General features: G+C 45.7%; 1 protein-coding gene and 1 pseudogene across 1 annotated transcript; both read right to left on the bottom strand.

Annotated features, from left to right (window-relative positions):
* Window positions 1-6,336: 6,336 nt before the first annotated feature.
* On the bottom strand, window positions 6,337-27,125 carry LOC136628725 (zinc finger protein 419-like). The gene is made up of 7 exons (XM_066604825.1): window positions 27,093-27,125; window positions 26,531-26,710; window positions 26,325-26,448; window positions 26,178-26,242; window positions 14,640-14,972; window positions 8,909-9,011; window positions 6,337-7,385 (listed from the first exon to the last, which is right to left on the bottom strand). The coding sequence occupies exons 1-7, from the start codon at window positions 27,123-27,125 to the stop codon at window positions 6,559-6,561; spliced, it is 1,665 nt and encodes a 554-aa protein (XP_066460922.1). The 3' UTR covers window positions 6,337-6,558.
* A 38,426-nt stretch (window positions 27,126-65,551) lies between these two features.
* Window positions 65,552-118,020, bottom strand: LOC136628724 (zinc finger protein 271-like; annotated as a pseudogene).
* Window positions 118,021-144,179: the final 26,159 nt, after the last annotated feature.

The following is a 144,179-nucleotide window of genomic DNA, read 5'->3' as shown; positions in this document are numbered from 1 at the left end:
TTGTTTGGTTTTTTTGGACCACGTTCACCGTGCAGGGTAAATATGTTACTTTGATAGATCGGACTTTTATAGATGCAGCAATACCAAACACATATTTGGTTTATTATTTTGATTTTTTTTATTGCAAATATGGCAAAAGGGCTTTTTTTTTAAAGTTTTATAACTTTTTTTTTTTTTTAATAATTACTAAAACTTTATTGATCTTATTTTTACACTTTCTTTTAGTCCTCCTAGAAGACTACAACCAGCGATGCTTTGATCACTCCTGCAGCATGACATAATGCTATAGCATTACGTCATGCTGCTTTTTTGACAGGCTGTCTATGAAGTCACCCTTTCAGAAGGCCCCCGGCTGCCATGACATCTGTATAGCTCCCCCGATCTCACCGCGCGGGGGGGTGGGGGGGGGGGTACAGGACCCCCGAACATCGTTTGGGGGATTTAAATGCTGCTGTCAGAATTGACAGCAGCATTTAAAGGGTTAATAGTCGCAATTGGCCGAACGGCCGATTGCAGCTATTGCCTGCGGTTGTCAGCTGTAATAAACAGCTGATGCCCGCACTGTATGGAGGGAGATAGCAGCGGTGTATCCCTCTATACATGTCCTGCAACAGCAGGACGTAAAAAGACTATAGGGCCGTCACTAAGGAGTTAAGTGCTCACAAGGAGACCCAATGCCTGCAACGATCGGACGCATAGGTGGAGGAAAAATGTTTTCATAGATTTTGGGTAATCCATACAACATAGCAGTTATTGGGTGCTCTGGGTGTAGGAGAGTAGCTTCCTTATTTGTTAGAGCTTCCAGGGTATTGACCTTCTTCCAAAAGGTATGTAGTTTCTCCATGCATTCTTGTGTTGAATCTTCTTTGAGCCTTTCATTAGAGTTGATCATTGTCCAGCATTTTATGTATAAGATTTGAATATAATGTAGCCCATAAGAACTATATTTCCACCCTTATCCAACTTCTTTAGAATGATATTTACATTAGCCTTTAGGATTTTCAGCATTTCGTATTGTTTTTTGATAGATTTCTGTATTTTGACTTCACTTTATGTAACTGTTTTTGTAATTCTTTTAGTTCTGTTTCCATCATTTGCTGGAAGTCCTCCACACATTTCATTCTTGCTGACATAGGGTAGAAAGAACAGTTCCATATATTCATGCTTGGTTTCTCCTTTTTATTCTCTATTTCTGTACTTGCACTCTCTCTTTCCAAATCCTGAAGATCTAGTAGTGCCATTACTTCAGCAAAATGTTTTCTTTGGTATTCATTGTGTTTTGCTAATCCCTCTAGAATTAACATTTTCATTATCCATATTGGCCTCAAAGAAATGTTTTTGTAACTACAAGGGCTCTGACGAACCGATTCAGATCGGTAAAGGTTGGAAATAATTCAAAATCTTCACCCGGGACAAAATGTAGTCCTTTATTTAGAACCTATAGTTGTTCTTCAGATGTAACAACAGGGGTTAGAAGTCCTATGTTATTATTCATTTCCTCCCCACCCGACTCGGGTATCTCCTTTTTCTTTCTAGCTCTTCTAACCCGTTTTTTGATGTTCTTGTTTTCATTTCTGATGGTGGAATCTCCTGAGCTTGATTGGTTACGGCTTCACCATTTATAATTTGTATCCCATTCCATAAAATCAGACGAGGAGAAGGTTACTCTTGTTCATGACTTGTTGTTCTGCCCTTTATCTTTCAAAATCGATTCCGGTTTCCCGTGACGGGTGTTACCTTTCCATTTGTAGATTTCTCCTCTGTTGTAATCTGTTTGGTCCCTCTCAAATTTGTGTTTCTTTATCAGCATGATGGATTCCTCCAGTTTAAATCGATTTACCTCGATCCTTATCTGCATATTTACATATTCAGTCAGACTGACTGTTTCTATAAGTGATTTCTCAGTTCCTCCAATGTTCATTTTTAGTTCTTGAAGCTCGTATTGTTCATATTTCATAATCAGCTCCAGAAGCCTTAAAGGGGTTGTCCCGCGAAAGAAAGTGGGTCTATACACTTCTGTATGGCCATATTAATGCACTTTGTAATATACATCGTGCATTAATTATGAGCCATACAGAAGTTATTCACTTACCTGTTCCATTGCTAGCGTCCCCGTCTCCATGGTGCCGTCTAATTTCAGCGTCTAATCGCCCGATTAGACACGCTTGCGCAGTCCGGTCTTCTCCGTGTTGAATGGGGCCGCTCGTGCCGGAAAGCTGCTCCTCGTAGCTCCGCCCCGTCACGTGTGCCGATTCCAGCCAATCAGGAGGCTGGAATCGGCAATGGACCGCACAGAGCCCACGGTGCACCATGGGAGAAGACTCGCGGTGCATCGTGGGTGAAGATACCGGCGGCCATCTTACTAAGGTAAGTAAGAAGTCACCGGAGCGCGGGGATTCGGGTAAGTACTAAACGGGTTTTTTTTTTTAACTGATGCATTGGGTTTGTCTTGCGCCGAACGGGGGGCCTATTGACAAAAAAAAAAACCCGTTTCGGCGCGGGACAACCCCTTTAAGGAACATTCCGACAAGATATTATTCCATTTCTCTGTAAATTCTGTACAGAACACGGTTGTAGGTTTTTCTTATGTGTAACCCCTTGCGGATCATCGTCAACTTGCTATACTTAGTGACTGCATGCATGTCTCTCCATGTTTTTAGTTCTTTTCTTTATCCAAAGAGTTGAATAGAGACTTGGTTTCAGCATTAGATTGTAAGGCCTCAGGTGTAGAACTAAATACACGTGATTGTGGGCTGTATGTGTAAAATGTCATAGTCTACAGCTTATCTATATATAGTTGTAGACCAGAACAATTCAATAGTTAACCTTGCAGGTGCCAATTAGCAATGAACAAATACATGCACAAAACAATTTATATCTTAATGTAATAATAAGCACATACTGTCATTTAATTTAAGCATGAAACTAGAGGTTGCACAAATATTAGCCTGCATGGCAGGGGTTACAATTGGAAATAATTTGCAAGACCAATAAAATAGTTGTGAGCTGCGTTTTCATTGCGGCTTTGCTCAAAAAACAAATGAAGATGCTTCTGTGATTTTCATATAGGACAATTGTGTCAAGGAGAATTCTGATGAGATTCTCTGCTTTGCAGAAACTTTCTCCTCCTGACAGAATCTGTCAGTCATATTCTAATTGGAAATTAAAAAAATCAATAAGTAAATCTATATATATATAAAGACGAAAGCCCTGACTGACTGACTCACTCACTCACTCACTCACTCACTCACTGACTCGCCAAAAGTTCTCCAACTTCCCGATGTCGTAGAAACATGAATTTTGGCAGAAGCATAGATTATCTCCAAAATAGGAAATTATTATATTCTAGCGCAAAAGCATTAGCGTCGAAATTTAACGTACATAATCTAAATCTCTCACTTCCCAATGTCATAGAAACTTAAAATTTGGCACGCGCATTGAATATGTCATGAATAGGAAAAGCTAATGGGTCCCAACTCGATTATTCAATTCTATGCGCAAAAGAATTAGCACCCAAATTTTATGTACTGAATGTAATTTTCTCACTTCCCAATGTCACAGAAACGTGAAATTTGGCACGAGCATTGATTATGTCATAAATAGGAAAAGCTAATGGGTCCCAACTCGATTATTCAATTCTAGCGCAAAAGAATTAGCGTCTAATTTTTACGTACATAATCTAAATCTCTCACTTCCCAATGTTATAAAAAACATTAAATTTGCCATAAGCATTGATTATGTCATAAATAGGAAAAGCTAATGGCTCCCAACTTGATTATTCAATTCTATGCGCAAAAGAATTAGCGTCCAAATTTTACGTACAGAATGTAATTTTCTCACTTTCCGGTGTCATAGAAATGTGAAATTTGCCACAAGCATTGATTCTGTCATAAATAGGAAAAGCTGATGTGTCCCAACTCGATTATTCAATTCTATGCGCAAAAGAATTAGCGTCCACATTTTACGTACGGAATGTATTTTTCTCACTTTCTGGTGTCATATAAACGTGAAATTTGGCACTAGCCTTGATTATGTCATAAATAAGAAAAGCTAATGGGTCCCAACTTGATTATTCAATTCTATGCGCAAAAGAATTAGCGTCCAAGTTTTACGTATGGAATCTAATTCTCTCACTTCCTAATGTCATTTTACATAAAGGAAACGTCGCATGGTTACCTCCCGTGGTGTTTCCTGGGTAACGCAGAGAACTATGCAAAATGGGAAACATATGTTTTTCCGTGTGAAAACCAGATAAACAGCAGTAGCAAATTAACTCGGGCGAAGCCGGGTACATCAGCTAGTATTATATATGTGGAACTTGTTTAAACTGTATCTGCTTGTGAGTATTTTATACCCTCTTTATAAAAATTGTTTTTTTTTGTTTTTTATGAATAATGTCTGCATATAAGGATATCATTGGTCATATGTATATACTGAAAGTAGCTAATGATTGATAGATGAATATATTGTGTAAGATCTCTGAAATATCCCCCAGCCTTTATAAGGTTAGCTGGGAGGAGGGAGGATCTCTAGTGAGCGTAATATATAAGGGCTATCAGCTGTTTTTAGAAGAACGTTTTAAATGTGTGTTCAAGCAATGGTATGTCAGATGTGACTGAGACCGCTGTGGCGGTGGAAATGTGTTACCTGTAAAGCCTGATCACAAAACTAAGGATATAGGGAATGCCTTTATACATCTATCTATACAAGTTGTAACTTTGAAGAGATAGTACGGCACAATAGTCCATATCAGGGTGCAAACATGTGATTGTTCTCAGTTACAGAAATCAAGTTACCTTGTAGATATGATAGCTTTTAATGGCTAACAAAAATATATGATGTTAAAGCGATTTTTGGACCTGTGCAGGGCCCTTCCTCAGGCTTATAATGGAACAAATCTATAGCCGTATTTTCTAACTACACATGATCACATGGGAGGGCAGGAACATGGTAGAGGGTAAGAGGGCACAGACAGGTTTAGATAAATAGCATTTAGATAAAGAACATGGGAGATAACTAGAGCTGAGCGAGTATACTCGGTAAAGGCAAATGCTCGAGCGAGCATTGCCTTTATCGAGTACCTGCCCGCTCTAGATTAAATGTTCGGGTGCCGGCGGCGGGCTGGGAGCTGCGGGGGAGAACGGAGCGGAACGGAGAGGAGATCTCTCCCTCCCTCTCTCCCCCCCCCCCCCCCCGCTCCCTCCTGCTGACAGCCGCTACTTACCGCTCCCCCGTGCCGGCACCCAAGCATTTCATCTAGAGCGGGCAGGTACTCGATAAAGGCAATGCTCGCTTGAGCATTTGCCTTTACCGAGTATACTCGCTCATCTCTAGAGATAACCATAACAGTAAATAATTAGTCCAGTAACAAGGAATGTGAATTTCTACTTCAGACCTGCAAACAAGGAAAATTGAACAACATCTCTGCAGTCCCACCTATTGGATGGAAGCATTCCTTTAAATTATGTATGAGGTTTTAAAAAGTCTGTAAAACAATAATTGGGAATAGCAAGCCTTCTGGGTGCTCTCCTTGGGGGAGATACTACATCATCCCCAACCCACTCACCCCCAGGTGTCTCCACTCCCCCCTTCCCGGTGCTCTTAAGGACACCCCTCTTGACCTCCTTGCAAACAATTACATTCAATCAGCGCAGAACTTGAAAATGTAAATCTCAGATCGGGCAGATATTGTCAGTACAAATACATAAGATTATACTTCTTTATACATTATAGCTTACTAGATTACGGAGATGTGTGTCCGGGTTTTGTTAGGCTTGAAGTCTAAGTAAGATCTTATGTATTTCTGTTGGCAGTATCCACCGGATTTGTAAATGTTTGACCCTGATATGAACTATTATGTCTCAGCAGCTTTCCCAAGTTATCACTTATGTATAAAACTCTTGGCCCTCTTGAATTCTATTAAGAGCGCATCTGAGTGTGAAACGTGTAGGTGGCTTGCTTGCGCCCCAAGTTTTGGAGTCCTGTATAAATATTGTCTGATATGTTACACTGAAGTTGTAGCACCTTTCCCATGTGATCACAGCTGTATATTACTGTGTGCGACTCTTCCTAGTATATGACACTATAGTGATGAGATGGAGGGGAGACGCCCTTGCTGGGCTCAGTGGTGGAATAAGGTTCTTATAGTTATCATTTATGAAAGGATCATTCTCAAAACAAAAAAATGTCCTAACAAACTCCACAAAGTCCGGGATCGGCAGTGATTCCCCCCTCACTACTTATACACATAATGGGTAGCAGCTCTCCCTCATCTCCATCAGTTCTGAGGAAACATCATCTAAAGGAAGAAGAAAGATCGGTCCAAACACAGACATGTAAGTTATACAAGTAAACTTTTATCAACAGTTAGAAACCAGTTTAGAGACGCAGTTATATGTATCAGTGTGAAATATTCTATGTACACGGCTGATATAAAGGTGGGTTATCTGGATGCTATTTGTTTCTGGATAACACATAATTATCAGTAATTACATACATTTCTTACTCATCACTTAGTGCCCTAAATTGCTTCCTTTTTCTTGTGTATGACATGTCACTTTACTTTTTACCTGTGTGAATTTTCTGATGCCGAATTAGCTTTGCTTTCCATGTAAAACATTTCCCACATTCTGAACAAGAAAATGGCTTCTCTCCTGTGTGAATTCTCTGATGATCAACAAGAGCTGGTTTCTCTCTAAAACATTTCCCACATTCTGAACAAGAAAACGGCTTCTCTCCTGTGTGAATTCTCTGATGTGTAAACAGGTTTGCTTTCTGTGTAAAACATTTCCCACAGTCTGAACAAGAAAATGGCATCTCTCCTGTGTGAATTCTCTGATGTGTAAACAGGTTTGCTTTATGTGCAAAACTTTTCCCACATTCTGAACAAAAAAATGTCTTCTCTCCTGTGTGAATTCTCTGATGTGTAAACAGGTTTGCTTTATGTGCAAAACTTTTCCCACATTCTGAACAAGAAAATGGCTTCTCTCCTGTGTGAATTCTCTGATGTGTAAACAGGTTTGCTTTATGTGCAAAACTTTTCCCACATTCTGAACAAGAAAATGGCTTCTCTCCTGTGTGAATTCTCTGATGTGTAAGTAGATGTGATTTAACTCGGAAACGTTCTACACATTTTTTACATGAATACGTCTTCTCTCCTGTATGGGTTTCTTGATGTTTTCCCCTTCTGTGACCTTTATCAGTGTGTGATGGATCACAAGATGGGACCTGTATAAGAGGATCAGATGATGTATTTTGGGTGTGAAGGGCTGAGGGGATATCTGGGATAATGGCAGGTTCTTCATATGTATCTTGTGTGATACCACAATCCTCTGCTTTAGTATCTGCAGATATCAGATCTCCCTCTGAGCTCCCGGTACCGTCATCTGCAGAGAGTAAAGCTGATTATTCTTTAATACTACAAACCTTATAAATGATACTGATATTTTATAACATTTCTATACAAATAACAAGTCATGTAGCAAAATGTAATCATCATCTAAGGGTGCTTTTACACAGGCTGACAGACACTAGAGTAATCACTGAAAAGAGCCATTAGGGATGACTGTCAGCCCATGTAAACACGGATCCTGACAGAGCGAGAGAGAATCGCTCTCTCATCGAAGTCACTTGGTTTGCAGCTCACTTAAACACTAAGTGATTGTCGGTGCAGAAAACATCACCAGAAACTGCAGATGTGAATCGGTACTTACAAGCAAATTCTGGTTTTCATCAATAACATGGGGGTCCCAGGGGTCTGAAAAAGGGTCATGAAAGGTACTGGACAGGAGAGTTCTGTACAACCTCTGGGTTCCTGCTCCCGGTAGATCTCCGAGCCCAAGCTACAGAAATAGTATTTTCCATACAGATGGAGTTCGGCCTTTTCTGCACCAAGATCATTTTTTGTTTTTCCATAAAAAAAACTCGTATAAAATCTCCCATGAAGCCGGATGTCAGGAACACACAGTGAACAGCAAACATAGAGCTGCTCATCTATAAGACAGCTTAGTACATACAATAATTCTATATCCTGTCATGTCAGACCAGGACTAGGCCGGGGGCAGGGGGGCAGGTGACAACCAAGCTGGGTTGCCCCACACATGTTTATGGCCACCTAGTTTGCCCCTGCTCTCAAAGCTATGGCAGCTCTTGCTGCTACTAGTTCTGACAGTCTTACTCATGGTACTGCTGTGTCCCGCTCTCTCTCACAGGCTGAAAGAGTGACCTCCCTCCCGGCTCCAGTGTTCACTGTAGTTGAGTGACCGCGTCGGGGGGAAAGAAGTGAGGTCACATTGTGAGCCGGTGAGAGAGCACACAACACAACTGAGAGTGATGGGGAAAAGTGGAGGATAATGGGGTCTGTTCAGGTACATTGATGAGCATGGGGGCTGTTTGGGGTACAGTGGAATATGATGTGAGCATTTTGGAGGATGATAGGGACTGTTTGCAGGACCTTGGAGGATGAGGGAGTAGTTTGGGGCACATGGAAGTATGATGCTGCCACTTGGAGATGGACAGGAATGATATGGAATTAAATCTTTTGGTGTTTAAAGTTTGCTCTTGGGCCCATAGGACTCTAGCTATACCAATGTTCGGAGTCTCAGAGGAAGTCGCATTACTAACTGAGGCAACAGCAGGGGGCACTATTACATAAAGGGAGATCACAACGGTGGGGGGAGGGGTGGCACTATTACCTAGTGAAACTATAGTGGGCAGCTTGATGGGGAGAGTGCGCTGAAACAAGGTCTGGCCCCATAGATAAGAAAATATAATATTATATTTATCCCAGTGGGGGAGGAGCATTCTTAGTTTTGCTCTAGGTCGCCATGGAATCTACATAACTATCTGCAGCCGGTGACCGAGGAGAATCTGTGACTCTTCTCTGCTGTATTTAGTGGTTACTACTCACCTGGGCGGTTACCTGTAGGAATCCCCTCTTTACACCGCTGATCGCCCCTCACATTTTTCTCTGTAGCATTAATATTGGTTAAATCTTCATCCTGGAACAAAAGCTGTGAGACAAATGTTGTAAGAGTCAGCAGACGGTTGGAGAAGTCGTGTGGAAGGTTTTACATCACTAGAAATGATCATTAATCATCATGATGACCAAAAATGACCTGACAGCAGTAGTTATCAGAGTCATGTCAAAGTGGGTGCAGATTTACTTAGATTACAACTGCTCGTTAAAGGGATTCTGTCACCGGGTTCATGACATTTGATTTGGAGCTCATCTAACATAGTAAAATAGTATGCTAGGCTGAAAAAAGACAAGTGTCCATCCACTTCAGCCCGTTTCCACCCACTCCTGCATGTTGATCCAGAGGAAGGCAGCAAAAAAAAAACCCCTAATGGAGGCAGTAGCCAATTTGCTCATTTTTGGGAGGAAAAAATTCCTTCTCAACTCCATTGTGTCAATCAGAACAATCACTGGATCAATATTTGAAAAAGTTCCTACCTGCCTCTAAGACGGATGATTGGAAGATACCCGGATCACAACCCTTCTGGTTATTAAATGTCTATACCCTGTAATATCGTAGCACTCTAAAAAGACATCTAGTTCCCTCAAACTCCTCGATCGATTTTGTCACTTCCTCAGGCAGAGAGTTCCAGGGTCTCACTGCTCTTACAATTAAGAATCCCCTTCTGAGTTGGTGATACAACCTTCTTTCCTTTAGACGTAGAGGATGCCCTCTTGTCACCGTCGCAGTCCTGGTGTCCCTGGTTCCCAATTCTGACATGATTGGGGTCCTTAGGCCAAGTGATAACATTTTTAATTAGATATGGAGGTTATCAATGCAAAGTTGTATGTCCTTATGGAATGAAGTAGGGTTATCGCCCTGGGTCATTCAGAGGTCCAAGGGAATTGTCGTATGCTCTCACCCCAGGAAAATGTAGAAGCGACAGTTCTGCCCAATGAGTCTGGTACGGGTTTCCTGCACATAAATAGTGTTCAAATCAAATGGGACACATACACAAGAGCTTGGAGGTATTTAAACCCTTTCCAATCACTGACTCCCCGGGACCAGGGGTAGAAATTATAAGCGGGTCTAGAGGACCATACATTGTGAGCGCAGTTAGACTAAACTATCACTTTGAGGAAGCCTCTAATATCATTGATTGTCATCTGCTCGCCATTCTGGGACACGAGCCTTCACCCAGAATTTTTGTTTTGCGTGCATGGTTTAAGTGGTCTGCCCTGAGTGTAAAGGCAGGATTGTATGTGCGTGGAGTAACTACAGCTGGCTATAATGCATATGTTGGGTGTTGGCTGTGCTTTTGTGCAGGCTACTAATGTATTTGTATTATATTGGGAATGCATCACACAAGAAGGTAGACCCTCACTCTCACAACAGGCGAGGATCCCAAAGTAGAAGTGCCGTGGGCCGTAGAAGAGAGGAGACCACGGCACTCACAAAAACAACCCGCGGGATAAAAGATTTTAGATAGGAAGTCACCAGTATCTTGTACGAAGGAGAGAGCATTGTTGGCAAAAGGACGTAGTATTTTATCAAGGAATATTGCTGCGTTTGTGAAGATAGAACCACATGCTGAGACAATCGGTCTCCAAGGGGGTTCAACAAATCATTATGAATTTTAGGTAGGATGTAGAGGGTTGGAGATTTAGGATGTAGGACATCAATGAAGCGAAGGAGTTCGGCATCAATGGTGCCGTCCATCATAGCATCATTCAGTAAAATTCTGAATTTGAAGTCGAGGAGTGGGATCAGACTTCAATGCTTCATAATTGTGGCATGACCTCATTAAGATATTTAGTAGTGTCCATTACCACGAGCGCCCCGCCCTTATCAGCTGCTTTTATTGTGATAGTTGTATCATTAGATAAAGATCTTAAAGCATCAAATTCACATTTACTCATGTTTGGGTTCCCAAATTTGGATTTACCATCAAAACACTTTAACTTTGCCACATCTTTTTGGACCAACGCAATGTAGGCCTCAGGGCAGGGATTGGAACCAGGAGGTAAATAGTGGCTTTTGTTGCGCAGACCACACCCACCAGGGAAAAGCCCCCACGGCTTTTTTCTTTGTCTTTTTTTAGGATCTTCATTTGGTCCATGTTCCAGCCCTTTTTTCCCCTGACATCTTTACCACAGTCCATCATGAGCATCACCCTATATTTTTCACGCATGTGTTAATTTCTGTATGGTTTTTCACCTGACACCATTTCTGGTCTATTCCACTTATATATTGCTATATTGCCGGTTTTCATTACATCTATTACTCCTTATTAGTATGTTTTTACTATATACTTCTCTAGATGACGCATAACGTTCACGCATCACTTGTTACTATGCACTCACTGCTACTACACGACACGTTGACGTCACACGCACGGTCACGTGAACCCCGTCTTTCTCACGTGATCGGACGCTGCCACATGATCACCGCTCATAGCTTCTGCTGTGTATAGCTCTACCATATTGATACACAGTGCGTCTACGTCATGACGCCTGCGCCTTGCTTAGCCCCGATCTTACCGGCAGCTGGTGCTTTTCCTTGTCTGCATCTATTTAACTATACTGTGGTTTATACCCTATTATGCTGCTATATGACTGCTTGTTGCCCAGTGCTCTTAGGTAGCTATTTTCTTCGATTGAGTTTGAGATCACCAGTAAAGTAACTCAACAAGATTGGGATTCTCGACGTATGAAATTTGACGCCTTCTTGAAGGGATTCAAGGAAGATCTGGAGGATTGAAAACGATCCAAATGGTTTCGTGACCAACATGACTATGAAGAGGGTGCTGTCTTTTCTTGGCAGGCATTAAAGACTCACCATGGCTATGAACAAGGTCCTCAAAGGAACAAACCTAGATCTAGAGGAAGAAGATATAGGAACCGTCCAAGGACCAATCAGTTTCCTAGTTTATCATACTCCACGGATGACTCGTCATGTGCCACTACCCCTTCTAACCAGTCCTTTTTAGGGTGGGGCATGTCCAACAAATGCAAGAAAAAAGAAGACCACGACACAGCAAGCGAAGAGGAGGTGTCAAGCATAAAAGGACCCTCAAGAGAGACTATGCACAACAGAAACAAAGTACCGACATCAAGGCCACCACTGGGACGATCGATGTCGAATCTAGTCTAGTAGTGAATATATCTTCCAGACCGTTGTCCGCCACCAAAAGTAAGGTACTCGCTAAGGGTCTATCTTTTTGCCCAAAAACTGGGTATATGGACTGGTTTCAGCTTGACCTTGATTTAAAAAGATTCTTCCGCAATTTGCGGTTGAGAAATACTTTCTCTGATAAATCCAGTGGTGCTGTTGCGCAGACCAACCCCCGTGGGGGCTTTTCCCTGGTGGGTGTTGGTCTGCGCAACAAAAGCCACTATTTATCTCCTTGTTCCAATCCCTGCCCTGAGGCCTACATTGCGTTGGTCCAAAAAGATGTGGCAAAGTTAAGGTGTTTTGATGGTAAATCCAAATTTGGGAAACCAAACATGAGTAAATGTGAATTTGATGCTTTAAGATCTTTATCTAATGATACAACTATCACAATAAAAGCAGCTGATAAGCTGATTAGCACTTCCAAAAACTGCACTGCCTTGTCCGCACCTATGAGTCCCATAAACTAAATTTAAGGGCTCATAGGAGCTGAAGCGCTGAATCCAGCGATGCAAGTCCTATACTTATTCTGCTGGGTATTCCCCTGCTGTCCGCAGGTATGCCAAGGAGAGTAAGCATATGCTCACTTTCACACGGTCAAGAAAATCAGGAGACTTGTGCAGTGCGGGAAGAAAAAAAAATCACTGCATGTTCTATCTTTTTGCTTTCCTCAGAGCACATTGCATATAGTTTTCAATGACACAGGAAACCACATCCCACGGCATGCGATGCAATGCTTCCCACTGAAAACAATGGAAACATTTGCCGATCGCTACTTCCCAGAAGTGATGGGAGGCGTTTTTGCCATGAAAATGCCTTGCATCTGCAGGTAAAACGCATCATCTCTGTATCTTAGATTACTGATGGTTCTTCCATCTATTTTCAACCCAATACCCTGATCATTTATGTCCAGCCACCTCAGGATCACTGCCGCATAGAGACAAGACAGAAAAAAACAACTAAAATTTCTTGAACGCCCGATGCAGGAGCCTTGAATTGGCCTTTAAGAAGGGTCAAACAAGGGAATTATTTACCATTTTGAAAAAGATGAAGAAGCCTTTCTCTGCCTGCCAAGCAGCCATAAAGGACCACGATGGGAATGAAATCCGTGACCAGTAAGACATGAAGAAGAGATGGAAAGAATATACAGAAGGACTAAAAGTCAGCGCAGCAGTGACCATGCAGAGGAACATGGGAGCCAAGAGGATCTGGAACCAGACCTGTTGGAAAGTGAAGTGGGCGATGAGGCAGCTACCAGACAGCAAAACATCTGGCATCAATAGAATCATTGCAGAGCTGCCCTAACCAGTCCAGAGAGCCGCACTAATAACACTATGGGGGGCAATCTGGAACACCTGTATATGGCCAAAGGATTGGGAAAGATCAGTTTCATCTCACTGCCTAAGAAGGGTGATGTCAAGGTCTGTAGATACTATAGAACTATCTCTCTGATTCCCCATGCCAGCAAGGTACTTCACAAAATCATTTAGGGGCATTTAGACAATATCATTGACCAGTAAATTCTTGATATAAAAGCTAAATTCTACAAGGGTAGAGGGACCCGTGACCACATCACAAACCTGAGGTGGCTCATGGGAAAGGCAAGAGGCCAGCAGAACAAACAGCAGTATCATTCACTAAACCGCACAGCTTTGCCAGTCTGTTTGAACAAATGGCCGATTTGTGGTAAACCCATGTCAGAATGGTATTTTGTTCCCCTTGCAGCCACCCTGTGGCTGATACATGTGAGCTCACCCTTCAGAAGGTTCCTTATGGCATTCAGCTTGTGAGAAGAAGAACTATGGAAAACTATAGATCCCAACACCCCCAAATACAGACCCTGTGCCAGACCCTAACCTAAATAGAGACCCAAGCCTAGATCCACCCTAAACACAGATACCAAGTCAGACCCTCTTGTAAAAAAAGACCCCGGGTCAATGCCTTTTTGAATTAAACCCCCCTTAAATACGGAACCCAGTCCAGATCCCACCTAAATACACAGCAATCTAGACCCTCCATAACCCTTTAGGGTATGTTCAAAAGGCAGAATTTGCAATAGAAGTTCCAATAGATGGCCTGCATTATTTTATTCTTTCATTGGCACAGGAAAAATCAGTTGATGTTACATCTACTTTCCAAGAGAAAACAGATGCAAAATAGTAATTGAATAGTTCAGCCTTCTCAACGTCATTTTAAACCAATTCTTTAAACCCCTGACACTTTTACTGAACCCCACCATACTTCTGGGTGATGTTATTTTGGCTGGCTGCCCATAGAAGGTCCAGTAGGAAACCCCTTGTCTGAGTGGGTTATGTTCTAACTACCGTGTTTCCCCAAAAATAAGACACCCCCTGAAAGTAAGACATAGTAAGACATTTGCAGAAGTCCCAAATATAAGCCCCCCCGATAGTAAGGCATAGTAAAGTGTGTTTGTATATAAGCATGCCCGATGAACAGAACACCAGAGCATGCAGCTATGATTCTTTTTAGCCCACCGCTGCTGTCCCCTACCTTCACCGTCCGTTGCAGAGCAGCTGCATGCAGGATATGAAGACAGTCACCTGCCACCCGATGTTCCCGATGTTCCACGGCCATCGCTTGTAAATGTGCAGGCAAGTCAAGAGGGCTGTCCCCTGCTGCCATCCCCGTTGTCGCTAACCTCCAGATGTATCGGTAGATCTGCAGTCTGCCATTACCCCTTCTCCTGCTGCCGTTATCCTGTCCCTGCGGTGCTGTACGAGTGTGCTGTCGTGAGCTCCCCCTGCTGGCTGGAAAATGCCATACTGTATGTTCTGTTCCTGCTGTACACGTCTGCTGTGATGAGCTCCCCCTGGTGGCCGGAAGCTGCAATACCATCCCTGATTACAAGTGGTACAGAACCTTCTGTCGGTGATACGGTACGGGTAATTAAAGTCTGCAGACAGGTACGTTACTTTACAGCCCTTATTTTTTCATGGCTCTGTGTGTGAGTCAGGCAACCTGTGTGTGATTCTTAAGGCTGGGTTCTCACAGAGCGTATTTCCAGCGGAAATCTCGCAGTTTGGCCACAGCGATAAACAGCGAGATTTCCGCCGGGAAAGCGCTGCTTCAAAACCCACGGCACTTAGCCGCGGGTTTTGAAGCGACCTGGCTGCACGCTTTTCCGTTTCTGTGGCCAGTGAATCCGCACCACAACACTGGCTTCTCCCAGCTTTGCCGTGACAGATTCGCTGTCCCATGTGGACGAGATTTCTGAGAAATTTCGTCCACAAAGCTGGCCAATTGAGGGATTAGCAGCCACAGACGGATTTGCCGCGGCGAAATAAGACACCCCCTGAAAATAAGACGTAGCGCATATTTGGGAGCAAAAATTAATATAAGACATGTCTTATTTTCGGGGAAACGGGGTACTCTGATTGCTACATAGCTGCAGGTCTAGAAACTGGACATACAGTAGATATTACATGGCGACTCAATGATACCCTCAGGTACATCATACATATGTATATTTAACATGGCTAAACACACTGTATGTTATGTGGTTTCAATTCTGAACATCTCAGATTTACTGCGCTTTATGTTCATCCCAAAAAGTCCGTTTTACAGTAAGCATAATTCTTGTGTGATGGATCCTACCAGACAAGCTCTTTAGAGGGGGATACGGAGACTCCTATCACAGTTACAGCTGATGATTAGCAGTTCTTGTCAAACATTTATAGTGAAAGAGATGACAGTTCAGCCACCTGACTGTGTACTCGTGGTCTATAGGTTACTTAGGTGAATGCAGAAGTTAATAATATCACCTCCCAGCAGGCAGAGATGGTACTAACTAATCATGTAATATTGATGCACCATAGGATTGATAGCTTAGAAGAGTGGAAGACAAAGCAGGGGCAGATCTTAACATCAGAACAGTGCCTGGTAAGTAGACAGAAGACTGCACTGCATGGAAGTAACTGCAATGTATAGGAAATATTCAGAGACATTTAGAACACAGCAGAAAAGCAGAGGAGGGGTACAGGGATGGGAAAATGTGGTTTTTGCCAGAGTGGTGCTTTAGCCCCATAGTGACGAAGCCTGTTTGCGCCTTAGTAACGGAGCAAATTTTGGAAATCTGACGTGTATCACTTAACATATCATAACTCCGTAAAGGTTTTGCATATCCCAGTGATTCTGATATTGTTTTTCGCCACATATTATACTTTAATTAGGTGGTAAAAATAGACCCACAGAATTTGTCTTTTTTTCACATTTTCAACTGTAATATCTCAAATATGTGCAAACATATTGTAGAAATTTTTGCTAAGATATATATTTCCATATCTTTACTTTATTCTGGACGCATGTTTGAAAAACTGTAATTTTTGTCCGTATGCACAACGGGGCCCTAACCGAAAGCAGCAGTGGGTGGTTTTCAGAACAGACATTTTGGTTGAAGGGGTTTCAGGCCCCATTGCACACTGGTAGACGCCCTGAGCGGCTGAAACGATAGAGAACCCCTAAAAATGACCCCATTTTAAAAACTACACCCCTTAATGCATTCATCTAGGGGTGTACTGCGTATTTTGACTCCACCGTTTTTAAATGAATCGAAGCAAAGCAGAAGGAAAAAATTATGATTTTTGTTTTTTTGGCAATTATGTCATTTTAAAAATAGTTTTTTTTGTACAGCATACATAGGAATGCAGACATTCACCCCAAAATGTATACCTCCATTTGTCCTGTGTTCAGAAACATACCCATTGTGGCCCTAATTTTCTGTCTGGATGCACAACGGGGCCCAAACTGAACGGAGCGTCAAACTTTAACTGTCTTTTAACTTTTACGTGATCTCCATTATCCATTGGATAATAGCGATCACGTGACTGAAGACCACTCACTGCGGCCCCCCGTGACATCTCCATGCTCTTGGCTACCTTTAGCCAGGAGCAAGGAAATTTTAAATTTCCCCTTGCCCTCCCCAGCTTCTGCGCTTGCGTCTGCCATTTTGGCAACGGCCGAATGCCCCAAAACTGGGGAAAGGTCCGCAGATAAGGATCCCGTCAGGGGTCATTGGATAACCGTGATCACATGACTAGGAAAAGCGTACCATGACACCCCATGAAATTTCCAGGCTCTTGGCTACATTTAGTAGCCAGTTGCGGGGAGATTTTAAATTACCCCGCCAATCTGTGGCTTTTACGCCTGCGTCTGCCATTTTGGCAACGGACGCGTGCGCAGAAGCTGGGCAAGGTCCGCGGATAAATCTGGGGGCCTTAGGTACCTAATTTCATCTCCCCTCATGGATATGATCCATAGGATATGAACTTTTCTTTTTTTTTTCACTTTTTAAACTTTTTTTATTTACTTCTACATGATCACTGCTATCCATTGGATAGCAGCGATCATGTGACCGGGAACTGCATACAGCAGCTTCCAGTGACAGCTTCCTGCTCTCGGCTACTCATACTAGCCGGGAGCAGGGAGTTTTTAAATTCCCCGGGCCTCACGGCTCCCTGCGCATGCGCGTGACATAATGCGTCTGGCGAGCAGATGCCGGCGGCAGGACCAGGAAGAAAGAAGATGATGCCGGACGGCGCGGAGGACGGGGGTGGGGGTGGGAGTGGGGGGTGAGTACTGATCCGTAAGGGGAGCTGAAATCTCAACTGCTTTTAACTCTTGGTAACTTTAATGCGATCGCCGGTATCCGGTGGATACTGGTGATCGTGTGACCGGGGGTGGGGTCCCGCAGTCCTGGATGACAGCTCCATGCTGTCGGCTACCTCCGGTAACCGGCAGCATGGAGCAATCACGTCCTGAGCCTGCAGGGCTTTCATTCCTAGAGGAGGCATGTTTTTACGTCCTCTAGGAATTAAGCCCAGCAGGCAAGGACATAAAAAGGCAATGGGGCCGTCACTAAGGGGTTAAGGGAAAGACAGAAATATATTTTTAATTATTTAACTCTCAGCCATGTTTTCAGCTTTAGAAATATACCCTGCATGTATTACAGGGTTCAAAATTCAGTTGCGTGTTTACTTGTGGCTTGTTGAGTGGTGAAACTTCCAAAAAATGATCACGTTTTAGGAAAAGCGGACCTTGATCATTTTTTTCCCACGGACTTCATTTAATGCATATGTGTCAAATTAAGGTCCCTGGATCAAATCCAGCCTTCTACCTCATTTATAGTCTTACAATTACAATCAGCCCTTTGAAGGCAACCATAACGCTGATGTGGTCCTTGGTATACTTGAGTTTGACACAACTGATCTAATGTCTCTGGTAGAGATGAGCGAGCGTACTCGTCCGAGCTTGATACTCGAGTATTAGGGTGTTCGAGATGCTCGTTACCCGAGCCGAGCACCATGCGGTGTTCAAGTCAATTCCATTTCCTTCCCTGAAAGATTTGCGCCATCTTCTGGCCAATAGAAACGCAGGGAAGGCATTACAACTTCCTCCTGTGACGTTCCAGCCCTATCCCACCCCCCTGCAGTGAGTGGCTGGAGAGATCAAGTGACCCTCGAGTATTTAAATCAGCCCCGCCCGGAGCTCGCCTCAGACACACACTGACAGAGATTAGGGAGAGTGCTGCTGCTGGTGGGAGAGTGTTAGTGTCTACAAGAACCCCAACGGTCCTTCTTAGGGCCACAGCTCACCTAGTGCACTACTGTTGTGGGTGCTGGGAGCAGTTTTGCCTTTTTTTTTTTTTTTTTTGTATATCAGGCGTGCAGCCCCATTACAGCTATAGCGTTCTCAGGCTGCAGTCTGTACTAAGTAGTATAGGGGAAGTATTGGTGAGGCAGGGACAGTGGTAGTGTGGAATCCTGTCTACCTGTGCATTTAGCTCCGTGGTTGCTGGGAGTTGTAGTACCTCAGCATTGCACTGCATGGCCTCAGTTCAGCCTTCAGTTGCATTTTTTGCTGGGGGCAGTTAGCGTTACGTAAGCGCTCTCTGCCTCCAAGTGCACATTTAAAAAGCACTAATATTTTTCTGCGCTCTGGGTTACCAGACAGCTGCCGCCGCAGTGTACGGTGCCAGACAGCCATAGAAGGAGAGTCCAATACACGCTCCATTGCCTGCATTTTATTGGAAAAATTTTTTTTTTAAAAAGGACTCCTTTTTTCCGTCTGCTTGTAACCCAGTGCACATTACTGCGTGGCCTGTGGGACTGGAGGTGAATCTCAACTGCATAGTGCTCAGCTCGTCCTGCTTGCATCCTTCCTTATAATTTAGCTCAGGCTTATTTTTGCGTTGTATAACCGTTGACAGGCACCAACTGCGCGGCAATAATTCCAAAAATTTTTTACACTGCTCAGTGTCTGCTCGATTCTTAATCCACCATGCTGAAGGGTAGGGGTAGGGGTAGAGGACGTGGACGCGGGCGAGGATGTGGAATTGCAAGTGAAGGTGTGGGCATAGGCCGATTTCCTGATCCAGGCAAATCACAGCCGCCTGCTTCAGGAGTAGGAGAGAGGACAGTTTCTGGGGTCCCTAGCTTCATATCACAATTTTTGGGTCCACGTCGTAGACCTTTATTAAAAACCGAGCAGTGTGAGCAGGTCCTGTCGTGGATGGCAGAAAGTGCATCCAGCAATCTATCGACCACCCAGTCTTCTACGCCGTCCACGGCTGCAACTCTGAATCCTCTGGCTGCTGCTCCTCCTTCCTCCCAGCCTCCTCACTCCATGAAAATGACACATTCTGATGAGCAGGCAGACTCCCAGGAACTGTTCTCGGGCCCCTGCCCAGATTGGGCAACAATGGTTCCTCTTCCACCGGAGGAGTTTGTCGTGACCGATGCCCAACCTTTGGAAAGTTCCCAGGGTCCGGGGAATGAGCCTGGGGACTTTCGGCAACTGTCTCGAGCTTTCAGTGGGTGAGGAGGACGATGACGATGAGACACAGTTGTCTGTCAGTGAGGTAGTAGTAAGGGCAGTAAGTCCAAGGGAGGAGCGCAAAGAGGATTCGGAAGAAGAGCCGCTGGACGATGAGGTGACTGACCCCACTTGGTGTGATAAGCCAACTGAGGACAGGTCTTCAGAGGGGGAGGCAATTGCAGCCACAGGACAGGTTGGAAGAGGCAGTGGGGTGGCCAGGGGTAGAGGCAGGGCCAGAGCGAATAATCCCCCAGCTGTTTCCCAAAGCACGCGCTCGCGTCACGCCAAGGTGCTCTAAGGTGTGGCAGGTTTTCACTGAGACCGCGGACGACCGGCGAAAAGTGGTGTGCAACCTTTGTCGCGCCAAGATCAGCCGGGGAGCCACCACCACAAGCATGTGCAGGCATATGATGGCCAAGCACCGCACAAGGTGGGACGAAGGCCGTTCACCGCCTCCGGCTTGCGCCACTGCCTCTCCCCCTGGGCCCCAACCTGCCACTGAGATCCAACCGACCTCTGACGACACAGGCACGGCCGTCTCCTGGCCTGGACCCACACCCTCACCTCCGCTGTCCTCGGCCCCATCCAGCAATGTCTCTCAGCACAGCGTCCAGCTATCGCTAAGAGAATCGTTGGAGTGAAAGCGCAAATACGCCGCCACGCACCCGCACGCTCAAGCTTTAAATGTCCACATAGCCAAATTGATCAGCCTGGAGATGCTCCCCTACAGGCTGGTGGAAACTAAGGCTTTCAAAAACATTATGGCGGCGGCGGCCCCGCCCTATCCTGTCCCAAGTCGCCACTATTTTTCACGGTGTGCCGTTCCAGCCCTGCATGACCACGTCTCACGCAACATTGTACGCGCCCTCACCAACTCTGTTACTGGCAAGGTCCACTTAACAACGGACACGTGGACAAGCACAGGTGGGCAGGGCCACTATATCTCCCTGATGGCACATTGGGTGAATTTAGTGGAGGCTTGGACCGAGTCAGAGCCTGGGGCCGCTCATGTCCTACCCACCCCAAGAATTGCGGGCCCCAGATCGGTGCTGGTATCTGCGGCGGTGTATGCCACCTCCACTAAACCTTCCTCCTCCAACGCAACCTCTACCTCGCAATCAAGACATGTCAGCAGCAGCACGTCGCCAGCAGTCGATGTCGCGCGGCGCGGCAGCACAGCGGTGGGCAAGCGTCAGCAGGCCGTGCTGAAACTACTCAGCTTAGGAGAGAAGAGGCACACGGCCCACGAACCGTTGCACGGTCTGACAGAGCAGACCGACCGCTGGCTTTCGCCACTGAGCCTCCAACCAGGCATGGTCGTGTGTGACAACGGCCGTAACCTGGTGGCGGCTCTGCAGCTCGACAGCCTCAAGCATGTGCCATGCCTGGCCCACGTCTTTAATTTGGTGGTTTAGCGGTTTCTGAAAGGCTACCCACACTTGTCAGACCTCCTCGGCAAGGTGCGCCAGGTCAGCGCACATTTCCGCAAGTCCAAGACGGACGCTGCCACCCTGCGGACTCTGCAACATCGGTTTAATCTGCCAGTGCACCGACTGCTTTGCGACGTGCCCACACGGTGGAACTCTATGCTTCACATTTTGTCCGGCTGTATGAGCAGCGTAGAGCTATAGTGGAATACCAACTCCAACATGGGCGGTGTAGTGGGAGTCAGCCTCCTCAATTCTTTACAGAAGAGTGGGCCTGGATGGCAGAAATCTGCCAGGTCCTTGGAAACTTTGAGGAGTCCACCCTGATGGTGAGCGGCGATGCTGCAATCATTAGCATCACCATTCCTCTGCTATGCCTGTTGAGAAGTTCCCTGCAAAGCATAAAGGCTCATGCTTTGCGGGCGAAAACGGAGGCGGGGGAAGACAGTATGTCACTGGATAGTCAGAGCACCTTCATGTCTGTATCTCAGCGCGTGGAGGAGGAGGAGGAGGGGGAGGAGCCTGAGGAGGAGGAAGAGACAGCTGGGCCCACTGCAGAGGGTACCCATGCTGCTTGCCTCTCATCCATTCAGCGTGTATGGCCTGAGGAGGAGGAGGATCCTCAACGTGATCTTCCTAGTGAGAACAGCCATATGTTGCGTACAGGTACCCTGGCACACTTGGCTGACTTTATATTAGCATGCCTTTCTCGTGACCCTCGCATTAGACGCATTCTGGCCACTACGGATTACTGGGTGTACACACTGCTTGACCCACGGTATAAGGAGAACCTTTCCACTCTCATTTCAGAAGAGGAAAGGGGTTTGAGAGTGATGCAATACCACAGGGCCCTGGTGGACAAACTAATGGTAAACTTCCCATCCGACAGCGCTAGTGGCAGAAGGCGCAGTTCCGAGGGCCAAGTAGAAGGGGAGGCACGGAGATCAGGCAGCATGTTCAGTGCAGGCAGGGGAACACTCTCCAAGGCCTTTGCCAGCTTTATGGCTCCCCAGCAAGACTGTGTCACACCTTCCCAGTCCAGGCTCAGTCAGCGGGAGCACTGTAAAAAGATGGTGAGGGAGTACATAGCCGATCGTACCACCGTCCTCCGTGACGCCTCTGCTCCATACAACTACTGGGTGTCCAGGCTGGACACGTGGCCCAAACTCGCGCTGTATGCCCTGGAGGTGCTGGCTTGCCCTGCAGCTAGCGTCTTGTCAGAGAGGGTGTTTAGTGCAGCTGGGGGAAACATCACGGACAAGCGTACCCGCCTGTCAACTGACAGCGCCGACAGGCTTACACTCATAAAGATGAACAAAGCCTGGATTTCCCAAGACTTCTCTTCTCCACCAGCGGACAGCAGCGCTACCTAAAGAGCTTTGTCAATCTGTGTATGATATTCGTCCTCCTCCTCCGGCTCCTCCTCCTGAAACCTCACGTAATCACCCCGGACGGGCAATTTTTCTGTGGGCCAAAAGGCTGATAACTTTTCAAAATAATATTTATCTGTTTTAATTCTCATTAAAGCATTGAAACTTCCACCTGAACCAATTTTTATTTTGACTGGGCTGCCTCTAGGCCTAGTTACAAATTAAGCCACAGTAAGCTAAGCGATTAATGGGTTTCACCTGCCCTCTGGGTTGGGCATGGGCAATTTTTCTGGGGTATATTTGTACTGTCGGTACACCAATTTTTCGAGCCCTCGCCTACAATGTAATCCAAGTAATTTTTATGGGCTTCGCCTGCACTCATGGTACGCCACTATTTCTGGGGTTGGCCTACACTTGTGCTACAGAAATGTAACTCTGTTCTGCCTACCTATACTTCTGCCACTGTAACGCTAGAGGGGTATGACTAGACTTCTGCAACAGAAATGTTACTTCGGTCTGCGGATACTTCTGCTCCTGAAATGTTACCTTGGTTGGTGTATACTGTTACTACTGTAATTCAACTAATACTGGGCTCTGCCTATAATGCTTCAACGGAAATGTTACTGGGGCATGTCTATACTGCTATAACAGAAATGTAACTAATAGTGGGCTCTGCCCATACTGCTTCTACGTAAATGTTACTGGGGCCTGTCTATACTGTTACTACTGAAATCTTACCAATAGTATGCTCTCCCTACACTGCTGCCAGGAAAAAGTTTATCTGCTGCTTTGCCCATACTGCTTCGACGTAAATGTTACTGGGGCCCGTCTATACTGCTACTACTGAAATGTTACAAATGCTGTGCTCTCCCTACACTGCTGCCAGGGAAATGTTTATCTGCTGCTTTGCCCATACTGCTTCTACGTTAATGTTACTGGGGTCTGTCTGCACTGCTGGAACTGAAATGTGACTGGGGCATGTCGCAACTGATACTACTGAAATGTTACTGGGGTCTGTCAATACTCCTGTAAATGAAATGTTACTGGGGTCTGTCTATACTGTTGCTACTGAAATGTTACTGGGGCCTGTCCCTAATGATACTACTGAAATGTTACAGGGGTCTGTTTGCACTGCTGGAACTGAAATGTGACTGGGGTCTGTCTACACTGCTGGAACTGAACTGTTACTGGGGTCTGTCTAGACTTATACTACTGAACTGTTACTGGGGTCTGTCTATACTTATACTACTGAAATGTTACTGGGGTCTATGTATACTGCTGCAAATGAAATCTTAGTGGGGTCTGTCCTTACTGCTGCCAATGAAATGTTACAGGGGTCTGTCCTTACTCTTACCACTGAAATGTTACTAATTCACTGGGAAGGTGCATATAACCACGGATACGGGGACAGGACATGTACTGCTTCAAAAACATCCCCCTCCTCCTCCAACAATGAAAACATTCTTGACAAATGCTTTCGCAGTGGTCCGTCTGGCGGCAGTCCAAGAATTTCACCTTAAACTATACAATAAGAAAGCCCCCCACCACGGCCCACTTAATCCTGGCCACATTCTGAAAACCAAATAAATAAAACTGCGCTAATAGGTCCACAGTTGCGACCACTATCCCACCAACGCGGTTACTGGTAAGGTGCATATAACCATGGACACGGGGACAGGACACGTACTGCCTCGAAAACATCCCCGTCCTCCTCCTCCAACAATGAAAACATTCTTGGCCGAAGCCCACCTGTATTGAATCTGACGTTAGCTCTGCTGTCCAAGGCACTGCAATGGGATGTATTTATGTACCGCCGGTGGGTCCAGGTAGTCACCCATGCTGTGGGTCCACAGGGACTTCACATAGGGGAGTTGTACCTGCCTGTGTCTATGTATTAAAAACGCCGGTCTGACTGGGGCATGCAGTGTGGGCCAAAGCCCACCTGTATCTTATCTGACGTTACCTCAGCTGTGCAGGGCACTGCTATGGGATTTATTAATGTAACGCCGGTGGCTTCCTGGGACCCACCCATGCTGTCGATCCACACGGACTTCACATTAGGGAGATTTACCTGCCTGTGTATACTGTTATAAAAAAACCCAGTCTGACTGGGGTATGCAGTGTGGGCCGAAGCCCACCTGTATTTCATCTGACGTTAGCTCTACTATCCGGGGCACTGCATTGGGACAAACTACAGGACCAATACAGCGCTAATGAGATGTGCACAGCTACGCTAGCATTGGAGTCCGCTGTAGGCCCACGATTGCTGAGGGTTTGTGCAAAGGTGTATGTCCTGGGTGCAGTGAAAGTCCGCTTCCTGCCTACAATTGCTGAAGCCTATGTCGTGGGCGCGGTGCAAGTCTGCCATGTGTGGCCGCTCAGATTTATTTTTTGTTCATGTCTTGGGTTGCCTAGGACCCACCTATGCTGTTGGTGCCCACTTAGTTCCCATCGCAGTGTTTGACCTGTCTGGCACAAAGACACTGACTGACTTGGGTAGGGGGCAGAGTGCAGACGGCTTTCCCCTTGCAGTGTCGATTGAGCTATGCAACACCTTGACAGATTCCCCATTGCTATGCCCACGTTTGCAGCTCCTGATGGAGGTGGCACAGGATTGGATTTCTCATTGCTTCTGTACAGCATTGTGGGCTATCGCCCCGCCCCTTTTAAAGATTATCGCTGCCTGGCCCTGCCAACCCTCTGCAGTGTGTGCCTCCGGTTCCTCCTCATTGCAGATGTACTGAGAAATAGACATGAGGGTGGTGTGGCTATGCATGCAGCGTGTGGCATGAGGGCAGCTAAAGGCTGCGCAGGGACACTTTTATGAGCGGTTTGGACACTGGGTCGTGCGGGGGGTTGGGCAGCATGTAACCCAGGAGAAGAGGCAGCGGTGTCTCCCGCAGGCAGTGATTGTGCTTGGTTGGAGGTAGTGTGGTGCTTAGCTAAGGTGTGCCTTGCTAATGAGGGTTTGTCCGAAGTAAAAATTGTTAGGGAGGGGGGAGGGGGCCCACTCTTGCCGCTATTGTGACTTAATAGTGGGACCTGGGAACCTGAAATGCAGCCCAGCATGTTGCCCCTCGCCTGCCCTATCTGTTTCTGTGTCGTTTCCATCACTTTCTTGGGTTTTGCAGATTTTCACCAATGAAAACCTTAGCGGAGCACGAGTGATATACAAAAATGCTCGAGTCGCCCATTGACTTCAATGGGTTCGCAACTCGAAACAAACTCTCGAGCATCGCGGAAAGTTCGACTCCAGCAACGAGCACCCGACGATTTTGGTGCTCACTCATCTCTAGTCTCTGGTCAGCGGTAATTCTGCCATCTCCACCAGCCTCATCACACAAGTACAAGACATCTAATAAGACTAAAGACAAAAGCTTCACAGCCCTTCTACAGATCAGAGGGACATCTCCATCTACCTGATGGTCCTGTGGAAGAAGAGGACGGGGACATCTCTCTGGTGGGCTTCTCTTACTGGATGGAACTGCAGGAAACACAGACAGACACTGAAGTCATTCCCTACATACAGATAATAAAGTCCCCGTGGATTTAGTCCTGTCTATTACCTGGTGATGGGAACGGCTGGTGGTTGTCCATCATGGCCTCCTTGTACAGATCCTTGTGTCCTTCTAAATACTCCCACTCCTCCATGGAGAAATAGACAGCGACATCCTGACACCTTATAGGGACCTGACAACACAATATACAGTCATTACCCAGAAGCCTCCAGTGCTGTTACTGTATAATGTCCCAACATTCCCTGCAGCGTCACCTCTCCAGTTAGCAGCTCCATAATCTTGTTGGTGAGTTCTAGAATCTTCTGTACATTGATGTCCTCATGTATCAGGGGGTGAGATGGGGGCCCCACTATTGGGCTCCGGGGTCTTCCCCACCCATCACACACAGGGGCCCGACAGCCATCACTAGAGGTCTTCTTCACTACTGTGTAATCCTGCATGTGGGGAGACATTAATAAATATCACTGCAGACATTTCCAGAGTCCATCACTTCTCCAGTGACATCATCTGTTATTACTATAGATAAGAATGCAATGTGACATCATCAGAATCTCTCCTTCCTCCGGTGACATCATCTGTTATTACCATAGATAAGAATGATGTAATCTGACATCATCAGAATCTCTCACCTCCCTAGTGACATCATCTGTTATTACTATAGATAAGAATGATGTGATGTGACATCATCAGAATCTCTCCTTCCTCCGGCGACATCATCTGTTATTACCATAGATAAGAATGATGTAATGTGACATCATCAGAATCTCTCACCTCCCCAATCAGCTGGAAGAGTATCTCTAGGGTGAGATTTAATACACTTTCTGCCATGTTGTTTCTGTCCTTCTCCATCTTTGATGAATCAATCTGGTAGGAACTTGAATGAAAAGAATATGAACCAATGTAAAAAACACAAAGAACATAAGAAACTAAATTTACTGGAGATAATAAGGGAAAACATTTAGAAGTATTTTCCCATTACATAAAAAGTGATTGGCTGCAGCAGTCACATGTCCTGGTCAGCAGCAGTCAGGAAAGATGGAGTGGTTATGAAGCAAGTCATAGGAAAACCCCGATAAGGAGATATTAAAAGGAACCTGTCAGAGTTTTATGAAGCCCGAACTACAGGCAAATCAAATTCCAGACAGGGTTCTCCCCAACCCAGATTAGATCGACTGATAGCCGTGAGGCAGGGAGAAGTCGTCAGCCTGAGAAAAGGGAAACTGCGCACAGGTGTGGTCAGGAAGTGGGACATAAGTGTTGGAGATGAGCGAACGTACTCTGTTCGGGCGTTTTTGCACTCGAGCACCGCTTTTTCCGAGTAACTGACTACTCGGGCGAAAAGATTCGGGGGCCGCCAGGGGTGAGCGGGGGGGAGTGGGGGGGGGGGGGGGGAGAGAGAGAGAGCTACCTCCCCCCTCCACCACGCCGTCCCCCGTCGCCCACCGAATCTTTTAGTCCGAGTAGTCAGTTACTCGGTAAGAGCGGTGCTGGAGTGCAAAAACACCCCAAACGAGTACATTCGCTCATCTCTAATAAGTGTGCATTCCTGCTACAGTCAGGGGGGATGTTGGCTGAGAGAGCCAGAGAGACACCTCAGTGGAGCTGGAAGGGCTGCTAGCCCAGGGTCTAGTGAAAACCAGGAAAGGCGGGAGGTTGACAGGGGTGACCACCCTAACCTCAACACCCAGGTGGGGTGTGTATATGGACTTTGTGTTCCGCCTGACAGCCTGAGGTGGGAATACCATCCGTGTGGGCCTGAGCACCCTACGTGCTACACCTTGTGGGATTATAAGGACTTTGTGTTACTTTTAATTTGGAGAGTTTATGCACATTTGAAGTCCAGTGTGTCATCGCTGCCCCTCCCTTGGAGGACAAATTCTTACAGTGTATGGTGGATGTAGCAGAGCTGTATGTGTGTAATGTAGATCCTCTTGTACTGTATGTGTATGGTGGATGTAGCAGAGCTGTATGTGTGTAATGTACACGCTCTTGTACTGTATATGTATTGTGGATGTAGCAGTGCTGTATGTGTGTAACGTACATGCTCCTGTACTGTATGTGTGTTGTGGATGTAGCAAAGCTGTATGTGTGTAATGTACACGCTCCTGTACTGTGTGTGTATTGTGGATGTAGCAGAGCTCTATGTGTGATGTACACGCTCCTGTACTGTATGTGTATTGTGGATGTAGCAGAGCTCTATGTGTGTAATGTACACGCTCCTGTACTGTATGCGTATTGTGGATGTAGCAGAGCTGTATGTGTGTAATGTACACGCTCCTGTACTGTGTCTGTATTGTGGATGTAGCAGAGCTGTATGTGTGTAATGTACATGCTCCTGTATTGTATGTGTATTGTGGATGTAGCAGAGCTGTATGTGTGTAATGTACACGCTCCTGTACTGTATGTGTATTGTGGATGTAGCAGAGCTGTATGTGTGTAATGTACACGCTCCTGTACTGTATGTGTATTGTGGATGTAGCAGAGCTGTATGTGTGTAATGTACACGCTCCTGTACTGTATGTGTATTGTGGATGTAGCAGAGCTGTATGTGTGTAATGTACACGCTCCTGTACTGTATGTGTATTGTGGATTAGTAGAGCTGTATGTGTGTAATGTACACGCTCCTGTACTGTATGTGTACTGTGGATGTAGCAGAGCTGTATGTGTGTAATGTACACGCTCCTGTACTGTATGTGTATTGTGGATGTAGCAGAGCTGTATGTGTGTAATGTACACGCTCCTGTACTGTATGTGTACTGTGGATGTAGCAGAGCTGTATGTGTGTGATGTACACGCTCCTGTACTGTATGTGTATTGTGGATTAGTAGAGCTGTATGTGTGTAATGTACACGCTCCTGTACTGTATGTGTATTGTGGATGTAGCAGAGCTGTATGTGTGTGATGTACACGCTCCTGTACTGTATGTGTATTGTGGATGTAGCAGAGCTGTATGTGTGTGATGTACACGCTCCTGTACTGTATGTGTATTGTGGATGTAGCAGAGCTGTATGTGTGTAATGTACATGCTCCTGTACTGTATGTGTATTGTGGATGTAGCAGAGCTGTATGTGTGTAATGTACACGCTCCTGTACTGTCCGTGTATTGTGGATGTAGCAGAGCTGTATGTGTGTAATGTACCCACTCCTGTACTGTATGTGTACTGTGGATGTAGCAGAGCTGTATGTGTGTGATGTACACGCTCCTGTACTTTATGTGTATTCTATATTCTGTTGTCGAAAGCATGCGTCAGGAGCTTCATATAGTCCAAAAAATACGAATAAATACCAGACTTAGGTAGGTTTTTCTGCATCGAGGGGAAAAGCATTGTATAGCACTGCATAATCATGCACTAGCACACCACGTGTGCTCACTCCTGTCCCCCGTCATGTCCCGCGGCATCTGCACTTGCCGCGAAATTCTGCGCATGCCCCGATGTGGCGCCCATGCACAAAAGGTGGGAGAGCCAAATTTAAAATCTCCCTGCCCCCGGCTGTGAAACATATACAGCGGTCCCAGCCCCATGATGACTGTTATCCATCAGATAGCAATGATCATGGAAAGTTAAAAAGTGTAAAAAAAAAAATTAAAAAAAGTTTAAAAAGTTAGTTTCATCTCCCCCCTTACAGATCGTATCCGTAGACCTTACATACCAAAGGTCCCTGAATTTGTCCCCTGATGGAATCGTTCTCTGCGGACGTTACCCCGGCTCATTAGCATAGTGGCGGATGCATGTGCAAAAGTCAAGGATTGCCAAGGAAATTTAAAATCTTCCTGCTCTGCCTGGAGATGTCACGGGGGGCTGTGGTGAGTGGTTCCTGGTCACATGATTGCCGTTATCCAATAGATAATGGCGATCGTGTAAAAGTTAAAAAAAAGTTGTTTTCATCTCCCCTCACCGTTCTGAAAGGAGATTTAAAATATCCTTGCTCCCGGGAACCAACGGTCACCAAGAGCCTGGAGCAGTGACCAATGGCCTCGCTGAGCAGTCCCCGGTCAGGTGATAAAAAGGTTGAGCCTGCTTGCGGGTCCGTAGGTGCCGGATCGAAGTGCGGCCCACCTAGGCAGCAGCAGCCGCGGCCTAAAGTTATGGGGCCCTGCCGGCCGGAAGTTCAGTGGGGGACGCGGTGCAGGTAAATACCGGCGGCTACGGGAGCGGAGAGACCCGCGATCCGGCGGGAGAAGATCGCTTACCGCTGCCTGGAGGAGCGGTGAAGAAAGGCCGAGTGTAGGAAGGTGAGAAGGGGCTCCAGAGAAGCTGCGGGGGAGCTGCAGCAAAGTGCGGCTAGAAGTCCCATAATACCAGGACCTGAGGGAGTGCTGCTCCACAGGGCCACAGCACTCTCCTCCACCCCCCCCAAACAAGATAAAAATAAAGATTACAGAGGGATCCCTAAGAAGGCCGACTGAGGCATTTAGAAGGAGACTGAGCCCTGAGAGATCTTGGGAGGGAGGCCGAAGCCCCTTCCCTAGCCTCTGCAGCCAGGACACTAGAAAAGCTAAGCCACCAAAGCTCTGGCTATAACCTCACTGCCAACAAAGCAAAAAAAGATAAAGAAGCAGCCGAACAGCTGCGATCACAGCACTGCAGAGAGCAAACCCTACCACAGCGCTGGGCGCTCTGCACTCCCTGCTGGCACACTAACAGCCCTGCCGGGTCCCAGCAGTGAGGAGCAGCTGAGCGGCGCTACCCTCCATAGGACACGGGCAGCATTCTCCAGCTACCGGCCGCTGAGTGCAGGAGAGACTGTGACAGTCTGACAGGTCGGAGCTCCGGAGATCTCACTCACCCCTGCTTCTGCCTGCCGGCTCCAGGACGAGAGAGGGACTGCTGCTGCTGTTATCAGCTGCCTGTCAGAGGAGCTGAGGTGCCCTGAGAGAGCACCCGTACCCACACTGCCATCTCTCACGTGGAGCTCGGAAACAGTGGGGGAAGAGTCCCTGCAGGGGAGATCTCATAAAGCCACAACACAGGCTATAATAAAGCCACAGTGTCCCCAGATACAAGCAGAAGTACGGTGCCACTCACATAAAGGGCACAGCGAGGAAAGCTATATACAAGCTGTACTACAACTGCATATACCAGCTACAGCAGGAGCACAAACCCCTACAGCTCTGCTACATCGCACAACAGGACCTGTAGTCTCCTACCATCTATTATATGTCCTCTGCACATCTCTGTTTATATACCGACTGTTCGAGCCGCAAACGGAAATTTATTAAGGGACTTGCAGTTTCGGATCAGGCAAATATTGCTGACAAAAAATATACGTAAGCGCAGGCGGCGCAATACGGTCGCATCCCAAATACTCAGATATCCCTGCAATAAGGATCTTAGAAGCACTATATAGGGTACTGCGAATCTTCTGTCCCTTTCCGTTTTAATATACCAAAGTACAACATACATATATAATCAAGTCTCTGCTGTATGGGGGACTTTATCCTTAAAATGGGGCGTTCCAAAGCAAAACAAACAGATGGCAGTACAAAAGTCATCTCAAGGACAACACTAACTTCTGGCGCTACAAATAAGGGGGAACCTCTACTCGCCGTGCCCCCTCCCTCTCCAACATCAGAGAGCGAGACCCCCATGGGGGAAGAAGCACCAGTGTTGGACTATGGAAGGCTCGCAATTGAAGTGGCAGAATTGATTTCTCCTGGCATCCCACAGACATTGGCAAACAGTCGCAGGCTCTCTGCGTCAACTTCAGGAGACGATAGCGCAATATGGAAACCGCCTAGACAGCATAGAGCACGAAACTGAAAATCTATCATCAGAGAGCAGCTCAACATCCAAACAAATAGAGAGGCTTACAAGGGACAAGAAAAACCTCGGGGACCGCCTGGAAGATCAAGAGAATAGATCCAGGCGTAATAATCTCCGTATCAGAGGAGTCCAGGAATTGTATTTACAAAGGGATTTACGCCAGCTCTGCGAGATCACGATCCCTAACGCACTCGGAATCTCCTGTATATGCAAAACTAAACGAGCGCACAGATTGGGGCCGGATATCCGAGCACCAATGGAGAACGCATCTGCATCAGCAAAAATGTGCCCCAGACCAATTATTGTAAAGTATCTGGACAACACGGATAAATCACTAATTCTGCGGAATTTCAAAAGCCGGCAAAATGTCCTGGAGTTGGGAGGACCGAAAAATTCTAATCTTTGCGGTAGATAGATAGATACATAGATGATGATAGATAGATATGAGATAGATAGATAGATAGATAGATAGATAGATAGATAGATAGATAGATAGATAGATAGATAGGAGACTAGGCAAGATAGATAGACAGACACATAGAAAGACATACATACATACAGACAGACAGACAGATAGATACATACATACCCTGGTGCCCGGACTACTTCTCTGCTTAGGAGAGCAAGTGTAAGCAGTGTCAGCAGGAACAGGAAGGAAGCAGCAGGGAGATGACGTCTTCCCTGGCCACTCGATGTCTTGCTGTGCTGTGCCTGTGTGCCGGTAAGTTCCCCCCCCCCCCCTCCTCTTCCCCTGTCCTCTCTCCAAGTCCTGCCCCCTCCCTTCTCCTACTCTCCTCCTGGCTTGTGCTGTCGGCCGGACCGCACTAACTTAGCAAGCGGCCGCCGACAGTGCAAAGTGAAAATCACCTGTATATGCTGCAGGGCAGCCTCTGGGCCCCCTCAAGCGCAATGGCCGGGTCGCGGTTGCAACCCCGGCACCCCTACCGGCACCTACCGCCTATGGTCAGAGGCATAACTTGAATCTCCTGTGCCCCAATGCAAAACCTGGAACGAGGCTCCCAACTATAATGCTTTATTCATAGTACTGGGCTTCCTATATGGAGAAGAGAGGCCTTATGGGCCCCCCCAAGGCTCCTGGGCCCGTGTGCAACCACATCCCCTGCATCCTATATAGTTACGCCCCAGGATGGAGTAATACTACTATGCAGATTCCCCTCCGGGGAGTACTCTGCGGGACATTAGGAATTCCGATAAAGTTGGTTACGAAATGTTATGGTTCATGGAATGATAGTAAGAATGGAAAAACGTTTCTGGAGTGGAATTTGTCAATTTAAACCTAAAAGTGGATGTTCCACTTTATTCCCCTTTGTAACGCATCATATAGGAGCAGGAAACATTAAAATGTCCTCATTGATGTGACAGCGATATAACTGACATTCGCTCCTGATATTACTCCCAAAGTGGAATTTAAGGAAGTCCATTCATGCATTCTCCTTTGGGAGGTGTGCAGTGCATTCCCTCTTAAAGGAGACCGCATTTAACTTTAATTTGACTCTCTACACCGCATCAAACGCGAGGGGTGGGAATTTGAGCCACAGAATTTTGGTTCATCGTTTTATTCTTGTTTGCGTTTAAGTGTTGAATTGGTAGAAATACCGTTGGATTACAGAGTACATATACACAATTCACATATATAATTAGTACCTTCTATGCGTATCATCTCCTGGAATGTAAAGGGACTCAGATCCCCACAAAAACGGATGTCAATATTGCATCATTTAAAACGTCTGAAAGCAGATATTGCTTTACTTCAGGAGACACACCTGACTGAAAATGACTATATCCGAATGCGAAAATTATGGGTGGGAGAGGTCTATGGGTCGCCTGCTGTTCAATCGAAGGCGGGGGGTTTACTGCTTGTTAAAAAGGGATCGGGATTAACGATACTGGATCATTGGCATGACTCAAATGGTGGGATCCTACATGTTCGTATTAAAAACAACTTGGAGGAATTTAGCATCTACAATGATTACGGCCCAAATAGTAACAATAAACCATTTTTTACAGAACTTTCAGACAGGCTTCTGACAGATACAATGGAGCATAAATTGATTGGAGGAGATTTTAATTCAGTGCTTAATACGATAGAAGATCGTCGTAGTCATGCCATAGGAAAACATGTTAATCACAGGGGCAGAAAGTCCAATAAGTCAGAATTGAATGGCCTTCACAGTGAGGACTAAATTAAAATGCCAATCTTTATTCGTGACTTGTTAAAAACAATAATAACAAAGGGGCGCAGACAGATAACAGTTTTCCAGTACCTGAAAATACGAGTACATGGAAACAGACACTGGTATCATACATACCACAGGACAACACATCATTGTGTGCAGAGACTGATGAATGTCCGCTCTACCCTAAATCTACCTGGTAGACTCAGCTGATACGAGGGACTTTAGTTTAGTTACATATAGCCATATGGATGCTGGTTTTGTAAGCATACGGTGACTTTCCAAATTTTGATCACGCAATGTGGAGACCAGAATGGATATCTTAGATATCATTCGACGCCGTATTTACTATATGTCCAAGATATCAGTTATGTATCAAAACTTATCGTCAATAGTATCTTGACATTCCAACTGATGATCGTCTGCTCGTATTCTGAACGCACCACAATGTCAGGACTCTCTGATGGTGGACTAAAGGTTACAATAACCAAAGTACAATAGTAACCTGAAACATGCTGTTACTCTCCATCTTATGGTATACTCGACGCGTTTCTCCGCTGATGCTTAGTGGTTCTTCAGGAGGATTATGATTTCAATTGTGATAGCTCTACTATGTGCATACTCTAATTCACTTAGATTTCACTAATTGCAGTCGTTGTTCTGGATTTATATAGATGTAATAGTTCGCTCGTCCAGAGAGATCTTAGAGTGAAGGATTATCTGTTGGTTTCTAGAGCTTTGATTGTCAGGGACAAGATGCTTTACAGCGCGCTAAATCACTGACATCAGGCTACACACAGCCTTGATTGTCAGGGACAAGATGCTTTACAGCGCGCTAAATCACTGACATCAGGCGACACACAGCCTTGATTGTCAGGGACAGGATGCGTTATTGTGCGCTGAATGACTGACATCAAGGCGCATACAACAACTACATAAGTGTAATATCTACAGATATATTATAATAGGCAGATACCCAGATGCACTAGGTGACTGACACCAAGGCTCACACTACCTTGATTGACAGAGACAAGATGCTTTATTATGCACTAAATAACTGACATCAAAGCTCGTATAGCAGCTGCATAAGTGTGATAACTGCAGATATAATGCGATAGGTGAATACCCAGATGCATGGGATTATTTCCCTAAAGCTTGGATCTGTAAGTTACCACTATTGATACTGAAATGGCGACTAAAGGGCTATCACGGCCCCATTCCCCGAGGTGGAGGTACTTTATTGTTCTTGAAATGGCTGAGGTCAAAGCTCACTTGGTGAAAACCAAGGTACATAGATTTTATTGGAAGATAAGGCTTCTGTCTAATTAGAGCTGTGTTGCAGCTCACATTCACAACCAGCTGTGTTGCAGCTCACATTCACAACCAGCTGTGTTGCAGCTCACATTCACAACCAGCTGTGTTGCAGCTCACATTTACAACCAGCTGTGTTGCAGCTCACATTCACAACCAGCTGTGTTGCAGCTCACATTCACAACCAGCTGTGTTGCAGCTCACATTCACAACCAGCTGTGTTGCAGCTCACATTCACAACCAGCTGTGTTGCAGCTCACATTCACAACCAGCTGTGTTGCAGCTCACATTTACAACCAGCTGTGTTGCAGCTCACATACACAACCATAGACCTGTCCAGTTACATATATATGGAGCAATGGATGCATAACCAGTGTATGGACTGCGATGCACAGGGTAGAGGTGCTTTGTTGCTTAATAAATGACTAGTATCAGTTACTATAAACAGGTACCCAACTTGTGAGTTATTATTAAACACAGCTTCAGTCTATAGATAATTATAATAATGCTCCATTGATGACCCTGAAGCAGTCAGTTCAGGTATATTATAGAGCAATAGACAGACACCTAGTGCGTAGCTGGTAAAGCACAGGGTGAAATTCAGGCTATGTCCAAGAACAATAACACTGCAGGTGCCTAATAGAGTTATTAGGTCTAATAGTAATGTGCTGCTACAGACAAACACCCAACCTGTGGGCTATTTATTAACGAAGCTTCTGTCTATACATGATTGTGATGATGCTCCATTGATAACCAAAGATAGTTGGTTCAGATCTATCATGGAGCAATAGACAGACGCCTAGTGCATAAATTGTACGGCACTGGATGAAGCTAAGTCTGTATCAAGAGAACGATAGCGCTGCACTTGCCTAAGGGTGCCTGCACACGAACGGAATTTCCAGCGCGTTATTTTAGGCACATTATCTGCCCCAGACCGCAGCCAATATACTCCTATGAGGATCCGCAGTTGTCCCCAGACGGACGGATTTGTATCGCGTTTTTTCACGCGCGTGAAAAAATCTGCGACCTGTTCTAAGGCCGCCTGCACACGGGCGGGTCGGATCCGGCAGCGAGAATTCTCGCCGCGGGACCCGACCCGAGAGCCTGCAGGGACGAGCACGTACTCTCCCGCGCCTAGCGGCCCCAGCTCCTTCATGTGCCGGCTGCGGCGCAGCCGGCGCATGCGCAGACCGTAGCCGGCGGCCGGGTGAGTGCGTGCCCCGCACAAAAATAGGACATGTCGCGGTTTGTTTGCCGCGAGAGATTTCACGCGGCCAAACCGCGGCCGTCTGCATAGGAGTGCGTATTGTAATGCACTCCTATGCAAACTTTCAGTGGCGGAAATCCCGCCGCGGGATTTCCGCCCGTGTGCAGGTGGCCTAATTTGGGTCAGATTCTGTGCGTGAAGCCTCCAATACAAGTGCAGCTGCAGATGGAGTCACTGGTTGCTATGACTACAGGAAGTAGGCATGGTAGGAGGCATCCCAACACACAGCACAGAGCTTCACAGGCAAATTTGTAGAGGGAGATAGGTAGTATTTCTTGCCAATGCAGGATGTAAGAATGCAAAATCTGTAGTAATGAATTCCTCTTGTGAATTTTTTTGCGGTGACTGAAATAAAGTCACGCTGGAGAAGCGCCTGAAAAAAGTTACATGGATCAACCATGCCCACAAAGACATCTGCTCACCGGGTGAAAGCATGTTGCCAGAATAATTTAACGGTGCTCGCACAAGCAAGAGGGGCAAAACGGAGTCTGGGTGTTGGTTTTTAAGCTGTTTTCCAGGGAATGGGCAGTTCTCTAGGGGTTGGGTTTACAATAAGGGGTGTCTGCTGGTTTTTCTGCGCGTTTTTTTCTGCAACACATCCGCGTATATCCGCGCGTGATTTTTCACGCATCCGCACCTATCCGCAAGCACATTTAGGTACCATACGCGCGTGAAAATCCGCTAGCGGAATCCGGAACGCTCGTGTGCAGGCGGCCTAACAGAGATAACTTCATTGATATGACTGCTGAACTGGAGTGTGCATGGACAGAGAGATATAGCCTCCGGCCTTGATGATACAGACTTAGCTTCATCTGTCAGGGTAATCAATCAGTACAGCATCAATCAAAGCCCACCCTAATGTCCCGTTGTCGGCGGTAAAGGAAAAAACCCCCACACAGGTCTGGTATGCTTCCCAGTACGGGAGTAATGGCGGCCCCTTTACTGGCTTACACAGGGCTTTATACCCTCCTGTGGCATCACAGAGCATATAGCATCTCATTGGTCCCGGTATATATCATAGCTTTATATGTCCGTTATATCATTCAGAGCAGATGTTAATCACACCAGCAGCTGCATTAATCACACGTCTCTTTCCATATCAGCCACTTCTGCTTTTCTTCTCAGTCCTTTTGAGCAAGATGTTGCAAGTTCCTGTCTGGGAAGACTGCCAAGCTGACAGCCATCGTAGCTTGTTCCTCTTTATGGTTTCCAAGACACTTCCTTGTCTGCCTTGCAGAAAGCCTTGTCAGATCTGATTAGATTTTTTAAGAATGCATATTGAATATTACGTTTTTTGTCACAAAGCATTGCATGCAGGTATAAAGATGTAAAAACATAGAGATATATAAAGCTGAAAGCACTGACTGACTGACTGACTCACTGACTGACTCGCCAAAAGTTCTCCAACTTCCAAATATCGTAGAAACATGAAATTTGGCGCAAGCATAGATTATCTCTAAAATAGGAAAAGTAAAGTGGTCCCAACTCGATTATTCAATTCTATGCGCAAAAGAATTGGCGTCAAAATTTTACGTACATAATCTAAATCTCTCACTTCCCAATGTCATAGAAACGTGAAATTTGGCACGAGCATTGATGTCATAAATAGGAAACGCTAATGGGTCCAAACTCGATTATTCAATTCTAAGCGCCAAAGAATTAGCGTCCAAATTTTATGTGCGGAATGTAATTTTCTCACTTTCCGGCTTCATAGAAACGGGAAATTTGCCACGAGCATTGATTATGTCATAAATAGGAAAAGCTGATGGGTCCCAACTCAATTATTCAATTCTATGCACAAAAGAATTAGCGTCCAAATTTTACGTACAGAATCTAATTCACTTCCCAGTGTCATAGAAACTCGAAATTTGGCACGGGCATTGATTATGTCATAAATAGGAAAAGCTAATGGGTCCCAACTCGATTATTCATTTCTAGCGCAAAAGAATTGGCGTCGAAATTTAACGTACATAATCTAAATCTCTCACTTCCCAATGTCATAGAAACTTAAAACTTGGCACGGGCATTGATTATGTCATAAATAGGAAAAGCTAATGGGTCCCAAATCGATTATTCAATTCTATGCGCAAATGAATTAGCGTCCAAATTTTACGTACGGACTATAATTTTCTCACATAGAAACTTAAAATTTGGCACGAGCATTGATTATGTCATAAATAGGAAAAGCTAATGGGTCCCAACTCGATTATTCAATTCTATGCGCAAAAGAATTGGCGTCAAAATTTTACGTGTGGAATGTAATTTTCTCACTTTCCAGTGTCATAGAAACGTGAAATTTGGCAGGAACATTGATTATGTCATAAATAAAAAAAGCTAATGGGACCCAACTCTATTATTCAATTCTATGCGCAAAAGAATTGGCGTCAAAATTTTACGTGTGGAATGTAATTTTCTCACTTTCCAGTGTCATAGAAACGTGAAATTTGGCAGGAACATTGATTATGTCATAAATAAAAAAAGCTAATGGGACCCAACTCTATTATTCAATTCTATGCGCAAAAGAATTAGCGACCAAATTTTACGTGTGGAATGTAATTTTCTCACTTTCCAGTGTCATAGAAACGTGAAATTTGGCAGGAACATTGATTATGTCATAAATAAAAAAAGCTAATGGGACCCAACTCTATTATTCAATTCTATGCGCAAAAGAATTAGCGTCCAAATTTTACGTGTGGAATGTAATTTTCTCACTTTCCAGTGTCATAGAAACGTGAAATTTGGTAGGAACATTGATTATGTCATAAATAAAAAAAGCTAATGGGACCCAACTCTATTATTCAATTCTATGCGCAAAAGAATTGGCGTCAAAATTTTACGTGTGGAATGTAATTTTCTCACTTTCCAGTGTCATAGAAACGTGAAATTTGGCAGGAACATTGATTATGTCATAAATAAAAAAAGCTAATGGGACCCAACTCTATTATTCAATTCTATGCGCAAAAGAATTAGCGACCAAATTTTACGTGTGGAATGTAATTTTCTCACTTTCCAGTGTCATAGAAACGTGAAATTTGGCAGGAACATTGATTATGTCATAAATAAAAAAAGCTAATGGGACCCAACTCTATTATTCAATTCTATGCGCAAAAGAATTGGCGTCAAAATTTTACGTGTGGAATGTAATTTTCTCACTTTCCAGTGTCATAGAAACGTGAAATTTGGCAGGAACATTGATTATGTCATAAATAAAAAAAGCTAATGGGACCCAACTCTATTATTCAATTCTATGCGCAAAAGAATTAGCGTCCAAATTTTACGTACGGAATGTATTTTTCTCACTTTCCAGTGTCATAGAAACGTGAAATTTGGCACGAGCATTGATTATGTCATAAATAGGAAAAGTTAATGGGAAGTTGTTGAGTACACTCCTGGGAAGATTACTGGCATTGTACAACTATCCTACGATAGGTGGGGTGCGTGCGAGCATCATCGGCAGTTATGCCCCCCCAGACAAAGATCGTTTGATTTCCATCTCAAGCAAAAAAGCAAAAGGCATTACGAGCAACGGGATGAGTGTTCAACTACAAAATGATGCATCCGCCGAACGTTTCGCAAGACCATTGCTGGATATTGAGAATGCTGAGGTAAAATGAAAGCTGTGCTGTGATTGGTTGCTATTTCTTATACTGCTGAGGTAACATGAAAGCTGTGGTGTGATTGGTTGCTATATATTATACCGCTGAGGTAAAATGAATGCTGCGCTGTGATTGGTTGCTATTTTTTTGTATTGCTGAGGCAGAATAAAAGTTGCGCTGTGATTGGTTGTTATTTCTCTTACTGCTGAGGTAACATGAAAGCTGCGCTGTGATTGGTTGTTATATATATATATATATATAAAAAAACAAACGTATGTATGTATGTCTTCGCAGCAACGCGCGACGGGTAAGCTAGTAATACATAAAATCATAAACAAACTACATAAATGGAACAACCTCCCACTTTCATTTTTGGGCCGATGTCATCTGATTAGTTTCCCAAAATGTTTAGTTTCCCAAAGCTTCTCTATCCGTTGCAATCAATCCCACTTTTACTTAAACGACAAGATTTGGGAAGGCTAAACACAGCATTCACGGCCTTTATCTGGTCCTGCAAACGTCCTCGTATAGCCTTGAAAAAGCTTATGCTACCCAAGACTAGAGGTGGATTGAACCTTCCAGATATACGTGCATATAATATAGCTAGCCTTATGTGACATTCAGCTGACTGGCTACTAAAGACGAGTCATTTCTCTAACTACCAGCTAGAGAATGACCTGATGCACCCTTGGAGCTTAAACGCTCTCCTACACACAGGATTTTTTAGTCTTCCGCCGGGGCCAAACATTCTACTATGGCAAAGGACACCATTGCTGCCTGGAGAATAACCCGCAAAATCTATCAGCTACCGTTCAAATTATCAAAACATATGGATTTGTGGGGGAATTCAGAGTTCAAAGAAGGGCAAGACAATAAAATGTTCGAGCTATGGCGTAGTAGGGGAATTATGAAAGTCCACCACCTTCTTCATCATAGAGAACCTAGGTACAAAACGTTTGAAGAGCTTCGTGAAGTATATGGCCGACCCGCATCACACTTTTTACCATATGCACAAATAAAGGGTTTTCTAAGAGCTAGACTTGGGGAAGTCTCCAAAGAGGCAAAAACAAATCCAATTGACATGTTCCTGCAAGGATCATCACAAAAGGCATTCTATATCTGATCTATACTACCGATTTAGGGAGGGGTGGGCCGAAACAGATAGTACACCTTTGTTTAAAAAATGGGAAGGGGAACTACAAGACCCAGAACTATCTCAAAAACTGGTCGATGGTTGGATCTCTATAAGAAAGGCTATAACCAACGAGAGATGGAGGGAACATACCCCTGCACCCCGGGAGCCCAACTAGACTGCAGGCGTGCCCTAGATGCTCACAACCAAAAACAGATTTTCTGCATGGAATCTGGCATTGCCCCCAAATCCAAACACTCTGGACAGAAATTAAATCATTGGTACATGAACTTGCAGGAATCCCTCTACCATTGATCCCACAAGCTTATGTATTTCACTCTCTCTCTAGCCATATAAAAAACGCTAATTTGCTACACACTATTCTTATAAAAGGCAAGAGGAGCCTGTTAGCAAAATGGTTGCAGGCCAGTCCCGGGCAGAATCCCAAGCATTAACATTTTTTGGGAAATGGCGGGTTTTCATAGAAAGATTCATGGACCCAGATGAGATCGTAGAATGCATGCGCCCATTTAGTAACACACCCTGGTATCACACTCAGGCAGGAGCCGATAGATTAGGAAGATGAAAACTAACATAAAGCACTATTATTAAATCATATGGGAGATGAGAAGACGATATTTTCAGGCAATAAACAGACATTTTTATATATTGATACGCCATAGCATATAGCAAATTAACTAAAAGGAAACACAGAGACACAGTTATACTCTTAAAATCCACTGTTAACCCTTTCCAATCCACTGTCTGACGTCTGAAGACATTCTGATTGAAGGCTGTACAGCTCCGATGTCGGACAACGTCCGGCAGGGTATTCTTACTGTAGATTACTGGCCGCTCTGTTGTTGGGGGGCCTCTCCAGCATGTCACATACCGCAGTACTGGCTCTAGCCAGCAGACAGCGCCATTGTATAATGGCAGAAAGAGAGAGCCCCCTAGGAAACCCTGAATCCAAAATTGGATTGCAAAGGGTTAAATGTCCAATGTTTGTTTATTTATTTTATTATGTTCTATGTTGACAATTAAAGCTAATGAGCTATATATATAATTGTTAACCACTGCGATGCAATTACTCAACATGTACACGTGTCAAAGATGTTAATGTGATTTGACTACACAATTTTTTTTCTCTTGTATCGTTATGGGAGTTGCTATGTTTTGTTTTGCTTTTGATTATGAAAAATTGTAATAAAAAAGAGTTTTGAAAAAAAAAAGAAGCAGGCTGCTTATACTGTAGAGGCACGCTATAAGTTCTGGACTGTAAAACTATTTCACAAGTAAGCTACAGTTCCCAATCCAAAATGAATGAACTCTGCTGCCACCTGCTGCCCCTCTTGCAAATGACAGCTTTTCATTTTTTCGGTTAATATGATATAACTAGAGATGAGCGAGCACCAAAATGCTCGGGTGCTCGTTGCTCGAGTCGAACTTTCAGCAATGTTCGAGGGTTCATTTCGAGTAACGAACCCCATTGAAGTCAATGGGCGACTCGAGCATTTTTGTATATCACCCATGCTCTGCTAAGGTTTTCATTGGTGAAAATCTGCAAAACCCAAGAAAGTGCTGGAAACGACACAGAAACGGATAGGGCAGGCGAGGGGCAAAATGTTGGGCTGCATTTCAGGTTCCCAGGTCCCACTATTAAGCCACAATAGCGGCAAGAGTGCCCCCCCCCCCCCAACAATTTTTACTTCGGACAAACCCTCATTAGTAAGCCACACCTTAGCTAAGCACCACACTACCTCCAACTAAGCACAATCACTGCCTGCGGGACACACCGCTGCCTCTTCTCCTGGGTTACATGCTGCTCAACCCCCCCCCCCCCCGCACGACCCAGTGTCCACAGCGCACACCAAAGTGTCCCTACGCAGCCTTCAGTTGCCCTCATGCTACACGCTGGCCTCATAGCCACACCACCCTCATGTCTATTTATAAGTGCGTCTGCCATGAGGAGTAACCGGAGGCACACACTGCAGAGGGTTGGCAGGGCCAGGCAGCAACTCTCTTTAGCCCACAATGCTGTACAGAAGCAATGAGAAATCCAATCCTGTGCCACCTCCGTCAGGAGCTGCAAACGTGGGCATAGCAATGGGGAATCCATGTGCCACACAGTATTGATTCTGTCAAGGTGTCGCATAGCTCAATCCACACTGCAAGGGGAAAGCCGTCAGCGCTCTGCCCCCATACGCAAGTCAGTCAGTGCCTTTGTGCCAGACAGGTCAAACACCCCAATGGGAACTAAGTTTGCACCAACAGCATAGGTGGGTCCTAGGAAGCCCAAGACATGAACAAAAAATTGATCTTAGCGGCCAAACATGGCAGGCTGGCACCGCGCCCACGACATAGGCCTCGGCCCACAGCTTCAGCAATCCTAGGCAGGAAGCGGACTTTCACTGCACCCAGGACATAGGCCTCTGCACAGACCCTCAGCAATCGTGGGCCTACAGTGGACTCCAATGCTAGCGTAGCTGTGCACGTCTCATTAGCGCTGTATTGCTCCTGTAGTTTGTCCCAATGCAGTGCCATGGATAGTAGAGCTAACGTCAGAATAAATACAGGTGGGCTTCGGCCCACACTGCATGCCCCAGTCTGAAAGGAGTTTTTTATAAATCGTCACAGGCAGGTACAACTCCGCAATGGGAATTCCGTGTGCACCCACAGCATGGGTGGCTCCCTGGAACCCACCGGCGGTACATAAATATATCCCATTGCATTGCCCTGGACAGCAGAGCTAACGTCAGATTAAATGCAGGTGGGCTTCGGCCCACACTGCATGCCCCAACCTGACCGGGGTTTTTAATTCATAGACACAGGCAGGTACAAATCCCCTATGTGAAGTCCCTGTGGGCCAACAGCATGGGTGGGTCCCAGGAAGCCACCGGCGGTACATAAATATATCCCATTGCAATGCACAGCACAGCTGAGGTAACGTCAGATTAAATGCAGGTGGGCTTCGGCCCACACTGCATGCCCCAACCTGACCGGGGTTTTTAATTCATAGGGGATTTGTGCCTGCCTGTGTCTATGTGAAGTCCCTGTGGACCGACAGCATGGGTGGCTCCCTGGAACCCACCGGCGGTACATAAATAATTCCATTGCAGTGCGCAGCACAGCTGAGGTAACGTCAGATTAAATGCAGGTGGTCTTCAGCCCACACTACATGCCTCAGTCAGACTGGGGTTCTTTATAAGTAGACACATGCAGTTACAACTCCGTGTGGACCGACAGCATGGGTGGGTCCCAGGAAGCCACCGGCGGTACATAAATAAATCCCATTGCATTGCCCAGCACAGCTGAGGTAACGTCAGATTAAATGCAGGTGGGCTTCGGCCCACACTGCATGCCCCAACCTGACCGGGGTTTTTAATACATAGACACAGGCAGGTACAAATCCCCTATGTGAAGTACCTGTGGACCCAGGGAAATGTGTAGGCCAACCCCAGACACAGTGGTGTACCATGAGTGCAGGCGAAGCCCATAAAAATTACTTGGATTACATTGTAGGCGAGGGCCCGAAAAATTGGTGTACCCACAGTACAAATGTACCCCAGAAAAATTGCCCATGCCCAACCCAGAGGGCAGGTAAAACCCATTAATCACTTAGCGTACTGTGGCTTAATTTTTAACTAGGCCTGGAGGCAGCCCAGTCTAAAAAACAATAGGCTCAGGTGCAAGTTTCAATGCTTTAATGAGAATTGAAACAGATAAATATTATTTAGAAAAGTTATATGAGCCTTTTGGCCCACAGAAAAATTGCCCATTCGTGGTGATTACGTGAGGTTTCAGGAGGAGGAGCCGGAGGAGGAGGACGAATAGCATACACAGATTGACAAAGTTCTTTAGGTAGCGCTGCTGTCCACTGGTGGAGAAGAGAAGTCTGGGGAAATCCAGGCTTTGTTCATCTTTATGAGTGTAAGCCTGTCAGCGCTGTCAGTTGACAGGCGGGTACGCTTGTCCGTGATGATTCCCCCAGCTGCACTAAACACCCTCTCTGACAAGGCGCTAGCCGCAGGGCAAGCCAGCACCTCCAGGGCATACAGCGCAAGTTCGTGCCACGTGTCCAGCTTTGACACCCAATAGTTGTATGGAGCAGAGGCATCACGGAGGATGGTGGTACGATCAGCTGCATACTCCCTCACCATCTTCTTACAGTGCTCCCTCCGACTCAGCCTTGACTGGGGAGTGGTGACACAGTATTGCTGGGGAGCCATAAAGCTGGCAAAGGCCTTGGAGAGTGTTCCCCTGCCTGCGCCGGACATGCGGCCTTATCTCTGCTCCTTCCTGCTATTTGGATCTCTGAACTGCGTCTTCTACCACTAGCACTGTGAGATAGAAACTTTAGCATCACTTTTTCACCAGGGCCCTGTGGTATTGCATCACGCTCGTACCCCTTTCCTCTTCGGGAATGAGAGTGGAAAGGTTCTCCTTATACCATGGGTTGGGAAGGGTGTATACCCAGTAATCCGTGTTGGCCAGAATGCGTCTAACGCAAGGGTCACGGGAAAGGAAGCCTAACATGAAGTCAGCCATGTGTGCCAGGGTACCAGTACGCAACACATTGCTGTCCTCACTAGGAAGATGACTTTCAGGATCCTCCTCTGCCCATACACACTGAACAGATGAGAGGCAAGCAGCATGGGAACCCTCTGCAGTGTGGCCAGCTGTCACTTCCCCCTCCTCCTTCAAAACTCGCTGAGATAAAGACATGGGGGTGGTCTGGCTATCAAGCGACATACTGTCATCCCCCGTCTCCTGTTCCAGCCACAAAGCGTCTGCCTTTATGTTTAGCAGCGAACTTCTCAGCAGGCAAAGCAGCTGGATGGTAACGCTAATGATTGCCGCATCGCCGCTCACCATCTGGGTATACTCCTCAAAGTTTCTGAGGACCTGGCAGATATCTGCCCTCCACGGCCATTCCTCAGTAAAGAATTGTGGAGACTGACTACCACTCCGCCGCCAATGTTGCAGCTGGTACTCCAATATTGCTCTATGCTACTCGTACAGCCTGGCCAACATGTGCAGTGTAGAATTCCAGCGTGTGGGCATATCGCACAGCAGTCAGTGCTCTGGCAGCTGAAACAAACGTTGCAGGGTCCTCATGGTGGCAGCGTCCATGATGGACTTGCGGAAATGTGCGCAGACATGGCACACCTTGCCGAGCAGGTCAGACAAGTGGGGGTAGTTTTTCAGAAACCGCTGAACCACCAGATTGAAGACGTGGGCCAGGCATGGCACGTGTTTGAGGCTGCCGAGCTGCAGAGCCGCCACCAGGTTACGGCCTTTGTCACACACAACCATGCCCGGTTGGAGGCTCAGCAGTGAAAGCCAGAGGTCGGTCTGCTCTGTCAGACCCTGTAGCAGCTTGGGGGCCGTGTGGCTCTTATCACCTAAGCTGATTAGTTTCAGCGTGGCTTGCTGACTCTTGCCCACCGCTGTGCTGCCGCGCCGCACGCTACCAACTGCTGGCGATGTGCTCACACTTCATAATTGAAAGGTAGAGGTGGTAGAGAAGGAGGAAGGGGAGGGTTTAGAGGAGGTGGCATAAAAGGCTGCAGATACCAGCACCGAGGTAGGACCCGCTATTCTGGGTGTGGGAAGGACATGAGTTGTTTCAGGTTCTGACTCGGTCCCAGCCTCCACCAAGTTTACCCAATGTGCCATCAGGGAGATATAGTGGCCATCATGTTTTTGAAAGCCTCCGTTTCAACAAGCCTGCACGGCAGCATCTACAGGCTGATGAATTTGGCAATGTGCACGTTTAAAGCTTGTGCATGCGGGTGGGTGGCGGCATATTTGCGCTTTCGCTCCAATGCTTGTGTTAGCAACAGCTGAACGCTGCACTGAGAGTCATTGCTGGATGGAGTGGAGGACGGTGGAGGTGAGGGTGCGGGTGCAGGCTGGGAGGCGCTCGTGCCTGTGTCCTGGGAGGGGATTGGATCTGTGTGGCAGGTTGGGGCACAGGGGAACAGGCAGTGGTGTGACCTGGAGGCGGTGAATGGCCTTTGTCCCACCTTGTGGGGTACTTGGCCATCATATGCCTGCGCATGCTGGTGGTGGTGAGGGTGGTAGTGGTGGCTCCCCGGCTGATCTTGGTGCAACACAGGTTGCACACCACTGTTCGTCCGCGCTCTCACTAAAAAACATCCACAGCTTTGAACACCTAGCCCTCTGCACGGAGGCTTGCCGCAAGGGGGTGCTGTGGGAAACAGTTGGGGGATTCTTCGCTCTGGCCCTGACTCGACCCCTGGCCATTCCACTGCCTCTTCCAACCTGTCCTGCTGCTGCACTTGCCTCCCCCTCTGAAGCCCTGTCCTCAGTAGGCTTAGCAAACCAGGTGGGGTCAGTCACCTCATCGTCCTGCTGCTCTTTCCCCGAATCCTCTGTGCGCTCCTCATTCGGACTTACTGCCCTGACTACTACCTCACTGACAGACAACTGTGTCTCATCATCCTCATCCACAAAAAGCTCTTGAGACAGTTGACAGAAGTCCCCAGCCTCATCACCCGAACTCTGGGAACTTTCCAAAGGTTGGGCATCGGTCACGACAAACTCCTCAGGTGAGAGAGGAACCGTTTTTCCCCCACTCATGGCTGGGACCCAAGAACAGTTCCTGGGAGTCTGCCTGCTCAGAATATGTCATTTTCATGGAGTGAGGAGGCTGGGAGGAAGGAGGAGCAGCAGCCAGAGGATTCAGAGTTGCAGTCCCTAGGCCAGGAGTAGTGGATTGCGTAGAAGACTAGGTGGTCGATACATTGCTGGAGGCATTTTCTGCCATCCACGACAGGACCTGCTCACACTGCTCTGTTTGTAATAAATGTCTACCACGCGGACCCGTAAATTGTGATATGAAGTTGGGGAGCCCAGAAACTTGCCTCTCTCCTAATCCCTGCAGCGGCCGTCTGTGATTCACCACTTGGATGTCCACGTTCTTGACCCTTACCCCTACTCCTTATCACGGTGGATTAAGAATAAAGCAGGGCCCAAATAAATTACCCCACTGTACAGCACTGACAACTGTGGCTTAATTCACCCCACACGGAGACTTGTAGGTAGCGGAGGCTCTATGCTGTGACTAGAAAAAATTAACCCGCTGTCTTGCGCTGATTCCTAGGGGTAATTTACTGCTCGCAGAGACTTGTAGATTATAGAGGCTGTGTGGAGTGGGAGAAGACTCTAAAGCCAGTGGATAGTGCTGGTAACTGCGGCTATCTCAACGACCACCAAGGAAAGGGTATTGTGAGACGCTCTGCACAGCGGCAGAGCTGAAATACTTTGCAGTGGCCCAGGAAATATTACAGTATTGTTTAGCGGTGAGACTGCGGTCTAATTCACTGCAGACACAGAACGGTAAACCTGAAGTTATTTGCAGTAGGCTAGGAAATTTTAGAGTGCAGTTTCATGGTGAGAGCTGGTTGTACGGCACTGCAGGCTGAGAACACTATTAGGGTGACTACTCACTACAGTTTTTTTTCACTGCGAAATTCGCAGCATTTCTTTTTTCTGCAGGGGTCTATGGGACTTGTAAAGTTAAAATCGCAATCGCGCAAAATCGCGATTTTTGCGGTAAATTGCGATTTTGGAATTCCACACCGTAAGCCTTGTGCTATCAGGTTCTATAGAACCTAATAGCTGTGGGCAACGCAGCGGATTTCCACCGCGTATTACGTGGCGGAAATCCGTTCGTGGGATGGAGCCCTAAGTAGCTCTTTCCCTCAACTCTGCCTACAGCACTGCAGACACAGAACAGTATAACTGAAATGGCCTGCACAGCCCGAGATGCTTGAAAAAAAATTGGTGCACTACTGCTCCCAGCCAGCCACAACAGTAATGCACACTATGAAGAGTAGCCCTAAGAAGGACTGTTGGGGTTCTTGAAGACAGGATCCTATGCTAACACTATCCCTGTATAAGCAGCAGCACTTTCCCTAACCTCTGCCAGCATGCGTCTGAGGCCAGCCGCAGGGGGTACCATTTTAAGTACTCGGCGGTGATCTGATCGGCCCAGCCATTCACCACTGTGGGAGAAGAGGGCTGGCACGTCACAGCAGGAAGTGGTAATGCCTTCCCCGCATGTCTATTGGCTAGAAAATGGCGCTTAACATGCAGGGAAGGGAATGCAGTTGACTCGAGTACTGCATGGTGTTCGTCTTGAGTACCCTAATGCTCGGACGAGTGTGTTCGCTCATCTCTAGTGGTATGCAAGAATACAGATCCACAACATCACATGCAAGCCATTCATATTCCTTTTCCCATGTGAAACCATTACACTGCTGTATGACACACTTACAGTCAATAAGGTGTCCCGGTGTTCTACGTACCACAGGTTGCAGAGCATGGTCTACCCAGACACTTAACCCCTTAGTGACGGAGCTTTTTTGCTTTTTTCCATTTTCGTTTTTTCCTACTCCCTTTAAAAAAATCGTAGTTCCTTTGTTTATCCATCGACGTTACTGAATGAGGACTTGTTTTTTGCGGGATGAGTTGTATTATTTTTTTTAACTCGTTTTATTAAACAATATGCATTACATACAATATATGATTAAAGGAGATGTCTCGAGGAAGCAGTGAATTTTTTTTTTGCCCAGTCCCCCTAATTAAACATACATTACTAATTACCCCTGTAAATGACTTTCCTAGCTGGTTTCTACTTACCGTTCCAGCGTTTCAGCAACTTATAAAACTTTTTCCCAAGATGGCCGCCAGCTCTTTTCGCATCGCTTGCTGTAGCCCGACGTGCGCGCTCCCGAGACGCTACCAGCTGTGTCTCCATGGCAACCAGAAGCCCCGCAGCCGCCGAGCGGACCCCTGGAGTGAACACGGCCGACCAGTCACCCACCGCCAGGCAGAAGGTAACCGGCGCAGCCCCCCCCCCCCCTTCATCACAGCGGCAGCCCCCCCAGCCCAGCGACAGCCCCCCCCGGCCCAGCGCTAGTTTCCCCGGCGCAGCGACAGCCCCCCTGGCGCAGCGACAGCCCCCCCGGCCAAGCGACAGCCCCCCCCGACCCAGCGCTAGTTCCCCCGGCGCAGCGACAGCCCCCCCCATCGCAGCGACAGCCCCCCCATCGCAGCGGCAGCCCCCCCCGGCGCAGCCCGCCCCCGGCGCGGCGGCAGCCCCCCCGGCCCATCACTTACCAGGACGGCGGGACAGCTGGACGGCAGGACAGCTGGGCGGCTTCTCCGGACAGCTCGGCAGCTCTGCACCTTCCTCTAACAGAGGAAGGTACAGAATGGCCGCTCCAGCGCGCTCCCGAGCAGTGACAGCTCGTCTGCGCATGCGCAGAAGAGCTGTAGCGGGGAGCACACTGAAGCGGCTCGTGCTGAATGGAGAAGACCGGACTGCGCAAGCGCGTCTAAAAAAGCAAGCTGCCAGCGAATTTAGACGGAACCATGGAGACGAGGACGCTAGCAACGGAGCAGGTAAGTGAATAACTTCTGTATGGCTCATATTTAATGCACGATGTATATTACAAAGTGCATTAATATGGCCATACGGAAGTGTATAACCCCACTTTGTTTCGCGAGACCACCCCTTTAAGTAACTTTGCATACATCATAGGCTCCTTAAAACAGATGATCAGAACATAAATACGTTACATTACCTTGTACAAGTGTTAAAGGGGTGGTCTCGCGAAAGCAAGTGGGTCTATACACTTCTGTATGGCCATATTAATGCACTTTGTAATATACATCGTGCATTAAATATGAGCCATACAGAAGTTATTCACTTACCTGCTCCGTTGCTAGCGTCCCCGTTGCCATGGTTCCGTCTAATTTCGGTGTCTTCTTGCCTTTTTAGACGCGCTTGCGCAGATCCGTCTTCTCCCTTCGGCTCCGCTCGGCAGCATCGGCATTTTGGCTCCGCCCCCTTGTACGCATCATCGCGTAGCTCCGCCCCATGACGTGTGCCGGTTCCAGCCTCCTGATTGGCTGGAATCGGCACATGACGGGGGCGGAGCTACGCGATGACGCGAAAAGGGGGCGGAGCCAAAACGCTGATGCTTCCAAGACCAGCCGAAGGGAGAAGATGCATCTGCGCAAGCGCGTCTAAAAAAGCAAGAAGACACCGAAGTTAGACGGAACCATGGCAACGGGGACGCCAGCAACGGAGCAGGTAAGTGAATAACTTCTGTATGGCTCATATTTAATGCACGATGTATATTACAAAGTGCATTAATATGGCCATACAGAAGTGTATAGACCCACTTGCTTTCGCGAGACCACCCCTTTAAACATGTTGTGTTAATTGGCTTGTTCATAGTGTCAGTGGGATTATCACTCATTTTACAGAGTAGGTCTGCGTACAATAAACTTTGAAATAACTCTTGTGTGAAGTTTATATTTGTTGACCTGCACCATCTCCCCCATACCTTATTGAATTTTTCTGTTTTTATAGACTATTTTCTCATATGGTAAGATAGAATTGATGATATTCTGCCATTTTGAGAGTGTCGGAGGGCGCCTATCTATCCAGCGTAGGGCTATAACATTACGGGCATAAAATAGTGCTTTGGTGAAAAATAGCTTATCATGATATTGCCATTGTTCTTCATCTAGAATACCTAGCAAACATATTGCTGGGTCAGGTGGTATCGGTATTCCCAACAGTTGGTTTAGAAACTCTGTAACTTCTTCCCAGTACGTGTAAACAGCAGGGCAACACCAAATCAGGTGGTTGAAATTTGCATTGGGTGCCCCGCAATGGTGGCATTGGCTAGTGGCCATTCTATTCATTTTGTGAAGCCTGGTCTGTGTCAGATAACACTGGTGTAGAATATACAATTGGGTTAGTTTTTTATTTGCGGCTGCTGATACCATTGTGCATGTGGACATTGCAGTTTCCCAGTTTGCATTAGTTAAAGAGGGGATGAGTTCTTTCCATCTCTCCATCACTGTCATTGGTACAACGGGGATCTTGGAGTGTAGTAGGTGAGTGTACAGCACCGAAATTAGGCCTTTGGGTCCTTGGGTGCGCAGTATGCCTCTTAATGGGTATAGAGAAAAAGGTTGTCTGGGTTCTGGGAATTGCGCTGTCAAGGCAAGCTGTAGGTATCTGAAAAAGCTCACTCTAGGGACTTGGTATTGTTGTTGTAGCTGCTCACAGGAGGCCAATTCTCCGTCAATATATAAATGTTCTAGTGTGATGATTCCCAGATTTGACCAGAACTGTCTATCTGGCAGGTTCATCAGGTGTGGCAATGCTCTATTATCCCATAGGGGCTTTCCAGGGGAATGTCCTCTTGTTTGGTCAATAGCTTACATGCCCGCCATACATTAGCTGTGTGCCTATGGATGGGCAGCATTTGTCTAGTCAGTAGTCCTGGTTTTTCCAGGAGGATCCAGAGTGATATTTCTGAAAGAAAAAACATCAAGTGGTGCTCGGAGTTCGGGAGAGGAGAGCCTGACAGCCAGTGACGGATGTATGTAATCTGCCCCGGTAGATAATATAGTCTGGTAGTGCCATTCCTGCCATTTCCTTAGGTCTTTGTAGGGTGTCCATGCGGAGTTTGGCTCTGGATTTCCCCCAGATGAATGATACTATTATCGAATTAGTCTTTTTAAAAAACCTCTGAGGTATAGTTGTTTCTGCGTGTTCTAGACAGTATAAGTATTTGGGGAGTATTATCATTTTAATAAGGTTTATTCTACCCGCTACAGACCATGGCAGGGAGCTCCAAGTCTTTAATTTTAGTTGTAGGGTTGCCAACAAAGGGGTGATGGTTAGGGCAAGACTCAGGGTCTAGTCTCTGGTGATATGAATTCCTAGCTATTTAAATTGAGGGACAATTTGTAGTTTACAGAATACATCTCCCATCAACCATCCCTCTGGTCTTAGTGGCATTAGAGTGGATTTTTGCCAGTTAATATGCAGACCTGAGAAATTCCCAAATTTATCTATTAGGGAAATAGCTAATGGCAGAGCGTTCTTGGGGTCCGACATGTAGAGTATTATATCGTCTGCGTATAGCCCTATTCTATCCTCTCTGGATTCCCTTATATAATGCGTGTTGTTGGATCTTCAGAGCCAGGGGTTCTATGGCGATTGTGAACAGGATGGGGGAGAGCAGGCAGCCCTGCCGGGTCCCCCTATGAAGTGTGAAGGAGCGGGAGGTCAGTCCGTTCACTACTATTCTGGCCGTCGGGGATCTGTATAGAATAGAGACCCATTTAACAAATAAATCTCCAAAACCGAACTTCCGTAAAACCCCCATCAAGTATGGCCATTCAACTGAGTCAAATGCCTTAGCCGCGTCTAGCGAGGCCAAGGCCCAGTCCGACCTTCACCTCCAGCCCACGTGCGTGACCATCGGCGTCCTTCTGATGTTGTCTGATGTGGACATTCCCGGTATAAAGCCGGTTTGATCAGGGTGTATGATGTCTTTTATAGCCTGGCTTAGGCAAGAAGCCAGTACTTGAGTAAGGATTTTGTAATCTGTGTTTAAGAGAGAAATAGGCCTATACCAGCCACATTGCTCCGGGTTTTTATCTGGCTTTAAAATAAGGACTATATTAGCTCCTAGCATTGACTCCGGGAGATGTTTTTTTCAAATATATGTTTATATAAAGAGAGTAAGTGTAGTATAATTTCTTCCTTATAGTGTAGATAAACCTCTACTGGCAGGCCATCTGTTCCCGGGGTCTTATTTTATGCCATATCCTTCATTGCTTCCTCAATCTCCTCTGTTGTAATGGGCAGTAAAGAAGAAAGAAAAAGTCTCAGCGCTCGAGAATAGGGTACCAATTAGCTGATAGTTTAGACGTAAGAATGAACTTACTTCACGGAGGCGTCCGTGAGTAGACGCCTCCGGTCCCAGAAAGCATGTAACAAAATCCTGCGGCAAAGGGCGATCCGTTTCACTGGTTTATTTACTTACAATGATGGTAGACGCGTTTCGGCCAGTAGGAATCTGGCCTTCATCAAGTACAGGATAAAATATGGCACATATACAATATATATAACAATAAAAGAAGTGGGTAATTACCTTCTCATGTGGTGTGTGGGGGTGTTGTTCCGTTCAGCAGAGGTCGCGTTTGGAAAGAAAGGGCGCCGCGGGATGACGTAGCGGTGTCTATTTTTGCCCTATTCAAAAATGGCTAACAGTGGCTCAGCTGCATGATGATGCAGCGAGACGTAGCTGGTTGGGATGGAAGTTGTGAACGGACGTGATGACGTAATCACGCCAGACACGTGACCGCGCCCAGGGGCGTGGCCACGTGTCCCCGCTCCGTAAGTGGAACTAAGCGCTAACACTTACAAGTGATGACGCAGCGAGGCGTAGCTGTAGGCGTAAGGGTAGAAATCATAGGGAAGTGGTGAACGAACGTGACAACGTAATCACGCCAGCCATGTGACCGCGCCCGAGGGGGAGCGGCCGCATGTCCCCACTCCGTAAGCAGCACTATGCGCTAACACTTACACAGAAGACACTCACATACTAAGGCTTCGGTGTGGAATCCCAATTTAGGAGTGACAGCATGGTCACCTTACAGACATGGCCGCGCAAACTTAGAGCGCTATCTGCTGCCAGGGGATACCAACATCCCTACGTCATAAGGGCCTATAGGGCGTGTTAGACGGGGTCATGTGATGTAACATCACCTTTGGGGCGTGGAAAGCGTCGCATAGTAACGCGACACGCTTCCAAAGGATTTGTTTAGGGGATATGTGTTCAACACAGAGAAAACTATGGTATAGATATTTCATGAACAATGGTATTTTACATAACATTGGGATATGGAGAAGTTATATCACTTAGTGATGTCAATTCTCAGTATACCGTTTCCATGTTACCAATTAGGTATACCCTGGGGATACATGAGATAATACTGTGCATACATAATAAAAATACATGTAAATATAAATATAAAAATCCTTATACAGTAAAATCAAATTTTCTCTAACGTTTCATTTAACCCGTAAGGGGTTAGAGTATTAAAATGGAAAATGTGAAACATTTCTTTTGCTTTTAAAATTGAAAAATTGCCTGCAGGAATTTGTTCTATGGGGGTGATTTTAAGTAAAGACGGGTTGGCGTTATGATGTGTGGAAAAGTGTTTGGACACACTGTGTTTCAAAAATTTATTTTTAATATTAAATCTATGCTGATTAGCTCGAGACCGTAAAGAGTTGATGGTACGTCCTATATATCTGAGAGGGCATGGGCATTCGATGAGATAAAGGATGTAATCAGAACCACAATCTAGATGTTGTTGGATCGGGAATGTAATACTGCCATTGGCCGGTTCTATCTCTTTTCTTTTGTGGCAAATTATAGTGCAACATTTGCAATTGTGTTTACCACATTTATAGGTTCCTGATGGTTTTAAAGAGCGAGTTCGAGAAACTGTTCTGATGGAGTTAAATTGTTTTGGACGGGAGGGAGCTAAAATATTAGCTAAAGTGCGACTTTTTCTGAATAATATTTGGGGTTGGGGAGACAATTCTGGTGATAGTAGGGGATCCGACCGAAGGATGTGCCAATGTTGTTTCATGATCAGTTTAAGCTCTTTATGGAGAGAATTATATCGTGTGATGAAATTACAGTTATAGTTTAATGGGGAACTGCTATCCTTCAGATTATCTAATATCTCCCTTTCAATATTATGATTCACCACCTCCACTTATGTCCATAGATTGGAGACAACTACCTATCTATGGGTGTCCACCTCTTAATCGACATAATAATTGGAGGAAGCACAATACACCACACCATAAGGAACAACCTAATAACCGACATTTGCATCATGCTACCCAGCATGTACGGACAACAAATAGAATGTATACCGATAATTCTACAAAGCATTCTAAAAAACAACCCAATACCCCTGTAACTACAGAATTGACTAAAAACATACCAAGAGAGGGTAATATACCTCCAAACGCAGCAATTACAACTTTAGTGAAGAGTTCTTTGGCTACTGATACTTTACAAAACCAGAATAGTATTGACATCTCCCCCACCCCCCAAGCACTGGACACTCCTGACCAGTTGTTGTCCAACCCACCCCCTGTTTTAGCCAACATCTCAGGGACCCCCACTGACTTAGTTAGATGTCTAGATATACAAGAACGACACCCAATAGAGCATTTAGGGAACGTAGAAAACCAAACTGAGGTTAGCACTGTGCTCCCCTCTAATTTGACGCCCAACACCTCACCCAAATCTTTTTTAGTGGAGAGGTCCTCCCGGTCTCCCTTAGCCGAGAGACTCACCCCAGGAATAAGGGTCACTCGAAGTTCCGTCATAAGCCATGCCAAAGGGAAAGTGCCACTAACCAAAAATTTTCTGATGAATGGGTCGAGCACCCTAAAAACCATCAAACCTCATGCATCTCCGAACAGATCGCCCCTCCCCCAAGACCTTATAAGACCAGAAGGAGGGGCAAACGGGGAGGCCGTAAAAATAGGAAGAACCCTCAAACAAACGACAATAAAAATGATACCAAAGGTACAGTCTCCAATGAACAAGCATTGAAAAAGGGAGTCTTTAACCTTTCCAAACATCAACTCACACGAGGCGAACTTGACATCTTATCAAAGGGCCTGTCATATAGTCCATCTAAAAATCCTGCCCTATTTGAACTCTTTGTGGATTTAAACACGTTTGTGCGGAAACTCACCCTAAAGAGATTTTTTTCTCTTAACAAAAATAACCCTCCACCACAAGAGATAATTCTAGATTCCCCAACAGATATATCTCCCCTTTATACAGAATTGAAACCACCTAATAAATTTTATCCGATAGAATCCAAGGGACCGAATATCACGTTGTTTTATGATGAAGTGCTAACGAACTTTAAACAATTGGTTGATAATGCAGGAACCAATACCTTTAAGACAAAAAATAACTTGACTACCATACAGTATAAATTGATAAATAAATTGGCCAGCGATAAAGATTGAGTCATCAAACAAGCTGACAAAGGGGGGGGGGGTGGTACTTATGGATAAGTCGTACTACCTTGAGGAAGCGTCACGGATCCTTAATGACAGAGAAAATTACAAAATTATTCATAACGATCCCCTAACTGAAATACAAAATAAATTATCCTCACTAATTCATAAAGCTTATGAGGATAAAATAATTACCAAAAATGAAAAACAGTATCTATTTCTCAGACACCCGGAAACAGCTTATTTTTATTTCCTACCCAAGATACACAAATCCATCACTCAACCACCAGGCAGACCCATTATAGCGGGTATCAATTCTCTCACGAGTAACTTATCTCACTACATCGACAAACAGTTACAAAGGCTGGTAGTACAACTACCAGCCTATCTTAAGGATACAACTCACATTTTACAGTTGTTAGAGAATATCATATGGAAGGAGTCTTATATTTTAGTTACGTTAGATGTCAGTGCATTATATTCCAGCATACCTCACACCCAAGGCCTTGAGGCAGTTAAGTTCTTTCTGGAAAAAGACAGTCTAATTCCTGCCCAACAAAAGAAATTCATTTTGGATGGCATTCAGTTTATTTTATATAATAATTATTTTAAATTTAACGGTCAATTTTATATACAGATAAGAGGAACCGCGATGGGGACCAAATGTGCCCCATGTTATGCCAACTTATACATGGGGGCCTTCGAAAATCAGATATCAGACCCCCACATTCACTTTTATAAAAGGTACATTGATGACATCATCCTCATCTGGGATGGGACCACGGAAGAGGTTACCAATTTCATTCACCAACTCAATTGTAATACTTGGAACCACAAATTCACGGGTTCTTTCAGTTCAGCATATATCTCTTTTCTAGATCTTGATATATATATTAAAGACAATACCATTCAAACCAAAACTCATTTTAAAACAGTAGATGCTAACTCTTTTTTGGATTTCCACAGCAGTCATGCCAAGCAGTGGAAACTTAATGTTCCTTATAGTCAGTTTAAAAGGATCAGACGGAACTGCTCCTCATTGGATGAGTACAATAAACAATCAGACATTCTTTCCCAAAGATTTAGGGATAAACACTATCCGGAGACCCTTATTTCCAATTCTAGGTATAGGGCCCAACAAGGAGACAGGGGGATCAATTTACCCAAACCCACATTAGATAATCTGAAGGATAGCAGTTCCCCATTAAACTATAACTGTAATTTCATCACACGATATAATTCTCTCCATAAAGAGCTTAAACTGATCATGAAACAACATTGGCACATCCTTCGGTCGGATCCCCTACTATCACCAGAATTGTCTCCCCAACCCCAAATATTATTCAGAAAAAGTCGCACTTTAGCTAATATTTTAGCTCCCTCCCGTCCAAAACAATGTAACTCCATCAGAACAGTTTCTCGAACTCGCTCTTTAAAACCATCAGGAACCTATAAATGTGGTAAACACAATTGCAAATGTTGCACTATAATTTGCCACAAAAGAAAAGAGATAGAACCGGCCAATGGCAGTATTACATTCCCGATCCAACAACATCTAGATTGTGGTTCTGATTACATCCTTTATCTCATCGAATGCCCATGCCCTCTCAGATATATAGGACGTACCATCAACTCTTTACGGTCTCGAGCTAATCAGCATAGATTTAATATTAAAAATAAATTTTTGAAACACAGTGTGTCCAAACACTTTTCCACACATCATAACGCCAACCCGTCTTTACTTAAAATCACCCCCATAGAACAAATTCCTGCAGGCAATTTTTCAATTTTAAAAGCAAAAGAAATGTTTCACATTTTCCATTTTAATACTCTAACCCCTTACGGGTTAAATGAAACGTTAGAGAAAATTTGATTTTACTGTATAAGGATTTTTATATTTACATGTATTTTTATTATGTATGCACAGTATTATCTCATGTATCCCCAGGGTATACCTAATTGGTAACATGGAAACGGTATACTGAGAATTGACATCACTAAGTGATATAACTTCTCCATATCCCAATGTTATGTAAAATACCATTGTTCATGAAATATCTATACCATAGTTTTCTCTGTGTTGAACACATATCCCCTAAACAAATCCTTTGGAAGCGTGTCGCGTTACTATGCGACGCTTTCCAAGCCCCAAAGGTGATGTTACATCACATGACCCCGTCTAACACGCCCTATAGGCCCTTATGACGTAGGGATGTTGGTATCCCCTGGCAGCAGATAGCGCTCTAAGTTTGCGCGGCCATGTCTGTAAGGTGACCATGCTGTCACTCCTAAATTGGGATTCCACACCGAAGCCTTAGTATGTGAGTGTCTTCTGTGTAAGTGTTAGCGCATAGTGCTGCTTACGGAGTGGGGACATGCGGACGCGCCCCCTCGGGGCTGGCGTGATTACGTTGTCACGTTCGTTCACCACTTCCCTGATTTCTACCCTTACGCCTACAGCTACGCCTCGCTGCGTCATCACTTGTAAGTGTTAGCGCTTAGTTCCACTTACGGAGCGGGGACACGTGGCCACGCCCCTGGGCGCGGTCACGTGTCTGGCGTGATTACGTCATCACGTCCGTTCACAACTTCCATCCCAACCAGCTACGTCTCGCTGCATCATCATGCAGCTGAGCCACTGTTAGCCATTTTTGAATAGGGCAAAAATAGACACCGCTACGTCATCCCGCGGCGCCCTTTCTTTCCAAACGCGACCTCTGCTGAACGGAACAACACCCCCACACACCACATGAGAAGGTAATTACCCACTTCTTTTATTGTTATATATATTGTATATGTGCCATATTTTATCCTGTACTTGATGAAGGCCAGATTCCTACTGGCCGAAACACGTCTACCATCATTGTAAGTAAATAAACCAGTGAAACGGATCGCCCTTTGCCGCAGGATTTTGTTACATGCTTTCTGGGACCGGAGGCGTCTACTCACGGACGCCTCCGTGAAGTAAGTTCATTCTTACGTCTAAACTATCAGCTAATTGGTACCCTATTCTCGAGCGCTGAGACTTTTTCTTTCTTCTTTACTGCATATTATTGCCCCCACCAATTTATTGGTTGGGGGTCATCTCAAGCCGCTCTGCAGCCTTCATCTATCTGCATGAACTGGGACCTCAGGATTCATCTCACTAAACCACAATTCATCGACTATGGTCATCTGAAATAGTGAGCGCTCCCTTCCTACAACTCTGTTGTAATGGAGGAGTCTAATAGGGACTTGTGGGTTTCTTGTAGTATTGGAAATGTTATGTTAGTTAAATAAGTCTCTAATTCTGCAGGGGAGTAGTTAGTTTGGGATTGATATAGATCGTAGTAGAATTGTTGGAATCTATCTAGGATATCTTTTGGGTCTGTAAGTATTGTACCCTCGGTTGATTTGATCCTAAGTACCGATGGGGGAGGTCTTGTCAGGCCATAAAGGCTAGTAGTTTACTAGATTGGTTGCCTAGTTCAAAGAAGGACTGTCGGGTAAAGAACAGGTTCCTTTGGGCCTTTTCTTTTAGGTATAGTAGATAATCCCAGCCTGCCTGTAACCACTTGTCTATTTTAGTGTCTAAGGGGTCAGAAATGAATTCTTTTTCTAGTAGTTGACATTGCTCCACTAGGTGTTCTCCTTCTCGTGCTGTGGCTTTTTTAATAAAAGAAATTCAGGATCTGAAGCAGCCCCTAAGATGAGGTTTAAACGCCTCCCATACCAACATCATGTCAGAGTGTGCTCCATGCGCCTCATAATATATTTGGATCTGGTCCGTTATACGGTCATTTGGGTCGACCAATAAGAGCCAGAATGGGTGTACTCTCACAGCCTTCTAATGGCGGCCGGGCCTGGGTTTTTAAGAATCATGCGAATTGGTGAGTGGTCTGAGGTCCCTCTTGGGAGGAATTCTATGAAGCCAACTTTTGGAAATAATGAGGGGGATCCGAATATATAATCTATACGACTAAGCGCATGGTTGTGGACTGCGTGGCAGAAAACGCCTGTTGGCAGGGGTGGAATACGCGCCATAAGTCTAGCCACCCTGTCACTGAGATCATAGAGGTTGAGCGGGTCAAATTCGTGTCTCCCTCCCTCCGAGCACCTCCTCCAAATCTATCCAGTAGGGGATCCGTTACCATGTTCATGTCTCCCATGCAGATAATCGTTGCATCTGGTGAGAATGAGGTAAATTGGATGCCATCTGCTAAGAGGGCTGTCAACGCTGGTGGTGGGTTATAGTAACATAGGACATATGGGTCATTATTAATTTTGGATCTTACGAAGATGAATCTACCCTCTAAGTCTCTTTTTAGCTGTTCTACCTCCCATCTGAGCGACCTTCCTATTAGAATTAAAATTTGGACGCTAATTCTTTTATAATTTTACGTACGGAATCTAATTCTCTCACTTCCCGGTGTCATAGAAACTTAAAATTTTGCACGGGCATTGAATATGTCATAAATAGGAAAATTAATGGGTCCCAACTCGATTATTCAATTCTATGCGCAAAAGAATTAGCGTCCAAATTTTACGTACGGAATGTATTTTTCTCACTTTCCGGTGTCATAGAAACATGAAATTTGGTCCGAGCATTAATTATATCATAAATAGGAAAAGCTAATGGGTCCCAACTCGATTATTTAATTCTATGCGCAAAAGAATTAGCGTCCAAATTTTACGTACGGAATCTAATTCTCTCACTTTCCAGTGTCATAGAAACTCGAAATTTGGCAGGAGCATTGATTATGTCATAAATAGGAAAAGCTAATGGGTCCCAACTCGATTATTCAATTCTGTGCGCAAAAGAATTAGCGTCCACATTTTACGTATGGAATGAATTTTTCTCACTTTCCAGGGTCATAGAAATGTGAAATTTGGCACGAGCATTGATTATGTCATAAATAGGAAAAGCTAATGGGTCCCAACTCGATTATTCAATTCTATGCGCAAAAGAATTAGCGTCCCAATTTTACGTACGGAATGTAATTTTCTCACTTTCCGGTGTCATAGAAACATGAAATATGGCACGAGCATTGATTATGTCATAAATTGGAAAAGCTAATGGGTCCCAACTCGATTATTCAATTCTAAGCGTAAAAGAACTAGCGTCCAAATTTTACGTACGGAATCTAATTCTCTCACTTCTTGGTGTCATAGAAACATGAAATTTGGAACGGGCATCGATTATGTCATAAATAGGAAAAGTTAATAGGAACCAACTTGATGATTCAATTCTAAGCGCAAAAGAATAAGCATCCATATTTTACGTACAAAATCTAATTCTTTCATTCTTGGTGTCATAGAAACTCGAAATTTGGCATGAGCATTGATTATGTGATAAATAGGAAAAGCTAATGGGTTCCAACTTGATTATTCAATTCTTAGCGCAAAATAATTAGCGTCCAAATTTTACGTACGGAATGTAAGTTTCTCACTTTCCGGTGTCATAGAAACGTGAAATTTGGCACGAGCACTGATTATGTCCTAAATAGGAAAAGCTAATGGGTCCCAACTTGATTATTCAATTCTATGCGCAAAAGAATTAGCGTCCAAATTTTACATACGGAATGTAATTCTCTCACTTCCTAATGTCATTTTATATAAAGGAAACGTCGCATGGTTACCTCCACGTGGTGTTTCCTGGGTAACGAAGGAGACTGCAAAATGGTGAATATATGGTTTTCCGGTATCTCTAAAGTAACCACAACTTCATAAGATTTTCCGTGTGAAAACCAGATAAACACCAGTGCCAAATTAACTCGGGCGAAGCCGGGTATATCAGCTAGTATTATATATGTGGAACTTGTTTAAACTGTATCTGCTTGTGAGTATTTTATACCCTCTTTATAAAAATTGTTTTTTTTTATGAATAATGTCTGCATATAAGGATATCATTGGTCATATGTATATACTGAAAGGAGCTAATGATTGATAGATAACTATATTGTGTAAGATCTCTGAAATATCCCCCAGCCTTTATAAGGTTAGCTGGGAGGAGGGAGGATCCCTAGTGAGCGTAATATATAAGGGCTATCAGCTGTTTTTAGAAGAACGTTTTAAATGTGTGTTCAAGCAATGGTATGTCAGATGTGACTGAGACCGCTGTGGCGGTGGAAATGTGTTACCTGTAAAGCCTGATCACAAAACTAAGGATATAGGGAATGCCTTTATACATCTATCTATACAAGTTGTAACTTTGAAGAGATAGTATGGCACAATAGTCCATATCAGGGTGCAAACATGTGATTGTTCTCAGTTACAGAAATCAAGTAATCTTGTAGATATGATAGCTTTTAATGGCTAACAAAAATATATGATGTTAAAGTGATTTTTTTTGGACCTGTGCGGGGCCCTTCCTTAGGCTTATAATGGAACAAATCTATAGCTGTATTTTCTAACTACACATGATCACATGGGAGGGCAGGAACATGGTAGAGGGTAAGAGGGCACAGACAGGTTTGGATAACTAGCATTTAGATAAAGAACATGGGGAGATAAGCATAACAGTAAATAATTAGTCCAGTAACAAGGAATGTGAATTTCTACTTCAGACCTGCAAACAAGGAAAATTGAACAATATCTCTGCAGTCCCACCTATTGGATGGAAGCATTCCCTTAAATTATGTATGAGGTTTTAAAAAGTCTGTAAAACAATAATTGGGAATAGCAAGCCTTCTGGGTGCTCTCCTTGGGGGAGATACTACATCATCCCCAACCCACTCACCCCCAGGTGTCTCCACTCCCCCCTTCCCGATGCTCTTAAGGACACCCCTCTTGACCTCCTTGCAAACAATTACATTCAATCAGCGCAGAACTTGAAAATGTAAATCGCAGATCAGGCAGATATTGTCAGTACAAATACATAAGATTATACTTCTTTATACATTATAGCCATTGAAGGGGTTAATCCTCTCTCTCAGGTAGGTGATTGGCGCAGAAAACCTTTGCTACATGAGTCTTACTAGATTACGGAGATGTGTGTCCGGGTTTTGTTAGGCTTGAAGTCTAAGTAAGATCTTATGTATTAGTGTTGGCAGTATCTACCGGATTTGTAAATGTTTGCACCCCAATATGGACTATTATGTCTCACCAGCTTTCCCAAGTTAATCAATTATGTATAAAACTCTTGGCCCTCTTGAATTCTGTTAAGAGCTCACCTGAGTGTGAAACGTGTAGGTGGCTTGCTTGCGCCCCACGTTTTATAGTCCTGTATAAATAAAGTCTGATATGTTACACTGAAGTTGTAGAACCTTTCCCATGTGATCACAGCTGTATATTACTGTGTGCGACTCTTCCTAGTATATGACACTATAGTGATGAGATGGAGGGGAGACACCCTTGCTGGGCTCAGCGGTGGAATACGGTTCTTATAGTTATCATCTATGAAAGGATCATTCTCAAAACAAAAAAATGTCCTAACAAACTCCACAAAGTCCGGGATCGGCAGTGATTCTCCCCTCACTACTTATACACATAATGGGTACCAGCTCTCCCTCATCTCCATCAGTTCTGAGGAAACATCACCTAAAGGAAGAAGAAAGATCGGCCCAAATACAAACATGTAAGTTATACAAGTAAACTTTTATGAACAGTTAGAATCTTGATATATAAAAATAGGATACCGCGCTCCTAGGGATATACACACCCCAAACAGCTGTATATTTACTTCACCTTGTTTATTAATCCGTACTACGCGTTTCGTCCTATGGACTTCCTCAGGTACACTGAGATGTACCTTTTATATCTTTTTATATATCAAGATTACACTTCAGCGGCTCCCTGGCCAGGGAGACGGAGGATCCGCAGAAGCTCTCCCGCAGTCTAGCCCTGAGGGATTTTGAGGGATTCACCAGCAGCAACCATTTACAGGCTTTCCTGGATATTGGGTGGTGGCAGAGATCCGTGGATAGGTCTCTGCCATACACCGGGTAAGTGTGTTTTTCACTTTTAACACACGGAAATACTAGCACCAGTGGTGTATATCGTTCAGGAGCGCTAACCTATTTGTACTTTGGTTTATGAACAGTTAGAAACAAGTTTAGAGACACAGTTATATGTATCAGTATGAAATACTCTATGTACACGGCTGATATAAAGGTGGGTTATCTGGATGCTATTTGTTTCTGGATAACGGATGTTTATTGGTAATTACATACATTTCTTACTCATCACTTAGTGCCCTAAATTACTTCCTTTTTCTTGTGTATGACATGTCAATTTACTTTTTACCTGTGTGACTTCTGATGTCTAAAAAGGTGTGCTTTCTGTGTAAAACATTTCGCACATTCTGAACAGGAAAAAGGTTTCTCTCCAGTGTGAATTCTCTGATGATCAACAAGGTTTGATTTCACTGCAAACCATTTCCCACATTCTGAACAAGAAAATGGCTTCTCTCCTGTGTGAATTTTCTGATGTTCAACAAGGGTTGGTTTCTGTCTAAAACTTTTCCCACAGTCTGAACAAAAAAATGGCTTCTCTCCTGTGTGAATTTTCTGATGTCTAAAAAGGCTTGATTTCGTTACAAAACATTTCCCACATTCTGAACAAGAAAACAGCTTCTTTCCTGTGTGAATTCTCTGATGTGTAAAAAGGTATGCTTTCTGTGCAAAACATTTCCCACATTCTGAACAGGAAAAAGGTTTCTCTCCTGTGTGAATTCTCTGATGTGTAAAAAGGTATGCTTTCTGTGCAAAACATTTCCCACATTCTGAACAGGAAAAAGGTTTCTCTCCTGTGTGAATTCTCTGATGTGTAAGTAGATGTGATTTAACTCGGAAACGTTCTACACATTTTTTACATGAATACAGCTTCTTCCCTGTGTGGGTTTCTTGATGTTTTCCCCTTCTGCGACCTTTATCAGTGTGTGATGGATCAGAAGATGGGACCTGTATAAGAGGATCAGATGATGTATTTTGGCTGTGAAGGGCTGAGGGGATATCTGGGATAATGGCAGGTTCTTCATATGTATCTTGTGTGATACCACAATCCTCTGCTTTAGTATCTGCAGATATCAGATGTCCCTCTGAGCTCCCGGTACCGTCATCTGCAGAGAGTAAAGCTGATTATTCTTTAATACTACAAACCTTATAAATGATGCTGATCTTTTATAACATTTCTATACAAATAACAAGTCATGTAGCAAAATGTAATCATCACCTAAGGGTGCTTTTACACAGGCTGACAGTCGCTAGAGTAATCACTGAAAAGAGCCATTACGGATGACTGTCAGCCCATGTAAACATGGATCCTGACAGAGCAAGTGAATGAGAATCGCTCACTCATCGAAGTCACTTGGTTTGCAGCTCACTTAAACACTAAGTGATTGTCGGTGCAGAAAACATCACCAGAAACTGCAGATGTGAATCGGGACTTACAAGCAAATTCTGGTTTTCCCCTCGTCATCGTGACAGCATACACCTGTTGGGACAGGAAGCGGAAAAAACACAAAAGGTAACTCCCACCACCGGCTCAGCAGTGTTTTCCTGTCCCTACAGGATAGTCCAAGCGGAGCCTCCAGGTGTATGCTGGAGGTGAACAAGAGAAGAAGACTTCCATGCAGCCTGTCCGCCCGTGGGGGGACGACTCTCTGTTCGGGCTGGCAGGGCTTGCACGGGTAAGACCCTACGAGGGGACCCTCACCCGCAGGATCTACCCAGCACTATTTCCCCTCGTGGAAATCCTCCCCCAGTACGCTGCCCAGAGGGGTAGTCGTACTGGCAGAAGCAGCCCCGGTACCTGAGGGCTCGGAACGCCGGCGTCTCCAGCAGGGATCCAGCACATTAGACAGAGGTATGCCAGCGTTGATAGGGGCGCTCAGGCCGGTCTGCGTGAGCGGCTTCATGTGTGTCTCCTAGTCGTCGGCGCTCGGGTGCTGGTCCGGTCGGCTTGCGCGCGGCAGCGGCTCCATGTGTGTCTCCTGGTCGGCGGCGTCCCTGTGTATGCGGCATATCCCCCGGGTCCGGCACGGCGGCGTGACGTCAGCGCGGCCGCGTCACGTGGGGGGGGGGCTCTCTTAAAGGGGGCGTGTCGGCGCCAAATTCTAAAATTTAAAGGCTGGATTCCCCTGCATGTCTCCTGTCTGCACCTTACTGAAGATGTCAGCCAGAGAGGACGCTGAGAGCAGCCTGCTGGTGAGTAGACCTCCTGTGGGTCTTGTACCGGGGGGAGGAAGGGGAAAACAAGTATCATAGTGCTGGAAGTTTCCTTTTGCTGTCTCCGTCTCTTAGGACAGAGATGCGCAAAAGGTTAGAGAGGCCAAGAAGCAAGTGCGCAAATGTCCGGTTTGCTTGCGGCGGCTAGAAGAAGGCCACACCAAGCCACTATGTGCGGACTGTACGGAGAAAGTAGTCCGTGAAGAGGGCTCCTCTGGCATGTCGGACATCCGATCCATGATCCGCGAGGAGATTGAAGCCTCTCTCTCATCTCTTTCTCTTCCGCCCCCCCACGAAAAGGGTGAGGCGGTCACGAATGGAAGAGTCAGACTCTGAGGAAGGACTCCTAGAAGATTCTCCCTGAGAATCCATGTCGCCTATGGAGGATACAAGAAAGTACTTCTTTTCATCGGCGGACCTGAGTCAGCTGTTAACCGCGGTCCGACGCACCATGCAGGTGGAGGAAGAGGTGCCGCAGCAGCCATCCTTTCAGGATAGCCTGTTCAGGGGGCTCCTACCGCAGCCCAAACCGGTTAACAATATCTTAAAACAGCTGATCCTGACAGAGTGGAAGCAGGCAGAACAAAAATTCTTCCTGTCCAAAGAATTTAAGGATCAGATGGTCTTCATACCAGAAGATATCGAGTTGCTGGAAACAGTCCCAAAGGTGGATCTGGCGGTTGCCAGGGTCTCAAAGAAAGCCGCCCTCCCCTTTGAGGACATTTCCCAACTGCGGGATCCACTAGATACCAGAGTGGATTCTGCGATGAAAAAGGCCTAGGAGGCTGCGGCCCTGACCGTTAAAGCCAACATCACGGCCACATCTGTGGCGAGATCTATGACAGTCTGGTTGGACCAACTTCAGACGCTGATTTCTCAGAGGGGCTCTAGGGAAGACATCTCCAACTACCTTTCCCTCCTCCAACAGGCAACCAGCTTTCTGGCAGACGCCTCTATGGAGTCGGTGAGGTTCGGGGCCCGTTCAGCAGCCCTCTCGAACACAGTCAGGAGGGCCGTCTGGGTTAAGGTCTGGACAGGGGATAACGCTTCGAAGAACAGGCTCTGTTCCCTGCCCTTCCAAGGACACAGAATCTTTGGGCCTTCCATACACTCCTAGAGAAGGCATCGGATAAGAGTCAGGGACTACCATTGGACAAAACCTTCAAGCGGCCTTCCTCCTCCTACCCTCCTCCCTTTGTTCCCTCCAGAACATACAAGGGGAAAGGGAAAACCGGACGCTGGTCCTATCCCAAAGGTGGAAAGGGTGAGAATCCGCCCTCCAGGAACCTACAAGTAGGGGGTAGGCTGAGGGGGTTCGCCCTTAAATGGAGTGAGGTGACCTCCAATCCCTGGGCCTTACGCCTAGTCTCGGAAGGCTATAAAATTGAATTCTCCTCCCCTCCTCCCCGGAGGTTCGTGGTCACCCCCTGCCAGTCACCCTCGTCTGTTCAGGCCCTCCAGTTGGGGGGGTGCAGGAGCTGTTGTCCCTAGGGGCCATCACCCGGGTTCCCACAGAAGAACGGTTCAAGGGGTGTTACTCCCCCTTGTTTCTCGTTAAAAAACCTAACGGGTCCTATAGAACCATAATTAATCTGAGATTCCTGAATAAATCTATCTCATATCAAAGATTTAAAATGGAGTCGGTGCGGTCAGCAATCCTCTTAATCGCACCAGATAGCGTCATGGCCACCGTGGATTTAAAGGACGCCTACTACCATGTCCCTATACACATAGATTCCCAGCAGTTTCTGCGATTTGCCCTGGTGATAGAGGGGTCAGTCTCTCACTTCCAGTTCACGTGCCTGCCGTTCGGGATTTCCTCCGCACCCCGGGTGTTCTCCAAACTGGTGTGTAGAGATGGTGGCAGCGCTAAGGACTAACAAGGTGCTGATTGTCCCATACCTCGACGATTTCCGGATCATAGCAGGATCAGCTTCAGAACTCCGGTTCCAGGTCAACCTCACACTCCGTCTGTTCGAGTCGCTAGGCTGGATCATCAACTCCATTAAATCCAGACTTCTGCCCAAACAAAAGAAAAAATTCCTAGGAGTTATCCTGGACTCACACCACCAGTGTTCATCCCTTCCCCTAGAAAGGCAAAAAGCGATCCAGGACGAGTGTCGGGCACTTTCTCTAGCCACCAAAGTCTCCCTTAGGAGAGGCATGAGGGTCATCGGCCTCATGACATCTTGCATCGGGGTAGTCCCTTGGGCCCAATTGCATTGTAGAACTCTCCAAGACTTTATCCTGAGCAACTGGGATAAATCACCCGCTTCCCTGGATCAGACAGTCGTCCTTACCCACAAAATAAGGTCCTCCTTGGAGTGGTGGATGTCTGTTTCCAACCTTGCCAGAGCCACGGTTTGGTACCACTCATACCCAGTATCCATCTTTACTGACGCGAGTGCAACTGGCTGGGGGGCCCACTTAGGCCGTCATTACGTCCAAGGGGGCTGGAACCAGGAGGAAGCTACTCAGTCCTCCAACTACAAAGAACTTTGCGCTGTCTGGAAGGCCATTCGGGGCCTCGAGACAGAGATCAGGGGTAGACACATTAAGATCTTCTCGGATAATATAACAACTGTGTCCCTCATTCGCCACCAGGGATCCACGCGGAACTCCCAACTCCAAGACCTGGCGGCGAAAGTTCTCGGGTGGATAGAGCAGCGGACAACTTCCGTCGCAGCGTTCCACGTAAGGGGCCCAGATACCTCCATGGCAGACCATCTCAGCCGCAGGAAGATAGATCCGGGGGAGTGGACTCTACATCCACACGCTTTCCAGCTTATTATAGAAAGATGGGGGACACCAAAGGTGGACTTGTTCGCCTCTCGGGAGAACACCAAGTATCCCCGGTATTTCTCCAGGGGAGCAGACGGGGGCTCCCTGGGAATAGACGCACTGTCCCAGGCTTGGGATTGGGACCTTGCATACGCCTTCCCACCTATCCCCCTGATCCCTCTGGTCCTAAGGAAAACTCAGGGATCCCCGGGCTCCGTTATCCTGGTGGCCCCATTCTGGCCCAAGAGACCCTGGTTCCCGCTCCTGGCCGCTCTCTCAACACGGGATCCACTACATCTGACGCAGAGAGACGACCTCCTTCAGCAGGGTCCCCTGATAAGCCCGAAGGTCCGACAGTTCAGACTGGCGGCCTGGAAGCTGAGCGGGTAAAATACCTGAGCCAGGGCCTATCAGGGAGGGTGACCACTACTTTATGTGAGAGCCTCAAGAAATCCACCAGAAATATATATACTAGGGTGTGGGACACCTTCTCTAGGTGGTTGGGGCATAGTATTCATGACCTCCAACAGCCAGACATTAACAAGATATTGGAGTTCCTACAGGATGGATTAGATATGGGGCTAAGACCTAGTACCCTTAAGGTCCAGGTGGCCGCCCTTGGGGCCTTCTTTGACTCCCCTTTAGGCGACCATAGGCTAATTAAAAAATATCTTAAAGGGGCAGTCAGACTTCACCCCTTTATAAGGGAAACCATGCCCCCATGGGACCTGAACCTAGTTTTACAGGCCCTCTGCGCACACCCCTTTGAGCCCCTGGAAGATCTATCAGTTAAGATCCTCTCCTATAAGGTTGCTTTTCTAGTTGCCATCACATGCGCCAGACGGATTGGGGAAATCCAATCCCTCTCTATTAGGGCTCCGTATATGACCACCTTCCCGGATAAAATAGAGTTCAGGCCTGACCCTTTTTTTTAACCGAAAGTTCTCACGGACTTTCATAGGGAACAGCGAATAGTACTTTCCTCCTCCTGCCAGGAAACCCGTAACACCACGGAACAGAGGTTCCATAATCTAGATGTTAGACGAGCAGTCCTGAAGTATTTGGAGGTCACACATTCCTTCAGGAAGTCTAACAACCTCTTTATTCAATTTCAGGGTCCACGCAGAGGAGGGGCTGCTACTAAGAACTCCTTAGCGCGTTCGGTCAGGAGGGCCATAGAAGAGGCGTACAGATCCCAGGGAATCCCACTCCCGGGTGACGTTAGAGCCCATTCCACTAGGGCGGTCGCCTGTTCCTGGGCAGAGAGAGCCCAGGCGACAACCGACCAGATCTGCAGAGTCGCCACATGGTCAAGCACGCATACCTTTACTAAACACTATCTTCTGGACCTGGGGGCCAGCCGTGATATGGCCTTTGGGCGGAAGGTGCTACAGGCAGTGGTCCCTCCCTAAAGCCCTTGGTTGTTGGCACTTCTCCAGGTGTATGCTGTCAGGATGACGAGGGGAAGACAGGAATTAGGTCCTACCTGTTAATTCCTTTTCTTGAAGTCATCCTGACAGCATAGGGGCTTTTCCCTCCCCTTGAGTTATCTTTACGTGAAGTAACGTATTGTACTATGATTTCTGTATTAAAAATGATTGCTTAAGCAAAGCCGGGTCACTAGTTATTTGGTACACACTGGTGAGCCGGTGGTGGGAGTTACCTTTTGTGTTTTTTCCGCTTCCTGTCCCAACAGGTGTCCAGCGGACAACCTCCAGGTGTATGCTGTCAGGATGACTTCAAGAAAAGGAATTAACAGGAAGGACCTAATTCCTGTCTTCATCAATAACATGGGGGTCCCAGGGGTCTGAAAAAGGGTCATGAAAAGTACTGGACAGCAGAGTCCTGTACAACCTCTGGGTTCCTGCTCCCGGTAGATCTCCGAGCCCAAGCTACAGAAATAGTATTTTCCATACAGATGGAGTTCGGCCATTTCTGCACCAACATCAGTTTCTGTTTTTCCATAAAAAAAACTCATATAAAATCTCCCATGAAGCCAGATGTCAGGAACACACAGTGTACGGCAAACATAGAGCTGCTCATCTATAAGACAGCTTAGTGCATACAATAATTCTATATCCTGTCATGTCAGACCAGGACTAGGCCGGGAGCCGGTGACAACCAAGCTGGGTTGCCCCACACATGTTTATGGCCACCTAGTTTGCCCCTGATCTCAAAGCTATGGCAGCTCCTGCCGCTACTAGTTCTGACAGTCTTACTCACGGTACTGCTGTGCCCCGCTCTCTCTCACAGGCTGAAAGAGTGACCTTCCTCCCGGCTCCAGTGTTCACTGTAGTTGAGTGACCGCGTCGGGGGGAAAGAAGTGAGGTCACATTGTGAGCCGGTGAGAGAGCACACAACACAATTGAGAATGATGGCAAAAAGTGGAGGATAATGGGGTCTGTTCATGTACATTGCTGTGAGCATTTTGGAGGATGATAGGGAGTGTTTGCAGGACCTTGGAGGATGAGGGAGTAGTTTGGGGGACATAAAAGTATGATGCTGCCACTTGGAGATGGACATGAATTATATGGAATTAAATCTTTTGGTGTTTAAAGTTTGCTCTTGGGCCCATAGGACTCTAGCTATACCAATGTTCGGAGTCTCAGAGGAAGTTGCATTACTAACTGAGGCAACAGCAGGGGGCACTATTACATAAAGGGAGATCACAACGGTGGGGGGGAGGGGTGGCACTATTACCTAGTGAAACTATAGTGGGCAGCTTGATGGGGAGAGTGCGCTGAAACAAGGTTTGGCTGCAAGAAGTCGTAGTGGCAGTCTGGGCCCAGAGATAAGAACATATAATATTATATTTATCCCAGTGGGGGAGGGGCATTCTGAGTTTTGCTCTAGGTCGCCATGGAATCTACATAACTATCTGCAGCCGGTGACCGAGGAGAATCTGTGACTCTTCTCTGCTGTATTTAGTGGTTACTACTCACCTGGGCGGTTACCTGTAGGAATCCCCTCTTTACATCGCTGTTCGCCCCTCACATTTTTCTCTGTAGCATTAATATTGGTTAAATCTTCATCCTGGAACAAAAGCTGTGAGACAAATATTGTAAGAGTCAGCAGACGGTTGGAGAAGTCGTGTGGAAGGTTTTACATGACCAGAAAAGGTCATTAATCATTATGATGACCAAAAATGACCTGACAGCAGTAGTTATATGGCAATGTCAAAGTGGGTGCAGACTTTTTTAGATTACAACTGCTCGTTAAAGGGATTCTGTCAGCGGGTTCATAACGTTTGATTTGAAGCTCATCTAACATAGTAAAATAGTATGCTCGGCTGAAAAAAGACAAGTGTCCATCCAGTTCAGCCCGTTTCCACCCACTCCTGCATGTTGATCCAGAGGAAGGCGGTAAAAAGAAAAAAACCCTAATGGAAGCAGTAGCCAATTTGCTTATTTTTTTGGGGAAATTTTTTTTTCTCAACTCCATAGTGTCAGTCAGAACAATCACTGGATCAATATTTGAAAAAGTTCCTACCTGCCTCTAAGATGGATAGTTGGAAGATACCCGGATCACAACCCTTCCGGTTATTAAATGTCTATATCCTGTAGTATCGTAGCACACTAAAAAGACATCTTTTCCCTCAAACTCCTCAATAGATTTTGTCACTTCCTCAGGCAGAGAGTTCCAGGGTCTCACTGCTCTTACAGTTAAGAACACCCTTCTGAGTTGGTGATAAAACCTTCTTTCCTTTAGACATAGAGGATCCCCTCTTGTTACCGTCGCAGTCCTGGTGTCCCTGGTTCCCAATTCTGACATGATTGGGGTCCTTAGGCCAAGTGATAACATTTTTAATTAGATACGGAGGTTATCCATGCGAAGTTGTATGTCCTTATGGAATGAAGTAAGGTTATCACCCTGGGTCATTCAGAGGTCCAAGGGAATTGTCGTATGCTCACACCCCAGGAAAATGTAGAAGCGACAGTTTTGCCCAATGAGTCTGGTAGGGGTTTCCTGCATATAAATAGTGTTCAAATCAAATGGGACACATACACAAGAGCTTGGAGGTATTTAAACCCTTTCCAATCACTGACTCCCCGGGACCAGGGGTAGAAATTATAAGCGGGTCTAGAGGACCATACATTGTGAGCGCAGTTAGACTAAACTATCACTTTGAGGAAGCCTCTAATATCATTGATTGTCATCTGCTCGCCATTCTGGGACACGAGCCTTCACCCAGATTTTGTTTTGCGTGCATGGTTTAAGTGGTCTGCCCTGAGTGTAAAGGCAGGATTGTATGTGTGTGGAGTAACTACAGCTGGCTATAATGCATATGTTGGGTGTTGGCTGTGCTTTTGTGCAGGCTACTAATGTATTTGTATTATATTGGGAATGCATCACACAAGAAGGTAGACCCTCACTCTCACAACAGGCGAGGATCCCAAAGTTGGCATTTATGGCATATCCTGTGCACACGTAGTGGCTGTAGCACTTCCAAAAACTGCACTGCCTTGCCCGCTCCTATGAGTCCCATAAACTAAATTTAAGGGCTCATAGGAGCTGAAGCGCTGAATCCAGCGATGCAAGTCCTATACTTATTCTGCTTGGTATTCCCCTGCTGTCCGCAGGTATGGCAAGGAGAGTAAGCATATGCTCACTTTCACACGGTCAAGAAAATCACCAGACTTGTGCCGTGCGGGAAGGAAAATAAATCACTGCGTGTTCTATCTTTTTGCTTTCCTCAGAGCACATTGCATATGGTTTTCAATGACACAGGAAACCACATCCCACGGCATGCGATGCAATGCTTCCCACTGAAAACAATGGAAACATTTGCCGATCGCTACTTCCCAGAAGTGATGGGAGGCGTTCTTGCCATGAAAATGCCTTGCATCTGCAGGTAAAACGCATCATCTCTGTATCTTAGATTACTGATGGTTCTTCCATCTATTTTCACCCAATACCCTGATCATTTATGTCCAGTCACCTCAGGATCACTGCCGCATAGAGACAAGACAGGAAAGACAACAAAGATTTCCTGAACGCCCGATGCAGGAGCCTTGAATTGGCCTTTAAGAAGGGTCAAACAAGGGAATTATTTGCCATTTTGAAAAAGATGAAGAAGCCTTTCTCTGCCTGCCAAGCAGCCATAAAGGACCACGATGGGAATGAAATCCGTGACCAGTAAGACATGAAGAAGAGATGGAAAGAATATACAGAAGGACTATAAGTCAGCGCCGCAGTGACCATGCAGAGGAACATGGGAGCCAAGAGGATCTGGAACCAGACCTGTTGGAAAGTGAAGTGGGCGATGAGGCAGCTACCAGACAGCAAAACATCTGGCATCAATAGAATCATTGCGGAGCTGCTCTAACCAGTCCAGAGAGCCGCACTAATAACACTATGGGGGGCAATCTGGAGCACCTGTATATGGCCAAAGGATTGGGAAAGATCAGTTTCATCTCACTGCCTAAGAAGGGTGATGTCAAGGTCTGTAGATACTATAGAACAATCTCTCTGATTCCCCATGCCAGCAAGGTACTTCACAAAATCATTTAGGGGCATTTAGACAATATCATTAACCAGTAAATTCTTGATATAAAAGCTGAATTCTGCAAGGGTAGAGGGACCCGTGACCACATCACAAACCTGAGGTGGATCATGGGAAAGGCAAGAGGCCATCAGAACAAACAGCAGTATCATTCACTAAACCGCACAGCTTCGCCAGTCTGAACAAATGGCCGATTTGTGGTAAACCCATGTCAATATGGTATTTTGTTCCCCTTGCAGCCACCCTGTGGCTGATACATGTGAGCTCATCTTTCAGAAGGTTCCTTATGGCATTCAGTTTGTGAGAAGAAGAATTATGGAAAACTATAGATCCCAAGACCCCCAAATACAGATCATGTGCCAGATCCTAACCTAAACACAGATACCAAGTCTGACTGTCTCGTACAAAAAGACCCCGGGTCAATGCCTTCTTCAATGAAACCCCCCTTAAATACGGAACCCAGTCCAGATCCCACCTAAATACACAGCAATCTAGACCCTCCATAACCCTTATGGGTATGTTTAAAAGGCAGAATTTGCAATAGAAGTTCCAATAGATGGCCTGCATTATTTTATTCCTTCATTAGCACAGGGAAAATCAGTTGATGCAACATCTACTTTCCAAGAGAAAACAGATGCAAAATAGTAATTGAATAGTTCAGCCTTCTCAACGTCATTTTAAACCAATTCTTTAAACCCGACACTTTTACTGAACCCCACCATACTTCTGGGTGATGTTATTTTGGCTGGCTGTCCATAGAAGGTCCAGTAGGAAACCCCTTGTCTGAGTGGGTTATGTTCTAACTACATAGCTGCAGGTCTAGAAACTGGACATACAGTAGATATAAGATGGCGACTCAATGATACCCTCAGGTACATCATACATATGTATATTTAACATGGCTAAACACACTGCATGTTATGCGGCTTTAATTCTGAACATCTCAGATTTACTGTGCTTTATGTTCATCCCAAAAAGTCCGTTTTACAGTAAGCATAATTCTTGTGTGATGGATCCTACCAGACAAGCTCTTTAGAGGGGGATACGGAGACTCCTATCACAGTTACAGCTGATGATTAGCAGTTCTTGTCAAACATTTATAGTGAAAGAGATGACAGTTCAGCCACCTGACTGTGTACTCGTAGTCTATAGATTACTTAGGTGAATGAAGAAGTTAATATCACCTCCCAGCAGGCAGAGATGGTACTAACTAATCATGTAATATTGATGCACCATAGGATTGATAGCTTAGAAGAGTGAAAGACAAAGCAGGGACAAATCTTAACATCAGAACAGTGCCTGGTAAGTAGACAGAAGACTGCACTGCATGAAAGTAACTGCAATGTATAGGAAATATTCAGAGACATTTAGAACACAGCAGAAAAGCAGAGGAGGGGTACAGGGATGGGAAAATGTGTTTTTTGCCACATTGGTGCTTTAGCCCCTTAGTGACGAAGCCTGTTTGCTCCTTAGTGACGGAGGCAAATTTTGGAAATCTGACATGCGTCACTTAACATATAACTCCGTAAAGGTTTTGCATATCCCAGTGATTCTGATATTGTTTTTTCGCCACATATTATACTTTAATTAGGTGGTAAAAATAGACCCACAGAATATCTTTTTTTCACATTTTCAACTGTAATATCTCAAATATGTGCAAACATACTGTACAAATTTTTGCAAGGATATATATTTCCATCTCTTTACTTTATTCTGGACGCACGTTTGAAAAACTGTCATTTTTTTTAACCATTTAGGAGACGTACAAATTTAGCATTAATTATCAACTTTTGAGGAACACTTTATTTTCCGGCACTAAGTCAAGATTGTAAAGGCTCATAGGTGTCAGAATTATAGATAACCCCACAAGTGACCCCATTTTAAAAATTACACCCCTTAGTGTATTCACTGAGGGGGGTCAGGAGTATTTTGACCCCACAGTTTATTTTCAGGAATTAATGCAATTTAGAGTAGGAAAAATAAAATTTCACATTTTTGCAAATACATAATTTTTAACACCGGATTTTTTTCTATAGTGCACCTGAAAATAAGGATTTACACCTCAAAATGCATACCCCTGTTTGTCCTGTGTTCAGAAACATACCCATTGTGGCCCTAATCTTCTGTCCGTATGTACAATGGGGCCAAAACCGAAATGAGCAGCCAGTGGCTTTCAGATCAGACATTTTGCTTGAAGGTGTTTTAGGCCCCATTGCTCACTCGTAGACCCCTTGAGTGGCCAAAACGCGGAGGACCCCCACAAATGACCTCATTTTGGAAACTAGACCTCTTAGCGCATTAATCTAGGGGTGTACTGCGTATTTTGACCCAACAGTTTTTGAGTGAATCAAGGCAAAGCAGACGTAAAAAATTACGATTTTTTTTTAATCAATTATGTGATTTTAAAAACAGTCTTTTTTGGACAGCAAACATAAGCATGGAGGCTTTCACCCAAAAATGGATACCCCTGTTTGTCACGTGTTCAGAAGCATACCCATTATGGCCCTAATCTTCTGTCCGTATGTACAATGGGGCCCTAACCGAAAGCAGCAGTTGGTGGTTTTCAGAACAGACATTTTGGTTGAAGGTGTTTCAGGCCCCATTGCACACTGGTAGACGCCCTGAGCGGCCAAAACGATAGAGAACCCCCACAAATGACCCTATTTTAAAAACTAGACCCCTTATCGCATTCATCTAGGGGTGTACTGCGTATTTTGACTCCACCGTTTTTAAATGAATCGAAGCAAAGCAGAAGGAAAAAATTACGATTTTTGTTTTTTTGGCAATTATGTAATTTTAAAAATAGTTTTTTTTGTACAGCATACATAGGAATGAAGACGTTCACCCCAAAATGTATACCCCCATTTGTCCTGTGTTCAGAAACATACCCATTGTGGCCCTAATTTTCTGTCTGGATGCACAACGGGGCCCAAATTGAACGGAGCGTCAAAATTTATCTGTCTTAACTTTTATGTGATCACCATTATCCATTGGATAATAGCGATCACATGACCGAAGACCACTCACTGCGGCCCCCCGTGACATCTCCAAGCTCTTGGCTACCTTTAGTAGTCAGGAGGAAGGAGATTTTAAATTTCCCCTTGCCCTCCCCAGCTTCTGCACTTGCGTTTGCCATTTTGGCGACGGGCGCATGCCCCAAAACTGGGGAAAGGTCCGCAGATAAGGATCCCATCAGGGGACATCGCCGGTGGCGTTATTTAAGTGATTTCACCTCCCCTCATGGATCCGATCCATGACGGGAGGTGAAAATTGAGGTTTTTTTTACTTTTACGTGATCACCGTTATCCATTGGATAACGGTGATCATGTGACTGGGAAAAGCCTACCATGACACCCCATGAAATCTCCAGGCTCTTGGCTACATTTAGTAGCCAAGTGCGGGGAGATTTTAAATTACCCCGCCAATCTGTGGCTTTTGCGCCTGCGTCCGCCATTTTGGCGACGGACACGTGCGCAGAAGCCGGGCAAGGTCCGTGGATAAATCTGGGGGATTTAGGTACCTAATTTCATCTCCCCTCATGGATATGATCCATGAGTGGAGATGAAACAAACCATTTTTTTTTCTTTTTTTTTTTCACTTTTTAAACTTTTCTATTGACTTTTACATGATTGCTGCTATCCATTGGATAGCAGCGGTCATGTGACCGGGAACCACATACAGCGGCTCCCAGTGACAGCTCCCTGCTCTCGGCTACTCATACTAGCCGGGAGTAGGGAGTTTTTAAATTTCCCGGGCCTCACGGCTCTCTGGCATGCGCGTGACGTAACCCGTCTGGCGCGCAGACGCCGGCGGCAGGGCCGGGAAGAAAGGAGATGATGCCGGACGGCGCGGAGGACGAGGGGGGGGGGGGGGGGAGTACTCTCAGTTCCCCTTATGGATCTGATCCGTTACGGGAGATAAAATCTCAACTGTTTTTAACTTTTTGGTAACTTTAACGCGATCGCCGGTATCGCGTGACCGGGGGTGGGGTCCCGCGGCCCTGGATGACAGCTCCATGCTGTTGGCTACCTCCGGTAACCGGCAGCATGTAGCCATCACGTCCTGAGCCTGCAGGGCTTTCATTCCTAGAGGAGGCATGTTTTTACGTCCTCTAGGAATTAAGCCCAGCAGGCAAGGACATAAAAAGGCAAATGGGCCGTCACTAAGGGGTTAAGGGAAAGACCGAAATATATTTTTAATTATTTAACTTTCAGTCATGTTTTCAGCTTTAGAAATATACCCTGCATGTATTACAGGGTTCAAAATTCAGTTGCATTGTTTACTTGTGGCTTGTTGAGTGGTGAAAGTTCCAAAAAATTATCACGTTTTAGGAAAAGTGGACCTTGATCATTCTTTCCCCAAGGCCTTCATTTAATGCATATGTGTCAAATTAAGGTCCCTGGATGGAATCCAGCCTGCTACCTCATTTATAGTCTTACAATTACAATCAGCCCTTTGAAGGCAACCATAATGCTGATGTGGCCCGCAGTGAAACGGAGTTTGACAGAACTGATCTAATATCTCTGGTTAGCAGTAATCCTGCCATCTCCACCGGCCTCATCACACAAGTACAAGACATCTAATAAGACTGAAGACAAGAGCTTCACAGCCCTTCTACAGATCAGAGGGACATCTCCATCTACCTGTTGGTCCTGTGGAAGAAGAGGACGGGGACATCTCTCTGGTGGGCTTCTCTTACTGGATGGAACTGCAGGAAACACAGACGGACACTGAAGTCATTCTTTACATACAGATAATCAAGTCCCCGTGTATTTAGTCCTGTCTATTACCTGGTGATGGGAGCGGCTGGCGGGTCTCCATCATGGCCTCCTTGTACAGATCCTTGTGTCCTTCTAAATACTCCCACTCCTCCATGGAGAAATAGACAGCGACATCCTGACACCTTATAGGAACCTGACAACACAATATACAGTCATCACCCAGAAGCCTTCAGTGCTGTTACTGTATAATGTCCCAGCATTCCCTGCGACGTCACCTCTCCAGTCAGCAGCTCTATCATCTTGTTGGTGAGCTCTAGAATCTTCTATACATTGATGTCCTCATGTATCAGGGGGTGAGATGAGGGCCCCATTATCGGGCTCCGGGGTCTTCCCCACCCATCACACACAGGGGCCCGCCAGCCATCACCAGAGGTCTTCTTCACTACTGTGTAGTCCTGTATGTGGGGAGACATTAATAAATATCACTACAGACATTTCCAGAGTCCATCACCTCTCCAGTGACATCATCTGTTATTACTATAGATGAGAATGTGATGTGACATCATCAGAATCTCTCCTCCCTTCAGTGACATCATCTGTTATTACCATAGATACGAATGATGTAATGTGACATCATCAGAATCTCTCCCCTCTTCAGTGACATAATCTGTTATTACCATAGATAAGAATGATGTAATGTGACATCATCAGAATCTCTCCCCTCTTCAGTGACATAATCTGTTATTACCATAGATAAGAATGATGTAATCTGACATCATCAGAATCTCTCACCTCCCCAATCAGCTGGAAGAGTATCTCTAGGGTGAGATTTAATACACTTTCTGCCGTGTTGTTTCTGTCCTTCTCCATCTTTGATGAATCAATCTGGTAGGAACTTGAATGAAAAGAATATGAACCAATGTAAAAAACACAAACAACATAAGAAACCAAATTTACTGGAGATAATAAGGGAAAACATTTAGAAGTATTTTCCCATTTCTTAAAAAGTGATTGGCTGCAGCAGTCACATGTCCTGGTCAGCAGCAGTCAGGAAAGATGGAGTGGTTATGAAGCAAGTCATAGGAAAACCCCGATAAGGAGATATTAAAGGGAACCTGTCAGAGTTTTATGAAGCCCGAACTACAGGCAAATCAAATTCCTGACAGGGTTCTCCCCAACCCAGATTAGATCGACTGATAGCCATGAGGCAGGGAGAAGTCGGCAGCGACCGCCCCACTGACTCTTCTCCAAGTTCAGAGCTGCTTTTTCCAGGGTTTTCTCTGAAGCGCTGCAGTGTTTTAGAGCAGAATATACATGTCTGCAATGTACATGCGTGTTGGGATGTATGTGTGACAATATACATGTCTGCAATGTACATGCGTGTTGGGATGTATGTGTGACAATATACATGTCTACAATGTACATGCGTGTTGGGATGTATGTGTGACAGCGGCAGCAGAATCCTCCGGACAGCTTCCCTTTAACCCCTTCCTGCAGCCATTTTTCCCTACCGCCCAGGGGCAATTGCTTTATTTCTCTAACATAACTGTATGCGAGCTTCTTTGGAGGAACAAGGAGTCTTTTTTTAAAGCCTCATTTAACATACGGAGAACTTTGTAAAATATTCTATTAGAAGATCATTTATTAGGAAATGTTTTTAAAAATTGTGGTGGAATTATTTAAAAAACGTGATTGAGCCATAGTTCTTTTTGTACATCGCTGTGCAGTAAATGGACACGTTCTTCCTATTTCAGTGTGACGGTGAGAATACGGCGATGACACATTTCTATAGTTTCGGTTATCTTTTACTTCTTTTTTAAAAATTACCCTTTTTTGATTAAAGCTGCTTTCTGTGAAGGAAACTGTATTGGAGAAGCAAGCAGGATGTTCTACAGCCCCCCCTCCCCCGAGGGTGCGGCCCCTCTAGTGATAACAGGAGTACCCAGTGATGTCAGGATGATGTGGCCCCTGTAATACACGGCTGTTACACCCGCCGCATACAGCCATTTGTATGCTGCTATAAAACCCACCTAGTAAAGCGGAGACTCAGCCCACGTAACACATGACGTGTCCATAGAGTGATTCCGAGCTCGAACCAACCTCACCCAATTAGTTACCCGCATTATATCTAACACTCCAAACTCTGAACCCCAGAACTTCTCATATTCCCCTTTGGTGGATCTGGGGGAGATGTTGTTTATTGCCGGCTGAGCTGCAGTTTGTATTAGTGCTGTTTAGGGATATAGGACTTCTAGATCATTCTTTACTTGATTTTTGGGGAGACGAGGCGACTACAAATCAGCCATTCTAGCATTATATTTTCTCTCTTATATAACATTCACTATGTGGCATAAATACCATGCTGCTTTAACCCTTTTCTTGCTGACCATGAATCCCCCAGGGAGGCACTCCAGTAGGTAATAACGTAGGTGGAACATCCTTGCTACTAATTGCTGTATCTCAGGCTGTATTGTGGCTGGAGGAACGATTTTATGCTGGCTTAAAAGCCCATAATGTGGAATGTTGGTCCTGGCCACAACACGGCCTGAGATACAGGAGGGTGAAGTGGGAGATGAAGTGACAGCTGCGCAGACCTGCAGCTCTCAGTCTGGTCATTCCTGGGTTTCTATAGGCTTTATCTCAGGCTGTGTTGCACATAGAGCATCCATCATCGCCTTGTTTTACATCCAAAAGTTTTAGAAAAAAGGGACCGTTTTTTGAAGCTATCTGCTACACAACCTGAGGTAGAGAAAGTGCAAATGGTGCCAACCTCTTTAGTCAGCTTTCAGTTTAAGGGCCCTCTTAGAAGGAAGGATTATCATTTTAAAAAATTGTTCAAATGAGCGAAAGGGTGTACTAGGTATTGTGGATGTAGCAGAGCTGTATGTGTGTAATGTACACGCTCCTGTACTGTATGTTGATAGGGGCCAAGAGGGGCTGAAGGAGTTAATATATGTTGCTTATCAAATCCATTTTGAAAAAATGAATATACTGCAAATATTTTATGTGTAACAGAACTCATGACAAATCTGTGGTTTTCTGTCTTAAGTTTTACCCCTGACCACTAAGTGGAATCAGGAAGTTCACAAGAGCAGGTGTCCCTTGTTCTGTTAAGAAATGGCGTAACCACAGAGAGTCATCAGTTTCTAAAAAGAATATGCTTGTCTGAGTAATATGTGGAATCACAAGTTTTTGTCAGATGTAAAGTCACAAGTTTAAGATGTATGTAAAATCACGAGGTTTTCCCTGTTTAGCCACAAGTCCCATCCCTGCGAGGGGGACTGGCTATAAAAACTAACGAGATACAGACAATAAACAGACCTCATTGCTTCAAACCATATACTGTGTGTATAGGTCTATGCATGGTCTCTCAGGAGCGCTCCTACCTAGGTCAATTTGGAAGCGGACAACATCACTGACCAGTCTGTTTGAACAGACTAACCCTCGACAGTTCTTGGCGCCCAACTAGGGGGCGGGGCTTATCTTTACGGAACATCGCAACCAGTAGACTGAAACAAACTCCTGGCCCGTTGACGTGGACACTGGATCCTGAGACCCCAGACTGAAAACACCGGTGTAAAGGTAAGAGATTGTCTTACTATTATACAGTCTGGATTCTTTTGATCTGTGTCTAACGGACTAGAGGTTAGTTTGTTGCCTGTTTCAATATATTTTCTGCCCCGTCCATATTTTAGAGTGAATAAGTTCATTTAACTGTCCTAGACGGAAGAACTCACTCATTGGGACTTAAAGAGTCATGTTGTCTGTATTGGAGATTGAAATAATTGTTATTATTATAGTCTCATTTCTGGCAGTCATATTGTTACTTTGGATCTGTTATAATATTACTAAAAGTTCCCTAAGAGGCGAAGTCTGGTCTCCCCTGAATCCTAGTGTTTGAAGTTGACCACGTTTTAGTTCTGTAAATCTATTCCGGGACAGGGAACTGTGTGTTCCCAGATAATCTCAGTGATTATCTTAGTTTACTGTGTGAAATATACGTCCTGTATCCTTAGTGAAGAATAGTTGGAAACTGGTCAAAAACATGGGGTCTGAACAATCTAAGACATATCAGACTCCTATTGAAATAATTAAAGATAGAGAAGGGGAGGACATTTGCAGACAAGCCTATAAAGTTTACAAACGTATAGGCCTCAAGAAGGCGGGAACATTCAATTATGAATTTTGGTCACAATATGAGGATAAGCATAGAAAGGAAATAAGAAATAAGGGTTTGGAAAAAGGCATGAAAGCCATCCTGGACTGCTCTAAAACAGCAGAAGACGAACACTGGGACTCCGAGTCCCGAGACAAAGGCATTTTAGTTTATTGTCCTATGGCCCGGCCACCAATAGACGTTCCCATGGAAACCCCTACGGTTCCATTAGCCCCTCCTGTCGTCCCGGCCGCTCCACCAATGTCTCCAAATAATCCCTTTAATTCTCTGTATCCCAGTTTGCCGCCCCTGCCCCCTACGTATCCACAGGCTACTGCCCAGATGGATACACCTCCCTACAGCCCTCAATCAGGATCCCCGGGCCCTGAAGTAAATAGGGGTCCGGCTTGGGATTGTTCACGTTGTAGTCAACAGAATGCCTGTGTTAGAGAACTCTGTACGGTATGTGGGACTCCACGTCCCAGAGACCAGTGTAGACAACCGGTTCCCTTGTTCCCCGTTACTACCTCCACTACCCATTATAGAGAAACAAACAGACAAGAGGACACCGGCGGACCATCGTCTTCTAATGATAGACCCACGGACGCAAATAGCCCAACTCCCGGGTCTACAGTCACTACATGGCGACCCTGGAGCGCCACAGACCAGATGGCACTGTGTCAGCAACTGCCCGATCCCCAGACAGAGCCAGCAGCTTTCCATAGAAAGTTGGAAGTCATACAGAAAAACTACTCTGCCACTTGGACAGACATGGAATGTCTTATGAATGTAAAATGTCCTCTGGGCCTTTACAATAGTATTTCTCGATTTTGTGGTCTTGAAGAACGCCCAGATGACCCCCAGACATTACTTAGTGGTACTCAATATGTGGACAAGGTTAAGGCCTGGTTTAAGGATAAAGCCCAAGAGAGACGTACAGCCATAACCCAGTGTAGACAGAACAAGGGCGAGTCTATTGAATGTTACTTTGGCCGTTTAGAGGAAGTAGGCAGAGATCTGGGTCTGTATGATTGTCCAAAAGCCATACGTAATGCTGCTTTTTGTAAAGCCTTTATGCAAGGAATAGATAAGCGCCTGTCCGAACGCGTTAAAGCATGTACCCCCGATTGGCAACAGGCCAGACCGCGTGATCTATATAAGAAAGCTGTAGGATTTGTCATGGACACAGAAGACCACGCAAAGGGTGTTATGGTTAAACATTACACCATGGAGGGGGACACAGCCCGACTTACAGACCCCAGGCGGGAGACCCGTAAGTGTTATAACTGCGGGAAGACTGGACACTTGGCCCGTAATTGTCGGGCCCCTAAACGCCCTAGACAGAACATGTCAGACGAAAGGGGGCAACAGGGAAGTACGGCCAATACCACATCATCCCGCCCACAGGGAAACAACGGGTATACCAATTACCAATGAAGGTCTGGCACTCCTTCCCCCGTGTCCCTTATAGTTACTGACACATGTGGACCACAAATTTTTCAGCCTCTAAAAATCCAGGGGAAGGAGGTGCCCTTTTTAATTGACACAGGGGCCACTAAATCATGTGTCAGTACCTCACAAGTCAATGACCTTAGTATTCCCCTCTCAGACTCCATAGCCATAGCCGTTGGAGTGTCCGGTGAACCAACACCCATGCGTGAGACCGAGCCCATAGAAGTCTCCTTTCAAGGGTCACGAGTCCTCACTCGCTTCCTGGTGTCACCCGCTGGGGATTGCATCATGGGAACCGATGTGATGGGACCCCTGGGGTGCTGTATTCAGCTCCATCCTTCCGGTGAGGCTCATGTCAGTACCTCCGCGGCCGACCACCAGGTATTTGTCTCATGGCAGCAGACTTGGTCACTCCGCCTCCTTCTTGTACTGTATATGTGTTGACCCCAGAAGATACACAGGTTCTCTCAGCAGTACTAGAGATCCTATGGGCAAAAGGGAAGACAGACTTGGGGCGTCTCCACGTACCCCCAGTCATGGTGTATCTCAAAGATGGAGAAAAAGCCCCCATGATTCGTCAGTATCCCCTAGCCATGGCACAGGAAGATGCAATAGCCTCCACTATTACAGAGTTATGTGCCTTGAATGCTTTAAAACCTTGCGTCTCACCCGCCAACACGCCACTCTTCCCGGTTAAAAAGAAAGGCAAGAAAGGCGAACCTGATACCTACTGGATGGTTCACGATCTAAGAGAAATCAATAAGGTGACCATCCTAGAAACACCTCTGGTCCCCAATCCCTACACTCTGTTGTCCACCATACCCTCCGGAACCTGTTGGTACACTCTGGTCGATCTCACCAATGCATTTATGTCCGTCCCTCTACACCCCGATTGCCAGTACCTGTTTGCCTTCACGTTCCGAGGAAAACAGTACTGCTGGACTGTCCTACCACAAGGGGCACAAAACAGCCCAAATCAATTCACCCGATGTATGATGCTTGTATTTGATGCATGGACGGTCCCACCGGGTGTGGCCCTGCTTCAGTATGTTGATGATCTCCTACTCTGTGCACCGGACAGACCTGCCTGTGTTGCGGCCTCACTCAGCCTCCTTTGTTTTCTTGCAGACAGTGGGTGTAAAGCCAGTAAAGACAAATTACAGTTTTGCAAATCTCATGTTGTGTTTCTTGGTCACTGCCTAGGTCCTGGTACAAAACACCTCACGCCAGAACGTACCAAGGTGGTGGAGGACATGCCACTCCCCGCCTCCCATGCTCATTTGTGGAGATTTCTGGGGTTAGTTTCATATTGTCGGCCATGGATTCGCTCTGCCTCCATGACCATGCAGCCTCTGTACGACTGCCTGAGTTCTAAGCCATTTGCTTTGACTCCGGAAGCCGAGTCAGCTTTCCATCAGCTGTAAATACAGATTACCAGTGCTCCAGCACTAGGTCTGCCAGACTATGATAAACCCTTCCAGATGTTCGTGACTGAGATGGCGGGACATGCTACTGCCGTCCTCACACAAGAGCATGGTGACAAAAAGCGCCCTGTAGCATACTACAGTGCACATCTTGACGCAGTAGCCAGGGGTTCACCCTCCTGTGTACGAGCAGTTCTGGCAGTACAAGCACTACTCGAGAAAGCCTCCGAGGTGGTCCTAGACTACCCTCTTGTGGTCCTCACGCCTCATGACGTACATGGAATTCTGACACAGGTGAGCCGTAGACATCTGTCCCTTGCTAGACAGATCAAAATGGAACTTGCAGTACACTCTTCATCCAATGTCTCATTTCAACGTTGCACAACTTTGAATCCGGCCACCTTACTGCCATTAGGTGACACTGATTCAAATGGGGGAGTAAGTACAGGGGGATCAGCTTTTCGCGAATTCCCTGACTGATGAGGAGGAGGCCTTTGACGCAGAACACCAGCACGACTGTGCAGCACTCATGGAGCAGGAGACAGCTGGGTTCGCACATGTCACTGATAAACCTCTCCTAAACCCCCACCTTGAAATGTTTGTGGATGGATCACGATACCAGAATGAGATGGGCAGATTTGTGACTGGGTTTGCTGTGGGATCAATGAATGAAGTACTGATAGGCCGCGCCTTGCCCCCACATATGTCAGCACAGGAAGCGGAGCTGTGCGCTCTGACCAAGGCCTGCAAGTTAGCCCGGGGAGTCACTGCTAATATCTACACGGACTCCAGGTACGCGTTTGGCGTTGCGCATGACTATGGGCCAATTTGGCGCGCGCGGAGCTTTTTAACAGCTCAAGGCAGACCGATAAAGAATGGTGAGGCAGTAAGTAGTTTAATGTCAGCTATCATGCTCCCAGAGCAGGTGGCAATAGTGAAAGTCAAAGCACACACTCAGGGTGACTCCTTGGAAAGTAAGGGCAACGAGAAAGCAGACAAGGCCGCTAGGGCCGCAGCCCTGCTAGATTGGAGGACACCCGTGTGCAGAGTTCAGACCAGGTCCTGCCCAGCAGAGCAGGATCCTGAGCCCCCTGCCAAGGACCAGACCCTCTCTGTCCCACCACAGAAGGAGGGGGACCTACTCCCCTCAGGGCAAGAACAGGAGCGCTGGGCAAGTGCAGGGGCAGTAAAAGGAAAGGAAGGTTGGATGATAGGTGCGCGTATGTGTTTACCTGCGGCTGCCTATCCTAGTATGGCCCTTTTGGCTCATGGAAAGGTGCACGCCTCGCGCAATGCTATGGCCGCCCTGGTGGAGAAAATGTGGTACGCTCTGGGATTTGACAGGATGGCAAAGGCATACGTCAAGGCTTGTGAAATCTGTGCACTACACAACCCCGGTCAAGTAGTAAAGACCCCTCGGAAGTGCACTCCGCGACCTTTGTACCCCTTCCAGAGACTACAGATAGATTACATCCAGCTGCCCAGATCAGGAAGGTATGAGTATGTCTTAGTATGCGTTGACCTCTTTTCCACGTGGCCCGAGGCCTACGCGGTCGCGAAGGCCACCGCCCAGGCCACTGCAAAAAAACTTGTGTCAGAGTTGGTGTGCAGATTTGGGGTGCCAGAAACCATAGAGAGCGACCGAGGTACTCATTTTACTGGCGAGGTAATGCGAGAAGTCATGTCGGCCCTAGGGGTGGAACAAGCGTTTCACACCCCCTATCGTCCGCAGAGCTCCGGAAAAGTGGAAAGACTCAATGGCACCCTCAAACTTAAGATACAGAAAGCCATGGTTGAAACGGGAAAACCTTGGCCCGAGTGCCTACCTCTGGCCCTCTACTCAGTACGGACCACACCAAATAGGAAAACAGGACTGTCTCCTTATGAGATTCTCTTTGGCTCCGTGCCTAGGTTAGGACTGTATCACCCCCAAGCTCTATCCCTGGGTCATGATAAAGTTACTTCCTTTGTGCAGGACTTATGCCAAAAGCTGAAAATAATGCACGACCTAGTATTCTCTTCTATTCCAGACCCTGATAGTTTGGAAGGATCCCACTCTCTGCAACCTGGAGATTGGGTGGTGGTAAAAAGACACGTCAGGAAATCACTGGAACCTCGCTTTGACGGACCATACCAGGTACTGTTAACCACTCCCACCTCGGTCAAGTTAGAAGGCAAACCCACTTGGATTCATGCCTCACACTGCAAGAAAGTTCCAAGGCCTCAGCACCACGGGGGGTGGGGGGTGGGGTGGAAAATAGGCCCAACCCAGGGTGGTGGGGGGGATGGCAACCTGGACACCAGCGCTGATAGTCTGGATAGGTGTATTATTTACCCTTTGTCTTCTTGGACTACTCTCTTTTCGGGACAATTCCTCACCAACTGTCAATGTAAGAAGAAGATGGACTGTTTGGGCGGAAGGACACCCCAACATGTGGGAATACCTTGCAGAGGACGTACTGAATGTCTCCCACATGAGCATGCCCAACCTTCGGAGTGGGGAAGATATTTTACGGACTTGCTTACTGTCTATCCCCACTCCAATAAAGACACTTCGCGATATATATTCAATAGTGCATAACGATAGTGATGTAGAGGAGAGCAATGTTATTCAGGAAAAGACCTTTCTTAATGTATATGAATATTGTCCCTATTGTGATGCGGTCGAACATACACTTTATATTTCACACAAACAAATGGTAAGAGATTTGTTTAGATTCGTGAAAACAATAATACATTTTAAAAAGTCAGATGTCGGCTGTGATCTTGGGACTTGTTCCGATCGCCATATTTGGGGTTAGGAAGGAATTTTTCCCTTTTATACAAGGATAATTGGCTTTTTCCTAAAAGGGTTTTCGCCTTCCTCTGGATCAACTCAGCCTCAAAAGGGTGATAGAACTGGACCCTGCGTGTGTCTTCCTGATGTCCAAAATGGGGGAATGATAGGGGCCAAGAGGGGCTGAAGGAGTTAATATATGTTGCTTATCAAATCCATTTTGAAAAAATGAATATACTGCAAATATTTTATGTGTAACAGAACTCATGACAAATCTGTGGTTTTCTGTTTTAAGTTTTACCCCTGACCACTAAGTGGAATCAGGAAGTTCACAAGAGCAGGTGTCCCTTATTCTGTTAAGAAATGGCGTAACCACAGAGAGTCATCAGTTTCTAAAAAGAATATGCTTGTCTGAGTAATATGTGGAATCACAAGTTTTTGTCAGATGTAAAGTCACAAGTTTAAGATGTATGTAAAATCACGAGGTTTTCCCTGTTTAGCCACAAGTCTCATCCCTGCGAGGGGGACTGGCTATAAAAACTAACGAGATACAGACAATAAACAGACCTCATTGCTTCAAACCATATACTGTGTGTATAGGTCTATGCATGGTCTCTCAGGAGCGCTCCTACCTAGGTCAATTTGGAAGCGGACAACATCACTGACCAGTCTGTTTGAACAGACTAACCCTCGACAGTGTGTATTGTGGATGTAGCAGAGCTGTATGTGTGTAATGTACACGCTCCTGTACTGTATGTGTATTGTGGATGTAGCAGAGCTGTATGTGTGTAATGTACACGCTCCTGTACTGTATGTGTATTGTGGATGTAGCAGAGCTGTATGTGTGTAATGTACACGCTCCTGTACTGTATGTGTATTGTGGATGTAGCAGAGCTGTATGTGTGTAATGTACACGCTCCTGTACTGTATGTGTATTGTGGATGTAGCAGAGCTGTATGTGTGTAATGTACACGCTCCTGTACTGTATGTGTATTGTGGATGTAGCAGAGCTGTATGTGTGTAATGTACATGCTCCTGTACTGTATGTGTATTGTGGATGTAGCAGAGCTGTATGTGTGTAATGTACATGCTCCTGTACTGTATGTGTATTGTGGATGTAGCAGAGCTGTATGTGTGTAATGTACACGCTCCTGTACTGTATGTGTATTGTGGATGTAGCAGAGCTGTATGTGTGTAATGTACACGCTCCTGTACTGTATGTGTATTGTGGATGTAGCAGAGCTGTATGTGTGTAATGTACACGCTCCTGTACTGTATGTGTACTGTGGATGTAGCAGAGCTGTATGTGTAATGTACACGCTCCTGTACTGTATGTGTATTATGGATGTAGCAGAGCTGTATGTGTAATGTACACGCTCCTGTACTGTATGTGTACTGTGGATGTAGCAGAGCTGTATGTGTGTAATGTACACGCTCCTGTACTGTATGTGTATTGTGGATGTAGCAGAGCTGTATGTGTAATGTACGCGCTCCTGTACTGTATGTGTATTGTGGATGTAGCAGAGCTGTATGTGTGATGTACACGCTCCTGTACTGTATGTGTATTGTGGATGTAGTAGAGCTGTATGTGTGTAATGTACACGCTCCTGTACTGTATGTGTACTGTGGATGTAGCAGAGCTGTATGTGTAATGTACGCGCTCCTGTACTGTATGTGTATTGTGGGTGTAGCAGAGCTGTATGTGTGTAATGTACACGCTCCTGTACTGTATGTGTATTGTGGATGTAGCAGAGCTGTATGTGTGTAATGTACACGCTCCTGTACTGTATGTGTATTGTGGATGTAGCAGAGCTGTATGTGTGTAATGTACACGCTCCTGTACTGTGTGTATTGTGGATGTAGCAGAGCTGTATGTGTAATGTACACGCTCCTGTACTGTATGTGTATTGTGGATGTAGCAGAGCTGTATGTGTAATGTACGCGCTCCTGTACCCCTCAGTTCGGTTTTTCTGCACCGAGGACAAAGCGTTGTATCGCTCTCCATGAACACGCACTAGCACACCACGCACACAACGACACGTACCGTATGCACTCCATACACATGAGCACATGCTAGCAGACTCCATAATCCTCACCATACAGGCCCTCATGCAGGAGAAAACCTGCAAATATCCAAAAATGAGCCTAAAGTTCCTGTAGATTCCTCCGGCCGCAGGCAGCAGCTTACCTAGATGCACAGCTGTAACTGTATCTGCCTGCACACTGTGTACCACGTGGGGCCCAACAACCAATGAGGCGGCTGGATTAGTCACTGCTACTGAAGTGTGCTGGAAAAGAAATGTATGTCTCTCATACCTCCACCGGGGTAGATGCTGGAATGGAGGGGCTCCTAGGAGGTCTGAGGACAGGAAGTCACATGGTCTGAGGTCACATGACTGTAAGGGGAGGGGATTACTAATACTGTAGGCATATTTCCCCTTTCAGCCGCAGTTCTCCGGCGCGGAGCATTCAGCCAATCAGCTGGCTGGAATCGGCACCACGTGACCACACAGCGTGCACGCGGATTGCCTTCAGCAGCCGTGTGCACTACACACGACACTTAAGCAGCACGGGGTTAGGTTTAGGGTTACCTAACCCTAACCCCTAACCCCAACCACAACCCTATACCTAACCCCGTGCTGCTTAAAGGGGTTGTCCCGCGAAAGCAAGTGGGGGTATACACTTCTGTATGGCCATATTAATGCACTTTGTAATGTACATTGTGCATTAATTATGAGCCATACAGAAGTTATTCACTTACCTGCTCCGTCGCTGGCGTCCTCGTCTCCATGGTGCCGTCTAATTTTCAGCGTCTAATCGCCGGATTAGACGCGCTTGCGCAGTCCGGTCTTCTTCTTTTCTGAATGGGGCCGCTCGTGCCGGAGAGCGGCTCCTCGTAGCTCCGCCCCGTCACGTGCCGATTCCAGCCAATCAGGAGGCTGGAATCGGCAATGGACCGCACAGAAGCCCTGCGGTCCACCGAGGGAGAAGATCCCGGCGGCCATCTTCACCAGGTAAGTAAGAAGTCACCGGAGCGCGGGGATTCAGGTAAGCACTGTCCGGTTTTCTTTTTTAACCCCTGCATCGGGTTTGTCTCGCGCCGAACGGGGGGGCTGTTGAAAAAAAACAAAAACGTTTCGGCGCGGGACAACCCCTTTAACCACTTAGTGTTTTTACATCGTAGCTAAGTGGGATTTAATCCCCGAGGATATAAAAACCTGCTTCCTGCGAGGATTAAAGCCACGTGGGCTATGGAGGGAGCTGACAACATGGAGCTGTCATTGGGGGGTCGCAGGGAGCACCTTTTCCCTGGCAATGTGATCAGCGCTATCCATTAACCGCATTCAAGTGTAAAAACGTTTTCAAAAAGTTAAAGATTCAGCTGCCCTTATGGATCGGATCCATGGGGGAAGCTGAGAGTACTGACCCATGTCTTCTGCAATGTCCCGCGGTGATCTAGTCCTCCAGGACCTGACGCTGGTCTTGTGCGCATGCGCCACAGGTGTCATTATGTCAGCCGCATGTGCAGAAGGCCGGGAGTCCAGGCAAATTTGAAATCTCTTGGCTACTGAAGTAGGCAGGAAATGTCCCTGGATAACGGTGATTACAGAAAAGTGAAAATAAAGTTAGTTATACCTCCCCACAGGGATCGGATCCATGAGGGGTGGTGAAAATGCTCGCTCCTGTCCTCTGTAATGTCCCGCGGCATCTGCACCTGCCGTGGGCTTCTGCGCATGCCCCGATGTGGCACCCATGCACAGAAGGTGGGAGAGCCAAATTTAAAATCTCCCTGCCCCTGGCTGTCAAAGATATACAGCGGTCCCCAGCCCCATGATCACTGTTATCCATCGGATAACAATAATCATGGAAAGTTAAAAAGTGTAAAAAAAAAAGTTTAAAAAGTTAGTTTCATCTCTCCCCTTACAGATCGTATCCGTAGACCTTACATACCAAAGGTCCCCGAATTTCTCCCCTGATGGAATCTTTCTCCGCGGACGTTACCCCGGCCCATTAGCATAGTGGGAGATGCATGTGCAAAAGTCAAGGATTGCCAAGGAAATTTAAAATCTTCCTGCTCTTGGCTACCAAAGGTAGCCGAGAGCCTGGAGATGTCACGGGGGCTGTGGTGAGTGGTTCCTGGTCACATGATTGCCGTTATCCAATAGATAATGGCGATCGTGTACAAGTTAAAACAAAAGTTGAAGTTTCATCTCCCCTCACCGTTCTGAAAAAAGATTTAAAATATCCTTACTCCTAGCAGCCAACGGTCACCAAGAGCCTGGAGCAGTGACCAATGGCCTCGCTGAGCAGTCCTCGGGCATGTAATAAAAAGGTAGCGATCTACCTTAGGCCAGTCTCGCATGACCTGATAGAAATTGCGGATTCCGCGTGCATTTGATCTGTAGTCATACGCGGATCAATCAAATGTATTGGATTACACAATTCTGCTGACATTAGCGGGTCGGAATTACGGAATTCACGTGTTCTATTTTACTGCGGATACCCATCACATAGAACCCATTGTGCTGTATGGTCGTGGATATCTCTGCAGCCCATACACAACCACATTGTGTACGGCCTGCGGGTACCCGTGTCATCGCTAAGCAGAGGTATGACAAATATAAACAGAAAAAGTTGTACTGCGTATAACCGCCTGTGTGAGTACGCAGTTATGTGCAGAACATTATGCAGCACCACGGCCGGCCTTACAGCTGGGATCCGCTACGGGCTTCCACAAGCGGATTCCACATATAGCCGTGTGAGCCCGGCGTTATTCAAATCACTTTGTATAATGTGTCATTTACAAGAAGCCCCGGGAACGCTCGCCTTCCTGCAGTTCCCGGAGCAGCTTGATGAACGCCTTCTGTGTGAGACCGCCGCACCTCAGCAAGATTAGGAAGACTCACAGAGCGCCACTTTTACACATCCCTGCCACTGGAGTCAGGAAATACCCCCCCAAAAAAACGAGAATGAGGGATGCCTGATATTATTTCCCCTATGTGCCCATCCCAACCAGGCCCCCTAATTACCCCTGTCTTCGGACATATCACGGTATGCGGTTACTGGTCACGTGATCGCCATTATCCAATGCATACGGCCATGTGAGCCCGGCGTTATTCAGACCGCTACCTGTAATACGTAATTTACAAGAAGCCCCGGGAACGCTCGCCTTCCTGCAGTTCCAGGAGCAGCTTGTTGAACGCCTTCTGTGTGAGACCGCCGCACTGCAGCAAGATTACAAAGACTCACAGAGCGCCACTTTTTACACCCCATCCCCGCCGCTGAGGTCACAAAATACCCCCCAAAATACATGAGAGGAGGGGGGATACCCGGTTTTCTTGCCCCATGTGCCCATCCCAAGCAGCCTCTGTAATTACCCCTGTCTTCGGACATAAAACGCAGTTTATATTATTACCTTTATCTAATATTTAGGGAATGCCAAAAAATGGGGATGACGGGGGTGGGGGATTATTTTTAGGAAGTCAATTTTTTTCTGTATAAGTGGGCAATGGGGCCTGGAATTCAGTTCTGCCCTGAAATCCAGCGGGCATTCCCTCCATTATGGACCTAGCCATGTGTCCTGTAAGTAGATTAGGGCCACAAGGGGTATATTTCTGAACACGGGACAAACGGGGGGATCCATTTTGGGGTGAAAGCCTTCATTCCTATGTACACTGTACAAAAAAAAGTTTTTAAATTGACAAAATTGCCCAAAAATTGAAAATCGTAATTTTCTTCCTTTTGCTTTGCTTAGATTCGTTCAAATACTGTGGGGTCAAAATACGCAGTACACCCCTAGATGAATTCGTTAAGGGGTCTACTTTTTTAAAATGGGGTCATTTGTGGGGGTTCTCTATCGTTTTGGCCGCTCAATGGCTCTACAAGTGGGCAATGGGGACTGGAATTTATTCCGTTGTACCCTGAAATCCAATGGGTGCTCCTTCCATTATAGCCTAGCTATGTTTCCTTTAAGTAGATTAGGGCCACAATGGGTATGTTTCGGAACACGGGACAAACGGGGGTATCCATTTTGGGGTGACCATCTTCATTCCCATGTACACTGTAGAAAAAAACTGTTTTTAAATTGACACAATTGCCAAAAAAATGAAAATCATAATTTTTTCCTTCTGCTTGTCTTAGATTCATTCAAAAACTGTGAAGTCAAAAAAGTCATCGTACACTTAGATAAATTCGTTAAGCGGTCTACTTTTTAAAATGGGGTCACTTTTGGCGGTTCTCCCTAGTTTTGGTCACTCAATGGCTCTACAAGTGTGCAATGGGGACTAAATCTCCTTCAAGCAAAATTTCTGTTCCGAAAGCCACCGGTTGCTCCTTTCATTTTGGGCCACATTGTGCATACAGACGTAATACTAGGGCCACAATGGGTATGTTTCTGAGCACAGGACAAACAGGGGTACCCATTTTGGGGTGCAAGTCTTCATTCATATATGTGCGGTACAAAAAAAACTGCTTTTGAAATGACAGAATTACCCAAAAAATGAAAATCGTAATTTTTTTTCCTTCTGCTTGGCTTAGATTCATTCAAAAACTGTGAAGTCAAAAAAGTCATCGTACCCCTAGATAAATTCGTTAAGCGGTCTACTTTTCAAAATGGGGTCACTTGTGGGGGTTCTCCATCGCTTTGGTCACTCAATGGCTCTACAAGTGTGCAATAGGGCCTAAATCTCCTTCAAGGGGGGCGGAGCTAGCCAAGCAGGAAGAAAGTCGCACATTACCCGGGCTCCGCACCAAGCACTAAAAAAACGGAGTGTCCTGCCATACCGGCACCCCCGGTAAGCCGCTTACCTGTCCAGTCGCGCGGCCCAGCACAAGAGGAGCAGGAAGACATCTCTCCCGACGCGCTCCGTGAGGTCCGGAGACTGAGGCCTACTGCCGCGGCTGCATCCCCGGCCTAGATTTTGGGACGCCGCGGGTCGGCGCGAGCCGGGGGAGCGATCGGCGGCAGCCCAAGCACAGGGGGAACATCCGATCCACCGCCGGAGACACCGGAGAGCCCAAAACCACCCTCGACCCCCTCCTAGCAGCCTTAGAGACCGGAGGAGCGGGAGAAAACAGCGCGGGCGTTGCAGCAGAGGGGTCTCAGGATAAAAGGAGAGTCCTGCCAACTATAAAGTGAGGGGAATCCCCCTTTACAAGGAATTCCTCTATAAATCTCTACCGCCATCTACTGGCCACATACCATATTGCAAGCTCCTAACTTTTCTTTACTACAAAAAAAAACAAAAAAACATAGAACATTTAAAGCTAGTAAAGAAGGACCCTAACACCTCTCCACGCCAAATGGAGTAATCAAGACACCTACCCATAGGACGCATACTCGGAGACGCTATGTTACTACACTAGCCTCCGACCGGATGGTGGAAAGTGATACTATCAAGCTGCAACAAATATAACCACAAGAAAAACTAGTGCACTCTGCCCTGAAAACCCTCTACTATGCCAAAGTACGGGAAATATCCAAAATCAACTCCGCTTCGTCCCACAGCCAAACCAATACCAAAATTGTTCCGCCCATCACAAACCACAGAAATGGAGACCCAAGAGCAAGACCACCCAACCACGTCAGAGTCTAGACCAGGCCCCAAAAAGCCTACCGCAAAGCAACCCCAAATTTTCAAGTCAAGAAATCAAAGATCTATACGAAAATATACAACAATTATTCAAAAAAGAATTGCTGGAAGCTGTGGCCGAATTCTCCAAACAAACTCAAGAACTCGGACAAAGAGTCGAGGAGATAGAAAATAAAACCGACGAAGTTATAGAAGCATTAGATCAAGATAGAAACCTTATCAAAGAAAACCAAGAGAAAATAGAACAACTAGAACTTAAATTGGAAGATCAAGAGAACAGATCTAGAAGAGCGAATCTTCGTATAAGAGGCCTGTCGGAACGCTTCACAGCACTAAAAGAAACGGCAATGAATATATTCCAAGCCTTAATACCGCAGGCAAGCCCAGATCTCTTTAGAATGGACCGCATACACAGAGCACTCAACAAACCCCGTAACCCAAACCAACCCCGAGACGTGATCCTAAAATTCCATTACCCAGAAGCGCGTGACATGATCCTCACAGCAGCTAGAAACATATCTCCAATCCCGGGAGCCGAACAAGGAGTGCAATTATATGCAGACCTAGCACCATCTACCCTTGAGCGCCGACGACGATTAAGACCCATCACCTTGGCACTACAAAAGGCTCAAATAAGATATCGGTGGGGCTTCCCATTTATGCTATCCTTCCAAATTGAAGACCAAACTCATAACATTCGCACACTAGAAGAAGGACAAGAAATTCTCCAAGCCACAAATATACCAATAGAGGACCCCACAACAACCAGACAAGTGCCAGGCATGCACCGGACTATCATACATCAGGCCAGTATACAGGTGCCAGGCATGCACTAGACTGATATATGATAGTCCGGTGCATGCCTGGCACTTGAATACGGGCCTGATATATGATAGTCAGGTGCATGCCTGGCACCTGTATACAGACCTGATGTATGATAGTCCGGTGCATGCCTGGCACCTGTATACGGGCCTGATGTATGATAGTCTGGTGCATGCCTGGCACTTGTATACGGGCCTGATGTATGATAGTCTGGTGCATGCCTGGCACCTGTATACGGGCCTGATGTATGATAGTCCAGTGCATGCCTGGCACCTGTATACGGGCCTGATGTATGATAGTCTGGTGCATGCCTGGCACCTGTATACTGGCCTGATGTATGATAGTCTGGTGCATGCCTGGCATCTGTATACGGGCCTGATGTATGATAGCTCGGTGCCCGCCTGGCACCTGGATGCGTGAGTGACCAGCCTGAACTAAATAAATCACCTCAGTAAAATTTAAATTTACATTCAGTCTAATTGGTAGAAGGAAGATAAAAGCAAGCAGAGTTATTTCCCTAAATATTTTACCTCAGAAAAACATCCAACGTTTCTCGGCTCATTCTTAATCATCTCAGAAGGGAACAGCGCCTCACTAGAAGCCGGATCAGATAACTACTGGCCCCCATTTTGGGATCAGTTATTACATTCAGTGTCAGTGGCCATTTATCGTTTCTATGTTTGTACAGTGAAGTCTTTCAGGGATCCTTCTCTATTTCTAATCAGTATTTTAGCATTTCTATTTAGTCAGTTTTGGTCCATCATAGCCACATATACTATAGCTACTTTAATATCTTCTCCCCTGTATTGCTAAATACTACATATATACCACTACAAGTCTTATTGCAATGTCTTATACTCCTCTGTAATTGCTGCGAAGAAAATTTACCCCAGGAACCGACACAAGAAGCATAGTAAATGTTTGTACCTTTGAATTTGCTATCACGTCTTTATTTCATTCACACTAACAAAGGTGCTGGCGTCACAAGAGACTTTATTTTATATTACAAACCCCACTCCTCAGTTGGATCCTTTGAGTCCTGCTCATGCGGACCTACTGGCCCAGGTGTCTTACTGCCCCATGACAAAGTTAGTGACTACCTACTCCTCTCCAGACAGCTGCCCAGTTCACACGCAAGATTTCGCACGAAGCACTATAACAATCATTATAATCTTTCCACATTGGAGAAATTGGAGTTCTACAAGGTTCTTTATTTCTACGATTTTCCTTTAGGGTCCTTTAACCCCCTTTCCTTATACATTCTCCACATCTCATCTGTATGGATGCCATCTTTCAACAAAACTAGGAACATATATCTTTCCTGCTTACTCTATCTGGATCCACTTGAGTTATTAGATTTGGATTGGGATTTTGATCTTGTCAAGACTTTCCCTTTTCCTGTTTTAACTCTTTTACCAATGATCTTACATCTGAATAAAAATCCTCAAGCCCTGAAGCAGTGGCTTGCTTTAGGAACATGTAAGGAAGGGCGCTTTTCTTGTCACAGGACTCACTACACCCCCACTGTGAAATTTCTGAATCTTTAATCATTACCTTTTGATTTTGGGACCCTTGTTTCTTATTAAGTCCCCTTTTCTGGTGTACCCTCCATATGTCTCCTCTGCTCATACCATCTATTGTGCCTCTCATGGCCTCATCTTTCAATAATGCAACAAACATTTATTTTCTAGTAACCTCAGCCTTATCACCAGTACTCTGTTCCCCATCTCCTGGTAGAAGATTGCTTAGCACCCCATTCTCCTACGTCTTGCAGTTGTCTCACAGCCTCCAGGACGGCTTCTGTTTCCTGTGCAGTTTGATTGACCAATAAAGCCATAATAACAGACTTGTACACTGGCGGGGCACATTTAATTATTTTATTCCTCACACCTCATGGAAAGGATAGGTGAATGAACTGAGATCAGAATAGCTCTCCCACAGACATAAATGGTCGGGGGCCTCACTAGTACCTCCAGGTCCAGGAGCGCCTGTAATATAGATAGTTCTTCCTCCCAATCCTCAATCGGAGAGCTGCTCAGATCCTTGTGTCCACCCAGTGACAGGGGACCCAAATATAGTACAATCCGGTGATAAAAGAAAAAATGATCCAAGCGCTTCCCGGCATAGACAGATCCTCTATATGGAAAGTTTCTCCTTAGTTTATTTGCAACGCGTTTCAGCCCATACAAAAGGGCCTTTTTCAAGCATATAACACAATACATAGCAATCCTTTATATGCCTCTCTAACTGCTTCACAGGAACATTCCGCAGATGAAGAATTAATAGAGCTTGATCAAGCTAAAACATATGGTATCTTCAACATCTCTAACCATTTATTAAAGAGGAAAGAGGTAGAATTACTGACAAAAGGGCTAGGGCATAGGCGGACCCAAGTAACATTTCTGTAGCAAAACTATAGGCAGACCCATGTAACATTTCTGTAGCAAAACTATAGGCAGACCCATGTAACATTTCTGTAGCAAAAGTATAGGCAGACCCATGTAACATTTCTGTAGCAATAGTATAGGCGGACCCCAGTAACATTTCTGTAGCAAAAGTATAGGCAGACCCATGTAACATTTCTGTAGCAATAGTATAGGCGGACCCCAGTAACATTTCTGTAGCAAAAGTATAGGTGAACCCCTCAAACTATTCAGTAGAAACTGCATAGGCGGACCCCAGAAACATTTCTGTAGCAAAAGTGTAGGTGAAACCCTCAAACCAGTCAGAAGAAAAGGTATAGGCAGACTCCAGTAACATTTCTGTAGCAAGAGTATAGGCGGACCCCTGTAACATTTCTGTAGCAAGAGTATAGGCGGACCCCTGTAACATTTCTGTAGCAAGAGTATAGGCAGACCCAGTAACATTTCTGTAGCAAAAGTATAAGTGAACCCCTCAAACCATTCAGTGGAAACTGCATTGGCGGACCCGATTAACATTTCTGTAGCAAAAGTATACGCAAACCCCTGTAACATTTCTGTAGCAAGAGTATAGGTGGACCCCAGTAACATTTCTGTAGCAAGAGTATAGGCAGACTCCAGTAACATTTCTGTAGCAAGAGTTTAGGCAGACCCCTGTAACATTTCTGTAGCAAGAGTGTAGGCGAAACCTTGAAACATTGATGTACCCAGAGTATATGCGAACCCCTGAAAAAATGTGGTTACCAAGAGTGTAGGCACAGGCCGGAAAAATTAGTTAGATAACAGTATAGGCGAGGGGAAGAAAAACACAGGTACAAGTACAAGTGCACCCCTGAAAATTACTCAACCACGAGGGCAGGTGAAACACATAAACATTTTTGAAAGATACAGCTCGCTGTTGCTTAATTTGTAACAGAGCCTGGAAGCAGCCCTGTGAAAAAAAAAAAGGTGTCTGTTAAAATATCAATACTTTTGAAACGTTGAAAAAGTGTAAAAAAGCTTTTAAACAGAGCCTTTTGGGCCGCAGAAAAATTGGCAGTTCAGCGTGATGACATGCTGTTTTAGGAGGAGGAGTCGAAGGAGGAGGAGTAATAATATTCGAGGGTGATTGACAAAGCTAATTCCCCCTTCTTTTGTGGTGATAGAGGAGGCATTGCTCTCCTGTTGCAGTGAAAAGAATACTTAGGTTTCACTGCTTTCCGCCGGTGGAGAAGAGAAGTCTGGCGAAATCTAGCCTTTGTTCATCTTTATGCTTGTAAGCATGTCGGCACTGGCAGTTTACAGGAGGTTACGCTTATCCTTAATGATTCCCCCAGCTGCACTAAACACCCTCTCTGACAAGACGCTAGCGACAGGGTAGGCCAGCACCTCCAGGGCATATAGCACAAGTTTGTGCCACGGGTCCAGCTTTGACACCCAATAGTTGTATGGAGCAGCGGCATCTCGGAGGACAGTGGTATGACCGGCTACGTACTCCTTCACCATCTTTCTACAGTGCTCCCTCCGACTCAGCCTTGACTGGGGAGTGGTGACACAGTATTGCTGGGGAGCCATAAATCCGGCAAAGGCCTTGGAGAGTGTTCCCCTGCCTGCACTGGACATGCTGCCTGATCCCCGCTCCATCCCTGCTATTTGGCCCTCTGAACTGCATCTTCTGCCACTAGCGCTGTCAGATGGAAACTTTAGCATCACTTTTTCACCAGGGCCCTGTGGTATTGCATCACTCTCGTACCCCTTTCCTCTTCGGGAATGAGAGTGGAAAGGTTCTCCTTATACCATGGGTTGGGAAGGGTGTACACCCAGTAATCAGTGTTGGCCAGAATGCATCTAACGCGAGGGTCACGGGAAAGGCAGCCTAACATGAAGTCAGCCATGTGTGCCAGGGTACCAGTACGCAACACATCGCTTTCCTCACTAGGAAGATTACTTTCAGGATCCTCCTCCGCCCATACACACTGAACAGATGAGAGGCAAGCAGCATGGGTACCCTCTGCAGTGTGCCCAGCTGTCTCTTCCCCCTCCTCCAAAACGCGCTGAGATATAGACATGATGATGGTCTGGCTATCAAACGACATACTGTCATCCCACCGTCTCCTGTTCCAACCACAAAGCATCGGCCTTTATGTTTAGCAGCGAACTTCTCAGCAGGCAATGCAGCAGGATGGTAACGCTAGTGATTGCCACATCGGCGCTCACCATCTGGGTAGACTCCTCAAAGTTTCTGAGGACCTGGCAGATATCTGCCATCCATGCCCACCCAGTGAAGAATTGTGGAGGCTGCTTAACACTCCACCGCCCATGTTTCAGCTGGTATTCCTCTATTGCTCTATGATGCTCGTACAGCCTGGCCAACATGTGCAGCGTAGAATTCCAACGTGTGGGCATGTCACACAACAGTCGGTGCTCTGGCAGCTGAAACAGACGTTGCAGGGTCCTCAGGGTGGCAGCGTCCATGGTGGACTTGCAGAAATGTGCGCAGACACGGCACACCTTGCCGAGCAGGTCAGGCACGTGGGGGTAGTTTTTCAGAAACTGCGAACCACCAGATTGAAGATGTGGGCCATGCATTGCACGTATGTGAGGCTGTCGAGCTGCAGAGCCGCCACCAGGTTACGGCCGTTGTCACACACGACTGTGCTCGGTTGGAGAGTCAGCAGCGAAAGCCAGAGGTCGGTCTGCTCTGTCATACCCTTCAGCAGCTCAGGGGCCGTGTGCCTCTTGTCACCTAAGCTGATTAGTTTCAGCACGGCTCGCTGACGCTTGCCCACCGCTGTGCAGCCGCGCGCTACCGACTGCTGGCGACGTGTTCACACTTCTTAATTGAGAGGTAAAGGTGGCAGAGGAGGGGGAGGGTTTTGAGGAGGTGGCAAAAAACCCCGCAGATACCAGCACCGAGGTAGGACCCGCTATTCTGGGTGTGGGTAGGACATGAGCGGTTCCAGGCTCTGACTCAGTCCCAGCCTCCACCAAGTTCACCCAATATGCCGTCAGGGAGATATAGTGGCCATCATGTTTTTGAAAGCCTCCGTTTCCACAAGCCTGTACGGCAGCATCTCCAGGCTGATTAATTTGGCAATGTGCACATTTAAGCTTGTGCATGCGGATGGGTGGCGGCGTATTTGCGCTTTCGCTCCAACACTTGCGTTAGCGACAGCTGAACGATGCGCTGAGAGACCTTGCTGGATGGAGTGGAGGTGAGGGTGTGGGTGCAGGCCGTGAGGCGCTCGTGCCTGTGTCCGGGGAGGGGGATTGGATCTGTTTGGCAGGTTAGGGCACAGGGGAACAGGCAGTGGTGTGACCCGAAGGCGGTGAATGGCCTTTGTCCCACCTTGTGGGGTGCTTGGCCATCATATGCCTGCGCATGCTGGTGGTAGTGAGGCTGCTGGTGGTGGCTCCCTGGCTGATCTTGGTGCAATACAGGTTGCACACCACTGTTCATCGGTCGTTCGCGGGCTCACTAAAAAACATCCACACTTTGAACACCTAACCCTCTGCACGGAGGCTTGCCGCGAGGGGCTACTTTGGGAAACAGTTGGGGGATTCTTCACTCTGGCCCTGCCTCTACCCCTGGCCACTTCACTGCCTCTTCCAACCTGTCCTGCTGCTGCACTTGCCTCCCCCTCTGAAGCCCTGTCCTCAGTAGGCTTAGCAAACCAGGTGGGGTCAGTCACTTCATCGTCCAGCTGCTCTTCCCCTGAATCCTCTGTGTGCTCCTCCCTCGGACTTACTGCCCTTACTACTACCTCACTGACAGACAACTGTGTCTCATCATCCTCATCCACAAAAAGCTCTTGAGACAGTTGCCGGAAGTCCCCAGCCTCATCACCCGGACCCCGGGAACTTTCCAAAGGTTGGGCATCGGTCACGACAAACTCCTCAGGTGAGAGAGAAACCGTTTTTTCCCCACTCATGGCAGGGACCCGAGAACAGTTCCTGGGAGTCTGCCTGCTTAGAATATCCCATTTTCATGGAGTGAGGAGGCTGGGAGGAAGGAGGAGCAGCAGCCAGAGGATTCGGAGTTGCAGTCCCTAGGCCAGGAGTAGTGGACTGCGTAGAAGACTGGGTGGTCGATACATTGCTAGAGGCGTTTTATGCCATCTATGACAGAACCTGCTCGCACTGCTCTGTTTGTAACAAGGTCTACCACGCGGACCCATAAATTGTGATATGAAGCTGGGGAGCCCAGAAACTTGCCTCTCTCCTAATCCCTGCAGCAGCCAGCTGTGATTTACCACGACCAGGAACTCGGCCTGTGCCCACACCCTCACTTGCACGTCCGCGTCTTTCACCCTTACCCCTACTCCTCATCATGGCGGATTAAGAATAGAGCAGGGCCCAAATAAATTACCCCCCTGTACAGCACTGACAACTGTGGCTTAATTCACCGCACACAGAGACTTGTAGATAGCGGAGGCTCTATGCTGTGACTTGAAAAAATTAACCTGCTGTCTTGCGCTGATACCTGAATATACTTTGCAGTGGCCCCGGTAATATTACAGTACTGTTTAGCAGTGAGACCTCTGTCTAATGCACTGCAGACACAGAACGATATAACTGAAGTCATTTGCAGTAGGCTAGGAAATTTTAGAGTGTAGTTTCATGGTGCGAGCTGGTTGTACGGCACTGCAGGCTGAGACCGCTATTACTGAAAGGCTGGGAACAGGCCTAGATGCGTAATACAAAAATTGATGCACTACTACACCCAGTCAGCCACAACTATAATGCACACGGTCAGATGTAGCCCTAAAAAGGACCGTTGGGGTTCTTGAAGACAGGATCCTACTCTAACACTTGCCCTATATAAGCAGCTCTTTGCCTCAACTCTGCCTACAGCACTGCAGACATAGAACAGTATAGCTGAAATAGCCTGCACAGCCCGAGATGCTTGGAAAAAAAAATCGGTGCACTACTGCTCCCAGCCAGCCACAACAGTAATGCACACTATGAGGAGTAGCCCTAAGAAGGACCGTTGGGGTTCTTGAAGGCAGGATCCTACGCTAACACTATCCCTGTATAAGCAGCAGCACTTTCCCTAACCTCTGCCAGCATGCGTCTGAAGCGAGTCGCAGGCGGGACCAGTTTAAGTACTCGACGGGCATCTGACCGGCCCAACCACTCACTACTGTGGGGAGGAAGAGGGCTGGCATGTCACAGCAGGAAGTGGTAATGCCTTCCCCGTCTATTGGCTAGAAAATGGCGCTACACATGGGGGGAAGGAAATGCAATTGACTCAAGTACCGCGTGTTGTTCGTCTCGAGGACCCTAATGCTCGGACGAGTGTGCTCGCTCATCTCTAGTGGTATGTAAGAATAGAGCTCCACAACATCACATGCAAGCCATTCATATTCCTTTTCCCATGTGAAACCATTACACTGCTGTATGACACACTTACAGTCAATAAGGTGTCCTGGTGTTCTACGTACCACAGGTTGCAGAGCATGGTCTACCCAGACACTTAACCCCTTAGTGACGGAGCTTTTTTGCATTTTCGTTTTTTCCTACTCCCTTTTAAAAAATCGTAGTTCCTTTGTTTATCCATCGACGTCACTGAATGAGGGCTTGTTTTTTTTGCAGGATGAGTTGTATTTTTCAATGGCACTATTTATTGTACCATACAATGTACTGAAAAACTTTTTAAAAATTCCTAGCGGAGATAAATGAAAAAAAAAAACGACATTCCACCATCTTTCAGTGCGTCTTGTTTCTACGGCGCACAAACTGTAACAAAAAACGACCTGATAACTTTATTCTATGGGTCAGTACGATTACTATAATACCAAACTTATATAGTTTTTTTTTTTTGCTGTACTAATTGTATTTTTTTTAAAGATATTTAATTTTTAAAAATTGTATTCTGTGTCCATTTTCTGTGCACAATAACTTTTTTTTTTTTTTTGGGGACATAGTTAAGTTAGGGCTCATTTTGTGCGGTACATCCTGGTCATTTCCGTTGGTACCATTTTCGCATACAATTGACTTTTTGATCGCTTTTTATTACATTTTTTCTCGGAGATAGGGTGACAGAAAAACTGCATTTCGGGCGTTCTGTTTGTTTTTTTTGGACCACGTTCACCGTGCGGGGTAAATAATATGTTACTTTGATAGATCGGACTTTTATAGATGCAGCTATACCAAACACATATTTGGTTTATTATTTTGATTTTTTTAATTGCAAATATGGCAAAAGGGCTTTTTTAAAAAAGTTTTATTACTTTTTTTTTTCAATAATTACTAAAACTTTATTGATCTTATTTTTACACTTTCTTTTAGTCCTCCTAGAAGACTACAACCAGCGATGCTTTGATCACTCCTGCAGCATGACATAATGCTATAGCATTACGTCATGCTGCTTTTTTGACAGGCTGTCTATGAAGTCACCCTTTCAGAAGGCCCCCGGCTGCCATGACATCTGCATAGCTCCCCCGATCTCACCGCGCGGGGGGGGGGGGGTACAGGACCCCCGAACATCGTTTGGGGGATTTAAATGCTGCTGTCAGAGTTGACAGCAGCATTTAAAGGGTTAATAGTCGCAATTGGCCGAACGGCCGATTGCAGCTATTGCCCACGGTTGTCAGCTGTAATAAACAGCTGATGCCCGCACTGTATGGAGGGAGATAGCAGCGGTATATCCCTCTATACACGTCCTGCAATAGCAGGATGTAAAAAGACTATAGGGCCGTCACTAAGGGGTTAAGTGCTCACAAGGAGACCCAATGCCTGCAACAATCGGACGCATAGGTGGAGGAAAAATGTTTTCATAGATTTTGGGTAATCCATAAAACATAACATAGTTATTGGGTGCTCTGGGTGTAGGAGAGTAGCTTCCTTATTTGTTAGAGCTTCCAGGGCATTGACCTTCTTCCAAAAGGTATGTAGTTTCTCCATGCATTCTTGTGTTGAATCTTCTTTGAGCCTTTCATTAGAGTTGATCATTGTCCAGCATTTTATGTATAAGATTTGAATATAATGTAGCCCATAAGAACTATATTTCCACCCTTATCCAACTTCTTTAGAATGATATTTTCATTAGCCTTTAGGATTTTCAGCATTTCGTATTGTTTTTTGATAGATTTCTGTATTTTGACTTCACTTTATGTAACTGTTTTTGTAATTCTTTTAGTTCTGTTTCCATCATTTGCTGGAAGTCCTCCACACATTTCATTCTTGCTGACATAGGGTAGAAAGAACAGTTCCATATATTCATGCTTGGTTTCTCCTTTTTATTCTCTATTTCTGTACTTGCACTCTCTCTTTCCAAATCCTGAAGATCTAGTAGTACCATTACTTCAGCAAAATGTTTTCTTTGGTATTCATTGTGTTTTGCTAATCCCTCTAGAATTAACATTTTCATTATCCATATTGTGGCTTCAAAGAAATGTTTTTGTAACTACAAGGGCTCTGACGAACCGATTCAGATCGGTAAAGGTTGGAAATAATGCAAAATTTTCACCCGGTACAAAATGTAGTCCTTTATTTAGAACCTATAGTTGTTCTTCAGATGTAACAACAGGGGTTAGAAGTCCTGTGTTATTATTCATTTCCTCCCCACCCGACTCGGGTATCTCCTTTTTCTTTCTAGCTCTTCTAACCCGTTTTTTGATGTTCTTGGTTTGTTTTCATTTCTGATGGTGGAATCTTCTGAGCTTGATTGGTTACGGCTTCACCATTTATAATTTGTATCCCATTCCATAAAATCAGACGAGGAGAAGGTTACTCTTGTTCATGACTTGTTGTTCTGCCCTTTATCTTTCATAATCGATTCCGGTTTCCCGTGACGGGTGTTACCTTTCCATTTGTAGATTTCTCCTCTGTTGTAATCTGTTTGGTCCCTCTCAAATTTGTGTTTCTTTATCAGCATGATGGATTCCTCCAGTTTAAATCGATTTACCTCGATCCTTATCTGCATATTTTCATATTCAGTCAGACTGACTGTTTCTATAAGTGATTTCTCAGTTCCTCCAATGTTCATGTTTAGTTCTTGAAGCTCGTATTGTTCATATTTCATAATCAGCTCCGGAAGCCTTAAGGAACATTCCGACAAGATATTATTCCATTTCTCTGTAAATTCTGTACAGAACACGGTTGTAGGTTTTTCTTATGTGTAACCCCTTGCGGCTCATCGTCAACTTGCTATACTTAGTGACTGCATGCATGTCTCTCCAGGTTTTTAGTTCTTTTCTTTATCCAAAGAGTTGAATAGAGACTTGGTTTCAGCATTAGATTGTAAGGCCTCAGGTGTAGAACTAAATACAGGTGATTATGGGCTGTATGTGTAAAATGTCATAGTCTACAGCTTATCTATATATAGTTGTAGACCAGAACAATTCAATAGTTAACCTTGCAGGTGCCAATTAGCAATGAACAAATACATGCACAAAACAATTTATGTCTTAATGTAATAATAAGCACATACTGTCATTTAATTTAAGCATGAAACTAGAGGTTGCACAAATATTAGCCTGCATGGCAGGGGTTACAATTGGAAATAATTTGCAAGACCAATAAAATAGTTGTGAGCTGCGTTTTCATTGCGGCTTTGCTCAAAAAACAAATGAAGATGCTTCTGTGATTTTCATATGGGGCAATTGTGTCAAGGAGAATTCTGAGGAGATTCTCTGCTTTGCAGAAACTTTCTCCTCCTGACAGAATCTATAAGTCATATTCTAATTGGAAATTAAAAAAAAAATCAATAAGTAAATCTATATATATAAAGCTGAAAGCCCTCACTGACTGACTCACTGACTGACTCACTGACTGACTCACTGACTGACTCACTGACTGACTCACTGACTCACTCACTGACTCACTCACTGACTCACTCACTGACTCACTCACTGACTCACTCACTGACTCACTCACTGACTGACTCGCCAAAAGTTCTCCAACTTCCCCATGTCGTAGAAACATGAATTTTGGCAGAAGCATAGATTATCTCCAAAATAGGAAAATTAATTGGGTCCCAACTCGATTATTATATTCTAGCGCAAAAGAATTAGCGTCGAAATTTAACGTACATAATCTAAATCTCTCACTTCCCAATGTCATAGAAACTTAAAATTTGGCACGGGCATTGAATATGTAATAAATAGGAAAAGCTAATGAGTCCCAACTTGATTATTCAATTCTATGCGCAAAAGAATTAGCGCCCACATTTTATGTACGGAATGTAATTTTCTCACTTCCCAATGTCATAGAAACGTGAAATTTGGCACGAGCATTGATTCTGTTATAAATAGGAAAAGCTGATGGGTCCCAACTCGATTATTCAATTCTATGCGCAAAAGAATTAGCGTCCAAATTTTACGTACGAAATCTAATTCTCTCATTCCCGGTGTCATAGAAACTCAAAATTTGGCATGAGCATTGATTATGTGATAAATAGGAAAAGCTAATGGGTCCCAACTCGATTATTCAATTCTATGCGCAAAAGAATTAGCATCCAAATTTTACGTACGGAATGCATTTTCCTCACTTTCCGGTGTCATAGAAACGTGAAATTTGGCACAAGCATTGATTATGTCATAAATAAAAAAAGCTAATGGGTCCCAACTCAATTATCCAGTTCTATGCGCAAAAGAATTAGCACCCACATTTTACGTACGGAATGTATTTTTCTCACTTTCTGGTGTCATATAAACGTGAAATTTGGCACAAGCATTGATTATGTCATAAATAAGAAAAGCTAATGGGTCCCAACTCGATTATTCAATTCTAGCGTTCACATTTTAAGTACGGAATGTAATTTTCTCACTTTCCGGTGTCATAGAAACGTGAAATTTGGCACGAGCATTGATTATGTCATAAATAGGAAAAGCTAATAGGTCCCAACTGGAATATTCAATTCTATGCACAAAAGAATTAGCGTCCAAATTTTACGTATGGAATCTTATTCTCTCACTTCCTAATGTCATTTTACATAAAGGAAACGTCACATGGTTACCTCCCGTGGTGTTTCCTGGGTAACGCAGAGTGTGAAATATGTTTTTCCGGTATCTCTAAAGTAACCACGACTTCATATGATTTTCCGTGTGAAAACCAGATAAACACCAGTGCCAAATTAACTCGGGCGAAGCCAGGTACATCAGCTAGTATTATGTATGTGGAACTTGTTTAAACTGTATCTGCTTGTGAGTATTTTATACCCTCTTTTTATAAAAATTGTTTTTTTTTTGAATAATGTCTGCATATAAGGATATCATTGGTCATATGTATATACTGAAAGTAGCTAATGATTGATAGATGAATATATTGTGTAAGATCTCTGAAATATCCCCCAGCATTTATAAGGTTAGCTGGGAGGAGGGAGGATCCCTAGTGAGCGTAATATATAAGGGCTATCAGCTGTTTTTAGAAGAACGTTTTAAATGTGTGTTCAAGCAATGGTATGTCAGATGTGACTGAGACCGCTGTGGCGGTGGAAATGTGTTACCTGTAAAGCCTGATCACAAAACTAAGGATATAGGGAATGCCTTTATACATCTATCTATACAAGTTGTAGCTTTGAAGAGGTGGTACGGCACAATAGTCCATATCAGGGTGCAAACATGTGATTGTTCTCAGTTACAGAAATCAAGTAATCTTGTAGATATGATAGCTTTTAATGGCTAACAAAATATATGATGTTAAAGCGATTTTTTTTTTTTTTTTTTTGGACCTGTGCGGGGCCCTTCCTTAGGCTTATAATGGAACAAATCTACAGCCATATTTTCTAAATACACATGATCACATGGGAGGGCAGGAACACGGCAGAGGATGAGAGGGCACAGACAGGTTTGGATAAATAGCATTTAGATAAAGAACACGGGGAGATAACCAGAACAGTAAATAATTAGTCCAGTAACAAGGAATGTGAATTTCTACTTCAGACCTGCAAACAAGGAAAATTGAACAATATCTCTGCAGTCCCACCTATTGGATGGAAGCATTCCTTTAAATTATGTATGAGGTTTTAAAAAGTCTGTAAAACAATAATTGGGAATAGCAAGCCTTCTGGGTGCTCTCCTGGGAGATACTACATCATCCCCAACCCACTCACCCCCAGGTGTCTCCACTCCCCCCTTCCCGGTGCTCTTAAGGACACCCCTCTTGACCTCCTTGCAAACAATTACATTCAATCAGCGCAGAACTTGAAAATGTAAATCTCAGATCGGGCAGATATTGTCAGTACAAATACATAAGATTATACTTCTTTATACATTATAGCCATTGAAGGGGTTAATCCTCTCTCTCAGGTAGGTGATTGGCGCAGAAAACCTTTCCTACATGAGTCTTACTAGATTACGGAGATGTGTGTCCGGGTTTTGTTAGGCTTGAAGTCTAAGTAAGATCTTATGTATTTCTGTTGGCAGTATCTACCGGATTTGTAAATGTTTGCACCCTGATATGGACTATTATGTCTCAGCAGCTTTCCCAAGTTATCACTTATGTATAAAACTCTTGGCTCTCTTGAATTCTGTTAAGAGCTCACCTGAGTGTGAAACGTGTAGGTGGCTTGCTTGCGCCCCAAGTTTTATAGTCCTGTATAAATAAAGTCTGATATGTTACACTGAAGTTGTAGCACCTTTGCCATGTGATCACAGCTGTATATTACTGTGTGCGACTCTTCCTAGTATATGACCCCATAGTGATGAGATGGAGGGGAGACGCCCTTGCTGGGCTCAGCGGTGGAATAAGGTTCTTACTATTATCATCTATGAAAGGGTCATTCTCAAAACCAAAAAATGTCCTAACAAACTCCACAAAGTCCGGGATCGTCAGTGATTCTCCCCTTACTACTTATACACATAATGGGTACCAGCTCTCCCTCATCTCCATCAGTTCATCTAAAGGAAGAAGAAAGACCGGTCCAAACACAAACATGTAAGTTATACAAGTAAACTTTTATCAACAGTTAGAAACCAGTTTAGAGACGCAGTTATATGTATCTGTGTGAAATATTCTATGTACACGGCTGATATAAAGGTGGGTTATCTGGATGCTATTTGTTTCTGGATAACAGATGTTTATCAGTAATTACATACATTTCTTACTTATCACTTAGTGCCCTAAATTGCTTCTTTTTTCTTGTGTAGGACATGTCAATTTACTTTTTACCTGTGTGAATTTTCTGATGCCGAATTAGCTTTGCTTTCCGTGTAAAACATTTCCCTCAATCTGAACAAGAAAATGGCTTCTCTCCTGTGTGATTTCTCTGATGATCAACCAGAGCTGGTTTCTGTCTAAAACTTTCCCCACATTCTGAACAAGAAAATGGCTTCTCTCCTGTGTGAATTCTCTGATGTGTAACAAGGCTTGATTTCGCTGCAAAACATTTCCCACAATCTGAACAAGAAAATGGTTTCTCTCCTGTGTGAATTCTCTGATGTGTAACAAGGTTTGCTTTATGTGCAAAACATTTCCCACATTCTGAACAAGAAAATGGCTTCTCTCCTGTGTGAATTCTCTGATGTGTAACAAGGCTTGATTTCGCTGCAAAACATTTCCCACATTCTGAACAAGAAAATTGCTTCTTTCCTGTGTGAATTCTTTGATGCTGAACTAGCAGTACTTTCTGTGCAAAACATTTCCCACATTCTGAACAAGAACATGGCTTCTCTCCTGTGTGAATTTTTTGATGATCAACAAGGGCTGATTTGAATGCAAAACTTTTCCCACATTCTGAGCAAGAAAATGGCTTCTCTCCTGTGTGAATTCTCTGATGATCAACAAGGGCTGATTTCTGTGTAAAACTTTTCCCACATTCTGAACAAGAAAATGGCTTCTCTCCTGTGTGAATTCTCTGATGTGTAAAAAGGTGTGCTTTCTGTGAAAAACATTTCCCACATTCTGAACAGGAAAAAGGTTTCTCTCCTGTGTGAATTCTCTGATGATCAACAAGGTTTGATTTCACTGCAAAACATTTCCCGCAGTCTGAACAAGAAAATGGCTTCTCTCCTGTGTGAATTCTCTGATGATCAACAAGGACTGATTTGGATGCAAAACATTTCCCACATTCTGAACAAGAAAATGGCTTCTCTCCTGTGTGAATTCTCTGATGATCAACAAGGGCTGATTTCTGTGTAAAACTTTTCCCACATTCTGAACAGGAAAAAGGTTTCTCTCCTGTGTGAATTCTCTGATGATCAACAAGGTTTGATTTCACTGCAAAACATTTCCCACAGTCTGAACAAGAAAATGGCTTCTCTCCAGTGTGGATTCTCTGATGTGTAAAAAGGTTTGCTTTCTTTGTAAAACATTTCCCACAATCTGAACAAGAAAATGGCTTCTCTCCTGTATGGGTTTCTTGATGTTTTCCCCTTCTGTGACCTTTATCAGTGTGTGATGGATCAGAAGGTGGGACCTGTATAAGAGGATCAGATGATGTATTTTGGCTGTGAAGGGCTGAGGGGATATCTGGGATAATGGCAGGTTCTTCATATGTATCTTGTGTGATACCACAATCCTCTACTTTAGTATCTGCAGATATCAGATGTCCCTCTGAGCTCCCGGTACCGTCATCTGCAGAGAGTAAAGCTGATTATTCTTTAATACTACAAACCTTATAAATGATGCTGATATTTTATAACATTTCTATACAAATAACAAGTCATGTAGCAAAATGTAATCATCATCTAAGGGTGCTTTTACACAGGCTGACAGCCGCTAGAGTAATCACTGAAAAGAGCCATTACGGATGACTGTCAGCCCATGTAAACACGGGTCCTGACAGAGCGAGTGAGAATCGCTCACTCATCGAAGTTGCTTGGTTTGCAGCTCACTTAAACACTAAGTGATTGTCGGTGCAGAAAACATCACCAGAAACTGCAGATGTGAATCGGGACTTATGGCAAATTCTGGTTTTCATCAATAACATGGGGGTCCCAAGGGGTCTGAAAAAGGGTCATGAAAAGTACTGGACAGCAGAGTCCTGTACAACCTCTGGGTTCCTGCTCCCGGTAGATCTCCGAGCCCAAGCTACAGGAATAGTATATTCCATACAGATGGAGTTCGGCCATTTCTGCACCAAGATCAGTTTTTGTTTTTCCATAAAAAAAACTCGTATAAAATCTCCCATGAAGCCGGATGTCAGGAACACACAGTGTACAGCAAATATAGAGCTGCTCATCTATAAGACAGCTTAGTACATACAATAATTCTATATCCTGTCATGTCAGACCAGGACTAGGCCGGGGGCAGGGGGGCAGGTGACAACCAAGCTGGGTTGCCCCACACATGTTTATGGCCACCTAGTTTGCCCCTGCTCTCAAAGCTCCTGCCACTACTAGTTCTGACAGTCTTACTCATGGTACCGCTGTGTCCCGCTCTCTCTCACAGGCTGATAGAGTGACCTTCCTCCCGGCTCCAGCGTTCACTGTAGTTGAGTGACCACGTCGGGGGGAAAGAAGTGAGGTCACATTGTGAGCCGGTGAGAGAGCACACAACACAACTGAGAATGATGGGGAAAAGTGGAGGATAATGGGGTCTGTTCAGGTACATTGATGAGCATGGGGGCTGTTTGGGGTACAGTGGAATATGATGTGAGCATTTTGGAGGATGATAGGGACTGTTTGCAGGACCTTGGAGGATGAGGGAGTAGTTTGGGGGACATCAAAGTATGATGCTGCCACTTGGAGATGGACATGAATTATATGGAATTAAATCTTTTGGTGTTTAAAGTTTGCTCTTGGGCCCATAGGACTCTAGCTATACCAATGTTCGGAGTCTCAGAGGAAGTCGCATTACTAACTGAGGCAACAGCAGGGGGCACTATTACATAAAGGGAGATCACAACGGTGGGGGGAGGGGTGGCACTATTACCTAGTGAAACTATAGTGGGCAGCTTGATGGGGAGAGTGCGCTGAAACAAGGTTTGGCCCCATAGATAAGAAAATATAATATTATATTTATCCCAGTGGGGGAGGAGCATTCTTAGTTTTGCTCTAGGTCGCCATGGAATCTACATAACTATCTGCAGCCGGTGACCGAGGAGAATCTGTGACTCTTCTCTGCTGTATTTAGTGGTTACTACTCACCTGGGCGGTTACCTGTAGGAATCCCCTCTTTACACCGCTGATTGCCCCTCACATTTTTCTCTGTAGCATTAATATTGGTTAAATCTTCATCCTGGAACAAAAGCTGTGAGACAAATGTTGTAAGAGTCAGCAGACGGTTGGAGGAGTCATGTGGAAGGTTTTACATGACCAGAAAAGGTCATTAATCATGATGACCAAAAATGACCTGACAGCAGTAGTTATCAGAGTCATGTCAAAGTGGGTGCAGATTTACTTAGATTACAACTGCTCGTTAAAGGGATTCTGTCACCGGGTTCATGACATTTGATTTGAAGCTCATCTAACATAGTAAAATAGTATGCAAGGCTGAAAAAAGACAAGTGCCCATCCAGTTCAGCCCGTTTCTACCCACTCCTGCATGTTGATCCAGAGGAAGGAGGCAAAAAAAAAAAAACCCTAATGGAGGCAGTAGCCAATTTGCTCATTTTTTGGAGGAAAAAATTCCTTCTCAACTCCATAGTGTCAAGCAGAACAATCACTGGATCAATATTTGAAAAAGTTCCTACCTGCCTCTAAGACGGATGATTGGAAGATACCCGGATCACAACCCTTCCGGTTATTAAATGTCTATACCCTGTAATATCGTAGCACACTAAAAAGACATCTTTTCCCTCAAACTCCTCGATCGATTTTGTCACTTCCTCAGGCAGAGAGTTCCAGGGTCTCACTGCTCTTACAGTTAAGAACCCCCTTCTGAGTTGGTGATAAAACCTTCTTTCCTTTAGACGTAGAGGATCCCCTCTTGTTACCGTCGCAGTCCTGGTGTCCCTGGTTCCCAATTCTGACATGATTGGGGTCCTTAGGCCAAGTGATAACATTTTTAATTAGATACGGAGGTTATCAATGCGAAGTTGTATGTCCTTATGGAATGAAGTAGGGTTATCACCCTGGGTCATTCAGAGGTCCAAGGGAATTGTCGTATGCTCACACCCCAGGAAAATGTAGAAGCGACAGTTCTGCCCAATGAGTCTGGTAGGGGATTCCTGCATATAAATAGTGTTCAAATTAAATGGGACACATACACAAGAGCTTGGAGGTATTTAAACCCTTTCCAATCCCTGACTCCCCGGGACCAGGGGTAGAAATTATAAGCGGGTCTAGAGGACCATACATTGTGAGCGCAGTTAGACTAAACTATCACTTTGAGGAAGCCTCTAATATCATTGATTGTCATCTGCTCGCCATTCTGGGACACGAGCCCTCACCCAGAATTTTTGTTTTGCGTGCATGGTTTAAGTGGTCTGCCCTGAGTATAAAGGCAGGATTGTATGTGCGTGGAGTACCTACAGCTGGCTATAATGCATATGTTGGGTGTTGGCTGTGCTTTTGTGCAGGCTACTAATGTATTTGTATTATATTGGGAATGCATCACACAAGAAGGTAGACCCTCACTCTCACAACAGGCGAGGATCCCAAAATTGGCATTTATGGGCTGTAGAAGAGAGGAGACCACGGCACTCCCAAAAACAACCCGCGGGATAAAAGATTTTAGATAGGAAGTCACCAGTATCTTGTACAAAGGAGAGAGCATTGTTGGCAAAAGGACGTAGTATTTTATCAAGGAATATTGCTGCGCTTGTGAAGATAGAACCACATGCTGAGACAATCGGTCTCCAAGGGGGTTCAACAAATCATTATGAATTTTAGATAGGATGTAGAGGGTTGGAGATTTAGGATGTAGGACATCAATGAAGTGAAGGAGTTCGGCATCAATGGTGCCGTCCATCATAGCATCATTCAGTAAAATTCTGAATTTGAAGTCGAGCAGTGGGATCAGACTTCAATGCTTCATAGATGTCACCATCGCTTAATTGTGGCATGACCTCATTAAGATATTTAGTAGTGTCCATAACCACGAGCGCCCCGCCCTTATCAGCCCTTATCAAATTCACATTTAATCATGTTTGGTTTCCCAAATTTGGATTTACCATCAAAACACCTTAACTTTGCCACATCTTTTTGGACCAACACAATGTAGGCCTCAGGGCAGGGATTGGAACAAGGAGGTAAATAGTGGCTTTTGTTGCGCAGACCACACCCACCAGGGAAAAGCCCCCACGGCTTTTTTCTTTGTCTTTTTTTAGGATCTTCATTTGGTCCATGTTCCAGCCCTTTTTTCCCCTGACATCTTTACCACAGTCCATCATGAGCATCACCGTATATTTTTCATGCATGTGTTAATTTCTGTATGGTTTTTCACCTGACACCATTTCTGGTCTATTCCACTTATATATTGCTATATTGCCGGTTTTCATTACATCTATTACTCCTTATTAGTATGTTTTTACTATATACTTCTCTAGATGACGCATAACGTTCACGCATCACTTGTTACTATGCACTCACTGCTACTACACGACACGCTGACGTCACACGCACGGTCACGTGAACCCCGTCTCTTTCACGTGATCGGACGCTGCCACATGATCACCGCTCATAGCTTCTGCTGTGTATAGCTCTACCATATTGATACACAGTGCCTCTACGTCATGACGCCTGCGCCTTGTTTAGCCCCGATCTTACCGGCAGCTGGTGCTTTTCCTTGTCTGCATCTATTTAACTATACTGTGGTTTATACCCTATTATGCTGCTATATGACTGCTAGGCACACAATTTACATAGGCTACCTACATAATAATAGAAATAAATCTTGGCATTTTTATAGCGCGAGCTTGTTGCGCAGTGCTCTTAGGTAGCTATTGCTTGTTACCCCCCCCCCCCCTCCACCCCCACCAGGCTGGCTGCTCATTTTGCCGGTCTCGGAGGGATAGGTCGGCCTTGAGCTGGAGTCATGCGGGGATCGTACCTGCAGCCTTTGGGTTGTGGGCACGAGCTTTCACTCTGCACCACACATGTCATAGCTGTGGCACACGTGACGCTGACGCTTAAGTCTTGGAAATAATTTTTCCTCCCCCCCGAGTGGATTTTTATCCCGCGGGTTGTTTTTGGGAGTGCCGTGGTCTCCTCTCTTCTACAGCCTATAGTTATTATGGACTTCCAACGTGCACCACGGGGAGCGGACTCTCGCTCTGTTATCCTGGCTAATGATGCACCAAGATTTGCTCCAGGTTTTGTGTCCTACACAGATGATGAAATTGAAAAATTACTGGCTGATACTCCTGACGAGAACTTTGCACTCAATCTTCCTACTTCTGATATGCTGATGAACAAATGGGAACAAGTGAACAAGAAAATAGTTACATCTAATTTACACTGATTACGCTAAAACAATATTATAAAGCAGGACGTATTCCAAGAGGCTTGAGACCTAATACTCAGCCTACTTTATTGAGACATAATACCCAGTTTTGTAAAAAATTTGAAGCTATTGTTATTAGATTCTCATTCGACATCATCCTATTAAATATAGAATTTTTACAACATGAAGTTAAGTCGCTACAAGAAAAAAATTTTTCGATTGAGTCTGAGATCACCAGTAAAGTAACTCAACAAGACTGGGATTCTCGACATATGAAATTTGACTCCTTCTTGAAGGGATTCAAGGAAGATCTGGAGGATCGAAAACGATCCAAATGGTTTCGCGACCAACATGACTATGAAGAGGGTGCTGTCTTTTCTTGGCAGGCATTAAAGACTCACCATAGGCAAGGTCCTCTAAGGAACAGAGCTAGATCTAGAGGAAGAAGAACCGACATCAAGGCCACCACTAGGACGATCGACGTCGAATCTAGTCTAGTGGTGAATATATCTTCCAGACCGTTGCCCGCCACCGAAAGTAAGGTACTCGCTAAGGGTCTATCTTTCTGCCCAAAAACTGGGTATATGGACTGGTTTCAGCTTGACCTTGATTTAAAAAGATTCTTCCGCAATTTGCGGTTGAGAAATACTTTCTCTGATAAATCCAGTGGTGCTGTTGCGCAGACCAACCCCCGTGGGGGCTTTTCCCTGGTGGGTGTGGTCTGCGCAACAAAAGCCACTATTTATCTCCTTGTTCCAATCCCTGCCCTGAGGCCTACGTTGCATTGGTCCAAAAAGATGTGGCAAAGTTAAGGTGTTTTGATGGTAAATCCAAATTTGGGAAACCAAACATGAGTAAATGTGAATTTGATGCTTTAAGATCTTTATTTAATGATACAAATATCACAATAAAAGCAGCTGATAAGCTGATTAGCACTTCCAAAAACTGCACTGCCTTGTCCGCACCTATGAGTCCCATAAACTAAATTTAAGGGCTCATAGGAGCTGAAGCGCTGAATCCAGCGATGCAAGTCCTATACTTATTCTCCTTGGTATTCCCCTGCTGTCCGCAGGTATGCCAAGGAGAGTAAGCATATGCTCACTTTCACACGGTCAAGAAAATCAGGAGACTTGTGCAGTGCGGGAAGAAAAAAAAAATCACTGCGTGTTCTATCTTTTTGCTTTCCTCAGAGCACATTGCATGTAGTTTTCAATGACACAGGAAACCACATCTCATGGCATGCGATGCAATGCTTTTGTTGTGGAATATAAAGTGTTAAGTTTCAGAAAGCAATAAGTGTATGCTTCTTACCTTGTATTGGACTATTGACCCTTAAATAGAAGACTAAAACCTATGCTTTTTTAGTGCCAGGAACTAGAATTTTAAGATAAGAAGTCAATAGACAAATTAAATAAGGCTAAGCTAGGTTAACAGAGAAGACACACAACTAGAGCAGAAATATTGTCTAATGCAACAGCAATATCCTGACTTAGGTAATTTCTATGTCTGAGACGAGCCTTAAGAGCTTTAAGACTATTTGGTAGATGTCAATAAGTCTTATGATCAATAAGTATTTTCACCCTTGTAACAGTAAGCTACGTAACACTAATCTTTGTACCAGGCAACATTTGGATACGCCCTTGTCTTTCTGTATAAGAATTGGTAATTTAGATAATAAAGTAGAATTCATTTGAGAAGTGTCTTGACATAACATGGAGTGATTTCATGCTATTGATAGATAATGCTAGCAAAATCTCCTCATCACGGACTTCCATATCTACCAATTTGGCACCTGGCATCAAGGTCATCAGATCGGGACCGGTGTGGTCTGATAACACTTCCCACTGAAAACAATGGGAAACATTTGCTGATCGCTACTTCCCAGAAGTGATGGGAGGCGTTTTTGCCATGAAAATGCCTTGCATCTGCAGGTAAAACGCATCATCTCTGTATCTTAGATTACTGATGGTTCTTCCATCTATTTTCAACCCAATACCCTGATCATTTATGTCCAGCCACCTCAGGATCACTGCCGCATAGAGACAAGACAGGAAAGACAACAAAGATTTCCTGAACGCCCGATGCAGGAGCCTTGAATTGGCCTTTAAGAAGGGTCAAACAAGGGAATTATTTGCCATTTTGAAAAAGATGAAGAAGCCTTTCTCTGCCTGCCAAGCAGCCATAAAGGACCACGATGGGAATGAAATCCGTGACCAGTAAGACATGAAGAAGAGATGGAAAGAATATACAGAAGGACTATAAGTCAGCGCAACAGTGACCATGCAGAGGAACATGGGAGCCAAGAGGATCTGGAACCAGACCTGTTGGAAAGTGAAGTGGGCGATGAGGCAGCTACCAGACAGCAAAACATCTGGCATCAATAGAATCATTGCAGAGCTGCTCTAACCAGTCCCGTGAGCTGCATTAATAACACTATGGCGGGCAATCTGGAGCACCTGTATATGGCCAAAGGATTGGGAAAGATCAGTTTCATCTCACTGCCTAAGAAGGGTGATGTCAAGGTCTGTAGATACTATAGAACAATCTCTCTGATTCCCCATGCCAGCAAGGTGCTTCACCAAAATCATTTAGGGGCATTTAGACAATATCATTGACCAGTAAATTCTTGATATAAAAGTTGGATTCTGCAAGGGTAGAGGGAGCCGTGACCACATCACAAACCTGAGGTGGATCATGGGAAAGGCAAGAGGCCATCAGAACAAACAGCGGTATCATTCACTAAACTGCACAGCTTTGCCAGTCTGAACAAATGGCCGATTTGTGGTAAACCCATGTCAGAATGGTATTTTGTTCCCCTTGCAGCCACCCTGTGGCTGATACATGTGAGCTCATCCTTCAGAAGGTTCCTTATGGCATTCAGTTTGTGAGAAGAACTATGGAAAACTATAGATCCCAACACCGCCAAATACTGACCCTGTGCAAGACCCTAACCTAAATAGAGACCCAAGCCTAGATCCACCCTAAACACAGATACCAAGTCAGACCCTCTCGTAAAAAAAAAAAGACCCCGGGTCAATGCCTTTTTGAATGAAACCCCCCTTAAATACGGAACCCAGTCCAGATCCCACCTAAATACACAGCAATCTAGACCCTCCTGTTCAAAAGGCAGAATTTGCAATAGAAGTTCCAATAGATGGCCTGCATTATTTTATTCCTTCATTGGCACAGGGAAAATCAGTTGATGTAACATCTACTTTCCAAGAGAAAACAGATGCAAAATAGTAATTGAATAGTTCAGCCTTCTCAACGTCATTTTAAACCAATTCTTTAAACCCCTGACACTTTTACTGAACCCCACCATACTTCTGGGTGACGTTATTTTGGCTGGCTGCCCATAGAAGGTCCAGTAGGAAACCTCTTGTCTGAGTGGGTTATGTTCTAACTACCGCGTTTCCCCAAAAATAAGACACCCCCTGAAAGTAAGACATTTGGAGAAGTCCCAAATATAAGGCCAAAAAGTCAGTTTTACAGTAAGCATAATTCTTGTGTGATGGACCCTACCAGACAAGCTCTTTAGAGGGGGATACAGAGACTCCTATCACAGTTACAGCTGATGATTAGCAGTTCTTGTCAAACATTTATAGTGAAAGAGATGACAGTTCAGCCACCTGACTGTATACTTGTGGTCTATAGCTTATTTAGGTGAATGCAGAAGTTAATAATACCACCTCCCAGCAGGCAGAGATGGTACTAACTAATCATGTAATATTGATGCACCATAGGATTGATTGCTTAGAAGAGTGGAAGACAAAGCAGGGGCAGATCTTAACATCAGAACAGTGCCTGCTAAGTAAACAAAAGACTGCACTCCATGGAAGTAACTGCAATGTGTATAGGAAATATTCAGAGACATTTAGAACACAGCAGAAAAGCAGAGGAGGGGTACAGGGATGGGAAAATGTGTTTTTTTTGCCAGAGTGGTGCTTTAGCCCCATAGTGACGAAGCCTGTTTGCGCCTTAGTAACGGAGGCAAATTTTGGAAATCTGACATCCATCACTTAACATATCATAACTCCGTAAAGGTTTTGCATATCCCAGTGATTCTGATATTGTTTTTCGCCACATATTATACTTTAATTAGGTGGTAAAAATAGACCCACAGAATTTGTCTTTGTTTCACATTTTCAACTGTAATATCTCAAATATGTGCAAACATACTGTACAAATTTTTGCCAAGATATATATTTCCATCTCTTTACTTTATTCTGGACGCACGTTTGAAAAACTGTCATTTTTTTTTAACCATTTAGGAGACGTACAAATTTAAAGGGGTTGTCCCGAGGCAGCAAGTGGGTCTATACACTTCTGTATGGCCATAATAATGCACTTTGTAATGTACATTGTGCATTAATTATGAGCCATACAGAAGTTATAAAAAGTTTTATACTTACCTGCTCCGTTGCTGGCGTCCTCGTCTCCATGGTGCCGACTAATTTTCGCCCTCCGATGGCCAAATTAGCCGCGCTTGCGCAGTCCAGGTCTTCTCCTCTTCTCTATGGGGCTCCGTGTAGCTCCGCCCCGTCACGTGCCGATTCCAGCCAATCAGGAGGCTGGAATCGGCAATGGACCGCACAGAAGCCCTGCGGTCCATGAAGACAGAGGATCCCGGCGGCCATCTTCAGCAGGTGAGTATGAAGACGCCGGACCGCCGGGATTCAGGTAAGCGCTGTGCGGGTGGTTTTTTTAACCCCTGCATCGGGGTTGTCTCGCGCCGAACGGGGGGGGGGTTTAAAAAAAAAAAAACCCGTTTCGGCGCGGGACATCTCCTTTAACATTAATTATCAACATTTTGAGGAACACTTTATTTTTCGGCACCAAGCCAAGATTGTAAAGGCTCATAGGTGTCAGAATTAGAGATAACCCCACAAGTGACCCCATTTTAAAAATTACATCCCTTAGTGTATTCACTGATGGGGGTCAGGAGTATTTTGACCCCACAGTTTCTGGGAATATTAATGCAATTTAGAGTAGGAAAAATAAAATTTCACATTTTTGCAAATACATAATTTTTAACACAGGATTTTTTTTATAGTGCACATGAAAATAAGGATTTACCCCTCAAAATGCATACCCCCGTTTGTCCTGTGTTCAGAAACATACCCATTGTGGCCCTAATCTTCTGTCTGTATGCACAACGGGGCCCTAACCGAAAGCAGCAGTGGGTGGTTTTCAGAACAGACATTTTGGTTGAAGGGGTTTCAGGCCCCATTGCTCACTGGTAGACGCCTTGAGCGGCCGAAACGATAGAGAACCCCCACAAATGACCCCATTTTAAAAACTACACCCCTTAATGCATTCCTCTAGGGGTGTACTGCGTATTTTGACTCCACCGTTTTTAAATGAATCGAAGCAAAGCAGAAGGAAAAAATTGTGATTTTTGTTTTTTTTGGCAATTATGTCATTTTAAAAATAGTTTTTTTTGTACAGCATACATAGGAATTAAGACATTCACCCCAAAATGTATACCCCCATTTGTCCTGTGTTCAGAAACATACCCATTGTGGCTCTAATTTTCTCTCTGGATGCACAACGGAGCCCAAACTGAACGGAGCGTCAAACTTTAACTGTCTTTTAACTTTTACGTGATCGCCATTATTCATTGGATAATAGCCATCACGTGACCGAAGACCGCTCACCACAGCCCCCTGTGACATCTCCATGCTCTTGGCTACCTTTAGTAGCCAGGAGCAAGGAGATTTTAAATTTCCCCTTGCCCTCCCCAGCTTCTGCGCTTGCGTCTGCCATTTTGGCGACGGGCGAATGCCCCAAAACTGGGGAAAGGTCCGCAGATAAGGGTCGCGTCAGGGGACATCGCCGGTGGCGTTATTTAAGTAATTTCACCTCCCCTCACGGATCCGATCCGTGACGGGGGGTGAAAATTGAGGTTTTTTTTCTACTTTTACGCGATCGCCATTATCCATTGGATAACGGTGATCACGTGACTGGGAAAAGCGTACCATGACACCCCATGAAATCTCCAGGCTCATGGCTACATTTAGTAGCCAGGTGCGGGGAGATTTTAACCCCTTCCCGCTCCAAGACGTACCGGTACGTCTTGGGAGCCTGGTACTTCCCGCAACAGGACGTACCGGTACGTCCTGGGGATAGCGCGAGATCACATAAGATCCCGCGCTATCACGCAGCGGGAGCCAGCTGTCAGTCACAGCCGGCGTCCTGCTGCAACAGCGGGGGGGCATCGGAGATGCGCCCCCCGCTGTTAACCCCTTCCCTGCCGCGATCTAAATAGATCGCGGCAGGGAAAGAGTTCACAGAGGGATCGCGCTCCCTCTGTGTCTCCGGCCGGCTCTCGCGAGAGCCCGGCCTGTCACCATGTCCGGCCTGTCAGACACTGGCGTCCTGTATGGTCTGTGCCTAGGATCGCTGTATAAGTGATAAGGCATGGCAGAGCAGTAGCTCTGCCATGCCTTATGACAGCGATCATAGGCACAGTGCTGCAAGTCCCTCAGAGGGACTCAAATAGTATAAAAAAAAAGAAAGGAAAAGTGTAAAAAAAATAAAAATGTAAAATAAAAATGTAAAAAAACCCCTTTTTTTATGCTTTTTCTAATATTAGCATAAAAAAAATGGGAAAAAAATTAAAACCCCACATATTGGGTATTGACGCGTCCGTAACAACGTGTACAAAAAGTTGAACACGCTTTTTATTTTGTACGACAAAAAGCGTAAAAAAAAAAATCGCTAAAAAACAGAGGCAAAATGCTAATTTTTAGCATTTTGCCTCCCAAAAAATGCAATAAAAGTGATCAAAAAAGCCGTACATTCCCCAAAATGGTACCAATAAAAACTACAGCTCGTCTCGCAAAAAATAAGCCCTCATAGAGCTCCGTACATAGAAAAAGAAAAAAGTTACAGGACTTTGAATGCAGCAATAGAGGAAAAAAAAAAAATACCAAAAAAAAGGGGGTTTTATTGCGAAAAAGTGTAAAAACCTAAAAAAAAATAACAATTTTGGTATCGTTGTTACCGTACCGACCCGCAGAAAAACGTTAATGTGTCATTTATGCTGCATGAATAACGCTGTAAAAAAAAGAAAAAAGAAATCTATGGCAGAATTGATGCATTTTCTCTCCCTGTTATCATAAAAAAAAAAAATTTTACGATATAGTCAATGTACCCAAAAGTGGCACCGATAAAAACTACAGCTCGCCACGCAAAAAACAAGTCCTTATAAGGCCAGGTCGACGGAAAAATAAAAAAGTTATGGCTTTTGAAAAATTGAGATGGAAAAATACCAAAAAAAAAATCGCTTGGTCCTCAACGCCAAAATAGGCCGTGTCATTAAGGGGTTAAATTACCCCGCCAATCTGTGGCTTTTGCGCCTGCGTCCGCCATTTTGGCGACGGACGCGTGCGCAGAAGCTGGGGTAGGGTCCATGGATAAATCCGGGGGCCTTAGGTACCTAATTTCATCTCCCCCCATGGATATGATTCATGAGGGGAGATGAAACAAACTTTTCTTCTTTTTTTTTTCACTTTTTAAACTTTATTTACTTTTACATGATCGCTGCTATCATGGATAGCAGCGATCATGTGACCGGGAACCGCATACAGCGGCTTCCAGTGACAGCTCCCTGCTCTCGGCTACTCACACTAGCCGGGAGCAGGCAGTTTTTAAATTCCCGGGGCCTCACGGCTCTCTGCGCATGCGCGTGACGTAACCCATCTGGTGCGCAGATGCCGGCGGCAGGGCCAGGAAGAAAGAAGATGATGCCGGACGGTGCAAAGGACAGGGGGGGGGGGGGGGGGGGGAGCTGAAATCTCAACTGCTTTTAACTTTTTGGTAACTTTACCGGTGATCGCGTGACCGGGGGTGGGGTCCTGCGGTCCTGGATGACAGCTCCATGCTGTCGGCTACCTCCGGTAACCGGCAGCATGGAGCCATCATGTCTTGAGCATGCCAAGCTTTCATTCCTAGAGGAGGCATGCTTTTACGTCCTCTAGGAACTAAGCCCAGCAGGCAAGGCATAAAAAGGCAATGGGGCCGTCGCTAAGGGGTTAAGGGAAAGACAGAAATATATTTTTAATTATTTAACTCTCAGCCATGTTTTCAGCTTTAGAAATATACCCTGCATGTATTACAGGGTTCAAAATTCAGTTGCATTGTTTACTTGTGGCTTGTTGAGTGGTGAAACTTCCAAAAAATGATCACGTTTTAGGAAAAGCGGACCTTGATCATTCTTTCCCCACGGACTTCATTTAATGCATATGTGTCAAATTAAGGTCCCTGGATCGAATCCAGCCTGCTACCTCATTTACAGTCTTACAATTACAATTAGCCCTTTGAAGGCAACCATAACGCTGATGTGGTCCTTGGTAAACTTGAGTTTGACACAACTGATCTAATGTCTCTGGTAGAGATGAGCGAGCGTACTCGTCCGAGCTTGATACTCGTTCGAGTATTAGGGTGTTCAAGATGCTCGCTACTCGGGCCGAGCACCACGCGGTATTAGAGTCAATTCCATTTCCTTCCCTGAAAGATTTGCACCATTTTCTGGCCAGTAGAAATGCAGGGAAGACATTACAACTTCCTCCTGTGACGTTCCAGCCCTATCCCACCCCCCTGCAGTGAGTGGCTGGCGAGATCAAGTGACCCCCGAGTATTTAAATCAGCCCTGCCCGCGGCTCGCCTCAGACACACGCTGGCAGAGATCAGGGAGAGTGCTGCTGCTGCTGGGAGAGTGTTAGTGTCTACAAGAACCCCAAAGGTCCTTCTTAGGGCCACAGCTCACCTAGTGCACTACTGTTGTGGGTGCTGGGAGCAGTTTTGTTTTTTTTGTATATCGGGCGTGCAGCCCCATTACAGCTATAGCGTTCTCAGGCTGCAGTCTGTACTAAGTAGTATAGGGGAAGTATTGGTGAGGCAGGGACAGTGGTAGTGTGGAATCCTGTCTACCTGTGCATTTAACTCCGTGGTTGCTGGGAGTTGTAGTACCTCAGCGTTGCACTGCAAGGCCTCAGTTCAGCCTTCAGTGTAATTTTTTGCTGGAGGCAGTTAGCATTACGTAAGCGCTCTCTGCCTCCAAGTGCACGTTTAAAAAGCACTATTATTTTTCTGCGCTCTGGGTTACCGGACAGCTGCCGCCGCAGTGTACGGTGCCAGACAGCCATAGAAGGAGAGTCCAATACACGCTCCATTGTCTGCATTTTATTGGCAAAAGGCTAATTTTTAAAAAGGACTCCTTTTTTCCGTCTGCTTGTAACCCAGTGCACATTACTGCGTGGCCTGTGGGACTGGAGGTGAATCTCAACTGCATAGTGCTCAGCTCGTCCTGCTTGCATCCTTCCTTATAATTTAGCTCAGGCTTCTTTTTGCGTTGTATAACCGTTGACAGGCACCAACTGCGCGGCAATAATTCCAAAAAATATTTACACCTTTCAGTGTCTGCTCGATTCTTAATCCACCATGCTGAAGGGTAGGGGTAGAGGATGTGGACGCGGGCGAGGATGCGGAATTGCAAGTGAGGGTGTGGGTATAGGCCGAGTTCCTGGTCCAGGCGAATCACAGCCGGCTGCTGCGGGAGTAGGAGAGAGGACAGTTTCTGGGGTCCCTAGCTTCATATCACAATTTTTGGGTCCACGTCGTAGACCTTTATTAAAAACCGAGCAGTGTGAGCATGTCCTGTCGTGGATGGCAGAAAGTGCATCCAGCAATCTATTGACCACCCAGTCTTCTACGCCGTCCACTGCTGCAACTCTGAATCCTCTGGCTGCTGCTCCTCCTTCCTCCCAGCCTTCTCACTCCATGAAACTGACACATTCTGATAAGCAGGCAGACTCCCAGGAACTGTTCTCGGGCCCCTGCCCAGATTGGGCAACAATGGTTCCTCTTCCACCAGAGGAGTTTGTCGTGACCGATGCCCAACCTTTGGAAAGTTCCCGGGGTCCGGGGGATGAGGCTGGGGACTTCCGGCAACTGTCTCAAGAGCTTTCAGTGGGTGAGGAGGACGATGACGATGAGACACAGTTGTCTGTCAGTGAGGTAGTAGTAAGGGCAGTAAGTCCGAGGGAGGAGCGCACAGAGGATTCGGAGGAAGAGCCGCTGGACGATGAGGTGACTGACCCCACCTGGTGTGATAAGCCAACTAAGGACAGGTCTTCAGAGGGGGAGGCAATTGCAGCCGCAGGACAGGTTGGAAGAGGCAGTGGGGTGGCCAGGGGTAGGGGCAGGGCCAGAGCGAATAATCTACCAGCTGTTTCCCAAATCACCCCCTTGCGCCAAGCCACTGTGCAGAGGCCAAGGTGCTCTAAGGTGTGGCAGTTTTTCACTGAGACCGCGGACGACTGGCGAACAGTGGTGTGTAACCTTTGTCGTGCCAAGATCAGCCGGGGAGCCACCACCACCAGCATGCGCAGACATATGATGGCCAAGCATCCCACAAGGTGGGACGAAGGCCGTTCACCGCCTCCGGCTTGCGCCACTGCCTCTCCCTCTGGGCCCCAACCTGCCACTGAGATCCAACCCACCTCTGACGACACAGGCACGACTGTCTTCTGGCCTGAACCCACACCCTCACCTCCGCTGTCCTCGGCTCCATCCAGCAATGTCTCTCAGCGCAGCGTCCAGCTGTCGCTAAGAGAATCATTGGAGCGAAAGCGCAAATACGCCGCCACGCACCTGCACGCTCAAGCTTTAAATGTCTACATAGCCAAATTGATCATCCTGTAGATGCTCCCCTACAGGCTGGTGGAAACTGAGGCTTTCAAAAACAAGATGGCGGCGGCGGTCCAGCGCTATTCTGTCCCCAGTCTCCACTATTTTTCATGGTGTGCCGTTCCAGCCCTGCACGACCATGTCTCACGCAACATTGTACGTGCCCTCACCAACACTGTTACTGGCAAGGTCCACTTAACAACGGACACGTGGACAAGCACAGGCGGGCAGGGCCACTATATCTCCCTGACGGCACATTGGGTGAATTTAGTGGAGGCTGGGACCGAGTCAGAGCCTGGGGCCGCTCATGTCCTACCCACCCCCAGAATTGCGGGCCCCAGATCAGTGCTGGTATCTGCGGCGGTGTATGCCACCTCCACTCAACCTTCCTCCTCCTTCTCCAATGCAACCTCTACCTCACAATCAAGACGTGTCAGCAGCAGCACATCGCCAGCAGTCGGTGTCGCGCGGCAGCATAGCGGTGGGCAAGCATCAGCAGGCCGTGCTGAAACTACTCAGCTTAGGAGAGAAGAAGCACACGGCCCACGAACTGTTGCACGGTCTGACAGAGCAGACCGACCGCTGGCTTTCGCCACTGAGCCTCCAACCGGGCATGGTCGTGTGTGACAACGGCCGTAACCTGGTGGCGGCTCTGCAGCTCGGCAGCCTCACGCACGTGCCATGCCTGGCCCACGTCTTTAATTTGGTGGTTCAGCGGTTTCTGAAAGGCTACCCACACTTGTCAGACCCCCTCGGCAAGGTGCGCCAGGTCAGCGCACATTTCCGCAAGTCCAACACGGACGCTGCCACCCTGCGGACCCTGCAACATCGGTTTAATCTGCCAGTGCACCGGCTGTTTTGCGACGTGCCCACACGATGGAACTCTACGCGTCACATTTTGTCCCGGCTCTATGAGCAGCGTAGAGCTATAGTGGAATACCAACCCCAACATGGGCGGCGTAGTGGGAGTCAGCCTCCTCAATTCTTTACAGAAGAGTGGGCCTGGATGGCAGATATCTGCCAGGTCCTTGGAAACTTTGAGGACTCCACCCTGATGGTGAGCGGCGATGCTGCAATCATTAGCATCACCATTCCTCTGCTATGCCTGCTGAGAAGTTCTCTGCAAAGCATAAAGGCTGATGCTTTGCGGGCAAAAACGGAGGCAGGGGAAGACAGTATGTCGCTGGATAGTCAAAGCACCCTCATGTCTATATCTCAGCGCATGGAGGAAGAGGGGGAGGAGCCTGAGGAGGAAGAGACAGCTGGGCCCACTGCAGAGGGTATCCATGCTGCTTGCCTCTCATCCATTCAGCGTGTATGGCCTGAGGAGGATCTTCAAAGTGATCTTTCTAGTGAGGGCAGCCATATGTTGCGTACAGGTACCCTGGCACACTTGGCTGACTTTATGTTAGCATGCCTTTCTCGTGACCCTCGCTTTAGACGCATTCTGGCGACTACGGATTACTGGGTGTACACACTGCTCGACCCACGGTATAAGGAGAACCTTTCCACTCTCATTCCCGAAGAGGAAAGGGGTTTGAGAGTGATGCAATACCACAGGGCCCTGGTGGACAAACTAATGGTAAACTTCCCATCCGACAGCGCTAGTGGCAGAAGGCGCAGTTCCGAGGGCCAAGTAGAAGGGGAGGCGCGGAGATCAGGCAGCATATTCAGCGCAGGCAGGGGAACACTCTCCAAGGCCTTTGCCAGCTTTATGGCTCCCCAGCTAGACTGTGTCACACCTCCCCAGTCCAGGCTGAGTCGGAGGGAGCACTGTAAGAAGATGGTGAGGGAGTACGTGGCCGATCGTACCACCGTCCTCCGTGACGCCTCTGCTCCGTACAACTACTGGGTGTCAAAGCTGGACACGTGGCCCGAACTCGCGCTGTATGCCCTGGAGGTGCTGGCTTGCCCTGCGGCTAGCGTCTTGTCAGAGAGGGTGTTTAGTGCAGCTGGGGGAATCATCACGGACAAGCATACCCGTCTGTCAACTGACAGCGCCGACAGGCTTACACTCATAAAGATGAACAAAGCCTGGATTTCCCCAGACTTCTCTTCTCCACTAGCGGACAGCAGCGCTACCTAAAGAGCTTTGTCAATCTGTGTATGATATTCGTCCTCCTCCTCCGGCTCCTCCTCCTGAAACCTCACGTAATCACCCCGAACGGGCAATTTTTCTGTGGGCCAAAAGGTTCATTACTTTTCAAAATGATATTTATCTGTTTCAATTCTCATTAAAGCATTGAAACTTCCATCTGAACCAATTTTTATTTTGACTGGGCTGCCTCCAGGCCTAGTTACAAATTAAGCCACAGTAAGCTAAGCGATTAATGGGTTTTACCTGCCCTCTGGGTTGGGCATGGGCAATTTTTCTGGGGTATATTTGTACTGTCGGTACACCAATTGTTCGGGCCCTCGCCTACAATGTAATCCAAGTAACTTTATGGGCTTCGCCTGCACTCATGGTACACCACTGTGTCTGGGGTTGGCCTACACTTGTGCTACAGAAATGTAACTCTGTTCTGCCTACCTATACTTCTGCCACTGTAACGCTAGAGGGGTCTGACTAGACTTCTGCAACAGAAATGTTACTTCGGTCTGCCGATACTTCTGCTTCTGAAATGTTACCTTTGTTGGTCTATACTGTTACTACTGTAATTCAACTAATACTGGGCTCTGCCCATAATGCTTCAACGGAAATGTTACTGGGGCATGTCTATACTGCTATAACAGAAATGTAACTAATAGTGGGCTCTGCCCATACTGCTTCTACGTAAATGTTACTGGGGCCTGTCTATACTGCTACTACTGAAATCTTACCAATAGTATGCTCTCCCTACACTGCTGCCTGGGAAATGTTTATCTGCTGCTTTGCCCATACTGCTTTGACGTAAATGTTACTGGGGCCTGTCTATACTGCTACTACTGAAATGTTACATATGCTGTGCTCTCCCTACACTGCTGCCAGGGAAATGTTTATCTGCTGCTTTGCCCATACTGCTTCTACGTTAATGTTACTGGGGTCTGTCTGCATTGCTGAAACTGAAATGTGACTGGGGCATGTCGCAACTGATACTACTGAAATGTTACTGGGGTCTGTCAATACTGCTGTAAATGAAATGTTACTGGGGTCTGTCTATACTGTTGCTACTGAAATGTTACTGGGGCCTGTCCCTAATGATACCACTGAAATGTTACAGGGGTCTGTCTGCACTGCTGGAACTGAAATGTTACTGGGGTCTGTCTAGACTTATACTATTGAACTGTTACTGGGGTCTGTCTATACTGTGAGCGGAATGAAAAGTTCCATGATGTTATTGTCTGATGTATATATATATATATATATGCATGTTTTAATATTTGACGTATTAAACGAATATAAAATATGGAACATTTGAAGGAAACATTTGGAAGCTGCTAATTGTTCATTAATAGAACTTGAAGATCAAACCATGATATGTCAAAATGCATATTCCAGCCCTAAATTGTATGTTTATTTTATGTTTCTTGATCACATTATGAAATAGTTGTATGATGGCTACAAATAGCCAAAGGGTGGATTGTGGTGCAAATATAATTGGCTATTTGTAGCCGTCCATTTTGTCCTTCATCCTCCATTTTGTATTTTCTTTTATTCTCCATTCTGCATTTTACATACGAATAGCTATGAACATTCATGTGGACTTCAAACCTGTTTGGTGTAGGAAGCTTTGATGTAACTGTGAAATGTGTATGTGACTTGTTAGTTCTTTGTATAAGATAGAGGTCTAACATATGTATATTGGTCTTACTTATACAGAACAATGCTACCTGCTTTTACTACAATTCCATTTGTATAGGTTTGTTTGAGCTCTGTCCATATACATTGTATGGCCATGAATCTGTTGTCTTGTTAATCCTGTGATACCATCAGCATTGTCTAGGGAATTGAGTTGTTGATTCTGAACCTTTGATCAAAGAAACTGGCTACTTCAGATGGTGGGGGGTCCAATTGAAAGCACATGGCCTAGGAATGTCTGTCCTTGGCAAACAGAGAGGAAAAACAGGATGTTTCTCTCATGAAGCTAAATTCAAGAATGAACTGAGCGTGCTCACTGAAGTTCCTCCCAGATGGATGACATCACAAGCTACCTCACAAACACCTCCCTCTGAGAACGACCAATCGGCTCGCTATATACTGTAACTGTAAATTACTTCATTTCCTGTGTTAAACTTATTTAAATTTTACGCGCGCTGAATAAAGACAGAGCTTTTTCTTCGGGGGCACATGATGTAGACGTGTGGTCTTTGAAAGGCTCTCCGGGCCTGCACATATTATCTTAATTTGGAAACGCACAGTATATCGAGATAGCGAATTTTGCGCTAACAATACTTATACTACTGAAATTTTACTGGGGTCTGTGTATACTGCTGCAAATGAAATGTTAGTGGGGTCTGTCCTCACTGCTGCCAATGAAATGTTACAGGGGTCTGTCCATACTCTTACCACTGAAATGTTACTAATTCTCAGCTTTGCCTATACTGCTGCTACTGCTATGTTACAGGGTTGTGGAAACAGAGGCTTCCCAAAGACATGATGGTGGCGAGGCCGCGCTACTAGGTCCCCAGGCGCCACAACTTTTCAGCGACGCGGTCACTGGGAAGGTGCGTATAACCAAGGACACGGGGACAGGACACGTACTGCCTCAAAACATCCCCTTTCTCCTCCTCCAGCAATGAAAACATTCTTGACAAATGCTTTCGCAGTGGTCCGTCTGGCGGCAGTCCAAGAATCTCACCTTAAACGACACAATAAGAAAGCCCCCCACCATGGCCCACTTAATCCTGGCCACATTCTAAAAACCAATGAAATAAAACCGCGCTAATAGGTCCATAGTTGCCAAAGCCCACCTGTATTTTATCTGACGTTACCTCAGCTATGCAGGGCACTGCTATGGGATTTATTAATGTAACGCCGGTGGCTTCCTGTGACCCACCCATGCTGTCGGTCCACATGGACCTCACATTAGGGAGATTTACCTGCCTGTGTATACTTTTAAAAAACTCGAGTCTGACTGGGGCATGCAGTGTGGGCCAAAGCCCACCTGTATTTATTCAGACGTTAGCTCTGCTGTCCAGGGCACTGCAATGGGATATATTTATGTACCGCCGGTGGGTTCCAGGGAGCCACCCATGCTGTCGGTCCACACGGACTTCACATTAGGGAGTTGTACCTGCCTGTGTCTATGTATTAAAAACCCCGGTCTGACTGGGGCATGCAGTGTGGGCCAAAGCCCACCTGTATTTCATCTGACGTAAGCTCTACTATCCGGGGCACTGCATTGGGACAAACTAGAGGACCAATACAGCGCTAATGAGACGTGCACAGCTAGGCTAGCATTGGAGTCCGCTGTAGGCCCACGATTGCTGAGGGTTTGTGCAGAGGCCTATGTCCTGGGTGCAGTGAAAGTCTGCTTCCTGCCTAGGATTGCTGAAGCTGTGGGCCGAGGCCTATGTCGTGGGCGCGGAGCAAGTCTGCCATGTTTGGCCGCTCAGATTTATTTTTTGTTCATGTCTTGGGTTTCCTAGGACCCACCTATGCTGTTGGTGCCCACTTAGTTCCCATCGCGGTGTTTGACCTGTCTGGCACAAAGACACTGACTGACTTGGGTAGGGGGCAGAGCGCAGACGGCTTTCCCCTTGCAGTGTCGACTGAGCTATGCGACACCTAGACAGAATGAATACTGTGTGGGCACATGGATTCCCCATTGCTATGCCCACGTTTGCAGCTCCTGACGGAGGTGGCACAGGATTGGAGTTCTCATTGCTTCTGTACAGCATTGTGGGCTATCGCCCCTTTTAAAGAGGGTCGCTGCCTGGCCCTGCCAACCCTCTGCAGTGTGTGCCCCCGGTTCCTCCTCATTGCAGATGTACTGAGAAATAGACATGAGGGTGGTGTGGCTATGCATGCAGTGTGTGGCATGAGGGCAGCTGAAGGCTGTGCAGGGACACTTTTGTGAGCAGTCTCGACACTGGGTCGTGCAGGGGGGGGGGTTGGGCAGCATGTAACCCAGGAGAAGAGGCAGCGGTGTTTCCCGCAGGCAGTGATTGTGCTTGGTTGGAGGTAGTGTGGTGCTTAGCTAAGGCGTGGCTTGCTAATGAGGGTTTGTCGGAAGTAAAAATTGTTAGGGGGGGAGCCCCACTCTTGCCGCTATTGTGGCTTAATAGTGGTACCTGGGAACCTGAAATGCAGCCCAGCATGTTGCCCCTCGCCTGCCCTATCTGTTTCTGTGTCGTTTCCATCACTTTCTGGGGTTTTGCAGATTTCCACCAATGAAAACCTTAGCAGAGCATGGGTGATATACAAAAATGCTCGAGTCGCCCATTGACTTCAATGGGGTTCGCTACTCGAAACAAACTCTCGAGCATCGACTCGAGCAACGAGCACCGAACAATTTTGGTGCTCACTCATCTCTAGTCTCTGGTCAGCGGTAATCCTGCCATCTCCACTGGCCTCATCACACAAGTACAAGACATCTAATAAGACTAAAGACAAAAGATTCACAGCCTTCTACAGATCAGAGGGATATCTCCATCTACCTGATGGTCCTGTGGAAGAAGAGGACGGGGACATCTCTCTGGTGGGCTTCTCTTACTGGATGGAACTGCAGGAAACACAGACGGACACTGAAGTCATTCTTTACATACAGATAATAAAGTCCCGTGTATTTAGCCCTGTCTATTACCTGGTGATGGGAGCGGCTGGCGGGTCTCCATCATGGCGTCCTTGTACAGATCCTTGTGTCCTTCTAAATACTCCCACTCCTCCATGGAGAAATACACAGCGACATCCTGACACCTCATAGAGACCTGATAACACAATATACAGTCATTACCCAGAAGCCTCCAGTGCTGTTACTGTATAATGTCCCAGCATTCCCTGCAGCGTCACCTCTCCAGTTAGCAGCTCCATAATCTTGTTGGTGAGTTCTAGAATCTTCTGTACATTGATGTCCTCATGTATCAGGGGGTGAGATGGGGGCCCCATTATTGGGCTCCGGGGTCTTCCCCACCCATCACACACAGGGGCCTGACAGCCATCACTAGAGGTCGTCTTCACTACTGTGTAATCCTGTATGTGGGGAGACATTAATAAATATCACTACAGACATTTCCAGAGTCCATTACCTCTTCAGTGACATCATCTGTTATTACCATAGATAAGAATGATATAATGTGACATCATCAGAATCTCTCACCTCCCCAATCAGCTGGAAGAGTATCTCTAGGGTGAGATTTAATACACTTTCTGCCATGTTGTTTCTGTCCTTCTCCATCTTTGATGAAGCAATCTGGTAGGAACTTGAATGAAAAGAATATGAACCAATGTAAAAAACACAAACAACATAAGAAACTAAATTTACTGGAGATAATAAGGGAAAACATTTAGAAGTATTTTCCCATTACATAAAAAGTGATTGGCTGCAGCAGTCACATGTCCTGGTCAGCAGCAGTCAGGAAAGATGGAGTGGTTATGAAGCAAGTCATAGGAAAACCCCGATAAGGAGATATTAAAAGGAACCTGCCAGAGTTTTATGAAGCCCGAACTACAGGCAAATCAAATTCCAGACAGGGTTCTCCCCAACCCAGATTAGATCGACTGATAGCCGTGAGGCAGGGAGAAGCCGGCAGCGACCGCCCCACTGACTCTTCTCCAAGTTCAGAGCTGCTTTTTCCAGGGTTTTCTCTGAAGCGCTGCAGTGTTTTAGAGCACAATATAGATGTCTGAAATGTACATACGTGTTGGGATGTATGTGTGACAATATACATGTCTGCAATGTACATGCGTGTTGGGATGTATGTGTGACAATATACATGTCTGCAATGTACATGCGTGTTGGGATGTATGTGTGACAATATACATGTCTGCAATGTACATGCGTGTTGGGATGTATGTGTGACAATATACATGTCTGCAATGTACATGCGTGTTGGGATGTATGTGTGACAATATACATGTCTGCAATGTACATGCGTGTTGGGATGTATGTGTGACAATATATATGTCTGCAATGTACATGCGTGTTGGGATGTATGTGTGACAATATACATGTCTACAATGTACATGCGTGTTGGGATGTATGTATGACAATATAGATGTCTGCAATGTACATGCGTGTGGGGATGTATGTGTGACAATATACATGTCTACAATGTACATGCGTGTTGGGATGTATGTGTGACATCGGCAGCAGAATCCTCCTGACAGCTTCCCTTTAACCCCTTCCTGCAGCCATTTTTTCCCTACCACCCAGGGACAATTGCTTTATTTCTCTAACATAACTGTATGCGAGCTTCTCTGGAGGAACAAGGAGTCTTTTTTTAAAGCCTCATTTAACATACGGAGAACTTTGTAAAATATTCTATTAGAAGATCATTTATTAGGAAATGTTTTTAAAAATTGTGGTGGAATTATTTAAAAACGTAATTGAGCCATAGTTCTTTTTGTACATCGCTGTGCAGTAAATGGACACGTTCTCCCTATTTCAGTGTGCCGGTGAGAATACGGCGATGACACATTTCTATAGTTTCGGTTATCTTTTACTTCTTTTTTAAAAATTACCCTTTTTTGATTAAAGCTGCTTTCTGTGAAGGAAACTGTATTGGAGAAGCAAGCAGGATGTTCTACAGCCCCCCCTCCCCCAAGGGTACGGCCCCTCTAGTGATAACAGGAGTACCCAGTGATGTCAGGAGGATGTGGACCCTGTAATACACGGCTGTTACACCCGCCGCATACAGCCATTTGTATGCTGCTATAAAACCCACCTAGTAAAGCGGAGACTCAGCCCACGTAACACATGACGTGTCCATAGAGTGATTCCGAGCTCGAACCAACCTCACCCAATTAGTCACCCGCATTATATCTAACACTCCAGATTCTGAACCCCAGAACTTCTCATATTCCCCTTTGGTGGATCTGGGGGAGATGTTGTTTATTGCCGGCTGAGCTGCAGTTTGTATTAGTGCTGTTTAGGGATATAGGACTTCTAGATCATTCTTCACTCGATTTTTGGGGAGACGAGGCGACTACAGATCAGCCATTCTAGCATTATATTTTCTCTCTTACATAACATTCACTATGTGGCATAAATACCATGCTGCTTTAACCCTTTTCTTGCTGACCATGAATCTCTCAGTGAGGCGCTCCAGTACGTAATAATGTAGGTGGAACATCCTTGCTACTAATTGCTGTATCTCAGGCTGTATTGTAGCTGGAGGACCGATTTTATGCTGGTTTTAAAGCCAATAATGTGGAATGTTGGTCCTGGCCACAATACGGCCTGAGATACAGGAGGGTGAAGACGGGGTGAAGTGACAGCTGCACAGACCTGCAGATCTCAGTCTGGTCATTCCTGGGTTTCTATAGGCTTTATCTCAGGCTGTGTTGCACATAGAGCATCCATCATGGCCTTCTTTTACATCCAAAAGTTTTAGGAAAAAGGGACCGTTTTTTGAAGCTATCTGCTACACAACCTGTGGTAGAGAAAGTGGAAATGGTGCCAACCTCTTCAGTCAGCTTTCAGTTTAAGGGCCCTCTTAGAAGGAAGGATTATCATTTTAAAAAATTGTTCAAATGAGCGAAAGGGTGTACTAGGTATTGTGGATGTAGCAGAGCTGTATGTGTGTGTTGTGCATTTAGAGATCTGCGTGCAACATGCATATAAATGTGCAGTATGGGTGTAATGTACACGCTCCTGTACTGTATGTGTATTGTGGATGTAGCAGAGCTGTATGTGTGTAATGTACACGCTCCTGTACTGTATGTGTATTGTGGATGTAGCAGGGCTGTATGTGTGTAATGTACATGCTCCTGTACTGTATGTGTATTGTGGATGTAGCAGAGCTGTATGTGTGTAATGTACACGCTCCTGTACTGTATGAGTGCGGTGGATGTAGCAGAGCTGTATGTGTAATGTACACGCTCCTGTACTGTATGTGTATTGTGGATGTAGCAGAGCTGTATGTGTGTAATGTACACGCTCCTGTACTGTATATGTACTGTGGATGTAACAGAGCTGTATGTGTGTAATTTACACGCTCCTGTACTATGTGTGTATTGTGGATGTAGCAGAGCTGTATGTGTAATGTACACGCTCCTGTACTATATGTGTATTGTGGATGTAGCAGAGCTGTATGTGTGTAATGTACACGCTCCTGTACTGTATGTGTATTGTGGATGTAGCAGAGCTGTATGTGTAATGTACGCGCTCCTGTACTGTGTGTGTATTGTGGATGTAGCAGAGCTGTATGTGTGTAATGTACGCGCTCCTGTACTGTATGTGTATTGTGGATGTAGCAGAGCTGTATGTGTAATGTACGCGCTCCTGTACTGTGTGTGTATTGTGGATGTAGCAGAGCTGTATGTGTAATGTACACGCTCCTGTACTGTATGTGTACTGTGGATGTAGCAGAGCTGTATGTGTGTAATGTACACGCTCCTGTACTGTATGTATATTGTGGATGTAGCAGAGCTGTATGTGTGTAATGTACACGCTCCTGTACTGTATGTGTATTGTGGGTGTAGCAGAGCTGTATGTGTGTAATGTACACGCTCCTGTACTGTATGTGTATTGTGGATGTAGCAGAGCTGTATGTGTGTAATGTACACGCTCCTGTACTGTATGTGTATTGTGGATGTAGCAGAGCTGTATGTGTAATGTACGCGCTCCTGTACTGTATGTGTATTGTGGATGTAGCAGAGCTGTATGTGTAATGTACACGCTCCTGTACTGTATGTGTATTATGGATGTAGCAGAGCTGTATGTGTAATGTACGCGCTCCTGTACCCCTCAGTTCGGTTTTTCTGCACCGAGGACAAAGCGTTGTATAGCTCTCCATGAACACGCACTAGCACACCACGTACACAACGACACGTACCGTGTGCACTCCATACACATGAGCACATGCTAGCAGACTCCATAATCCTCACCATACAGGCCCTCATGCAGGAGAAAACCTGCAAATATCCAAAAATGAGCCTAAAGTTCCTGTAGATTCCTCCGGCCGCAGGCAGCAGCTTACCTAGATGCACAGCTGTAACTGTATCTGCCTGCACACTGTGTACCACGTGGGGCCCAACAACCAATGAGGCGGCTGGATTAGTCAATGCTACTGAAGTGTGGGGGAAAAGAAATATATGTCTCTCATACCTCCACCGGGGTAGATGCTGGAATGGAGGGGCTCCTAGGAGGTCTGAGGACAGGAAGTCACATGGTCTGAGGTCACATGACTGTAAGGGGAGGGGCTTACTAATACTGTAGGCATATTTCTCTTTTCAGCCGCAGTTCTCCGGCGCGGCGCATTCACCCAATCAGCTGGCTGGAATCGGCACCACGTGACCACACAGCGTGCACGCAGATTGCCTTCAGCAGCCATGTGCACTACACACTACACTTAAAGGGGTTGTCCCGCGGCAGCAAGTGGGGTTATACACTTCTGTATGGCCATATTAATGCACTTTGTAATATACATCGTGCATTAATTATGAGCAAAACAGAAGTTATACACTTACCCCCTCCGGTGCTGGCATCCCCGTCTCCATGGCGCCGTCTAACGCTGTCTTCTCCTTCCATGAGACGCGTTTGCGCTGTGCGGTCTTCTGCTCTGTTCAATGGGCCTATACCTAACCCTAGGTCTTCTGCGCATGCGCAGACCAACTCTCCGGTGCGAGCACGCCGGAGCAGCCCCATTGAACAGAGCAGAAGACCGCACAGCGCAAGCACGTCTAATGGAAGGAGAAAACAGCGTTAGACGGCACCATGGAGACAGGGATGCCAGCACGGATATAAAAATATGCTTCCTGCGAGGATTAAAGCCACGTGGGCTATGGAGGGAGCTGACAACATGGAGCTGTCATTGGGGGGTCGCAGGGAGCACCTTTTCCCCGGCAATGCGATCAGCGCTATCCATTAACCGCATACAAGTGTAAAAACGTTTTCAAAAAGTTAAAAATTCAGCTGCCCTTATGGATCGGATCCATGGGGGAAGCTGAGAGTACTGACCCATGTCTTCTGCAATGTCCCGCGGTGATCTAGTCCTCCAGGACCTGACGCTGGTCTTGTGCGCATGCGCCACAGGTGTCATTATGTCAGCCGCATGTGCAGAAGGCCGGGAGTCCAGGCAAATTTGAAATCTCTTGGCTACTGAAGTATGCAGGAAATGTCCCTGGATAACGGTGATTACAGAAAAGGGAAAATAAAGTTAGTTATACCTCCCCACAGGGATCGGATCCATGAGGGGAGGTGAAAATGCTCGCTCCTGTCCTCTGTAATGTACAGCAGCATCTGCCCCTGCCGCGGGCTTCTGCGCATGCCCCGTTGTGGTGCCCATGCACAGAAGGTGGGAGAGCCAAATTTAAAATCTCCCTGCCCCTGGCTGTCAAAGATATACAGCGGTCCCAGCCCCATGATCACTGTTATCCATCGGATACCAAAAATCATGGAAAGTTAAAAAGTGTAAAAAAAAAAAGTTTAAAAAGTTAGTTTCATCTCCCTGTGATAGACATGATGATTGGTTGGTGTAAAATGTCTATCGATTTGCACTAGACGTATTATGTGTGTTTTGTGACTTCAGCCTAAGGTGGAACTCTGCTGCATAAGGAAAGAGTTAAATCACAGTGTTATGTTATTGCTTGAGTGTTTTCCCAGTCCTCCCCATCCCCCACACACAGAATCTTCTTGAACAAAGGGATATCTACTTTCACTTTCAGATTTGGACACATGTTAAAGACAAAGGCTTCTACTTGAGAGAGGTGGGGAGAAGGGGAGGCGGAGGATTCTGTATGATCCGACAAATGAGAATCCTATATGTTACTGATGTAACCTGTTGCACGCCCATTGTGTGTCTGTACAATAAAAGGCCCTGTCTGGCTGTTTCTGGGCAGAGAGCCATTTTGGATATGAGGCTGATAGCTTGTGTCTAATTTGCTCCACGAAGTGTGCACACGATACAATTAGGAAAGCGACAAAATACCCCAAAAGCCTGCTGGAGAAAACTATAATCCAGATCAGTGGAGTCCCTGTGTGAGCGAGTGGATCTGTGAGGTCACAGCCTGGAACGTACAGAGATCGGCAGATGGCACGCAGAACTCAGGGGCCCGAAAATCTACAGAACACGGTAAGCTTGCTTTATCTACCTGTGTCAAAGCTGGGTTCTGACTGCTTTTCTGCCTGTTCCTGATCCAGACTGGACCTTCACTGAAAGACAGGTAATAACTCTAGTTCTGTCCACTCGGAAAAACCACCACGTTACCTGTCTAGGGGTATTTTGTATGCTGTGTATATTATGTCTGAGACGGTTAAAAATTGTGTATACAAGACCAAGAGATAAATTCTGTGAGGGTTAATGTGTCGGGAGGGCGGACTCGGCTGTTTAAGTCTGAGGGAACACGCCAGTGACACGTGCTCCTAGGTAAAACTAGTTGAGGTTAGGAAGATTTATGATACGTATACTTAACTTTATGATTGAGCGTGTTATGTTCTCATATGTGGAAAGGTATATACTGTGAAGTATAGCCGTGGTGTGACGGCTGATTTCTCCAGAATATTATTGAGGTTTTGGTCATTGAAAATAATCGTCAGTCTCTGTGTATAGCTAAATGTCCTGTCTAGATCGTGTACAAGAAGTGCTCTTGGGGATTACTAGACGGTGGGTTGTTAAAAAAGGTAGATGAGATATATATATATACCTTGAGCCGTTGTGGGTATTCTCCAGTAATCCCGTCTGTCTGGTATTATAGAAAGAATGTGCAGTGTTTATTGTTGGGGGGAGGGCTGCTGATAAGAGTGAACTGAAAGCTTTTTCAATTAACCCTTTCTGTTTCCTTTGTCTTTTCTGAGTGGGAAAGAGGGGTTATATGGGAAGGATTTGAAGCAAGCAGATTTTACAAGAGGAACACTATTGTGTCCAGAAACTTTGAATAGAATAGAATAAGCAGGTAGCATAGAGTTGAGCAA

The sequence above is a fragment of the Eleutherodactylus coqui genome, chromosome 5 (genome assembly GCF_035609145.1).
Source record: "Eleutherodactylus coqui strain aEleCoq1 chromosome 5, aEleCoq1.hap1, whole genome shotgun sequence".
In the NCBI taxonomy this organism is placed as follows: domain Eukaryota; kingdom Metazoa; phylum Chordata; class Amphibia; order Anura; family Eleutherodactylidae; genus Eleutherodactylus; species Eleutherodactylus coqui.
Note: the sequence above shows the minus strand (reverse complement) of the source record. Positions and strands in the feature narration are given on the sequence as shown.

Bases quoted from the DNA above. Each gene is read 5' to 3' on its own strand.
- LOC136628725 (XM_066604825.1), bottom strand. From the start codon at position 27,125: ATGGAGAAGGACAGAAACAACATGGCAGAAAGT. The intron at 26,243-26,324 runs GTAATAGACAGG...TGTTTCCTGCAG, and splicing joins CCAGCCGTTCCCATCACCAG to TTCCATCCAGTAAGAGAAGC. The intron at 14,973-26,177 runs GTAGATGGAGAT...ATGGTATTGCAG, and splicing joins TTCTTCCACAGGACCATCAG to CTTCCGGCCACCAGGGGGAG.